Below are 144,179 nucleotides of genomic sequence, written 5' to 3' on the forward strand. Positions count from 1 at the left end.
TTGCCCACTTTTTAATGGGGTTATTTGATTTTTTCTTGCTGATTTTCATGAGTTCTAAGTATATTCTAGTTATCAGTCCCTTATCGGATGCATAGGATGCAAAAATTTTCTCCCATTCTGTAGGTTATCTGTTTACTTTCATGACTATTTCTTTGGCTGTGCAGAAGCTTTGTAGTTTGATCATGTCCCATTTATTTATTTTTGTTGCTGCTGTGATTGCCTTTGGGGACTTCTTCATAAACTCTTTGCCTAGGCCGATGTCTAGGAGAGTGTTTCCAACTTTTCCCTCTACAATTCTAATAGTTTCATACCTTAGATTTAAGTCTGTTATCCAGCGTGAGTTGATTTTTGTGACAGGTGAAAGGTGTGGGTCCTGTTTTAGCCTTCGACAGTTGGCAATCCAGTTTTCCCAGAACCATTTATTCAAAAGGGATTCTTTTCCCCAGCGTATGTTCTTGTCTGCTTTGTAAAAGATTAGATAGCTATATGAAGATGGTTTTATTACAGGATTCTCTGATCTGTTCCACTGGTCAATATTCCTATTTTTTGTGCCAATACCATATTGATTTAATTTACAGGTCTGTAGTATAGTTTGATATCTGGCATATTAATGCCTCCCACTTTGTTTTTCTTGCCTAGAATTGCTTTTGATATTCAGGGTCTTCTTTGGTTCCATATGAAGCATAAAATTATGTTTTCTATGTCTATGAAGAATGCTGATGGGATTTTAATAGGTATTTCATTGAATCTGTAGATCAGTTTGGGTAGTATAGACATTTTAATGATGTTGAGTCTGCCAACCCACGAGCATGGTATGGATTTCCATCTGTTTACATCCTCTGCTATTTCCTTCCTCAGTGTTTCATAGTTCTCCCTGTAGAGGTCTTTTACCTCCTTGGTTAAGTATATTCCTAGGTCCTTTAATTTCTTTGTTGCTATTGTGAAGGGAATTGAGTCTTTGATTTGGTTCTCAATTAGATTGTTGTTGGCATATATGAATGCCTCTGATTTCTGTGTATTGATTTTGTATCCTGAGACTTTACTAAATTCATTGATCAGTTCCAGGAGTTTCTTGGTTGAATCTTGGGGTTTTCTAGATATAATATCATATCATCAGCAAACAGTGAAATTTTGATCTCTTCTGGCCCTATTTGGATACCTTTAATTCCATTTTCCTGTCTGATTGCTGTAGCCAGTACTTCCAGCACTATGTTGAACAGAAGTGGAGATAGTGGGCAGCCTTGTCTGGTTCCATTTCTAAGTGGGAATGCTTTCAATTTTTCCCAATTCAGTATGATGTTGGCTATGGGTCTGTCATATATGGCTTGTATCATATTTAGGTATGTCCCTTCTATGCCTATTTTCTTAAGTGTTCATATCATGAAAGGGTGTTGAATTTTGTCAAAAGCTTTTTCTGCATGTTTTGAAAGAATCATGTGGTCTTTGTTTTTGCTTCTGTTTATGTGGTGAATTGCATTTATAGATTTTCATATGTTGAACCATCCCTGCATCCCTGGGATGAAGCCCACTTGGTCGTGATGGATTATTTTTTTGATAAGCGTCTGGATTCGGTTACCTAGGATTTTGTTGAAAATTTTTGCATCTATATTCATTAGGGATATTGTTCTGTAGTTTTCTTTTTTTGTTGCATCCTTTCCTGGTTTTGGTATCAGAGTAATATTCGCTTCATAAAAGGTGTCGGGGAGGTTTCAATTCTTCTTGATGTTGTGGAATAGTTTCTGCAAGATAGGTACTAGTTCTTCTTTGTAAGTGTGCTAAAATTCAGTTGTGAAACCATCTGGACCGGGACTTTTCTTTTTAGGGAGATTTTTAATTGCTGTTTCTATTTCAGCTGTTGAGATTGGTCTGTTCAGGGAATCTATTTTTTCCTGGTTGAGCCTAGGGAGGCTGTGTGTTTCTAGAAATTTGTCCATTTCCTCCACATTTTCCAGTTTGTGTGCATAAAGATTTTTGTAGTATTCATAAATTATATCCCGTATCTCTTTGGGATCAGTTTTGATATCTCCTTTATTGTTCCTGATGGAGCTTATTAGAGATTTCTCTTTTCTGCTTTTCATTAGCTTAGCCAATGGTGTGTCAATTTTGTTTATTTTTTCAGGGAACCAACTTTTTGTTTTATTAATCTCCTGAATAGCTTCCCTGTTTTCAATTTCATTTAGTTCTGATTTGATCTGGTAGATTTCACCTCTTCTGCTGGGTTTGGGGTTGGTCTGTTCTTCTTTTTCCAGCTCTTTGAGTCATTTCATTAGATTGTCTATTTGTGATCATTTTGTCTTTTGGTTATAGGCATTTATGGAGATAAACTTTCCTCTCAGAACTGTTTTAGCTGTGTCCCAGTCGAGTTGATAACTTGTCTCTCCATTGTCATTTTCTTCATAGAATTTTTTTATTTCTGTCTTGATTTCTTCATTTATGAACTAATCATTTAGTAGGAGGTTGTTTAATTTCCACGTTTTAGTGTAGAAATGTGAGTTTCTGTTAGGGTTGATTTCTACTTTTATTCTACTGTGATCTGAGAAGGTACATGGTATGATTTCTATTTTTTTAAATTTCTTGAGATTTTCTTTGTGTCCTAGGATATGGTCAATCTTAGAGAACGTCCCGTGAGCAGATGAGAAGAACGTATATTGAGTGGATTTTGGGTAGAATGTTCTGTAGATATCTGTCAGACCCAATTGTTCTAGAGTTTTGTTTAAGTCCATTATTTCTTTATTAATTTTCTGTTTGGAAGATCTGTCTCGTGCCGTCAGTGGGGTGTTGAAATCTCCAGCGATTATGGAGTTGCTATTAATCCAATTGCTTAGCTCCAGTAAGGTTTGCTTTATGAATCTGGGTGCACCTAAGTTGGGTGCATATATATTTAAAATTGTTATCTCTTCTTGTTGGACTGTGCCCTTCACCATTATATAATGACCCTCTTTGTCTTTTACTACTTTTGTTGGTTTAAAAACTAAATCGTCTGAAATTAGAACTGCCACACCAGCCTTCTTAAGGCTTCCACTTGCCTAGAATACTGATCTGCACCCTTTTACTTTCAGTCTATATGCATCCTTGTAGGTTAGATGTGTTTTCTGAAGACAGCATATACTTGTACTGTATTTTCTTATCCATTCAGCCAGCTTATGTCTCTTGAGTGGAGAGTTTAAGCCATTCACATTTATTGAGAGAACTGATCGGTAAGGTAGATTATTGTTCATTCTGTTGGGTTGGATGCTGTTGCTCTGATTTCTCTCTCTAGCCATTGTATTATCTGGCCTTTAATCTTTGGGTTTTTGTTGTTTTATATTTGTGAGTTTTTATTATGGTGTTCCGTGCGTAAAACTGTTTTGAGTACTTGTAGGGCCGGTCTGGTCTTGGTGAACTCTCTGAGACTTTGCTTGTCTGAGAATGTCTTTATTTCTCCTTCATATATGAAGCTTAGTTTTGCAGGGAATAAGATTCTGGACTGGGCATTGTTTTGTTTCAGAAGAGTGAGAATGTGGGGCCACAGTCTCTCCTTGCTTGTAAAATCTTATTTGAGAAGCCTGGTGTTATTCGAATTGGCTTTCCCTTGTATGTTACTTGCTTCTTTCATCTTACAGCTCTTAGAAGGGCCTCTTTAGTTGATATTTTGGTCAGTCTGATGACTGCATGATGTGACGTCTTCCTGTTTGCATTGAATCTCCCAGGGGTCCTCTGAGCTTCTTGAACTTGTATATTGATATTTTGAGCAAGGCCTGGGAAATTTTCCTCTATTATATCTTCAAATAGCTTGTCCAACCCTTGAGTGTTGTCTTCGTCTCCTTCTGGTAACCCTATGACCCTCACATTAGGTTTCTTCACATAATCCCACATCTCTTGTAGGCTTTGCTCTTTTCTTTTTTTTCTCTGCTCTATCTCTGTGACGGTTTTATTTAGTTGGAGGGTGTTATCTTCAAGCTCTGAGATTCTTTCTTCTGTTTGATCTACCCTGGTCTTGAGACTTTCCACTGTATTTTTTAGTTCCCGGAATTGATTTTTCATTTCCAGGAGTTCAGTTAAACTTTTCTTCATTGTGTCTATTTCTTTAGTGAACTTTTGTTCTAGGTCCTGTAGGCCTTTTGTGGTTTCTTTGTGTTGGTTATTGAGTTGTTCTTGCAGGTCGGTAAGTTTTCTTATGATCCACATATGAAATTCCTCTTCTGTCATTTTGGTTGCCTGATTTGGGTTGGTGTCCATTTCTAGGGGGCTGGTGCTCCTCCTTGGGGGTGTGTTTTCCGTTTGGTTCTTCATATTTCCTGAGTTCCTTCGCTGATTTCTTCCCATATCGATCAGTTGTTGTTTCTTTCCTTTAGGTTTTTGTTTGGGTATTCACCCGCCTTGTTTAGTTTCTGAGCCGTTAGGTGGTTTCTGTGGGTGAGATTTGACCACTCCCTGTACAATGAGTCAGTAGGTGCTGTGAAAAGGGTGTGCAGGATGCCCTCCCTGTCAGTAGGTGGCGCTTGCTTGGAGGGACATGCTACGCTGTTGTTCTTGTGTCTTATCAGCTCTTGTTCCTGTAGAAAGGCACTCTAGTGGCTCAGGTGGTCGGTGGGGCCCTGGGATTTCCAGGTTTTTCCTTTTCACCCCCTCAGTGAGGGCTGGTCTAGGAGAGAGACTGGGCAGAGCTGTGTTGGGTAAGCCTGCCCTCAGGCACCACCAATGCCGTTAGCAGTGGCCGAAGTTCTGTTCTCTGCTTCCAGGAAAAGCTGTCAGGGCGGGGCTGGAATGGCCCCACTCAGTCAGAGAGTCTGTGTGTGGGGGTGGGGCTGTCTGAGACCCGCAGTCTGGAGTGGGCCTCGCTTCTTTCCACCCTCCCCAACTCCGCAGCTACTCTTGGGCCTCTGCCAGCAGGCCAGACCACACGCCACCAGGCCTCTTCTGGTTGTGATGCCGACGGGGAGGTTCCCTGCACAGGAATGCCACCTGGGCTGGGCATACGGCCTCCTTTTGGGAGGAGGGTTGCCCTCTAGGATGCCGATCCGCCCCCACTGAAAGCACACACACACCTCAGTAGGCTGTTCATGTATATCTCTTCTGTGCCCCAGGTAATGCTAGACCCTGGTGCACGGGATCTCATCTGCAGTTCTGACCTCTGGGCCCCAGAGTTCAAACTGTATCCCCACCAGGGAGAGCAGTGCCAGTCCCAATTCACCCACAGGGAGCCCAAGCTGAGTCTATGTCTCTCAGCCTTATGGTCTGCCCCACTCCTGGAATCACCATGCCAGCACCTGGGAGGGCTGGTGGGGAGGGAGCTCACAGTTTGAGTTCCCCTTAGTCAGCTGTAAGGCCCCCAAAAGGGAAGGTGCCATTCTCTGGAGGTGCCTCCGGCTAATGGCTATATCGTCTCTTTGGGCAGCCTCGGGTAGGGTCGGTGGAGGGGAGAAGGAGGCAATATGGCGCCTGCCGCGCGGCTCGGGTCTGTGCACACGGAGGTGCCCGGAGGGAGTGGGAGCCTGGTGCCGGGTTCGCTATAGACTCACCGCTAGCTGGTGGCGGCCATCTCTGGGCTGGTGTCTGCAGGTCTCTCCACCTGCTGGGGAGCCCACCAGATGCAGGGGAGGGGAAAGAGCATATCCACCTACCCTTCCCGCTGGTCTCCATGCCGTTCCAGCGGTCTCAGCTTCCAGTTCTCCTCCACAACCTGCTCCCGTGGAGTCTCCCGGGGTCTCAGGTACCCCTCCTTCCGGCCCTTGTCTGCTGTATGCTCGTCTTCTTGCTTCTTTTTCCTAATTTCTGCTAGAATCTGTCTTTTTGCATAGACACTTTGTCTGGTGGTGTTTCTTGTCCGCCATCTTGATCCTCCCCCTCTGTTTCCTACTGTTACGATAATTGACACAGTAATCTTCTGATATATAATTTTCTCTCAACATTGTAGGTCTTATGTACATATGTATGGTTTCTTCTTTTTCCTGGATTATAATATTCCACTGGTTGACTTTATTATATGCCCTCTGGTAAACAGTTATTTGGTCATTTCTAATTTTTTTATTCTTATAACCAATTCTACTATGGGTTTTCTTTTTGATATATTCTGTTATACATAAGTAAGAGTTTCTCTTGGATATGAAATTTACAGTGAAATATATTCAGAGTATGAAAGTTTAAATTATTGTGACCCATTTTTGGATGGAGAGGTTCTTTAATAGCAACAAGCAATTAGAATCTGGAATTATATTTTTTTAACTTCTAAAATGATCATAATTACACATTATTTAGTTGAAGAAATCTTCAATATTTAAAATATTTTATGGTTTAATAAGTAATGGAGCATAATTCCACTAACTTCACATATGTATTAAGCAACTACCATGCAGCAGGTATTCAACAACATGATGCAAAAATTGGTATATGTTAAAATTTATAATGAATATTACATGTCAGGAAAAATAGCTACAAAAATAATCTTTAACTCATATGTGTTAAGAATCCCATGCCTCAAGGCTCAGTTCTTGATTCCTTTTCTGATATTGTGCATATAAATCTGTCTCTGGGTTGCAAATTTTCATAATTTTAATGGTTATTTTCTAGATTTTGCCTCTAACTCTTCTATATTTTGCTTCAAATTATTAGAAAAAAACCCTCAAAAGATATTAACACTTGGAAGTATTACAATCCATTTCTAGGAACATTGGACAGGAGAAAATAAAGTATAACATAATATTATCGGAGGCTTACTTTTATCGATGAAAAAATAAGCTTTGGAGTGTGAGAAAACCTGAATTTCAGTCCAATTCAGAATTGTTCAAATATTGGAAAGTCTGCTTGTTTCACATCTCTAAAAAAATCTGAAGATGGTATTGAGAGGGAACCGGTAGGCCCTGCTCAATAAGACACAAAACAAGGTCTCCAATAAAGTGAGATGTGGTGGAAAAACCGGATAGAACCAAGATGTGGATAAAATTGACCTCAGGTTATCTGTGCTACTACTCATTGTACGCTAATTATAATGCATTTACCTGTGAAAGGAAACTCCCACCAGTGCCCTGACAGTTTACGAATGCCATGGCAACTTCCAGAAGTCGCCCTTTATGCTTCAGAAAGGGGAGGGACCCTCAGTTCTGGGAACTCCCCTCCATTCCCAGAATACTTATAAATAATCCTCCCTCTGTTTAACTTTAACATTAAATTAAACAGAAAGTATAAAACAAGACCCTGGAAGCTCACAAAGGGATGCTGTGTTGCTCTGAGAGAGCCCACTGCTCTGCCTGCGGAGCCCATCTCTTCTGCTTCTTCCTTACTTTAATAAAGCTGTTTAGCTTCGCTCTGCTTGTTCCCTCTTGAATTTTTCCTCTTCCACTTGGCCTTCAGGCCTGACCCCAGTTTTGGGGTCTGCTTTCCTTGTAATACTGAGCATATTGTAAATGCTGAATTAAGAAGAAAATCCATACTTACTCTCGGAAATCAACAGAAAACCTTCCCCCCTCAATTCTGTGAACTCTAACATCAACTATAAGGCACTCAATATAGAATGTCTCCTTTTTGCTGAGCAGACCAAGACTGGTATATTATCTAGGAATGAAAATATTTCTAGGAAAGTGCTGCCTGAAAGACATGAATTTGGGATAGTTTATCTTATCTCACTCAATGTGAAGACAGTAATTAAATTGTCAGCAATGAAAAATGGGATTCTCAAAAAACATAGCATGCAGTAACAAATAGTGTAGACACATACACACATACACACAAATATCTTTTTAAAATAAATTTCTACCTAAAGGTGAATGAAATAAAGCTGCTATTGAAAGCCATGTAGTGAGAGACAAGTGAATGGTGCAATAAAATGTTATGCATAAATAATGACTGAAATAATTTGTTTTGAGTTAGCCCCTTTTGAATGCATTGGAAAGATTACAGAAAAGAATTGTCAACAAAAAAAAAATCCAAACTCTGCAAAATAATTTTAAACAGATTTATTCTGAGCCAAATTTGAGGACCATGACCCAGAGCCACTGCCTAGAGGCCTTGGGCAAGTGGACTCATTGTGGCTGGGTTACAGTTTGGTTTTTATACATTTTAGAGACAAAGGTTATGGGTAAATCCATCAATCAATACGTGGGAGGCATACATTGGTGTGGCCCAAAAAGGAGGGCCATCTCAAAGCAGGGGGGGGTGGTTACAGGCTATAGGTGGGTTTAAAGATTCTTCAGATTGTAATTGGCTAAAGACATGAAGCTTTGTCTAAAGACTTGGAATGTTTTGACATAAACTGTTTACCAGAGATAAGCCACCATTTGTTGCATAAATTGAGGACCTGCAGGTTTGTCTTGCATACCCTTAGGCCTGTTAATGGGTTACAAAGGAAGTCTCCAAGAAGGGAGGGGGCATGATAAGGCCTGTCTGACCTCCCTCCTCCTGGCAGGCAACTTTGCCCTAGAATATTCTTTTGGCCAGAGGGGGTCCATTCAGTCAGCCGGTGGGGTGTGTGTGTGTGTGAGAATTTTAGTTCACAAAATGATCCTGTGAATTTAAATTCACATTGCAAGTCATGATCAGAGAATAAGAGAGTTTCCATGACTTCCCTGAAAAGCCGCTTAGCTCTTTTTAGACAGAATACAAATATTTCAGAAAATTAAACAAAATGTATGAGTTTACAAATTGCTGAATTACAATTCAGCGCTTTCCCAGTCCTATAATTATAATTAACATGTTAGAGTTAATTATAAAAGTAGGGCCACATGGGAGATTCTGATGAATTTATGTACCTTGAATTGTTGTTTTCTCAGAATCTTCTTACCTGGGGAAGCAATCCCCCCCCCCTTTCCTTTCTCATGTTAACTCCCCCTGTATGAATCTCTGCAAAGATCTCACTTGGGCAGTTGTCTTGTAAATACATTTCCTCAAAACTTATCTCTATCATCTGTCATTGCTACGACCTCATAATTAGATTTAAATCCAAGTGTATCTAACTGGGAGTGGGGAGGAGTTACAAGGGTGAAGTCTTTATTAAAGCATAGCATACATACCAAAATCTGTCTGATTTTACAAAGTTCTGTTGTCAAAATCATGGCAATATATGCAAGAATATATTATAAGGATGTTAGATGAGGAAACAGGAAGTGTGAAATCGAATTAGGCTGAATTAGCCCAAATGAGTTTACTTCCAGATTCTGGACTCTGGATTCACTCTGTTAGCTTGGTAGCTGGAAGTAATTTTTAACAATTAGTTTGGTTTGTTAACTAAAGAATAGATTCAAAGATGGCCTTTATTAAATGATTTGAAATGGCACGATTCCATGCAATATACGGGCACAGGACGGCACCATAAAGCTTGTGTGAATAGCGCTGTTGATGTGCCTGCAGACTGCTTAACATCTCAACAAGCATTTCACTTGGGTTACCTAGAAACGCTCTCTTCAAAAGGCATTGAGAAATGCACTGAGCATAGGATGAGCGGTGGAAATGGTATCTTTGAGAGTTTTGCAGTGTCGCTCCCCTTCTAGCAGGGAAAGATTGTGAGAGATGCCATCATTACAGTGGGTGCCCCGATGCCAATGAGATAAGGAGTTCCTGAAGTGACAGGAGGCAAGCTACTGATTTTTGGCACTGGAGACAAGGTAGAAATGCATACCTTAATGGAAAACAGGGCTGGTTTAGTAAGCAGAGCCTATTTACCTGCAAACGTTTTTGTCAATGGATCATTGATCATGGTATTCTGAAGACTGAAACAGAGGAAGTACCTAAAAATCTCCTACTGGGAAATTACAGGTAAAATCCCAAGGACTGATGATTAGTGACTGACTTGAATAATTTCAGTGAAGGATGATTTCCTGACTTGAACCAGTCACAGACAAGTTGAATAAACAGGAAACCATGTATCATTGAGAAAGGACTCTGTAAACCACAACAGCAATATATTTCCTCCTTGTCATCTCAAAAGAGATCAGAGGATCAGAGGTTACTTAAGAGAAATGAAATATTGAGACTTAGGTTAATTGGGTCCCAGTTGAAATATGTATATGTACAATGTATATATGCATATACTAGGGTATGTACTTATATAGTGTCTATATGTTTATCTAAGTCTGTATATGTATATGTTAACATCTCCTTAGGGACTAAAACTCCACTGTGCTACATGACCAGAGAGAGGTACTAATTAAGAGTAATTAATAATTCAGAACAATTATACATGTGGTTCTGGCATAGATTTATTTAATAAATGGCATTGGTATTTTCAGGATTCCACTATGAATGGATTTCTCCAGATCTTGAATGTACAGTGGAAATCAACACAAAAGACAATTGGCTGAATCTTCATATTCGTTCCCGGACAAAGGAAAATTATATTTGAAATTTCCCCAAGATTGTACTCTCATGATGTATAGTTGTAGGAAATTTGTACATGTTCTATTTCCCTTTGGTATAATATTAACTCTTAATATATTCTGAGTAATGTGTGCTGGACAATAATGAAAGGACAAACAGTTGAAAGGACATACACTTGAGGGATATAAGTTATCTCAAACATTATTTGATTTTTTAAATTTATCCATACAGTCTAAAACTTCTCCAGAAAATTTCAATTCTTTAATATGCTTTATATTCTTTAATATAGTTGCAGTCACATTTGTATGCCGTTTCTCTTTCAGTTACAATATGATTATAAATTAATTTTATATCTCCATTTATAGGAATCATAGCTACAATTCACCAAACAATATTTTTCAAAAATATCATGATCTAGTTTTAGTGAAGAGCAATTTTAAGACAACATGCATCATGGCTGATGCCGAATGAAATATATGTGCATAAGAAAGTATAGATTTACTTAAAAATAACAATAGGCCAGATTCCTTCCAAGTTCCAAGTATATGCAGTATTATAAATAAGTATTTTGAGCTGAATTATTTAAGAAAAAAGATTTAAGAAAATTTCTGTTTACTTATTCTGCTATATTTATTTCAAAGTTATCACTATTTGCATAAATATAAAACTTCATTACTTAGAAATAGACATTTTGGGAATCAGTACAATTCAAAGTGTCTGCTTTATTTTGACACAACATACAATGTAGTTCCATTCTTTAAAAATATATAATAAAAAAGAAGTCATTGCAGCAATTAGTGAGTTTACTTACCTATTCCATAAAGTTCAAAATTTTAAGCATGAATCCTTTTATTCCTTTTTCAACAATCACATTGTCAATGGCAATAGGAAATTAATTGTATTAGTAATAAATACAATTTATAAATAAATACAATACAAATCCTTTGTAATAGTCAGACAATATTTGTTTTACATATATTATTGACAGTTATAACCATAGAGTGAGATATATTTTCAGAAAAAGATTAAAATTTCAGTGGATTTATGACAAAATACCAAATGTTGATATTTGTAAAGTGGAAGATAATCTTAGTTCTGATTTCTAGTCACACAGCAGGTAACAGCTTCCACAGCATAGTAAAAACAATTACATATGAACATTCAGAAAGGTAGTGCCTTTTCAAGACAAGATTTAGAAAGTAATCCCTAAACCCTAATTCCTATACATATATTCTAAAATAGCTGGTAACTTCCTAACTACACATAGATTAGACTTTCAATTATTCAAGCATCTAAAATTACACCAAACATTAAAATAGTAATGAAAAATAAATAAGATACTTTATTGAAGAAAATTGCTAAGCCATTGTAACCCAACCAATATGTGAAATGACCTACACCAATTTTTCTTTCTTTTAATTTCCTACAGATTTTTTTGACAAATGATGTCTCAAAGTAGACCAGCTGATGATTTTATAGAATAAAGCAATTGAAATCAAATTTATTTTAGTATATTACATTTATATCTATATTTTATAAATTTACAATTGATCAGAGAGATAGCCTCTCCTAGAAAACAGCTCCAATTAAACTGATAAGAACAGACACACTTGATCTTAGCCAAAAGGCTGAGTAGCAATCATAATTCCAATTAAATGTGATGAGCTCTTTAGAACACAGACATTTACCACAGTGTCAAAGGGGTGTTGACATGTAGAGAGTCTGTGCATTGTTGATGGGAATATAAAATGGTGCCACTGTCATAGATAACAGAGCAGAAGGATCCCTAGAAATTAAAGTCATAGAACACTATATCATCCAGCAATTTTCCTTCTGGCTACTATTCCAAAATAATAGGAATCAGAACCTCAAATGTCTGTGCTCCCATGTTCATTACAACACTGCTCACCATAGCCAAGATGTGGAAACAACTTGTCCACTTACAAATGAGTGAATAAAGAAAACATGCTAAACACATGCAATGAAATAGTATTCAGCCTTTAAAAAGAGGGAAATTCTGCAATATTCAACTACAATGATGAAACTTGATGACATTATGAAAAATGAAATAAGCCAGTCACAGGACAAATACTGCATTATTTCACTTATATGGCACATCTAAAATAGTCAAACTCATAGAGGAATAGTATAGAATGGTGGTTGCCAGCCACTTGGGAGACAGGGAAATAGGAAATTGTTAGTCATCAAGTATAAAGTTGCAGTCATGCAAGAAGAATAAATTCTAAAGATCTGCTGTACAACTTTGTGCTTATAGCTAACAACACTGTATTGTTTAAAATTTGTTGAGAGTGGAGATGTCATGTTAAGTGTCCTTACCATAATTTAAAAAAAAGAAAAAGAAAAATGTTCTCCCGTCATCTCTGTCTTCTGACCATTTCACCTAGTGTCAGACTGAGAAGTAATAAAAGTTATGTATTTTTAAAACATGAATAGTAATACTGAGAGGTAGATAGCGATTTCTTCTGAAGGAAATGAACAGGCAAGAATTTCTTATTGATGATTAATAATGCTGATCTTGTAATGGGAAAAGTGTGAAATTGATTTAGAAAATTGAAAATGTTCATTGGAATAGTTATACCTTATTTTTATTATTGAAAAGAAATGTGATTATATAATTTATTTTCTACCCAAGTTACAAGTTTCAAAAATCTTACTTATTATCCTACCTTAAAATTATTTTATCAAACATTTAAAATCCAGATACATGTCTCATATTTATTAATTGGACACTGCTTAGGTGAACTTCTACTAGGGTATAATATTCCTTCTTGAAAAACTAAAAGACATTAACCTTAAGATGAATGTAAATTAATTTTTATATTATATATTAATCTATGGAACAGTCATTTAGATTAAAATATAGACTATTACAATATACAAAAGATGCCCCTTTCTGCCCATTTCCAGTAAAAATTAATAACCCATGTATAATTCCTTTTGACTATAAACAGGAATGAATTGTGTATGTTTCTAAATTAACAAATGAGTAAAATTGTATAGCATGTATCATTTTATGCCTGACTTACATCAATATCTCTGCCTGTGATGTGTATTTATGTTGTTACATGCAACAGGATCTTTTTAAAAAATAATTGTATAGCCATGTATTACTTTGCTTTATGAAAACACAGCAATTTAGTTCTCCATTTTTTACCATTGGCAATTTATAGAATTGTTTCTAATTATTGACTTTATGCCATAAACATTTTAGTACAGCGTTTGGCACGTATCTGCACTCAATTGTTTCTGAGTATATGTCTAGATGTTAATTTGCCATGGCATAGGGTAGGAATATGTTTTGCTTTAGTGCATAACATTGAACATTTTTCAAAGTGGTTATGCCAATTTATAATTTCTCAAAAAACTTATGAAATCTCAGTTGCCCTATATCCTGATTAGCAATTGTATTTATGTTTTATTAACTTTAGCCATTTCAGTGCATTTGCAGTGTTTTACCATAGTTTTAATTCTAATTTTTCTACGAATAGTATTGAATACTTTTTCTGCTTTTTCATCATTTTAACATTCTAGAAGTGACTGCTCTATACATTTGCCCACTTACACAGGGTCCTCTATATTTTTCTTACTGATTTGTGAAGTTTATGTGTATTCGCAGTGCAAGTTACATTGGAAATGTACTCATCCAATGTGTGACTTATATATTCCCTTCTAATTTCTAATTTTTGATGAGTACACTATTATTTTTGAAGGAGTAAAATAAATTTGTAGTTGGTATTTTGTGTGATACTTAAGATCATGAAATATTCCATGTTCACTTTTTCGACAGTTATATCCCAGTGTTCAGTATCATTTAACATAAAAACCATGCTTTTATTTATTTATTTGAGACAGAGTCTCACTCTGTTGTGGGGGCTAGAGTGCTGTGGTGTCAGCCTAGCTCACAGCAACCTCAAACTCCTGGGCTCTAGCGATCCTCCTGCCTCAGCCTCCAGAGTAGCTGGGACTACAGGTGCTTGCCACCAGGCCCGGCTAATTTTTGTTTCTATTTTTAGTTGATTGGCTAATTTTTTTATTTTCTATTTTTTGTAGAGACAGGGTCTTGCTCTTGCTCAGGCTGGTCTCGAAATCCTGAACTCAAACAATCCACTCGCCTCAGCCTTACAAAGTGCCAGGATTACAGGCATGTGCCACCATGCCAGGCCAAAATGTTTGTATATCTTTTAAATGTAATTTTTATATAACATATAATTGTTCTTAGAATTTATTTAAACAAATTTCTCAACTATAATATTTTTAGATTGTATCATGTTGTAAAAACCTTTTTTCCATAAACATAAATAAAATTATTTATATTCATAGAAATTTATTAAATTATTTTTGTCTGTAAAATATTTCTTTTTATTCAAGAATATATTCCCATGTGAAAATACTGATTAATTAAGAAATAATATGACTACAGATAATCTGTATTAAAGCATTGACATGCACTCAATTTTAAATAAATCGACACAAAAAATAAACTGTAAAAGTGTTATTGTTTGAATGCATATTTCATTATTCACAATGTGATTTGCTATGCATTATTTCTGAATACTAAGAGATAATCTGAGGAAGAGTTATACTGTAATTACAAAATTTTAAATGATTAAAATGGAGTGACATCATGCTAGATGCAGTTATGCAACATTAGAATATGATATTACCAAATATTAATGATATTCCTAACAATGTTGGGAATAATAAACATTCCCTCATTCTTCGCAATTTATTTGAGATTTGAATATTTGAAGTAATTCATATTTAAGATTTGAAACAATTAACTGAGTAGAATCATAGTAAGTTCCTTTCTGGTGTTAAAAATGGCATTTTTAACATTACACCTACTTATTTGAATAATTACTCCTTTTTAAATATGTATTATATAAAAATTAGAAGTGAAAATTAGAAATTAAAGGATACTTTTTTTCCCTAAAATGCTTTATTTACTACTATAGTTTATTATACTAAACTATAACCATTAAAAGTACCATAATTGTTTTTGTTTCTTAGTATGTATGTGTATATATAAAGTATGTTATGTTAGAAATCAATTATAACATGCATAGATTTGTAACTTAAGTTCTGCTGTTAACATTGAAATGCAAATTTATCTCACTATGTTAATGTTGGTCTTTACAGAATAAAATTATTTGAAATGACTAACAACAAAGTTATATAATTATAAAAAATATCTCCTCAGGTTGATAAATAAAGTTTTCCCTCGAATCACAAACTACATATTTATCTCTAAAACACAAAATCTAAGGTTGTTCTTAGACCAATAAAACTATCTGGGAATAAAGGGACAGAAAGAATTTTATATGTTCTTTTTAAAAATAGATGAAAATTTTAATAGTGTGTTATATTAATCATAGAAGAATTATATTAGAATGATGTGATAATATTAGCAAATTGACAGGGATTAGTCTTTAAAATTTGTATCTATAGGCTTAATTACAAAATTTAAAATGCTCTGTCATTTTTAATATGATGTATCACTTAAATATATTTACAAATCATGAATGATTAAATACCTCATGCCTTATAATTTTAAATGAAGTACAAATATATGACTGTGTTCTTAATCACAGTTCCTTGACACTTAAATTTTCATCCAATTTCAACATTAATCTTCATTTCTTATGAATTACTATAACCTGCTTAGATTGTATCCTTAATCAGAAATCTACCACCTAAATAAGAGTATAATTTCAGTGTGCCAAGCAACTGTATCTTTAACATATTGTACTATTATCTAGAGTATAGTATTATGGATTCTGCAGTTCTTACAGTCCCATTCCTAACACACATGCACACAATGAAGGGCAAGCAGAGGGAGGTCTAAAACTATGTCTATTGCAGGGGGACAAGGAAGAGGCAGCAATGCCTGAGGCCCTACTGACACCATTCCATAATAACTGAGGTTTTCTGAAGACAACTGCCACGAATCCCTTTAAACTGTTAAGCTAAATTAACATATGCCAAAAATTAACTGTAATTATAAGTCAAATTGAGAATATTTTCTATTGAAAATACTGCAGTGAGTTTTTCTATTTTATACTCCTTGATGGTCCAAAATATTAATGATAACTTTTAGCAAACACAAGCTCATAAATTACAAGTTCACACACATACAAACAAGATACACACACTGCAGTGAATAATAAAGCCAGTTACTTTAAATTATTACCATATAAAAATTACACTTTTCACTAAGGATATGAACATTATTTGATAAGAAAATCTCATACCTCTTCATTTTATTTCCCCGCCTTCTGTGAGTAGCGAAGTGTTATCTTGCTTTCAGACAGGGCCTACAGCGCAATTGTTTCCTGCTGTATGTCTCTGGAAATACAGCTCTCCAAGAAGCAAGCTCTTTCAAAGCTATCAAGGAATTTCAGCCTTTTAAGCTTTATTTTCCTCAGGGTTTTAGTCACTGATGACAATCTACAGAGAACATGATGTTTTAAAAGAAAACTTTAGTTTTAAATGGAAGATAAGGAAAATCAAAGGATACAAGAATCTGGGTGACCTTATATGACCCCATGCCTTTCTGTCTCATGATCTGATTTATATGGAAATTGAGACCCAAGATTCCAAATATGTTACCTAACATAAAACACATAGCCATTGGCAAGGTCAGGCAATGTCACCAGGACTCTGAATTCTGCCCTCTGCAGTCCTCTGAAATATTTCTTCAACATATCTTCAGTTTTGAGAAAGGATATCATATACATATATATTTAATATATATGTATATATGTTAAGTGTATATATATTTTTTGGCCTTATTAAGGATTTTCTTCACTTTCTGCTTCTACTATGACTCATGCAGATGATAAAAGACATGTTTAATTTCTGTAATGATATAGAACATCAACCTTTGTGAATTCTCCAAAAATGTTTAGAATCTAAATTACTCCTTGCTTCATTAAACTGCACTAATCACATAGAAAGAAACCAGTATTTCATGCTTCTCTCTTCTAAATGTCAATTTCCCTACTTGTCCTCTGACAGAAATACCGAGGAGAATACCCCACTTTCCCTTAAGGGACGTTCTGGGGCTCCCTTACAAGACTTCTCTTTATCTCAAAGATTTCATAACTTAGGTCCAGTTCTGCTTAAGTCACATACTCTTAATTTTGACTGACCAGTCTTATAATTTCCTCATTCTGAAATTAGAAATGGAATAAGTTATTTTCCATACATCTAATAATATATACTTTTTTCTAATGTATTCAATCCTGTATTTGGAACCTGCCTACTAATATTGAATGGACATTCCCACAAATGTTTCCCTCATGTAGATCAAAGGCAAAGAAAAATAAATAGCTGTCATTTCTGTTGTGTTTTAAGTGAATAACAAGCGATCAAATATTCAATTTCAAAACTATATCTTTGTTGTGGGTGTGTTGTGTGTCACCATGTGTGTGCATTAGATAAGTCCAATTTCTAGGACTGTCTATCAGCATTCTAAGCAGGAGCTTGTACTTCAGATGTGGCTACGTCATGAGCTTTAGTCATGTTTTTATTAAATTGATATTAGAGGCTTTGCTAACTAACATAATTAATGAATTATCCATTTATGAAATTAGTAGCTTGCTAAATAACAATGAGCTATAACAATGAGATCTCTTTGTTGAGATTAGTACTACAGGTGAATTGGTTGAAATATTTAGAAACCCTTTTGACCTCTGAATGAGCAGACCTTGACCATTTTATAAACCCTGTAACATATAACATATATTTTAAGGGTGAAACCTGGTTACATAGTTCTGTGTCCACCATTGTATCTACGTATTCTTGTGGACTGATATTGATCCTAAGGATAAGAGGATTCTGCCTCTAATATACTTTTCCTCTTCTTAGAATGGATCATTTAAGTAAATTTTGATCAGAATATGTAAAATAAAACAGTGTAGATTTGCAGTGGCGGGAGATTTGTTATACGTTGCTGTTTTTTTAATTTTTAAATCAAGCCTCCAAAATAGAATTTATACCAACATATAAATATATGTCGTATTTATACCAACTTGTTAAAAAATAAATGGGTTCAATAGCAGAGTGGGGAAAAATTTTCGTTTTCAACCTCTAGTATCTAGAAGAGATTATGGAGAATTAAAACTCTAAACACAGGCTACTGCTATTATCTGCTAATAGTGTGTGAAAAAATTGACTCAGGTGAGTTCACAACAGAGTAACTTTGAAATCATATGAAGAAAGTTTGCTTTTCCCAAGCTTCTTGACATATGCCTAGAATAATATATTTTAGGAACATGTGGAAAAAGAAGATGCTGTGGATTATTTTCGTTTGACCCTGATTCGATTATGGCCTTAAGATATCTGCTTCCTTTGTTTAACAGGAATAACTAAGCTAACACAATTTTCTAAGGATGATCCAATTGTATAAAGGGAATAGTTTAAAAACTAGAGTTATCAAGGAGCCAAAAATCATATGTGATGATTAACTTGGACCCTCTTTCTAAATTGGAATCCTGTCACCAGGATGACCCTGGTGAAGCAGATGGAAAAACTTTAACAGTTTTTCTTTCCTTCTCTTTTTTTTCTTTTAACGATTTTTCTTTGGTCTTGTTAACTAGAAGGCCACCTGCTCAAGAGCACCAGAGAGCCTGAATGCTACAAATGCCACAAACTCCCCACCAAATGCCAAAGGCTCAGAACTGCACAAGCCAGTGGAGACTAGAGCAGGCCACCTCCTGTCACCTTTACCTCATTAACATACCATTATAATGTTAAAAATAACTCCTCCAAGTGGGAATCACCACCATTTTCTGTACATGCAATGCATGATGAAATGTACAGGAACTGCATCTGCATGTCTGAATCTCCAACCTCCATTTCCAAGAAAACATGGAAGAATAGACCATCTATGGGTACTCTGACTTAAACATTGTTAAGTAGAGTAATGAAAAAAAAAGGTGTGATAGTTCATGACACAGAACTCATTCACCTTTTCCAAAAGCAGCTGCTCTGATAGAATGATGCAACAACCTGCTGAAGACTCAGAAAAGTCATCAGCTTTGGAATGTCACTATACAGGGTTGGGGTGCTGCTGTCTAGAATGCAGCATACACATTGATCTACTGACAACCAATATATGGTGCTATGTGTTCAAAGGTATCCAGGATAGAATATTAAAGAAGAGGCCCTTGTTATCCATAGACTCACTTTGCAGTTAGCGTTCGTATCCCCCCAACTTTAGGTTATGCTGAATCAAGAATCTTTTTTTCTAATTTTGTTCTTCTGCTTGTGGAAATCCAGTTTTTTTTCAGCACCATTCATTGAAGAGACTTTCCATTCCCCATTTCAATTGATCATAAATGTGTGGGTTTATTTCTGGACTTTCTAACCTGTTTCATTAGTCAACATGTCTGTTTTCATGCCAATACAATGCTGTTTTGATTACTGTAGTTATAGAATAAATTTTGAAGTCAGATAGTGTGAAGCTTTCAGGTTTGTTCTTTTTGCTCAAGATTGCTTTAGCTACTCCAGGTCTTTTGTGGTTCCATACAAATTTTAGCTTATATCTATTACTATGAAGAATGTTACTGGAAATTTGATAGGAATTGCACTGAATCTATGGATTCCTTAAGGTAATGTGGACATTTTAACAACATTTATTTTTGTATAATCCATAAAAACAAAATATCTTTCCATTTATTTTTTTCTTCTAGAATTTCTTTCATAAATACTTACAGTTTTCAGTATACAAACTTTTGTTAAGTTTTATTTTTGATAATATGGTGAATGGGACTTATTTCTTAATTTCTTTTTAAGATGGTTTGCAGTTAGTGTAAAAAACATGTTACTGGTTTTTGCGTGTTAATTTTTTACCTGGCAACTTTCCTGAATTTGTTAAAAAATCAATCCAAAATGGATTAAAGATTTAAACTTAAGACCTAAAACTGTATAAATACAATATGCTACACAATATTTTTCTGGGCAAATATATCTTTAATATGACCCCCAAAATACAGGCAGTAAAGGCAAAAGTAAACAAATGAGATTTCATCAAACTAAACAGCTTTTCCTTTGCATAGCAAAGGAAAGAGTTGATAGAGAAAGTGATGACACACAAATTGGGAACAAGTATTTACAAACCACTCATCTGATAATATGTTTGAATACATACAAATGAACAACAAGTAAATGAAAAAATGCTCAGTATCATTAATCTTCAGAGAAAGAAAAATTAAAACTACAATGAGATACAATCTCACATCTATTAGAATGCCTATTATCAAAAAGCCAAAATATAAGCATTGGACAACAGTGGTGAAAAGGGTAATGTTGGTGGGAATGTAAGTTAATGCAGCTATTATGAAAAACAGTATGGAGTTTCTTTAGACAATTCAAAATAGAACTACTATATAGTTCAGCAATCCCACTTCTGGATATGTATCCAAAGGCATTGAAATCAGTATGCCAAAGAGATACCTGTACTCCTGTGTTCATTGCATCATTTTTCACAACAGTCAAGATATGAAGCAACCTGGGTGCACATGAGTAGATAATTGAATTACAAAAACCACAGTGTGTATATAAGGCTGAATACTATCCAGCCTTAAAACGGGGGCATCATGTCATTTGTTACGACATAGATGATCCTGGAGGACATTATGCTAAGTGCCTCCAGGAACAAAAAGACAAATACTGCATGATCTCACTTACATGTGGAATCTAAAAACGTTTAGCTTGTAGAGGTAGAGAGCAGAATGATGGTTACCAGAAACTGTGGGAAGAGGGCAGCTAAGGAAAGGGGAGATATTGATAACACTGTACAAAGTTTCAGCTAAACAAGAGGAATACGCTTTACTGATCTAATGCATAGAATAGTGACTATAATGAATACTGCACTGTATATTTCAAAACTGACATGAGTAGATTTTAAATGTTTTGACCTCAAAAATGATAACTATGCAAGGTGATGGTTTTGTTAATTTGCCCAAATTAATAATTTCACATTGTAAAAATATATCAAAATATCAATTTATCCCATAAATATATGTAATTATTATATCAATAAAAAATTAAATAAAAATGAATCCTGTTACCTAGAAGTTAACATCTCTGACAAGTAATACAGTACAGTCAGAGGATGTTGCCTGGAATTTGCAGCTACTACTTGACCACTTCAGGTTCCAATTATCAATAAACAGGAAGATCCATTTTCTCTATTAACTGAAAGGACTTATGTATTGTCTTGCGTATTCATCCTGGATTGCCATATGGATTTAGGGTTTTAAATATAAAATGTGGCAAAGGTAATGATGTCTGGAGCCCAGGGGCTTCTCTGGTGCTGTCACTTAGCACGTCACGCCCAGTAAAACTGTCAAAGGGCAATTGCAGCGGCCACACTCCAATAAAGGCCAGACCACACAGGGTTGAAGTCTGGCTCAACACATCATCAAGCAACTCATACCAAAGACAATGAAATATTAGAATACATGGCAGAGAAAGGAGATGATGACTATCAACTTCAGTTTCAGCACCAGCTTGTCTCAACAATTAACAGCTCAAAAACCCATCGCTTCGTACTGGCTTCCCTGTTGTCTTTGGCTTCACTTCCTTTTTCTCCTACTCTTATCCTGGGATTATCTCTTACAATAAATAAAGCATCAACACTGTTTTGCCTTAATTTCTATATTCTAAAGAACCCAGGCAAAGACATTCCTTAAGAACAAAGCAGGATTATTAGAGTATGGGTATTTTCATGATTGACTACAAAAATTAAAACCCATCTAGTTTAAATCCAATAGATGGCAGCCTGAGAAACAAAGGCTTACATTTAACTATACTAATCAGATACTTGATGAAAATTAAGATAGCTATAATATGTATTCATTAACATTCTTTACACAATTTCTTTATGAAACTGTTATTTCAATTATAATATATTTGAAGCTCAGATTAAAAAATGTTCAATTTCAAGCATAGAAATAGCATATCTTTTATGCAGCAAGCAAATCAAAGGATAATTAAAATAGAACAGACATTGGAATCCTCTTTATAAAAGAAGCCACTTGGAATCATAAGTGCCCTTTTAACTATTGTTCATTTTATAATAGACTTCATTACACAACCTCCAAAGATTTTTGTTAAGGTCAAGAGAACTGACTGGGTATGTGCATATTTGTGCATGCTTTTTTCCCTCAGCTTTTAAAAAGCTATTTAAACTCTTTACCGCATGATCTCTAGAGATTACATATCCTGATTTAAAAGCTTACAAGAAATTTCAAGTCAAATCACCTGTTGTATCACTCTGCAAGCATCCATTTGTGCACATGAAATGTACAAGATTTTAGACAATTCTTAAATATTTAGTGTTAGTATTTTCTCATGAATTGGAAAGAGGAGGCAGGAAAGAAGTAAAAATAAAAACAGTTCATTAATTTTATGGATAAAATAAAAAAGAATTTAAAATAAAGTATAAAGTCCTATGTGGATAAATCTGACTACTCTCTGTACCTCCTACTACCTACTATGTTTCATTAATTTAACAATATTTCCTGTAACCCCACATGCATCATTTTTATTTTATTTCTATCATGGTGTAAATATTACTGTGTTGTTATTTCACTTCCAAATCATCCTTTCAGTGAGTGTATGTCACTTTAAAGCCTAGTGTGATACACTTCCTACCGAGTGTTGGATTTCACTGTTCTTGCTTCAAGTAATTCACAACTTGGTAAGAAAATAAGTATTATTCATCTTCTTCCCTTAAAAAAAATCCAACATATTAGTTTAAGAATTACAATTGATGGGGTATTAAATTTTAATAAAACTTGACATTTTTGCCACAGAAAAAATGAAATACCTTCACAAAGGAAATACAGGTTAAGCTGAGAACTGAGAGTGAGTTGTATTTGTTAACATAAATTTAATACTTAACTATGAAAATAAAAAAACTATGATCACATGAGATGATTACCACACTAGGATATAAATAACTTTAATATCTGTAAATTTTATTATAACTTGAAATTCATTCTTATATTTTGATAAAATTATCAGTGAGATCCCATTAATTATATATGCTAGAAAACAAAGTACATTTATTTGTGTGTGTGCATAGTGCAACATCATTCCCCAAAGAGATCAAGTATATTTTTCAAAGCCTGAGAATAACTTTCATTTTTGTCATGGGCATCTTTCTTAACAAGCTGCTCCTGAACAATGTAACACATTTTATGCTTCTTATAACTAAGTCATAATGTCTCCTATTAACCTTTACTTACATAATTAGGGATTGTTTTGGGTTCCACACTTTTTATTCTCTCTCCATATTGGTACAATACATTTTGGGATTTTATCTAGACTGGATAGTTTAGGTTCCTTGTTTTCCGAAGCCATCTAACTACTTCTGTTTTACTTAAACATCACTAAAGTAAAAAAAAAATGTAATAAATTATATATAAAGTTTATTCTAGTTCTAAAATTCAATGATTCACTTCAATTTAACTTTTAGATCATTCTAGGTCTTCTATATTCAGGTTTCATTTTAACAATGAAAGGTTTCAACAAGGTTTCATTTTAATAATTCATATCCTAAAAACACATAATTAAGTTACCATCTGTAAGAGCATACTGGAATAGCATTATTTAAAGAAATGATTTATTAACCTTTTGAAATCAGGATAAGAGAACACGGAATATTATACATGTTTCACTAGATAATTTTAAGTAGTAACAAATTGCTGGATATTTATAAATGCCTAAATATTAATTTAAAAATGTATATAATTTTCAAGAGTCGCAAAAGAAAAAATTCTCAAAAGCAGTTTAACTAATAAAAGTAGTACTAATAAATTATTTAAATTGTAAAATGTGTCTTAGTATAAAAATAAACAAATATTTTATTGGCTTTATATTTTGGCAATTTATATACTTACAGACAAATTATTGTGCTTAATATTTTTCTATCATTTTTTCAGAGAAATTGAAACTATACATATTTATTCCTCTGTATTTTTTGGATGCTTCAAACAATACTATTAGGTTATTAATTATGGAATGTCTGGCTGTCAAGTACTAAGTTTGACAGTTGATACCTCTGACATTTCACTTTGAAGCTTACTATTTTTTTTTTCTTTTTATTGTGAAGGTACATCCTTGTTCTTTCAAAAGCACATTTTGGTCTGTGATTATCTTTCAAAAATTTTTAGAGAAATTTCTGTGAAACCATGGATAAGTAAAAAATGTTTGTTATTTTTGAATATGAGTTCCGTCCTGGAATCAGTACAGCACGGACAACTCAAAACATCAACCAAGTTTTGGGAAGAATGTGGCTAATGAGTGCACGGTACGCCAATGGTTTGAGAAGTTCCATTCCAGTGATTTTAATCTTGAAAATGAGCCACCTGGGCGACCTGAAACCAAGGAGGATAACGATGAGCTGAAAGCTGTAGTGGAAGCAAATCCATCTCAACCTACGCATGAATCAGCAGCAAGGTCTGACATTGCTATTTCAACAATATGGGTCATTTGACACAAATGGGCAAGGTAAAGAAGCTGGTTCCGCATGAATAAAATGAGTTTCAAAAGAGAAATCAAATGGCATCGAACACTGATACCAACAGGTAAGACAATGCTAGTGGAATACGTTAAACAAAAAACCACACAGAAAATCAGGCATTTCTAAACAATCATATGAGCTATCTATTCTCAACAAAATTTTAGTGTGCAATACAAATATTGCTAATTGTAGGCACCATATTGTACAGCAGATTTTTAGAATTCATTCAAAGTATATAACTGAAATTTTATACTTGTTGAATAACAACTCCCATTTCCTCCTACACTCAGTCCCTAGTAATTATTCTAATTTCTGCTTAGTGTTCTTTTTCACTTTTTCGTTCCTTTTTTTCCTTTTCTATTCTTTTTGAAAAATTCTTTTTTTCCCCACAGGATCTTGCTCTGTCTCCAAGACTAGAGTGCAGTGGTGTGATCATAGCTCCCTGCAGTCTTGACCTCTCGGGTTCAAACGATTCTCCTGCCTCAGCCTTCCTAGTAGCTGGGACTACAGGTGCATGCCACCATGCCCAGCTATTTTTTTTTTTTTTTTTTTTTTTACTTTTTGTAGCGTTGGTTGCCCAGACTGGTTTTGACCTCCTGTTCTCAAGTGATCCTCCTGCCTCAGCCTCCAAATGTGCTGGGTATTACAGATATGAGACACCCCACAGGCCGCTGCTCAGGGTTCTTACTACAAAAAGAGGTAAAGAAAGAAACCTTCGGAGGTAATGAATATGTTTATTTTCTTTATTGTAGTGATGATTTCATGGGTGTATTCATATGGTCAAACCTATCAAATTAGGCCGGGCGTGATGGCTCACGCCTGTAATCCTAGCACTCTGGGAAGTCAAGGGGGGCAGATTGCTCAAGGTCAAGAGTTCAAAACTAGCCTGAGCAAGAGCGAGAGACCTCATCTTTCCTAAAAATAAAAAGAAATTAATTGGCCAACTAAAAATTAGCCGGGCATGGTGGCACATGCCTGTAGTCCCAGCTACTTGGGAGGCTGAGGCAGGAGGATTGCCTGAGCCCAGGAGTTTGAGGTTGCTGTGAGCTAGGCTGACGCCACAGCACTCTAGTCTGGGCAACACAGTGAGACTCTGTCTCAAAAAAAAAAAAAAAAAAAAAAAAAACTATCAAATTGTTTATATTACATATGTGCAGTTTTTTACATATCAGTTAACCTCAATAAAGCTGTTAAAAAATTTGTGTGAGAGAAGAGAGAGAAAAATGTGTGTAAAATACACATTTATAAATCCCCAAACAGTGAAAGAAAGACACTACTTTCTTACATAGACTCTTTTGTAAAATTTATTCTGTATTAGGCCTAAAAGAAATTTTCCATAATATTGAAAAATTACTACTCAGCTACATCTTAATTAACTTTCAACTCTCCATCTAATCCAGTTAGATTAGATGACTTTTCCCTTGGGTATGGTCAAGTGACCATTGAGTTTTGATCATGTAAGCTTTATATGCCTTTTGCCTTTTCTGTTTTTATGTCATTTGATTCTCTGTGTCAGCTGCACATAGAGGTATATAATGGTTCTTTGTGAAGTACACAACTTATATTCATAAAAGGTCCAGTTTGTAGACCAATTAAACAGGGTGTTCAACAGATGAATGGATAAATATGGTATATATATATATATATATATATATACACAAAATGTAATAATATGCAACCATAAGAGAATGAAATCTTGTCATTTTGAGCAACATGGATGAAGGATGTTATGTTTACTGAAATAAGCCAGCACATAAACAATAAATGCTGCATGTTTGCAGTCATATGTGGAAGCTAAAAAACTTGATATCATGGAAGTAGGGATTAGAATAGTGGTTACTACAGGCTGGTGAAGGCAGGGGTGGGGTAGGTAGGAAGAGATTGTTAATAGGTGCAAACTTATGGCTTGATAAGAGGAGTAGGACTGTGTTTTATAGGACTGCAGGGTGACTATAGTTAACAACAATTTATTGTGTATTTTCAAATAGCTAGAAAAGAGGATTTTGAATGTTCCCAACACAAAGAAATGATCAATGTTTGAGGTGATGAATATGTTTGTCATGGCCTGATTGCAGGATGGGGGATGAACACAGAAAGACACAGACAAAAAAAGCACACAGACACAAAAGACGGTACAAGACTGCAGCGCTGAAAGCACCAGTCATTTTATTTTTATACTGTTCAATTTGGCAAGCGTCCTGCAGCTATTTTCTCACACCAGCTACTTTCCCAGATACTTTTTAGTACATGACTTCCCACGGGTCAGCAGCACCTGTTCCTCCAGACATAGCACCAGAGATGCCCTTCAATGGCTGATACTGTTTGCGGATAACAAGACGCCTGGCTCGCTTGCATAGCACAAGAGAGGAAGATGTTTGCATCCTGTCCTTCAATGTCTGGCACCGTGTGCAGATAACAGACAACCTTGGCTGGCGTGCGAAACCACAGGTCCTTGGCCATTTGCCCGGAGGAACAGTTCTCTTTGCTGGTCAGCAAGTCACGTGCTGCTAATTGTGGGAACAAGCAATGTGCTCTCGTTCTGCTGACCTTGGGTCTCGGCCATTCTGATCCAGGGACAGCTCCTTCATATGTTACGTACCTTGATTTGATCGTTACACATTGTATACATGTCTTGAAATAGCACACTTTATCCCATAAATTTGTATACTTATTGCATGTCAATTAATAATAATTAAAATTTTAAAGATATTCTTGGACTTTTTAAAAAATACCAAAATTCAGTGATTTATGTGTTAAAAATATAAGCTGAAGAAATAAACGAGAAAATTTTCTAAAAGTACAGAGAAAAATAGATAATAAAATGGTATTCAGAAGATCAATATAGAGAGTCTAATAACCATCTTTAAAGGAGAGTGGAGAAAACAGGGAATTAGTGAAATTGTGAAAAGCAGAAGAAAATTTCACAAATCTGAGTCTTTAGTTTGAAAAATTCTGCTGAGAGCCCAACACAAGTAATTAAAAGCAATAGCACAACCACCTAAACATATTATTACGAAAATTCACTACACTAAAGATAAGCATTACACAGTGCAAATATACATGTATACACACTCACATATTTCAAAATGGCCATTGCAAAAGAATAATAATTATATTGCAATATGGCCTTTCATGAAAACATAGGATGCTAGCAAATAATGTAATATTGCCTGCAATGTAATGAGAGAAAATTATCTTTCAACTAAGAATTATATTCCATGCCAAAATATTAGAAAATATATGAAAACTGAATAGGGATTTTCAGGCATTGAAAGACTCATAAAGTTATTTGTCATATACAATTTCTTAAAGTTTACTTGAAAGTGTAGTCTAGTAATAGCTGAAGATATAACAACAGAGAGAATAAAATTGTGTTCAATATACTACATGAAGCACAGAAGAAAGGTAAATGGAAGAAACCAAAAAATATCTCCATGGGCAGCCTGGTGATCAGTGAACCTGGATTTGACCAGCGGAGTGGGAAGCTACGGAGGTGAGTGGAGGGGGGTGATTTGTAGACTAGCAACTGTGCTGATAAATAGATCAGAAAATATACACCCATCCCCTCCTCCCCCCTCCACCCACCCAATAACCGATAAATGTTTTGGGTTCTTTTGACATTTTGGTTACATTTTATATATTTGCCGTTCCCTAGGAAGGGTTAGAGGTATGCCCTTCCCCTCTACAATGCTCACCACATCCCTCAGATGTGGGTCTAACCCCCATCCTGCCCCACGAATCCCTGGTGAGGACCACCACCATTTGAGCACCATAGTTTTAATCAGTCAATACCAATTTGATGGCAAGTACATGTGGAGCCCATTTTCCTGATTTTGTGTTGCCTCACTTTGGATAATGGGCTTAGGCTTAATCCAGGATAGTATAAACGGTGCTAGCTCTCTGTCATTTCTTAGAATTGAGTAATATTCCGTTGTGAACATATACCAAATTTTAATTATCCACTCATGAATTGACAGGCACTTGGGTTGTTTCCATGTCCTTGCAATAGTGAATTGTGCTGCCATAAACATTCGGGGGCAGATGTCTTTATAATAGAATGTCTTATGCTCTTTTGGCTAGATACCTAATAATGCTATTGCTAGATTGAATGGTATTTCTATTTTTAGCTGTTGGAGGTATCTCCAAATTCTTTCCCACAGAAGTTGCACTAATTTGCAGTCCCGCCAGGAGTGTAAGAGTGTTCCTGTCTCTCCACATCCTCACCAGCATTTGTTGTTTTAGGATTTCTTGATACAGGCCATCCTCACTGGGGTTAGGTGGTGTCTCATTGTGGTTTTGATTTGCATTTCTCTAATGCTTAGAGATGTTGAGCATTTTTTTATATGTTTGCTGGCCATTATTCTGTCTTCTTTGGAGAAGTTTCTGTTCATTTCCATTGCCCATTTCTTGATGGAGTTGTTTGATTTTTTCTTGTTTATTCTTTTAAGTTCTAGATAGATTCTTGTTATACCTTTATCTGAAGTGTAGAGAGTGAATATTTTCTGCCACTCTGTGGGTTGTCTATTTGCTCTAATGATAGTTTCCTTGGCAGTGCAGAAACATTTTAATTTGATCAGATCCCATTTGTTTATTTTTGATGTGGCAGTGATTGCCTTGGGGGTCTTCCTCATGAATTCTTTGCCTAGACCAATATCTGATAGGGTTTTCCCAACATCTTCTTCTAGGATTCTTAAAGTTTCATGCCTTAGGTTTAGATCTGTTATCGATCTTGAGTGAATTTTTGTGAGGGGTGAGAGGTTGGGGTCTTCTGCATGTTGCTAATCAGTTTTCCCAGCACCATTTATTGAAGAGAGACTCTTTTCCCCATAGTATATTTTTGCCTGCTTTATCAAAGATTAGGTTACCGTATACAGATGGTTTGATCTCAGGAATCTCAGATCTATTCCAGATATCAATGTTTCTGTTCTTGTGCCAGTACCAGGCAGATTTTACTATTATTGCCTCATAGTACAGCTTGAAGTCAGGAAGACTGATCCTACCCAGTTTGTTCTTTTTACTTAAGATTGCTTTGGCTATACATGGTTTTCTCTGGTTCCATACAAAGTGAAGAATTATTTTTTTCTAGATCTGTAAAGAATGCTGGTGGTATTTTGATGATGATTGCATTGATTCTGTAGATCACCTTAGGTAATATTGACATTTTAACAATATTGATTCTACCAAGCCATGAGCATGGTAGATTTTTCCATCTGTTTAAATCATCTGCAATTTCTTTTTTTAGTGTTTCATAGCTCTCCTTATATAAATCTTTCATATCTCTCATTAGATATACTTCTAGGTATTTAGTTTTCTTTGGAGCTATAGTAAAGGGTATTGTGTTTTTGATTTGAGTTTCTGCCTGATGGTTTTTGGCATATATGAATGCTTCTGATTTGTGTATATTGATTTTATACCTTGAAACTTTACTGAATTCATTTATCAGATCTAGGAGTCCCTTGGGGTTTTCTAGATATAATATAATATCATTGGCGAGGAGTAAGAGTTTGATTTCATCTGACCTGACTTAGATATCATTAATGCCCCTCTCATGCCTGATTGCTATAGCTAAGACTTTAAGCACTATGTTGAATAGGAGGGTAGAAAGTGGGCATCCTCGTCTAGTTCTGGTTTGAAGGGGGAATGATTTCAATTTCAAATTTTCCCCATTTAGAATGATGTTAGCCATTGGTTTTTCCTAAATGGATTTTATAAATTTAAGGTATGGGCAGTCTATGCCTATTTTGTTAAGGGTTTTTATCATAAAGGTATGTTGGACTTTATCAAATGCTTTTTCTGCATCAATTGACAGAATCATATGGTCTTTGTTTTTAACTTTATAAAGTAGATTGCATTTATAGACGTGCATATGTTCAACCAGCCTTGCATGCCAGGAATAAACCCCACTTGGTCATGGCGAATTATTTTTTTGATGTGCTGCTAATTCTATTTGCTAACATTTTGTTTAGGATTTTTGCATCTATGTTCATGAGGGATATTGGTCTGTAATTTTCTTTTTTTGTTGCATCCTTTCCTGGCTTTGGTATCAAGGTGATATTGGCTTCGTAGAATGAGTTAGGAAGAATACCATCCTTCTCAATGGTGTGGAATAGTTTCTGTAGTATAGGTATGAGTTCATCTCTGAATGTTTGGTAGAACTCTGGGGTGTAGCCATCTGGCCTGGGACTTTTCCGTTTGGGGTGGTTTTTAATTACTGCTTTAATTTCTGAGCTTGTGATTGGTCTGTTCAAGAACTCATTTTCCTCCTGGGTGAACTTAGGGAGGTTGTGTGATTCCAGGAATCTGTCCATTCCATCTTCATTCTGTAGTTTCTGGGAATATAGATTTCTATATTAGTCAAACATAATGTTTTGTATTTCTGTGGAGTCTGTTGTGATCTCTCCTTTTTCATTTCTTATTGAGGTTATTAGAGTCCTTTCCATTTGAGTTCTTGTCAGCCTAGCCAGAGGGCTGTCAATTTTGTTGATCTTTTCAAAAAACCAGCTTCTGGTTTTGTTGATCTTCCATATAATTCTCTTATTCTGCATTTCATTTAGTTGAGCTTTGATCTTAGATATTTCTTTTCTTCTGCTAGGATCAGAATTGGTTTGCTCTTCTTTTTCCAGTTCCTTGAGTCTATTCATTAGGTTGTTGGTATCTAATCTTTCTGTTTTTTGGATGTGAGCACTTATTGCTATTAGTTTTCCTCTCAGATATGCTTTTGCTGTATCCCAAAGGTTTTGGTAAGATGTGGCTCTGTTGTTGTTTTGTTTGAAGAAATGCTTGATTTCCTTCTGAATTTCTTCCTTGACCCAATAGTTATTCAACAGTAGGTTGTTTAGTTTCCATGACTTAGTGATGTGGTATGTATTTCTGTTAGAGTTGAACTCTAATTTTATACGATTATGTTCAAGAAGACACAAGGTATTATTTTTATTTTCTTGAATTTTTTGAGATCTGCTTTGTGGCCTAGTATGTGATCAATTTTTGAGAAGGATCCATGGGCTGCTGAGAAGAATGTAAATTCAACTTTGTTTGGGTGAAATGTTCTGTATAGATCTATCAGACCTTTTTGGTCAATAGCTTTGTTTAGGTCTCTTATTTCTTTACTTAATTTCTGTTTGGAGGTTCTATCCCGTTCATTTAGTGGTGTATTGAAGTCCCCTGCTACTATGGCAGTATTGTTTAAAGTGAAATTTAGCTCAGACAAGGTTTGCTTTATGTAATTGGGTGCTCCTGCATCAGGAGCATAAATATTAAGAATTGTTAAATCTTCTTATTGGATCTTCCCTTTCACCATTATGAAGTGGCCTTCTTTATCCTTTATTACTTTTGTTAATTTAAATCTAATGTTGTCTGTGAATTATATAGCAACCCCTGCTTTCTTTTGACTTCCATTTGCCTGGATGATAGTTTTCCATCCCTTGATCTTCAGCCAGGAGGCATCTTTATGGTTTACCTGTGTTTCCTGTAGATAGCAAATACTAGGCTTATGGAATTTTATCCACTCTGCCAGCCTATGTCTTTTCAGAGGACAGTTTAAACCATTTACATTTATTGAGAGGATTTAAATTGGAGGAAGATTTCCATTCATATTGATGGGTGAAGTCCTGTTGCTTTGACTTAGAGCTTGAGTCATCATGAAGTTCAAGATCTAGACTTTAATTCGTTGAGGATTTCATTTTGAGGAGTGTCTATTGCCCTGTTCACTGTGGAAGGCAGGTCTGAGAATTTCCTGTAGTGCTGGTCTGGTCTTTGCATATTCCTTCAGCGATTGTTTGTCTGAGAAGGATTTTATTTCACCCTCATAAATGAAACTTAATTTTGCCAGATAAAGAATTCTAGGTTGGGCTTTGTTCTGTTTTAGAAGATTAAGGATAGGCACCCACTTTCTCCTGGCTTATAAGGTTTCAGAAGAGAAGTCTGCAGTTAGTCTGATAGGCTTTTCTTTATAGGTCATTTGTTATTTATGCCTTGGTGTACAGAGGATTGCTTCTTTCGCATTTATTTTGGTCAGCTTAATAAACACATGATGAGGCGATTGCCTATTCGCATGGTGTCTCCCAGGAGTTCTGTGTACTGCTTGAATTTGGATATCCAGATTTCTAGCTAGGTCCAGCGTATTTTCCTCCAATATGCCCTAGAATAAGTTTTCCAACCCTTGTGAATATTCTTCTTCCCCTTCTGGAATGGCAACCATTCTGAGATTCGACTTTTTAACATAATCCCATACTTCCTATAAGCTTTGATCTTGTCTCTTGTTTCTGTGCATCCTTTCTTCCTCTGACTTGTTTAGCATGTAGGTATAATCTTCAAGCTCTGAGATTCTTTCTTCAGCATGATCTATCCTGTTTTTGAGGCTTTCCGCTGTTTTATGGAGTTCCTTGAATGTTTTCTTCATTGCTGAAATTTCTGCTTGGTTTCTCTGAATTACTTCTATATCTTTGGATAATTTTTCATTCATTTCCTGGATTGTTCTTGTGGTTTCTCTATGTTGGGAATCTGTTTTCTCTTCGATTCCATTGAGCTTTCTAACAATCCACATTTGGAATTCTTCCTTTGTTAGTTTAATCATATCATTTAAGTTGGTGTCAGTTGGTGGAGAATGAGTATTTTCTTTTCGAGGTGACTTTTCTCTCTGATCTTTCATGGTTCATGATGTTTTTCACTGATTCTTCCTCATCTGGATACTTTGTTGAGGACCAGAGGTGCTGCAAGTCGATTATAAGCTGTGTTCTTGGGTTCCAAAGGAATGATCCTTGGAAGAGCTGGGGAGGATTTGTTCTGGTCCTGTATCGTCTCTCCCAAGGGTTCCTGGAGTCCTCAGGAACAGCAGCCTCCTTCCCTTCTCTGCCTTGCTAAGACAGGCTCTACTTTCTGAGCACAGAATGCCGACTGCTGAGTGCAGCGAGATACCACTCAGGTTCAAACTTGTGAGATAGCTGCCGAACAAAGCACCACTCTCAACTTTCCACCCTTATAAATTCAGCTTCCAAGGCCACCTGCCCAGTTAGGGCAGATGGGGAGACTGAGTTTACTACCAGCGAAGCCCTCCCCAGCGTTTTCACGCTAAGGAGCGGCTTGGTGGAGCTGAGAAGCAGCTGGTGGGTTTGGACCCTCTCCCACTTGCTACTGCTTCAGCGGAGCGCTGGGAGCTCAACAAGTTGCCTTCTCCAGAGCCCTGAACAGATCATCCACTTTAGGGTAGAAGAGGTGCCAGAGAAATGCTTCCAGTGCAGTCCCCCGTAGCGTCTCCAAGCTTCGGGCAGTGTGGTGGTGCTAGGAAGTGATGCAGGGTTTGAACCCTTTCCCCTCCCGCTACTGGTTCAGTGGAGATCTGGCAGTTTAGAAAGGTGCCTTCTCCATCAGCTTGAAGAGTTTGTCTGGTTTAGGGTAGTAGTGATGCCTGTCAAACTCCTCCAGTGTGGCCCTCCGAAGTTTCTCCAAACGGCGGGGGCAGTGCTGTGGGGCTGGGGAGCGGGCACAGAGCTCGGCCTTTCTCCCTACCCACTACCGCTTCAGCGGCGCTGTGAGCTTGATAAGCTGCCCTCTTCAGAATCAGGAACAGTTCAGCTGGTTTTGTGCAGTGGGGAAGCCCGGAGAACGCCTCCCGCGCGGTTCTGCACAGGGTCTCCAAGCCGCAGGGCAGATCGGCCAGGCTGAGTGCGGGTGCTGGGTTCAGACCCTTCCTGCACTCCTCACTGCTTCATCGGGGCGCTGTGTAGAATTCAAAATGCTGCATGCTCCAGGCTCCCCTCCAAACTGCTCGTCTGCCCATGTTGCCACCTCCCACTAACTTCAGGAAATTCCCTGCCTATGTGGGTGTTGGGATTGGTGGGGAAGGGATCGTCTCCCCGTGTGGGGAGAAGGATGCCTCCTCTGGCCAGTACGTGGGGCGGCAGACGCGCGGGTGTGCTCCCTCCCCACTGTACTTCCGACTCCCTGGATTTTGTGGAAGAATTTCGGTTCACCTTTGATTTTTGTCCATGATTTCCGTATCCCGGTGTCTCTCTGCAGTCCTGCGAAGCTGCTCCAAGTAGGTGCAGATGGCTCCGTGTGGTCGTCTGTCCTCTTCACCTCTCACCCCGAGAGCCGAGAGCCGAGAGCCAAGAGGTCAGCCCTATTCTGCCATTTTTTCTCACTTTCATAGTCTGATGCAAATATTTAATGTATGTTTGAAAAGTATGTATTTTATATTCTCTATGTATATATTTTGTGGTTGTAGGGAGCAATTATCTCTCTTAGGTCAATTTTGTTAATTGCTTTCAACTATTTTATCTTTTTATTGAATTTCATATTTTTGATCTATCAATTTTTAAGAGTGATGTGTTCAATTTTTTTACAATACAAAAGAAATAAAAGTTTATGATCATTGTTGTCATTTGCAAAGATGATTCTTGAGGATTTATAATATTACAAAATTATTGAAGAATGGGCTTGGGAATCCTCTCTCATATCCAGAAAACCCAAAGCATTGCCTAATATTTTCAAGTGAATAAAAAAGGATACTATTTAGATATAGAATAATTCATCAGGAGAACACCAGAAAAACACATTAATAGTAAAACTTAAATGGGTCTATCAGATACATTCATCTTTAGCACCGCATTCCTTAAAAAGAAAAAGATAGATTAAAATATATGTGTATATATGTGTTCTGGCATGTGAGCATATGATGTGGGCATGGGAGACACCGGTCTATTACTTCTAATTATAAGTCCTTTGTATCACCTGATTTTTGGATCTTGTGCATGCATTATTTTGATGCAAATTTTAAAAAAAGAAACTAAAGAATATATTAAGTCAAGCTCTTTTAAAGTTTTAAACTTCTAGTTGTGCTGGAAATATGTTCTTGCTGAATTCTGTCCACTGAACCTGAATAATGTCATTAATTAACTAATATGTGGTAAAAATAAATTAACTCCACATAGAACTTAAATGGGTCTATCAGATGCATTCATCCTCAGCAACATGTTGTTTAACTAAAATGAAAAAAATATCATTCAAAATATATATGTATGTATATATTCATCATCTAAATATATACACACACTGTAACAGAATACAGATAATCTTTTTCAAGTTTATTGTAAAAATAAACAGCATATATAGATTTATCATCTCCTTTGCTTTTTCCTTCAGAGAGCTCCAGAGGTCAAATGTGCATTTTAATATCACTTATTCCAAATCTAGAAGTTAAGCTAAAGATTTAGAACTGAGATCTTGTTCTCTGAAATACAGGCCAATGTATAATAGCATTAATTACATGCTTTTTTGTTGTTGCTTATTACTAATACCGTCCATAACAAATTTCATTAGAAATTATTTATTTTTCTTCATTATTATTAACAATGAGATGGTACTAAGAATACCATATTTCATTTATTTAATAATATGACATTTAAATTTTATTTATTTAGCTATAATAATCTAATGAGAAACTGACTCTGTTTTCTTGATGATATATTATTAATAGTTATTATTATATTCTTCTTATTATAAAAGGCATAGCTATATACCATTTATAATTCATCACACACTAAATTATTCAAATTAGTAAAATGGTTTTTTAAGCATTTTCCCCTGGCACAATGTGTGCAAAGAAAGATGTAAATTTCATGGTTAGTTTTTGTTAATTCATTTCAATAAAGTGAGCTGCTTGTTTTTCTCTTATATAATGAACATTTTAAGTACATGTTGTTCAATTGTGATATTTTAAATAAATAGCCAATATAATTTTTATAATTTCTATACCTCCTTATAGCTATAAAATGTAAAGTGTGTTATTTGGAATGAGGACAAAATTTAAGCCAACTTTAAAAAAATATAACATATGTCACTGATTAAATGTAAAATGAATGAGGCATAAAAATAACCAACATTTAAGAATTCCATATGTTAAAATACATTTTACATTTAATTGGTGATATTTCTTGTGTACATTTTCTAATATATTTGTGTTTTACTATTTTTTAAAATGTGTCTTTCCCATTATGATGACATAAAATAATAAGATGATGACAAAAGCAAAACAGGGAGACTGTCAGCAAAGACCAACCAAATGAAGGTCACCTCACAAAGTACTGTACTTGACTCTAGCAGGAGTAGAATGTCTTACTTCATTTTTTAAAATAAATACTACTTCAAATATTATTTTGTTTTAATATACTTTTTTTTTTCTTTTGAGACAGAGTCTCTCTCTTTGCCCCGGCTAGAGTGCTGTGGTGTCAGCCTAGCTCACAGCAACCTCAAACTCCTGGGCTCAAGCGATCCTCCTGCCTCAGCCTCCCAAGTAGCTGGGACTACAGTGAACCACTATGCCTGGCTAATTTTTTGTTTCTTATTTTAGTTGATTGGCTATTTTTTTTTTCTATTTTTAGTAGAGATGGGGTCTTGCTCTTGCTTAGGCTGGTCTTGAACTCCTGAGCTCAAACGATCCTCCCACCTTAGCCTCCTAGAACTTCTGGACTACTTTATAGCAATGGCTGTAACTACATAAAAGTGATAGTGAAGGTCCATCTCTAAGGTCATTCCAGACTGGGTGAGACTCAGAGACATCAGCGACTGTTACATATTTGCTTGCCTTTGATTAGTTTCATATAGATAAGACATTCATTTTGAGGATAAATCATCTATAGAAGAGACCAAAGGGTTAGAAAGTCATTAGTTTGTAAATGATCATACACACTGTGTATAGGAGATTGGATTAAGGAAATAAGAATTTCATGAAGAAATATGACAAGAGTTATTGAGAACTTTTCAGTTTTATAAAGAACACTTGAGCAACAGCATGACAAACAGACCTTGATGCTCAGACATTGATAGGAATAAATTATTTCCTGAAAAGAAGCAAAGGGAGTATTTTGTAGGATACCAAAGGGATTTTTAAAACAGTAAAGCAAGAGAATGGAAAAAAGTCTTGGATTCATTTGAATATTAAATACAAAGGAGATAAGAAGCCAAAGAGAAACTCATGGTCGCGGTTTGCCTGACAGAGAAAGTAAAACTGGAGAATATTTAGTCAGTAAAGAAGACAAGTAATTCACTTTTGACTATTTTGAACTGTTAATACCTAGATGTGTCAGAGAGGAAGCAGTTTTCACATGTTGAGAACTCAAGAAAGAATTCTGGACTAGAGAAAGAGAATGTAAAATAGTCAGCATTTGGGTGATACTTAGAGATGGGCATGTGGCAGCAAAGGTTGCTGACAGGAAATTCTGGAGGATACAGCACTCAAGAGCAAATTAAGGAAAAGAAGTTTACAGAGGAGCTGGAGAAGCAACAACAAAGAAATTAGTCGTTAAAATAGTGTCACAAAAGTGAAGGCAGCAATTTTTTAAAAAGATGGGAATAGTCGATGGTGCCAAAGTTAAGAAAGATCATGTTATATTATGTGTAGGGATTGTTCACAGGGTTTGGCCGCCAGGAGATTACTGATTACCCCAGATTATTATGTAACAAATTAATGGTTATAAATGACTAGTTATGGTAGGTTGAGCATTGAATGGAAAGTAGATAAGTTCAGCTTAGAAGGGAAGTTGAGAGGTGAAGTACCAAGGCAGTGTTTCCCAACTTTTCCACATTGTACAGACCACAAAAGTGATGGTATTTGTATGACACACTGGAGAAAACTCTGCAGGGTTTAGGGACATACATATGGAGATTGTCAGACAAATATCAATCATATTTTATTTTTGTTGTAAAAGTGTATTTAAAAAATAAGATATAGCTTATTAGGAAAAGCATTACAATTATATTTGTGTCAAACATACCCACAGAATCCTTTCAAATATTTAATTCCAGGAAGAGACAAACATGAGATTGTTTCTAAACCACATTGGATTTTGTTTTTAAATGAGTATATTCAATTCTTAATCAAGAAACTTTAATCATGAACATGAAATTACTCATCCTGCCCTCCCACTTAGGGTTGCTGTTTATGGACCACAGAGCATTCTTCTTGGCACCTGGGACACACATTTCTCTAGCAGCTCCATGGGCCAGCCTCTTGTCTATTACCAATAAAACTGCTCTGTGCAGCTGGCTGCTAAAGTAAGTTTCCAACTTTTATAGTCTTTCTGTGATCACTTTGATGTTCTGGATGTCATCATGCCTATTATAAGGCATGTTTATAAAACGTGATGAATTTCATAAAACTCAAATAAACTATAAGTTGTTAGCAGCAGCTAGCCCAGAAGATCTAAACTACTCTAAATCCCACTGGGCTGCTCCCGTAGACTGCTGGGTCACTGTTCACAGTTGTGTGCATATTTATTTGCAGCAAACCAATCAGGATGTCCTTACTAAAGAGCGAAATGAGGCCGGTGATTTTTGTTTTATGTTAAAGAAATTTAAGAATCTATGCAAAGAGACATGTAACTTAGAGAAGAGATGAGGTTATTAACCAATAATGAAATGGGGGAAGATGGCAAGGATCAGAGAGGATAGAAATGTGCTTGTTTGGTAAAAGAAAATAACTCAAATGAAGCTCCAATTATTCGACTTGGTAATTGTTTGATAATTGGTTTTTTTTTTTTGTTTTTTTTTTTCTGATGAAGTGGTGAAGTGTTTGAGAATGATAAAGTTGATGGTAGGACAGAGGAATTGAGGAGAGGGTGTTGAATTCCTGGAATGGCTCTTTTAGCATGTGGGATATATAACTAACTGGCGCCACGTGTAAGAGTGCTATGTGACACCACGGTTTTATGTAAGACTAGAGAAAATGAATTACATGTTTCACAACATTGGAGTGTGTGGTTGTGGGGAGGGTGGATGGGTGTGAGCCTGGGTAGGCATAGGTAGGGGTATGTGAGTCTGTTTATGTATTTCTTCATAAGGATTTAACATGGAAGTAAAATAATGGAATGTCCTGTGGCAGATGTTTTTCTAGGCTTGGACTTTGTTTGGAAAAATACGTATACTGAATAGACAATAAGAGAGCTAAGGGTGATAGAGAAATTGGAAAGTGCGATTTAGGTTACTTTGGGAAAGAAAAAAAGATTAAGGAGAGACTAATTCGGAAAGTAAGGAGTTGATAGAAGTTAGAGATATCAATGATGTTATATATGTTATTCTTATACTGAAAAAAACTTAGGAAATCTGAAGGATAAGTCATTGTATTCAGAAATTGGAATATTTTAAATTTTTGGAAGAAACATGATAAAAATTAGAGTCTTTAAAGGAGTAGAACAAAAAACAATTGAAGTTTAAAAACAAGATAGCAGGACAAAGGTTTTTGATATATCATTAATATAGATATTGAAGTTCTCGGGATGATGTGAGGATTTAGAAAGGACAAAATTATTTTATAATTCCAGGCTCTCATTTGTAATAACATTCTGTCTTAACACTGATGGCTACATCAGAAACGGCGCTAAGAAAAAAAAAAGGCAGCTTTTAGATTGACGTGGAAGATGCTCTGCCTGAGGTTCACAGTGTTTTATTTTTGTTTTCCTTCTATACCTGTAGAGCCACTGTGGTTTGGGCACATTCAATGAGTAGCAGGCTGGATCACACCTGTGTGATGCCTGGGTGCACAAGTAACTAAACAGAACTGGGACTAGATTGATATTTGGATGCCCAGAAGACAAGAGCTCATTCATAGGGATCATGCTATGGATTGGATATTTGACTCCTCCAAACCTCATGTTGAAACTTGATCCCCAATGTTGGAGGTGGAGCCTAATAGGAGGTGTTTGGATCGTGGTGGTGGATCCCTTGTGAATAAATTAATCCCCTCCTGTTGTGGGGTGGAGTGAATGAGTTCACGTTTTATTAGTTCCTATGAGAGCTTGTTGTTAAAAATACTGATATCTCTGTCTCCCCCATTGGTTGTTCTTTCACCATGTGACCTCCACACACACTGGCCCCCTTTACCTTCCACCACTAGTGGAAGCAGTACGAGGCCCTCACCAGAAGCAGGTGCTGATGACTTGCTTCCTATACAGTCTGCACAACTGGGAGCAATACAACCCTCTTTTCTTTATAAATTACTCAGCCACAGGTATTCCTTTATAGCAACACAACCCAAGATGGTAAAGCTGTGTGTGTGTGAAGCACAGATTTCTAATTTCAACTTTTTGTGACTTAGATCATTTCTACCAAAGAATACTGACAGAGACAAATTAGAGCCAAGAGATAGAGGGAGAGACATAACCTTAATAATTTATTTTGTTTTCTTTAATTCAGTGTTTCCCCAGCTTGTGATGTCACTGGGCATTGCAGGTATCAGTTGCAGGGTACACTCTTTATGGACTGAAGTTGGGGTTCAGTTTTCCACTTTCAACTGAAAATACCTTGTATAATATGGAAATATTTAGGTACATGGGTACAGAATGTGGCAAGTGACAGACACGTTACTGGCTTGATTTGGGATATAGGGTTGACTGAAAATTGAAGGTTAGTACACTGTGAAAAAATTTGTGAAAAGGTTGTAGCTTGTTGAATACTTATAGCCAAATGTTGCAATGTAAGATGGTCTTTATAAAAGCAAATGAGAAATGGCCTTTTTTATGGCCAGTAATCTGGGATGGACACAGGCCAAATAATTATGTGACTTGTAGAATTGCAGAAAGACTGATCTTTCTGCTCCAAAATAATGTTAAGATCCAAATTGAGCGGGAATCTTGAATAAGAGCAGGGGATAAAAAGAAGACCCAGAGAAATGGGGGAAAATTAATTTCTCTGCACTGTTTAGTATCATGCTGATGTGGCTATTGAGTGCATGAAGTGTTCTTTAAGTGTACAAAACAGAGTATAAGTCAAAAACTTTGTGCAAATAAGCAGTTAAACTCTGTGTTGGTTATGCATTAAAATGATAAAATTTGGGTTATATTGGGTTAAATAAAAGATATCACTAAAAATAATTTCATGATTAATTTTTGCTTTTTTTAATGTGACTACTAGAATACATGAAATTAGATATATGGCTCATATTTGTGACTTACAGTGTCTTTCTCTTTTACATTAGTACCTTAGATATTTCTAATATTAAGAACATTGTAAAATTGCCTATCTTCTGCTGCAAATCTAACATAGTTAAAATTTTCACCACTTTAAATTACTATCAGTAGGGTTATGTAGGTACCCTATTGATAGTATGAACCTACATATGTATGTACCTACATAACCCTACAATAGGGTTATGTAGGTACATGGTCATTAGAGACATAGAATGCATGCAAACTTGGTTTAGTCCTGGACCCAAATATAAGCCAATAAACCAAGGACTAAATAGCCAGAAAGAGCTACGAAGTCTGATAATTAGAGATAAAAACCCACAAAGTCCAAGATAAAAATCCACAAACTCCAACACCCAGATATCGGGTGATGCTTACTAGAAAACAGTTCCCTGAACTTGAAAGAAATTCAGCTTACCAGGGCTCCAGAGGAGGTGCATTGCTAGAAAAATCCCAAACCTCTCAAGTATCTGACCCTAATTTCTAACTCCCATGAAAAGTAAATAGCAAATAAATATAATTGCCAAATTCACTGACCCAAGCACTTGCTCTTCCATTGGGCAGGAGGTTGTTTTGTTTTGTTGTTTTCCCCATATATTTTGATAAAGAAAATGCTATAAACTGGTGTATTTTTTCCACTTTGCTCTTTTACCAAGGAGATTTGTTGGAGACTAAGACCCTCCACATTCCAACTACTTGTCCTGACTTGTCCTACAGGTCTCACCCGGAAAATAGCCTAAGACGAAAATAGCACCCAGCCCCCCAGCTATAGTTCCAAGAAGAATGCATTCCATGCCCTGCTTGCTCCAGGGCATGCTATCTGCAATTGTTCCCAACCCCCTGCCAGGTTGGGATTGAGTGATCCATCACAAAGAGCTTCCGGTGCCATTGAGATGCTGATTGGGGCTGATTAGCCCACACCCAAGCCTCATCATCCCCCCACTCTATTTTTCTGTTTCTGCTTCCTTGTTTTCTGTGTATAAAACCTACTAAAAATCCAAGTAAAGTAGACCTTGACAACCATTCGCTTGGTCTCGTTTCTTTCTCTCGCCCATCTCTTTCAGGCACGGTCCCCCTCGCCCCCGCGAGTAACAGAAGGTCCCGCGGGCCGGGACAGAGATTTGCTGTTGCAGATATTTTATTTTCACTCTGACCTTATGCTTGAGTGCATTGGGTAGAATGAATACATCGTTTGGTCTCAGAATGACAGGCTAGCAAAAGTCATGCATTGCATCAAAACAGAATGACTGTTAAAATACTTATAAAAAGAATAAATGCCATTCTTTGGGAAAGGATAAGCATAATTTTCCTTATTAGTAGAAATGGTGTATTGTATTATGAGTAAATATTATTGAGATTAAATATAACTTTTATATGAAATGGAATTAATACATATTGGGTACTATGAAGGTAAAAATAATCAATACATAGTTTTAGTTGTTCAAGCAAACATTTGATTTTGTCTATTGTAGTAAAATATATCTTCCATTTTTGGGGGCAATTTTTATCATAATTTAAGTGGTTATGGGAATCTACAAATTATGGTACTTTCTCTTTTTTTCCCACAGACATGGCTACACCCAACTTTATTTTCTTCTTATATTCATCACTTTGTATAACATAGAGATTTTTTTAATAGCATATGTTTATACAAATACATTTAGTGCAGTATTTGTCCTTTGCTTTGCCTTATCATAAATTCTATATATTCTTGTGTTAAAAAGGTAGGGAAAATAAGGAAAAGAAAAGAAGCATAAGAAAAAGACACTGAGTGAAGATAGCTCTATGAAAGAAAATTTCTGAATTAGTTTTTGTGGTTGCATAAATAATCCTCCCATTATATACAATCTAACCAATTCACAAATAAAACAATGCTGATGACAGTGCTCCAAGAGATCTATCATTTAGCACTTTACTGAAGAAAAGGCGAATCCCTCCTAATTTTTCCATTTCATTACTAGGTTTATTTACCTATTAATATATAGCTTTAAGATTTTGTATATAAAATTCTGATAATATTTTTAAAAACTATACTATAACTAATTTAAAGTCTGTTATGATATATTCCTTAGGCATATCAAGACTTACTTTCTAACAAATATTTCATTTTACTTTTGTTTAGTACAGTCATCATATTGTTCTCCCATTATTTGGAATGAATACCTTTATTTATAATGATGACTATCTAATGTATATAAATTATCTCACTAAGTATCTGCTCATCCTAGTCATAAATCTAAACTGTTTTGGTGATTGAAATTTGTGAACTTAATTTTCCAATTCAAATGACAGCTGTGTTTCAAAATACTAACATATTCCTTTGATACAGAGTAATGACAGTTATTTTCAAGTGCATTGTACAACCATATTGGCTGTGAAATTTGATTGTCGATAAGTTGATTTATTTCTCTTGCACTGCTGGATGGAAATTAGAATGTCTAGCAAACTCATATACACCAAAATTGAAGTGACTGAGAAATATATGAGAAAGAATCCTAATACGGTTGTTTTAAATACATGGAAAAATATGAAAAATTAAGCTATCTGGAGATACAATACAATTGTTGACTTTATAATAAAGAAAATTTCTTTCCAGTTCTCATTTTCTTCACAAGTATATTTTTATGTCATGTGAAATAAATAAAAATATACATAATTATTTAAATAAATATAAATTTTATAATGGATACTCAATCAGATATAAATTATTATAGTTACCATAATTATAAAATAGTTATCAAAATATATGTATACTTTATAATTGGTAAATGATTTTTAATAAAAAGTTAGAATATAAGACAGGTAGTTCAACTAAATATATTTGCAAGCTTGTTAATCATTGTTTTTAGTACATTTCTGAAAATTTAACATTCTGGCAAATATAAGTGCATGTATGTGTGTGTATTACAGCAAGGCAAGTGAAATCAAAGTGGTGTTTGGTGATATTAAAGAACATTTAGGTGATATTAAAGAACATTAGCTGCCCATTTATTCATTTTTTTAAGGTCTCTTGTAATCAAAGTTGCTATGGCACTTTTGGTGACTGCCCTTGCATATGGAATACAAATGCAAGAATCTGCCGTCCTCTTTTGATACGCCAGGCCTTTAGATGGTTTCACTTGTCAATGGAAAAAAGCCAATCTCTGCAAAATAATTTTAAAGAGATTTATTCTGAGCCAAATTTGAGGACCATGACCCAGAGCCACTGCCAAGAGGCCTTGGGCAAGTGGACCCGATGTGACTGGGTTACAGTTTGGTTTTATACATTTCAGGGAGAAAGGGGTTACAGGTAAAGTCATTAATCAATAAGTGGGAGGCACTCATTGGTTTGGCCCCAAAAGGTGGGGCATCTCTAGGAGGGGGGGCCTACAGGTTATAGGTGGGTTTAAAGATTCTTTGGCTTGTAATTAGGTAAAGACATGAAGCTTTGTCTAAAGGCTTGGAATACTTTGACATAAGGAGCTGTTCTCAGAGATAAGCCACCTGACATCGATTTGTTGTGTAAAGTGAGGCCCTGCAGGTTTGTTTTGCACACCCTTAGGCCTGTTGACAGGTTACAAAGGAAGTCCCCAAGAAGGGAAGGGGTATGATGAGGCCTGTCTGACTTCCCTCTTCCTGGCAGGCAATTTGCTTTTAGGATATTCCTTTGGCCACCAGGGGGTCCATTCAGTCAGCCGGTGGGGGGAGGGGTGAGCCTTAAAATTTTATTTTACTTCGCACACTGAAAAACATTTTTGCATTATTTTTATACCTCAAAATAATTTTATATTTCAGTAATTCTTAAAAATTAAATGAATTTCAGGTAAAATGTAACAATATCTAGTACACAGTTATTACAGACAGTATCTTAATTATTAGTAATCATAAAACTCACCTGCTTTGTTTAAAGCTTAAATCTCGATCCAAAAATTTTACATCAGTGATTAATTATTAAGGTTTTTTGAAAGGAAATATGTTAAATTACATTCAGTCCTATCTGGAGCAGCCTCAGCTTCCAGGTAAGCTGAGAATTTATCTGCTTGCTGGTAAGACAAAGAAGATCAATCGAAGCCTAAGCATGGCCAAGACAAGGCTGACACAAAGGCTGTTTGGCAGCGTGCCAAATCACAGTGTGGAAGAAAAGACAAAAACAAATTTAAAAAAGAATATGAGCTCGGGCAGAAGGAGCTTTCCAAGGAAGGAACTGAACTGGTGGATGATGCATTAGTTAACATAACACTAGCTGCTGTAACAGATTCAATCTTGAAATCTCAGCAGTGTAAACTTACAGGAGTCTAAATATTTCTCACTTAAAGCCTGATCAGGTGCAGATCACCAGGTATGCTGTCATTTAGCTGGTAGATGTGAAGGAGAGGTGAATGCTGCAGAGGATTTTTTTCTGTACCTGGCCTGGACAGAATGTACATCATGTATGCGTAAGTCCATTGACTACAGCTGTATTACCTGACAAATCTACCTATGAAGGAGGATGGGCGATATCAACTAGCTATGGGTTCATAAGGAAAGGGAAATAAACTTTTGCCTGGTATAGAGCTTGCTAATCTTGACAGAAGAAATTCAGGAAGTACTTATATTCATACTTAATCTAGATGCATTATCACCAGAGTTTGGGCACATTTAGAAAGCAAAATGCAGAATGTGCAGACTGTAGATGGAATAATTATGACCAAACAAAAGGTGATTTAGTACTGATCCCTTCACTAAAGTATGTTGCCTTAAGAAAAATTCAAAATCATCAAGTAAGAAAAGCAGAAATATTCTGCTGTGGACTAGGAAAATAATGCAGAAGTATGTAGAACAATTTGGCTTAGTGGCAAGAGGTTTTCAGTGCTTGTCGCAAATGTATCAGATATTGGGCTTCAACCGTTAATCACGATTTCACAGCTAACGAGTGGGTGCTCTGATGAGGACAGAATCAGAGACTGAGCAGGACGCCTCTGAGTGTGCAAGTGTCTCGTCGCCTATGTCCGAGCAGGGTCGGACATTATTCCACAACAAAACAGTCACCAACATGCTGCTGACTTAAAATGCATTAGCTCAAGTTAGGACAGTGCACCAAGAATGCTGCCCACTTTTATTTGTTAGTACTTCAATAATTAAATTAAGATTGTATTTTTTTCTAAATGTAGTACTTGTCTATGAGGACAGATTACATTTTAATTTTTACTTTAATATGTAGCATCTTAGTATATTTTTAAAAATCATATTGTAAATTCATAAAACATATTTCACTTAAAAACTTTATTAGAGAATTAAGTGATACTTTTTAAGCTCTGTCATTTTCACATGTAAATGAGAAAAATGAAAATCATACATTTGTTCTGGATTTGCTATGTAATGAATTAAAAATAACAACTTAAAGTTTAAGGAATTAATAATGCTATAAGAATGTAGAAGATTATTCTTTCTATAAGAAAATAGATCATTTAAATGATTCTATAGATTAGCACTAAATTAATTTGTACTACCTACATTTAAAAACATATTTTTAGGTATATCCATGTAAAGGTGATCTAATCAAATAGAAAAAAAAATATTTGGTCAATGTGCCTTATAGAAGCTTGCCAATATGGCCGTTCCATGTTGTGAGGTCAGACAAGCTGTCTCAGAGACACACGTGTCACCACGACATCATAGGTGAATAAAAGAACACCAGATTTTGCTGTCACATAAAATTAGATGCATATGTTGCGTAGAATGTATTTCAACAATATTTCAGTTTCTTAAAATGAGTATTTACATAACGGGCATTAAAAAGTACAGAGGCAGAGGAAGTATAATTTAGCAAATCAGTAGAGATATATTAATATAATCTTGATTATAGAATTACTTTTTTAAAAATCCCTTTAGTACCCAGTATGTTCAGGTTAACCTAAGTACAGAAAGATCAATGTGAAGTTTTCTACTTTAAATAATTTACTTTAAGCAAGAAATTTACATTAAATAATAAATAGTTGAAGTGGGTGGGAGAAATGGTTTTCCTCATGAAAAGAAAATAATTGGAAAATTATTACAAGCAAGAGGATATACTTGGCTTCATACAGGATACTAAATCAGACCACCATTCACTACAACCCTAATTTAAGGGGAAAAGAAAATTCAAGTAGTATAGGTATACATTAGACTAGACACACACACACACACACACACACACACACACACACACACACACAAAGAAAAACAAGAGAAAATAGCAAGAAAACAAGCAAAAACACAATTAGATACCACTGCAAGATATGCACCATTCAACAATATTTTATTGTAACAGGTGGTGGAGATACAAAAGTAAATAAGACAAGTACATTCTGGCCCAGTATGTTATTCACCATCTGGAAGAAAAAATATCTTAAGCATGACTAACATAATAAAAAGTGCAGAGAACTGGGGAGCAAGTAAATGAAAGAATGAGCCCAGTATAGAGTAGCAGCATTTCACATGAGCCAGAAAAGACAAATAAGAATTAGTTAGTGTAGTATAATGGAGGAAAATGGAAAGAGAGCAAAAGTAGCATTGTAAAGGTACTAAAGCCAGATGGAATATGATCTTTAAAAAACAAATGTAGTTTCATATTCCTAGAGTTAAAATTGCTTAAGAAATAGTGGCTACAGTTGAGACTCAATATAAACAAATGGGCAAAATTATTCAGGGCTTTATGGATCATAGTAAAGATTCTGTATTTCTCTATCCTAATGGAAATACAAAGCAAAACAAATTTGGGTGAGTTCAGAGATACATTAATTTTAAGATGATATCCTTCTAGTTTCAGTTATACAATTGTTAGATTGGTTAATAACTGCATTGAGAGACCAGGCAAACTTATTTAAGTAATCCAGACCAAGGTAGGGGAGAAAGGGATGATCCTGATGTGGACTGCAGTATGAGAGAAACAAAAAACATACATGTGGTATAGAATTAATATATTTGAAGTGTACTTGATCAGATTTACAGATTAATTGACTACTTATGTTTATAAAGGGATTAGATTTTGAAAAACATGGCTGCCATTTTTTTTTCATTTTAGCAGAAGTGTGGTTAAATGCACTGTTCACTGAGATAAGATAAAATTTGGGAAATACATATTATTATTGTATTTATTGAATATGAGATACCTAACAACCATCTAAATTGAGATGTCTCATGGCAAATCAGATATGTAAGTCTAAGGGTGAGAAGAATGATCAAGCCCACAGGTAACCAGAGCCATAGGGGTCAATATGGTCACCTAAAGATGATATGCAAATTGAGAAAACAGCATGGGAGATTGTTGGAGAACCCCAACAGATAATAGGCAGGTAGAGAGGGAAAGCCAGCAGAAGTGTTAAAGGTCATCAGCCAAAGATTAATAAGATGATTTTATAGTAATCTTACTAATAGCATTCACTTAAGAAATAATTAAAAAATCAACACTCTTATCTGTAGCTTGTTTACTTTGTGGTAAAAGGTGAAAAATGTTCTGTTCCAGTGTTCCAATGTTCTGTTCCACCTGACTTTCTAGGTGAAGAGAGCATCCGTTGAGATTAGAGAGAGAGTAAGAAGGTCAGATGCTTCATAAGAGTAAAAAAGTTAATAGAGGAAACCAGGCATATTGTATATTGATCTGGGGTTGGGGTTTTGCCTTGTAGGGATATTAAAAGTATAAAGTATAAAGGGCTAAGGAACTGGATCAGTGTGATGCCTTCACACTGACCCTAGATGCTAAGCTGAATAAGATCAGAGGAGTCGAAGGGTCAAGGAAAATGAACATTTGGCCAAGGGGAGTTATCGTACCAGCAGTTAAACATGGAACCAGGATGAATAGAAGGTTATCCTCAGACAATGAGACATCTAACTTAGAGGTTTCAGAGCTTGAACAGTGTGAATCAATGATAAATTCTTGGGTGTGACCATAGAAATGATAGTTGATAAACAGTCATGAAGAGGAACATTGAATCACGGATTCTTTGATTAGAATCTATTAATGAAGGACACATTTTTATATGGTTGGTGAGTGTGGAAGTTGACCTCACCCAGGATGAAGGCAAAAATTGCATCAAAGAGAGAGAGGATCAAGACCCAGATGTCAATGAGTGAGAAGTTGTGCTTGGTAAACTTACATTAATAGAATATAGCAACGGTGAGTGGTAGAGAGTGCAGTAGGTAGATGGGGAGGGGGCAGGTATATTCATACATAATGAGTGAGATGTGCACCATCTGGAGGATGGTCATGCTGGAGACTCAGACTTGTGGGGGGACGGGGGGAAAGGGCATTTATTGAAACCTTAAAATCTGTACCCCCATAATAAGCCAAAATAAAAATAAATTAAAAATTAATTAATTAATTAGTGAGATAATTATTGGCTGTGGTTAAAATGGTGAGTAAAAAATACCAATCTTCTTTTCAAATAGAGGGTCAGTAAGAATAAGCATTCCATGCCTAAGAGAAGTACAGTGGATGCTGTCAGCTCGTAAGTGGGCTAAGTATTTATAAAAGCACGAATATGTAAGGGAAGTTCAGAGAATTGGTTCAGCTGTAGGACACTTTTTGTTCGTGAAGTGGGATATCTGAAGCCCACTGTAACGCAAGGAATAAAGAGTGATACCAGAATTTGGAGGTTGGTACAAGAGAAATAAAGGGAAGTATCTCCTGAAGAGGTTTCCTATGTTGGATGTGCATTCACAAAAAGCCAAGATTTAATTCTGGCATTTTTTTGGTGGTAGGTAGGCACATAGCTACTCTTGAAAGAATGAACATGACATATTTTATGCACAAAAATACACACATTTTTTTAAAAATGTTTAAAATGTTTCCAATTTTTATTCAATATACTGTCCCAACTAAAATCCCAGACATCCTTATACAGGAGGCAAATACAAAGTATTACATAAATAAAGTCATAAGATGAAAGGACAATAGAAGTAAAAAATATTTATTCTACAGAAAGACTTAAATTTATGAAGCTCATCATTTATTTGTATTTGATGAAAAGATTCTATTTTCATTTTTTTCAAATCTCAAATTATAAAAACATTATTTTCTTTATTTTATAGATATAGAATGCATGTGAGGTATAGCACCATATTCTTAATTACTCATTATGTAATTTATAGGATTTCATTTGATTTTGTTAAATTAATAATTATTGTTTATAACCACTCTCACAATTTTCATATTAAATTATATTGTTATTTTAGTAAGTTACTCTTTTTTTTTATTTCAGCATATTATGGAGGTACAAATCTTTAGGTTACATATGTTGCACTTGCCCCCCACCCACGAGTCAGAGCTTCAAATGTATCCATCCCCCAGGTATTGCACATTGCACTCATTATGTGTGTATATACCCATCCCCTCCTCCCTCTTCCATCTGCCTGATGCCTGATGAATATTATTCCTATATGTCCACTTAGATGTTGATCAGTGAAACCAATTTGCTGGTGAATACATGTGGTGCCTATTTTTCCATTCTTGGGATACTTCACTTAGTAGAATGGGTTCCAGCTCTATCCAGGAAAATATAGGAGGTGCTATATCACCGTTGTTTCTTATAGCTGAATAGTACTCCATGGTATACATATACCACATTTTATTAATCCACTCATGTATTGATAGGCACTTGGGTTTTATAAGTGTCCTATCTCTCCACATCCAAGCCAACATTTATTGTTTTGGGACTTTTTGATAAAGGTCATTCTCACTAGAGATAAGTGATATCTCATTGTGGTTTTGATTTACATTTCCCTGATGATTAGAGATGTTGAGCATTTTTTCATATGTTTGTTGCCATTATTCTGCCTTCTTTTAAAAAGTTTCTGTTTAAGTCCTATTTATGTTCACGCTGGGTAACAGACTTAAACCTAAGGTGTGAAACTATTAGAATTCTAGAGGAAAACATTGGAAATATTCTTCTAGACATTGGCCTAGACAGAGAATTCATGAAGAAGACCCCAAAAGCAATCACACCAACAATAAAGGTAAATAAATGGGACCTGATCAAATTAAAAAGCTTCTGCACAGCCAAAAAAAACTGTCAGGAGAGCAAACAGACAACCTACAGAATGGGAGAAAATGTTCCCATGCTACACATCCAATAAAGGGCTGATAACTGGAATCTATTTAGAACTCAGGAAAATCAGCAAGAAAAAATTAAACAACCCTATCAAAAAGTAGGCAAAGGACATGAACAGAAACTTTTCAAAAGAAGTAAGTAAATCTTTTATGTACTTCAGATTAGACTTAATAATATATTTTGCCTGTTATAGCAATGAATATTTTGTTAAAAAAAGGTTGCTCTTTAAAAACACCATATTCCTCCTATTTTCTGATAAAATGATACTCAAATTTATACATTATATACTCATCTGTAATAAATAATGGCTCAAACCAAATGGATACTTTCCCTTCAGCATTCAAATTTTTCAAAATTTATGCTTCTGAAGCATAAATATAAGATATATAATTTATTTTGGAATAAAATATAAAGCACAGAGACAGAAAAGGAACTTAAAAAAGGGAACAATAAAATATCAGCCAAAAAGGCCAAAGGAGAAAAAGACAGTGTGGTGTTATGTGAATGTTGTATTTAATAACATCATTTGTCACCAACAGGTCAAAGAACTAAAATATTTATGGAATTTAGCAAGAAAGAAATACTGGCAATGTTGGCACCAGCAGTTTACAAATGTTGGAAGGGACTGAATTTGAACTTCAGCTATAGTTAAGGAGTGAATAAAAGAAAAGGAAATAGAGGAAACAAATAGAAAGTAGAAATATGTCTAAAGAGGTTTTAGCTCCTGCATTAATTTTTAGCCAGTCACACATGTAACATATTTTTGAAAGTGTGTTGTATACACATTCTCATATGGAATGAAATGCAATATTTTTTTAAGATAGTTAGAGAAAAGACTATTTTTATAGTTAATTTGTTCAACTGATGCATATCAAATGCTTGTTTATTACAGGCAGTGTTCAAAAGTTCTAGAAACCCACAAGAGATAAACAAAATCCATGTGAACAAACATCTCATCCTAATAGAGCTTAGATTCTGGTGTTTGAGAGACAAACTATATATGTGTGGCATAAATATGTGTACATATATATGTATATAAGTGATTATATGTACTATAAAAAACTAACAAATTAATATAAGGAAGCAGAAAGGGAGGAGTGTTGTTACTTTACCTGGAGTCTTACGAAAAAAATGATCTGGAAAGCTCATGTTGGAACAGGACCTGAAAAGAGTTAGACCGTGAGTTATGAAGATTTTTAGACAAAGAGAATTCTAGGAATAGCGAAGAATGAGTTCTAAGGTCCTCAGATCAAAGTATATTTGCTATCAGAAGAAAGGAGGATTCCCTGGAATTAGCAGGAAGCCAGGTTTTTAAGGCATTTTAGGAAATCACAAAAAGTTGTGGTTTACTTTTAGTGAAATGCAAATCCATTCTAGTGACTCAAACTACTGTACTATATTGAGCAAGAGTGACATTCGTGTGTACTTGAGAATGGGACACATTCTCACTTCTCTATTAAAGAGAAAGTGGTGGAGCAAAGATGGAAGCAGAGAGACCTGACATGAAACTCTTGCAGTAACTATTCCAGGGTAGACATTGCAAAGTGTAAATCAGTCAGATGAGATATTTTGAAGGATATGTGGATTGAAATACATTAGCGATCACTGGGATATTATATGTGAGACAGGAAACAAGAACAAGTCTAAGGAATGTTGTTGCAGTGGTGGTATTTGTTTGCTTTGTTTTGTGTAAGCAAAAGATATAGATTGCTGTTTACTGAGATTACTATGATTATGAAATAAACCTGTTTGAGGTGGAAAATTAAAAATGTGACTCAGCTTACATATGTGTATATTTAAGAAAATATTAGGCTTAGTTATTCATGCATTAGTGTCCTTTGAATGGAATTCTGAGTGCTGAACCTACAAAATATATAAGTGTATCCAAGAAATCTGAATTTCAAAAGGAAAAATCTTCCTAGAAATACATTTTAATAAAGGCAATAGCTCTAAACTCTCTTTTTAAGGGATAGAAGGATTTCACTCATCAATTACAAAAGCATTGAGGCAGGAATTGATTTCAAAGCTTCTGTTGGTGAGGAGTGAGTTAAGGAATAGTATTTGTTATGTTTTATTAAAACTAGCATATATCTCTCAGGATGAACATATTGAGTAAATGTGTATTATCCTGGATGTTTAATATCTTTTTTAAAATTTCAGAATAATACTGGGGTACAAATGCTTTGGTTACATGAATTGCTTTGGTACAGTTTGAGTCAAAGTTGTGTCATCACCCAGATAGTGTGCATTTTACCCATTAGGTGTGAATTTACCCAATCCCTCCTGCCTCCTCCCACCTGCTTGATTTCAGTTGAGTTTTACTTCCATATGTGCACATAAGTATAGATGGATTAGTTCTAATTTAATATTGAGTACATATGGTGTTCGTTTTTCCATTCTTATAATACTTCACTTAGAAGAATGGTCACCAATTCTATCCAGGTCATTACAAAAGGTATTAGTTAACATTTTTTTTTTGGCTGAATAGTACTCTATGGTATACATATACTACATTTTAGTAATCCACTCCTGTATTGGGAACTTGATTTGATTCCACATCTTGGTGGAATCTTTGCGATTCTGAATTGTGCTGCAATAAACATTCGAGTACAAGTGTCTTTTTGATAAAATGACTTTTTTCCTTTGGGTAAATAACCAATAGTGAGATTGTTGGATCAAATGATAAGTCTACTTTAGTTCTTTGAGGAATTTACATACTACTTTCTATAGAGGTTGTACCCGTTTGCAGCCCCACCACCAATGTATACGTGTTCCTTTCTGTGGGGCGCGGTGTCAACGCCATTACAAGTTGGCGCCTGTTTCCGGCTTTGCCTAGAGCAGCTAACAAGTTCAGCGCACGCATAATTGTCGGTTGCCCTGTGGCGCGAGAATGCAAACAAAGGGTCCTGATATGGGCTAATGCTTTGGTGGCTCGACAGTTGAGCGGCCTATCGCAGCTTAGGGGTTGTACTTCTGGGGTATATAGCGGCCTGCACGCTGCCGGGCTGGGTCTTCCGCATCATGTAAGTTTAAAGGGAACCCCATTAAAGCACTGTCAGAAGAACTCCTGTTGTCGCGTCTTCCTTGCTGGCGAGGCGGGCGCGACACCTTTCGCTGCACGTCCACATCAGCCTCTGTTGTTTTAGGACTTTTTGGTAAAAGCCATTCTCAGTGGAGGTAGGTGATACTTTATTGTGGTTTTGATTTGCATTTCCGTGATGGTTGGAGATTTTCAGCATTTTTCATATGTTTGTTGGTTGTTAGTCTATATTCTTTTGAAAAGTTTCTATTCATGTCTTTTGACCATTTTCCAATGGGGCAGTTTGGTTTTTTCTTTGAGTTCTTTGTAGATTCTGGTTATCAGCCCTTTATCTAATGTATAGCATGTATGTGTTTTCTTCCATTCTGTAGTTTGTCAATTTGCTCTATTGATTGTGTCTTTGGCTGTACAGAAGCTTTTAATTTTATCAGGTCTCATTTATTTATTTTTGGCATTGCTGTGATTGCTTTTGGGGTTCTCTTCATAAGTTCTTTGAGTATGCCAATATCTGCAAGAGCTTTTCCAACATCTCCTTCTAGAATTCTTATAGTTTTATGCCTTAAGTTTAAGTTTGTTATTCATTTTGAATTAATTTTTGTGAGTAGTGAGAGGTGTAGATCCTGTTTCAGTCTTCTACATGTGGCTATCCAATTTTCCCAGCACCATATTGTGAATAAGGATTAATTTCCCCAGTATATGTTTTAGTCTGCTTTGTCAAAGATCAGATGGTGGTATGAGGATGGTTTTATATCTGGGTTCTCTGTTCTGGTGCTCTATGTTTCTGTTATTGTTTCAGTACCATTCTCTTTTGTCAATATAGGCTTAAAGTCTGATAAATTGATGCTTCTTAATTTGTTCTTTTTTCTTAAGGTTACTTTGGCTATATGGGACTTTTCTAGTTCCATGTGAAGGGTGGAATTATTTTTTCTAGATCTATGAAAAATGGTGTTGGTATTTTAATGAGAATTGCATTGAATCTGTAAATCACTTTGAGCAGTGTAGACACTTTAACAATGTTAATTCTACCAATCCATAAGCATGATATGTTTCCCATTTGTTTATATCCTCTGTGATTTCCTTCCTCAGTGTTTTATATTTCTGCTTGGAGAGCTCTTTCACCTCATTGGTTAAATATATTCCTAGGTGTTTTATTTCCTTTATTGCTATATTGGAAGGTATTGAGTCTTTGTTTTGATTCTTAGCTTGACTATTGTTGGCAGATAGAAATACTACTGATTTGTGTACATTGATTTTTTAACCTGAGACTTTGCTGAATTCATTTATCAATTCCAGGAGTCTCTTGGTAGAATCTTTGGAGTCTTATAGATATAAGATCATATTGTCAGCAAAAAGTGATAGCCTGACATCTTCTTTACTCATTTGCATATCCTTGATTTCCTTCTCTTGCCTGATTACTCTGGCTAGGACTTCCAACACTATGTTGAATACAAATGATAATAATCATTATCACCTTGATGTCAGAGCCAGGAAAGGACACAACAAAAAAGAAAACTACAGATCAATATTCCTTATGAATATAGTTGCAAAAATTCTCAATAAAATCCTACAAACCCAATTCAGCTGTAAATCAAAAAAATAATCCATCACAACAAGGTAGGCTTATCCCAGAGATTCAAGGATGGTTCAATATAAGCAAACCTATAAAGGTGATTCACCACATAAATAGAAGCAAAAGCAAAAACCATATGATCCTCTCAATAGACACAGAAAAAGCATTTGACAAAATTGAGCACCTTTTAATGATAACAACTCTTAAAATAGGTATAGATGGAACATGCCTCAAACTTATAAAAGCCATATATGAAAGACCCACAGCCAACATCATAATGAATGGGAAAATTTGAGATCATTCCCACTTAGAACTGGAACCAAAGAAGGTTGCCCACTAATATCTTAATTATTAACTTGGTGCATCTGGAATGTAACACATAGGAATTAGGAGGACAATGTAAGCATTTGATTTAACACATTGATTGCCACACTAGAAAAATAATATTTTCCTTGGGGCCATACTGTTTATTATTTAAAAAAGAAGAAAACAATCCTTTATAATTTAATGAAACATTAATGAAAAACAAAATTTATTGGCTTCTATTAATTTACTGCATATTTTTAGAATTAATTTGCCAATATAAATTGAACAATAAGAACATCAACATGTAAGATTTTCGAGAATAAACTGTAGGATTTTTTTTTTTTTTGATATTGGTACACCAATGTTTATAGCAGTATTATTTGCAATATCAAAAAGGTGGAAACAACCCATATCTCCATCAACAGCTGAACAGGTAATCAGAATGTGAGACAATTGGTTCTTATTATTCATGGTACTTATGGTCTATAAGGTTGCCAAGAACATCAAAGTAGCAAACACTGAACCACTGCTCCTAGGACAAACTCAGGTTAGGTATCTGTAAGCATCTGGTCACAAAAATTCTATCATCCAGTAAGTATATATCCTTGTTTCACATGTTTCTTTCTTTTTTTTTTTTGGCTCTTTTTTTTTTATTTTGGCATATTATGGGGGTACAGATTTTAAGGTTTCAATAAATGCCCATTCCCCCCCTCCCCCCAAAAGTCTGAGTCTCCAGCATGACCATCCCCCAGATGGTGCACATCTCACTCATTATATAGGTATATACCCACCCCCTCCCCCCTCCCACCTGCCCAATACCCTAATACTATAGTACCTATGTGTCCACTGAGGTGCTGCTAGGTTAATACCAATTTGCTGGTGAATATATGTGGTGCTTGTTTTTCCATTCTTGGGATACTTCACTTAATAGTATGGGTTCCAGCTCTAATCAGGAAAATATAAGATGTGCTATATCACCGTTGTTTCTTAGAGCTGATTAGTACTCCATGGTATACATATACCACATTTTATTAATCCATTCTTGGATTGATGGGCACTTGGGATGTTTCCACAGCCTTGCAATTATGAATTGTGCTGCTATAAACATTCGAGTGCAGGTATCTTTTTTGTAGAGTGTCATTGGATCATTTGGGTAGATGCCCAGCAATGGGATTGCTGGATCAAATGGTAGATCAACTTGTATCGCTTTAAGATATCTCCATATTGCTTTCCACAGAGGTTGAACTAGTTTGCAGTCCCACCAGCAGTGTAGGAGTGTTCCTCTCTCTCCGCATCCACGCCAGCATTTATTGTTTGGAGACTTTTTGATAAAGGCCATTCTCACTGGAGTTCAGTGATATCTCATTATGGTTTTTATTTGCATTTCCCTGATAATTAGAGATGTTGAGCATTTTTTCATATGTTTGTTGGCCTTTCTTGTGTTATTTAGAAAAGTTTCTGTTCAAGTCCTTTGCCCACATTTTAATAGGGTTATTTGATTTTTTCTTGCTGATTTTCGTGAGTTCTAAGTAGATTCTAGTTGTAAGTCCATGATCGGATGCGTAGGATGCAAAAACTTTCTCCCATTCTGTAGGTCGTCTGTTTACTTTCATGACTATTTCTTTGGCTGTGCAGAAGCTTTGTAGTTTGATCATGTCCCATTTATTTATTTTTGTTGCTGCTGTGATTGCCTTTGGGGACTTCTTCATAAACTCTTTGGTAGGCCGATGTCTAGGAGAGTGTTTCCAACTTTTCCCTCTACAATTCTAATAGTTTCATACCTTAGATTTAAGTCTGTTATCCAGCGTGAGTTGATTTTTGTGAGAGGTGAAAGGTGTGGGTCCTGTTTTCGCCTTCTAAAGGTGGCTATCCAGTTTTCCCAACACCATTTATTGAAAAGGGATTCTTTTCCTCAGTGTATGTTCTTGTCTGCTTTGTCAAAGATTAGATGGCTATATGAGGATGGTTTTTTATCAGGATTCTCAGATCTGTTCCACTGGTCAATATTCCTATTTTTGTGCCAATATCATATTGATTTAATTTACAGGTCTGTAGTATAGTTCGATATCTGGCATATTAATGCCTCCCATTTTGTTTTTCTTGCCTAGAATTGCTTTTGATATTCGGGGTCTTGTTTGGTTCAATACGAAGCATAAAATTATGTTTTTTATGTCTATGAAGAATGCTGATGGGATTTTAATAGGTATTGCATTGAATCTGTAGATCAGTTTGGGTAGTATAGACATTTTAATGATGTTGAGTCTGCCGACACATGAGCATGGTATGGATTTCCATCTGTTTACATCCTCTGCTATTTCCTTCCTCAGTGTTTCATAGTTCTCCCTGTAGAGGTCTTTTACCTCCTTGGTTAAGTATATTCCTAGGTCCTTTAATTTCTTTGTTGCTATTGTGAAGGGAATTGAGTCTTTGATTTGGTTCTCAATTAGATTGTTGTTGGCATATATGAATGCCTCTGATTTCTGTGTATTGATTTTGTATCCTGAGACTTTACTAAATTCATTGATCAGTTCCAGGAGTTTCTTGGTTGAATCTTTGGTGTTTTCTAGATATAATATCATATCATCAGCAAACAGTGAAAGTTTGGTCTCTTCTGCCCCTATTTGGATAACTTTAATTCCATTTTCCTGTCTGATTGCTGTAGCCAGTACTTCCAGCACTATGTTGAACAGAAGTGGAGATAGTGGGCAGGCTTGTCTGGTTCCATTTCTAAGTGGGAATGTTTTCAATTTTTCCCCATTCAGTATGATGTTGGCTATGGGTCTGTCATATATGGCTTGTATCATTTTTAGGTATGTCCCTTCTATGCCTATTTTGTTAAGTGTTTGTATCATGAAAGGCTGTTGAATTTTGTCAAAAGCTTTTTCTGCATCTATTTAAAGAATCATGTGGTCTTTGTTTTTGCTTCTGTTTATGTGGTGAATTGCATTTTTTGATTTACATATGTTGAACCATCCCTGCATCCCTGGGATGAAGCCCACTTGGTCGTGATGGATTTTTTTTTTTGGTAAGCGTCTGGATTCGGTTAGTTAGGATTTTGTTGAAAATTTTTGCATCTATATTCATTAGGGATATTGGTCTGTAGTTTTCTTTTTTTGTTGCATGCTTTCCTGGTTTTGGTATCAGAGTAATATTCGCTTCATAAAAGGTGTCGGGGAGGTTTCAATTCTTCTCGATGCTGTGGAATAGTTTCTGCAAGATAGGTACTAGTTCTTCTTTGTAAGTGTGCTAAAATTCGGTTGTGAAAACATCTGGACTGCGACTTTTCTTTTTAGGGAGATTTTTAATTGCTGTTTCTATTTCAGCGGTTGAGATTGGTCTGTTCAGGGAATCTATTTCTTCCTGGTTGAGCCTAGGGAGGCTGTGTGTTTCTAGAAATTTGTCCATTTCCTCCACATTTTCCAGTTTGTGTGCATAAAGATTTTTGTAGTATTCATAAATTATATCCTGTATCTCTTTGGGATCAGTTTTGATATCTCCTTTTTTGTTCCTGATGGAGCTTATTAGAGATTTCTCTTTTCTGCTTTTCATTAGCTTAGCCAATGGCGTGTCAATTTTGTTTATTTTTTCAAAGAACCAACTTTTTGTTTTATTAATCTCCTGAATAGCTTCCCTGTTTTCAATTTCATTTAGTTCTGATTTGATCTGGTAGATTTCACCTCTTCTGCAGGGTTTGTGGTTGGTCTGTTCTTTTTCCAGCTCTTTGAGTCATTTCATTAGATTGTCTATTTGTGATCATTTTGTCTTTTGGTTATTGGCATTTATGGAGATAAACTTTCCTCTCAGAACTGTTTTAGCTGTGTCCCAGTGGAGTTGATAACTTGTCTCTCCATTGTCATTTTCTTCATAGAATTTTTTAATTTCCATCTTGATTTCTTCATTTATGAAGTAATCATTTAGTAGAAGGTTGTTTAATTTCCACCTTTTTGTGTAGAAATGTGAGTTTCTGTTAGGTTGATTTCTACTTTTATTCCACTGTGATCTGAGAAGGTACATGGTATGATTTCTATTTTTTTTAATTTCTTGAGATTTACTTTCTGTCCTAGGATATGGTCAATCTTAGAGAATGTCCCGTGAGCTGATGAGAAGAACATATATTCAGTGGATTTGGGGTAGAATGTCCTGTAAATTTCATTCATACCCATTGTTCCCTAGTTTTGTTTAAGTCCATTATTTCTTTATTAATTTTCTGTTTGGAGGATCTGTCTTGTGCCGTCAGTGGGGTGTTGAAATCTCCAGTGATTATGGAGTTGCTATTAATCCATTTGCTTAGATCCAGTAAGGTTGCTTTATGAAACTGGGTCACCTAAGTTGGGTGCATATATATTTAAAATTGTTATCTCTTCTTGTTGGACTGTGCCCTTCACCATTATATAATGACCCTCTTTGTCTTTTACTACTTTTGTTGGTTTAAAAACTAAATCGTCTGAAATTAGAACTGCCACACCAGCCTTCTTTAGGCTCCACTTGCCTAGAATACTGATCTCCACCCTTTTACTTTTAGTTTATATGCATCCTTGCAGGTTAGATGTGTTTCCTGAAGACAGCATATACTTGGCCTGTATTTTCTTATCCATTCAGCCAGCCTATGTCTCTTGAGTGGAGAGTTTAAGCCATTCACATTTATTGAGAGAACTGATAGGTAAGGTAGATTACTGATCATTCTGTTGGGTTGGATGTTGTTGCTATGATTTCTGTCTTGAGCCATTGTAATATCTGGCCTTTAATATATTTGGGTTTTGGTTGTTTTTATATTCGTGGGTTATTATTATGATGTTCCGTGCATAACGCTGTTTTAAGTACTTCTTGTAGGGCTGGTCTTGTCTTGGTGAATTCTCTGAGTCTTTGCTTGTCTGAGAATGTTTTTATTTCTCCTTCATATACAAAGCTTAGTTTTGCAGGGAATAATATTCTAGGCTGGGCATTGTTTTGTTTCAGAAGAGTGAGAATGTGGCCCCAGTCTCTCCTTGCTTGTAAAGTCTCATTAGAGAAGTCTGATGTTATTCGAATTGGCTTTCCCTTGTATGTTACTTGCTTCTTTTGTCTTACAGCTCTTAGAAGGGCCTCTTTAGTTGATACTTTGGTCAGTCTGATGACTGCATGTCATGACATCTTCCTGTTTGCATTGAATCTCCCAGGGGTCCTCTGAACTTCTTGAACTTGTATATCGAGATTTTGAGCAAGGCCTGGGGAATTTTCCTCTATTATATCTTCAAATAGATATAAATATCGATTATATATGGGTATCAGAAAACAATTTTTATATACCCACTCTTAAGAGTACATCAAAAGTATTGCAACTTCCATACTTTATATGCTTTAGTGTTCTATTGACGATATCTATAGATAATATTTGTAACTGAATAAATCTGAAATGAAAAATGACTAGATCCTTTCTACTTACTTACTTAAACCAATCCAAACATACTCTTGGCATTTATACTTATTCTCTTATTATAAGCTGGTTTCCACATTGATTGTTACGTATGTGTTTGTGTGCTTTTATCCTCCATTAAGTATAAATCATTATAAGAAATCCAGACTTTATTAACCTCTAAAGAACAAGTAGTCTTTTATTATTCAAAAAGAGAAAATACAATAGGTGTGGGTTGATCAAACCAACATTAAATTAGTTGATCATCCTCTAGTGGGTATAGCTATTTTCAGAGTGCCTGCTATATGATCATGGGAAAAAAGGAAAAATTAAAAATAAGGGGATAATAAAATAATGCATTTATATTACATTTGAATATATGTCATATTACCATCTTATAATAAATAATTTTTCTAACTCACTAAATAATAGGAACAATATAATGGGACTACTAATAAATCTCAGCATCTTTCAGTTATATTAATATGACATATTATTATTATATAAGCAATATGTTTAAATTCAAAATATATTTCCTTTTGAACTTTAAGTTTTAAAAAAAACCTTCACATTGATAAATATATATAAGAAACAATGTATATGAATTTATATACCTATAATTTTATTTCTTGATAAAACAAGATATAAATCTATATTTATAATAAAATGTTTTATAAAAATTTTTAAATCATACAGGTCATAATTCTTAAAGTGTGGATTAAATTATAAATTTTATGATTACAAATGAAATAAATTCTTACACTTTGACTTATATAAAATAGCTCTCTAGGCAAACAAATTTAATTCATAATTCATTCCTACTTTGATTTATAATGTGGTCAGAAGTATAAAAACAACAAAAACAGAACAAACTACACCTGCTTCTTACTAAGAAAAAATATCTCAGAAGAGCAAGAGACATTTTTTTAGGGCATGAAGGCATTTAGGGGGTGATAAAATGTTTTATATCTAAATTTTAGTGTTGGTTATACCCATGTATACTTTTGCTAAAATGTGTTAAACTGTACTATTAAATATTATAATTTAAGGATTTGATGGTTATGCAAATTGTATTTACCATGTTTCCCCCAAAATAAGACAGGGTCTTATATTTATTTTTTCTGAAGAAGACACCCTAGGGCTTATTTTCAGGGGATGTGTTATTTTTTTTAAGTATGGTACAACGATCTACATTTATTCAAATATAGTTAAGTCATCTTCTTCTGGAACATCATCATCACTCTCCAAACCCCGAATTCCATCCTGAATTTCTTGCGACTCTATTTCCTTTAGAACCATTGGCCCCAATCTCTCATGTCGAGCAATAGCGCTCTCATGGGGCAGGTGAGAAGGGCTGCTGGTCTTCTTTACCACTCCTCGACGAAATGCATGGGTTGTGCAGATACACTCCTTGACTTTCGAAATGCATGGGTTGTGCAGATACACTGTATAGCCACGCCCGTCACTAGGTCTTATTTTCAGGGTAGGGCTTATATTGCGCAAATGCTTAGAAATCCTACTAGGGCTTATTTTATGGGTAGGTCTTATTTTCGGGGAAACATGGTATATTAAGTGGAAGAAGAAGAGAAGGAGGAGGAGGAGGAGGAGAAGAAGGGAGAGAAGGTAAAGGGAGAAGGGAGGAGGGGGGAGGAGGAGGAGAAGGAAAAGGAAGAAGAAGAAAGGGAAGAGGAAGTATAGAAGGAGGAGTATGTGGGTCAGTATAAAAGTGCCTGTAAGTAAGTTAAATGCTAAATATATTGATTTTCTATACTCCTGATACTAATTGCACAAGGCAGTCCATACTTGAATGACAAACAATTATTGCATTAATATTCCCCCCTCTCAGAAGAAAGGCTTTTATTGTAGTGAACAATGGAATGTGCCCAACACCCTAAATATAGAAAATCATTACATGCTTTATGCATTTTGTTATATATTTTTGTGTCTATACGCATCGAAATACAAAAGAAGGTTCCAATTGTATAAGAATTGGGCATACATAATCAATGTATAAAAATAATACTTTAAGATACTATGCATATTTTATAAAGGCCTAGAATAGAGAAAAACAATAGTTTAAATTGTAAGTTTAAAAGAAAATTATTCATTTCCTTCTACCTAAAATGTAATGCTATTAAATCTCTTTGGAGCATTTTTCATCCTTCCAGCATTACAATCCTTCAATTTTGTCATAGACAAGATTACATACATTTTCTCAAAAAATCATGACCATTTCCACCTGAAATTTTATTAGAAATATCATGGTTTGTGGAGTTCTTTATTACTAGAACATTTCTTAAAGGCATTTTCAATAGAAATTTCCCATTTTATTTTTGATATTTTGATTTTTTTCCTTTCACCGAATAGATATCTTCATTCAATAACATATTCATAAAAGATATTTGTTTATATATTAACTTCTCAGAATTCTATCTGTAAACATTGCACCAAATATAGATAAAATTAGTTCTAAGCAAGTAAACAATAAAGGTCTAAAAAAGAGTACAGGCTTTTCTTTAAAAGTGTTAAATTTATACAATTTTTACAGAGATGGATGATACTCAAACTAAGTTCTGAGATCATGCCCTAAGTTAGATATATTAAAATATGATTTTTTCTAAATATTCTTATAATATTAACAATGGCATTCTATTTAATATGTTATTTGAATAAATGAAAATATTCTAATTTATCAAACTTTATCTCTGGGCTAATTTTCTAATTTTCTTGTTATTAACAGATAAAACCTATATAATAGCTCAAAATGTACAGTACTTATCCCCAAAAAGTTGACCAATAACACCACAACTGTATGAAGTATGCCATATCATAATTTAACCAAAAAGAAGCATTTTGGTTCTTTGCATTTTGAAGTGCATTCCCATGGTTAGGTGAAACATTCAAAAATAAAAGATTTAAAGCAATATTTTAACGGTAAACCAACTACTCTTGCTATAGGAACTTGCATTATCTTTATACTCATTAATCTCTTTCAACTTTTCAGTTATTGGTTATACTCATTTGAAATAAATTAAATAGCAAACTACTTTTTTTGATTTAAGATAGAGACCATAAACTTGTGTTACAAAGACCTAGCTGTTTCAAGACGAAGTATTATTAGAAAACAAGAGAATAAATCTGTACCTCTATATATCCATCTATTAACCATTTATTTGCTTACCTAGATCCATGCCACTTTAAAACAAATGGAATGCTTTCCATTAAAAACCTGCTATTATTATATTATCAGAAATCATTACCCTAATGTTCTAAACATTGTTGTCTAAATTAAGATTTATTGAACTGTATATTTTTGTGAATAAAAATAAATTTTATTAAATTAGCCTTAATTCATAATATAATTTTAAAAGGATTTCATTACATAATATATGTCTATTCTACTTAAGTAACGCCTATTATAAACCAGTATATGTACACCTAAATTAGAATGCATTTTCTCTTTGCAGCAGATGAATGTTAATTTCTTGTTAAATGCCCCACTATATCAATGATCAATTTTATTTGTCACTTTAGCAGAGATATATGGTTCTCCATGTCTACATTGTCTCATCTATAAGATGTTTCTTAATATATATCAGTAATGACTTTTGTGCTAACTGAATATCTGCAATGACTCACAAAGTTAACAAGCAAATATTAGGATACGTTAGTGGATAAGCCAAACTCTTAAAAACAATTACTGACTGTACTGTAAATATTTTTAAATTTTCTCCGTATTATGATGTTTTGACATCTTAAATGTTTCTGTCTGGGGAGAAACTGCCCCATCCAGAGCTAGTCAATTCTTAAAAAATAAAAGAGGGCTCAGCCTGAAGCTTGCTTTTGATAGCATCCCAACTGCTCCAGAGTCTAACCCGGTGCGTGTGGCCCCTACATCCCTGGAGACAATACTTCTTGGCCTTAGTTATCTCAGGGTCAGGTGCCAGGAGCCCTAGGACCATCTCTATAGACCACAGCCCAGCAAAATCATTCAAATCAGCCCATCCTAGATCGTTTGGCCTGCCTTGCCTTTCCCTTGGAAACTCCAATAAGGCAGTGGCTTGAACCTCCCCCCTCCTGCCTCGTGGCCCCTGCGGCGTCTTTCCGGAGCGGCCCTGCAGGGCACGCCACGCTGCCTCTGGGGCCCGCGACCAGACTGTGCCTTCTCCGAGAGCCTGTCCTGTGTCGCTCGTTACGAGAGCGGCCGGCTGACTGTCTGGTGGAGGAATACAGAGCAGCGACCGTCCATCCCAACGCTCAGAATTGCTCAGTGCATCGTGTCGTCTTAACTCTATTTTGGGGGAACTTTCACACCAGTGTTGTAAGCCTAAATTTGGTGATTGATACAGAGCTGGCTTTGAATGTAGCTATTTATAAAAGAAAGCAATAAAATACAAAAAATTAAAACTATCTTTTTTATTAATTTATTTTTGAAATCTTTTTCAGCAAGCACTTTGGCTATTTACTCATGTCAGCTTTGCTGCCGCATCGTTGGAGTTGTCAGCAAAGTGCTGTTCAACTCTTTCCTCAAGAAGCCCTCAGTTTCCAAAAGATGTGAAGATAAGCAATTAGAAGTCAACACTTGCTAAGAAGGAAGCTTATGAAATTTGTAATCAAAATGAATATTTAGTTTAGAAATATCAACCATAGATAATAAATGAGAAAAATGATGAATAAGAAAGACATAAGGAAGAACTGAATATACATGTTAACTTTAACCAGAAAACTAATGTTTTACATTCTTTTATATGAAATTCTGGAATCAAATATATTAACTTATGTTTCGTAAATGTTCTTTGTATAAAAAATCTTAATTAAAAAAATAATTAAGTCATCACTTCAGAAAAAATTAGCAATTATTGAGATAGTTTTATACAATAAGTATAGAAATTGAGTCTGTTTTGTGTGATAAGTATAATGCTGAACTATTTGCTTCATATCATTAATCATTAAAAATATCTATGAAATAGATAATATTATTTCCATTTCAAAAATAGAAAATTTATTTATTGAGCATAACAAATGGGCTCGTACTTACCTTGTGATACGTTGACCTTAGCTGGCCCATGGTGACATAGCCAGGGCATTGAAACTCAAGTTCATGTAATTCTAGATTTTAACCTTAAATATTAAATGAAACATATGTTGTATCTCTCATTGCTTTGATCTCCTGAAATATAAAAATAGAAATAATTGAAAACGCGGCTTCAAAACAAACTAGGATTGTTCTGATTGTCTCCTTTGACCTTGATTTTCACTGTATCCTTTTAAAGTCCACAATGGGTGCGTTGTCATAGTGAAGTGGAGAATACAGGATAGAAGAATCATTGCTTAAGACAGAGTTTGATATCATCTTAGCACTGTTAGATTATCTTTCAAGAATGCTATATTGCTAGCTTATATTCCGGTGGCTTATCTGTTCTTAACATATTTATTGAGTACTTAGTATATGCCAGGCACTGTGCTAAATACAAAAATAAATAAGGCAATTTTAGTTCTTCTTCTCATGGAGTTAGGCCCTTGCCAGAACAAGCTTGCCCATCTTATCTATGAATTGTAGACATTGAGTCTTTGAATGGGTTTAGGTTCATTTGTTTGCTGTAGATGTATTATCTACAACTTTCAAATTCAATCCTAATTTATTACAGATTCATGAAACTAAGGCCATTTGACTCACAGATCAATTTCCTTTCCTCTCTGATGTCGTACCTTGCTTCTTATCTGGAAAGGGGTTGGTGACTTGTATCTCTCCCTAAGACTATATCCCCTTACACTTGAACATGGAAAATCTTAACCTTTACCTTTTATTATTTAGTTTTTTTTTAAATTTGTCAGAATATTATTGAAATCAGAGATTGCAATGAAAACCTGATGTGTAATTTTTAAATTAGTAAAGATTTATAAAAGACTATAAAGGAACAGCAGAGGCACTGAACTATTTCTTTAGTTGACTTGCATGTGGGGGTAGAAAATGAGCACAACATAGTTACCCTTTGGAAATGTTAGTGTGAATATGTTTCCTTCAGCTGTAATCTTCATAGTGCACATTCTCTAATTTGGTAGTGTAAGGTTATGGTGCAGATAAAATTTATTAGGTTTAAATATGTTTACTGAGCTTTTACCATATTTAGGGTATTGACTTCTATGCTGTGAGTAAAGATGAGCTGCCTTGTGTTTGGCCTCCTATCTTGTAGCAGAATCCATCCGTACGTATATCCAACGTCCACCCTACAAAGCAGTGATTTCTGATGACCTTATCAGTTATACAAATCAAATATTTTTTTTTTTTTTTTTGAGACAGAGTCTCGATTTGTTGCTCAGGCTAGAGTGAGTGCCGTGGCGTCAGCCTAGCTCACAGCAACCTCAAACTCCTGGGCTCGAGCGATCCTTCTGTCTCAGCCTCCCGAGTAGCTGGGACTACAGGCATGCGCCACCATGCCCGGCTAATTTTTTTTATATATATATCAGTTGGCCAATTAGTTTCTTTCTATTTATAGTAGAGACGGGGTCTCACTCTTGCTCAGGCTGGTTTTGAACTCCTGACCTTGAGCAATCCGCCCGCCTCGGCCTCCCAGAGAGCTAGGATTACAGGCGTGAGCCACCGCGCCCGGCCACAAATCAAATATTTTAAGACAGGAAAGGTTGAATGATCATCTACATGCTAAGGGCAGGTAAAAGATCCTGGTGAATGCTTCACCTGAGCTAGATTTTAAAGGATGATACTGATAGTGTCTTATAATATGTTGATTTAAAAAATAAATCTTGGCCGGGCGCTGTGGCTCACGCCTGTAATCCTAGCTCTTGGGAGGCCGAGGCGGGCGGATTGCTCGAGGTCAGGAGTTCAAAACCAGCCTGAGCAAGAGCGAGACCCCGTCTCTACTATAAATAGAAAGAAATTAATTGGCCAACTGATATATATATAAAAAAAAAAATTAGCCGGGCATGGTGGCACATGCCTGTAGTCCCAGCTACTCGGGAGGCTGAGGCAGAAGGATCACTCAAGCCCAGGAGATTGAGGTTGCTGTGAGCTAGGCTGACGCCACGGCACTCACTCTAGCCTGGACAACAAAGTGAGACTCTGTCTCAAAAAAAAAAAAAAAAAAAAAAAAAAAAAAAAATAAAAAATAAATCTTAAATTTTAATTTATAAATTAGTCATTAGCAAATATATTTGGCAAATATAGTCCAGCTTATAGAAGCAGGAAACTGATGATGTTGTCTCCTACAACTGAAACTTCTAAATTCATTTTAAAATCTCGTTTAGTAAATGATAAAAATATGTTTGGAAATTCATGATTGTGCCATGTTGCCATGGGAACACTCTGCCTATTTCACTAAATTCTGATCTTGAATTTGACAAACATACTTGGCAATCATAAGCTTGCTTCATATTAAGGTCTCCCTCTTCGCCCTGGATTCTCTTCTCCATACTTAGCCCATCAGAGTTCACATAAACTTATTGGTTATAGCATAGTGATTATGTTGGATATTTTCTGCTGATTTCTCTGAAATCTCAATTTAGTTAATGTTTTTAACTTTATTAATAAAAATAACACAGGTACCTTTTAGTCATTTTCAATAATATAAAACTCTTGAAAATTAAAAATAATTGTCTTGATTTATTTTCATGCAATAAATTAATTTTGTTTTGATTTTAAGAGAAGACATGATATTTTATTTTTTTCTCACTGGTATTCAGGAGCTTATAAAGGTTAAGAAATAATGGTGTATACATTAAAAATAAAGGGTGTAGTGTTTACAGACAAGCTCCAAAACCTTTTGGGATATTAGAAATGAGGTCCTGTTGATAAAGGAAGAAAAATTAAAACATTCCTTATTAAGTGGGTTTCTTCCTATATTTTCTTCCTTTTGAAATACAAATAGAAACTCATTTATCCAGTATTTCTGCTAGAAAACAAGTGCTATGCCCTTTAAAATGTAACACCAGAGGTAATACAGTAAACTAAGATGTAAGCAAAAATAGAAAATAGATGGGAGAAGAAAACAAGTTACAAACAGAAATAAATGAACCAGTAACAGAGTCTGCTGAATATATACTATACCTAGCAAAGGGTGCTCCACATCAATTGCTAATAATAATAATATCATCATATTTGGTGGAGTAATGAAAGCAAGTATTGATTAGACAAGCCTTGGACACTGATTGCAGCTATAATGCTGACCATAATAATAAATCTGAAACTGCATTTTTTGTCATGCAAAGAAAAGAAAATTTGAAGCAGCTGAAAACCTTTTCTTCATAAGCATGTGATTGGGTCATGTAAAACCAAAATAAGGGACTAAATTTTGAAACTAGAATTGTGGTTATGTAAACAGAAATGAGATTATCTAAAAATGTATTATAATAAGATATGGACTTGAAGTTTTCAGTGTAATACAGAAGCATATATATATATATATATATGAATTTACTACCTGCTCAGCAAATACTAAATAACTGATTTATATTCATGAATCTATTGAATTGTTCAGCAGAGCCCAAATAAATGCTATTATATTTATAGCAGTGTGGTGGTCAAAGTGATCATATAAAGATCTAAGAGGAAATTCTTATTCATTTTTACTTCAAAATAGTTTTAGGATGAGTGTCATGAAAACCATAAAAACAGAGAAAATAAGTGCAACAATAACTGTTTCGGTCACAGGAAGAAAGCTGACAAGATGATGGTTGATGTTTCAAATTTTGAAAGTAAATAAAAGAAGCAAAAAAATTTTGTCCAACTATTTGCAATCTTTATCAAATACACATTAATAAAAATACTGTATTATGAATTATATAAAATTTATTAAAATCTTATATTTAAATTTTCCTGCTTGTTTATTATTCGTTAAAAATAAATATACATTTTCAAATATAAAAATAATTTTGGAGCATATAATACTCCATATATTTAATTTATTAATTTGACATAAAATATGATGTAGAATACCATATTATATGGAAATATAAGAGTCCCTTCCCACCAAAATATGAAATCTCTAAATGAAAAAATTCTAAGGATAAAACTCCATCATGGTTGATAGAAGTCTATGTTTCTTTGGTTTGTTTTTCTATTTCATTTGTTCTAATTTCAAACCTTCTAGCTAATTGGAATTGTAGGCTCTCAGAAAACCTGATTGATTTATTTATTTTGAATGACTAACTTATCCTACAGCATCCAAATATGATAATAATAGCTAATACTTACTGAATATATGTATATTATAGAAAAGCTCTTAAATATTATAAAATTCCATTTTGTTAGATACGAGTGATGCTCCTATTTTATAATGGGGCAACTGAGGCTCAAGATATCAAGCAATTTAGCCATGATAAGTCAGTGAGTAAGAAGTGGAACTGGAACTTGCAGCTCAACTTTATAGCTTATAAGTTTATCTATTATGCTATAGTGAATGCTTTAATTTTCCTACAACCTCATCAGCCCACTTCTCCATTTACAGATATGTTGATTACATTACTTGGATAAAATTTCTTCTTATTAAGAGTCAATAGCATAAGGACTCAAACTTGAATGTCAAAAAATTGCCAAATTTTTCATATTTTCCTTTTTTTCTTTCTATAACCTATGAGATTTTCATTGAAGAAGTAAAGGATGATAGTCATTGAAAACAGACTTTTTTTTTTTTTACAAAATTAGACCTATGCTTACTATATCATTCACATTTTTTTTACAGTTGGAGTTGGTCAGAAAAATTTTATTTAAATATGTATGAAAATACACCTAGGAAGATATGCATGTAAATGCTAAACTATCATTATAAGAGATATTTTTAAAATTATTTCAAGCATATATACATTTTCTAAATTTTGAAACAGACACTTGTGTTACTTTCAAAATCAGGAAAATTTTAGTAGCTTTTTTTTAAGTCCAACTATTTCAATAATAGTAAATTTGAATAAAAAAGTATATGCTAGATAGTTGAAATAAGATAAACTATGTGTCTCGATTGGGGATGTTATAATTGTTGGTGGCTGACTGAGTGATTTGATGGAAAATAGGAGATATTTCCAGAGAACATGATAATAATTATTCATCAAGTCTCCAATTTGATTTGTGGTCAATAGATGAATTTTATGCTATAGATTTATAAAATGGAAGTTAAGGACAAGAACTTAAGAATGAATTATCTTGATCTTGAAAACATGGCTACTTGTTGAAAAGCTTACTGATGCTGCTATTGGTTTTTGGGAAGGAAGGAAGGAAGGAAGGAAGGAAGGAAGGAAGGAAGGAAGGAAGGAAGGAAGGAAGGAAGGAAGGAAGGAAGGAAGGAAGGAAGGAAGGAAGGAAGGAAGGAAGGAAGGAAGGAAGGAAGGAAGGAAGGAAGGAAGGAAGGAAGGAAGGAAGGAAGGAAGGAAGGAAGGAAGGAAGGAAGGAAGGAAGGAAGGAAGGAAGGAAGGAAGGAAGGAAGGAAGGAAGGAAGGAAGGAAGGAAGGAAGGAAGGAAGGAAGGAAGGAAGGAATTAAAAGGCCGAGGAGTTCTTGAGGGGGTATCATTTTCTTCACAATGGCTGTTGATTCTTATCTAAAGACTGCAAATATGTGTTTGGTAGTCTCCACATTATAGACATCATTATTGACATAATAATGGATATAGCATATATTTTGATGCCTTATTTCAGATATTGAGATTTTTAAAACTTGTGTCATTTATACTCCAGACTAACCCTGTGAGATAAATACTATGCTTATCTGTGTGTGTATGTGTGTGTGTGTGTGTGTGTGTGTGGAGAGAGAGAGAGAGAGAGAGAGAGAGAGAGAGAGAGAGAGAGAGAGAAATATTTTATTGTTAAACTTTGTATTATACTGAATATTTTTCTATAAGCTTTGAACATTCAAGTACTTATATTCCCAACTGGCTGCTTTCCTTTTCCCATGTCTGTCTTTTATGTAAAACAACCACATTATATTTGCTTCATGCATGGCATAATGCCCCACAGAGTGAGAAAGAATTAATTTGTGCGTCAGTGGGGATGACTTGACTCAGCTTACACAGGGCGACTTGGAAACGGAGGTGCGGGGATCTCTGTGTCCTACATGCAGAAAGCAGAACGTCATTCCCTTTGGGTGAGCTGTGGAAAGCCCAAGAGGAAGAGAACACTGGAACAATGTGCCTGGTCATAGAAATGTCTATAAAAAGGACTGCAGAGAATAACAGCAGTAGCAAATAGTGGCTAGTAGCCCATGACATTTAGTAACAGTGAAGTTAATCAGCCATAGTGTTATCTGGTCCAGCACAAACAGGCCAGCCTAAGTTGAGGTCTTTCCATCCTTAAGGAGGTTTTCTGTTTGTTTTTCATTCAGCTTGCCACTGGTGCTTTGTCAGGAGTTGGATTAGTTTTATGTCTATAGATTGAGGATTGCATCTGGCTAGTGGCCAATAGCCAAGAGCCACAGGACTACCATTGATTATGTCATGTCTTTTTGGCTGCACTGAAGAACTTTATTGTTCCCCAAGACAAATGTTTTAGTCTTTCTGTTATTCAGAAAAGACACATACTTTTGTTCATCCAAAAGAATGATCCTTCTAGTCACCCTGCAAAGTTTGCTATTGGCCTGATTTTATGCTTTTGAACAAGAAATGGAGGTGAAAACATGGATAAATAAAGTTTATTTTCATATTTATTCATTGTCACAAAGACCATGGATTATAATCAAATGATCATAGACTTTACAGGCAGAGAAATATAATATTTTATATTTAGTCTGTCATTAGTAACATTATGGCTTTTTGAAAATTATTTTTTCAGCTTCAATTTCTTTATCTAAAAAATGAGGAAAATATTATGAAGCAGCTAAGAACATGCCACCCCAAAATTGTAAAACAGCAGGTGCAAGTAAGTTACTCTGAACTTCCTTGTGTTTTTTAAAAGCAGGAGATGAAAATTCCCATGTGAAAATTGTCCTCCCTGTATCCTAAGAAGAGTCCTATTCTTGTCAGCAGGGACGAGAAGCTGGGACCAAGAGAAATCTATGCCAACAAGCCTCGTCAAACCCCCATCTTCCTCGCTCCTTCTTCCCCTCGCTACTTAGCCCAAGCCTCTTTACCTCGTCACATTTTCACAGTTTACTATTCGATTTAATTCAGCGTATGTTCACCTCTAACTGCACCTTTGCATCTTTATTTCCTTGTAAAGGTTCATGTGCCCTGTAAAACTTGCATTAGGTAAATTTCTATGTTTTTCTCCTATTGATCTGTCTTTTGTCAATTCTCAGAACTCACCACCCAAACAATGTTGTGAGGAGGGCAGAGGTAAAATCTCGCCCACTCATCAACTTTTCTTATAGTTGTGAAAATCAAACATCTAGTATAGGCCCTAATGCCTAGCAAGTGCTAAACAAATTATAACTCTTAGTATTATTAGATACTAAAAATAATAAATAACTAGACACAAGTAAAAACTAAAATAAATATGTGTGTGTTAGAAAATGACAGTTTCATATTATGCTCCCCAAATTATTTTATCATGAAAATGTTGTCCCTCCTCTATAAGAAAAATAGAGTATATCAGGAAATTGTTTCTGAAATAAGATTTGCCAGGAAAAAAATTTAAAAGATCAGTTAATGGTTTGCAGTTTATCTCAAAAGAATTTGACATGTTGTTGAGCCGAAAAGCAGTGATATATGACAATGTTGCTTCATTTCACCCAGCATCAAACAGGGCAGCGGAACATTTTTTTTTCTGAATCATTAACCAGGCAGTCTTGCAAATGCAGAGTTACAAGAAAAGTAGAAGTTGACACATTGTTTGGTAGCTTAACTTCTTTTCATTGCAAAGGATTCTGTTTGTCATTTTATAAAGCACATGTACATTAATAGATTTTAAATAGAGAGGAAGGAATATTTTTCATTATAAAAAGACAAACAAAGGCTGTGAATAAATTTTTAGGAAAGTGAAGACTTTAGGAAATATTTACCTTTCTTGAAAGAAAAAATTATTGATGACATTTGTTAAAGATAGTACAACGGACTTTATTCAAGGAGGACTATGGTGTAGGTACAGACCACTGCAATAAGGTCTGGTGCAATGGGGATGAAGAGAGATTGGACTCAACTATAACTCTAACTAGGGAAGAGGGAGATTGATAGCCCAGGATCAGGGTGGGAGCAGTTGATGGAAAATTCCTACGAAGAAATATCAGGGTAAGGGGGATTTTTGCTAGATCAACTTAACAAAATCCTTGCTAAAGACAGGTAAGGAGGATGAGGTATCTTGGATGATCACATAGAAAGGGATGGAGATTTTTTACTAAACTCATGCAAGAGGATCCTTGCTCAAACTAGGCTTTACAAGGACAGGGAGGGAAGACAAAGACTGGGTCTAGTCAGAGGATTCAAAGGAATCTGAATAAAGTTTTGGTCAAAGGTGTCTTTGTGGCCACGCGTGGTGGCTCACGCCTGTGAGCCACTGGGAGGCCGAGGCAGGAGGATTGCTCGAGGTCAGGAGTTCTCAAAACCAGCCTGAGCGAGACCCCGTCTCTACTATAAATAGAAAAAAATTAATTGACCAACTAAAAATATATATAGAAAAAATTAGCCGGGCATGGTGGTGCATGCCTGTAGTCCCAGCTACTCAGGAGGCTGAGACAGTAGTATCGCTTGAGCCCAGGAGATTGAGGTTGCTGTGAGCGAGGCTGATGCCATGGTGTCTTTGTCATATTTTATAGTAAACCTGATTTTTCTTTCTTTTTTTGAGGAAAGGGTCATGTATAAGAATTTTAGCCTGAAAAAGTAGCATAGAAAATCAAATTATTTACTACAGTTTTATCTATAACTATAAATATATATATGCACACATATTCTTATTATATATATACATGTAAAACAAATTGGAAAGTATACATATACATACATATGTTCATATATATATGTTCAGTGTGATAGCTCTGCTGTTGTAAAATTCCCCAAGGAATCAAATCTCTTTTTAGTAAATTTTGTTTTGATGCATAATACAAGTAGGTAGGAATCTAGGCTGACATGAGAGAGGAAAAGCTATGAACTATGTTGGAAAAAAATTTGTTAGTAGAAAAGAGAAAGCAATTTCTGGAAAGAAAACATAGAAGCAAAAAGATCCTTTTAATATTTTTGCCCTAGTCCATATTTTAGGTATAAGTATACTTTCATATCTATAGTTCTTATAAAAATCCTGTAGTTTATTTTTAAATTAATTTTTCTTGATTTCCATTATTGACTCTTCAGGTGTGATAATCATAATGCATTTTTAGTCTTAATTAAAAATATAACAACCTATATCATTTTACAATATAACTTTATAAGATTGTAGAATCTAAAATACAAAACATTAATGTTCACATTGTGAACTAATTTTAAGGGCTAAAATATCTGTAGTATTATATATAAGAAAAATAGGCCAGGCACTGTGGCTCACGCCTGTAATCCTAGCACTCTGGGAGGCCGAGGTGGCCAGATTGCTCGAGGTCAGGAGTTCTAAACCAGCCTGAGCAAGATCAAGACCCCATCTTTACTATAAATAGAAAGAAATTAATTGGCCAACTAATATATATAGAAAAAATTAGCCGGGTATGGTGGCGCATGCCTGTAGTCCCAGCTACTCGGGAGGCTGAGGCAGGAGGATGGCTTGAACCCAGGAGTTTGAGGTTGCTGTGAGCTAGCCTGATGCCACGGCACTCACTCTAGCCTGGGCAACAAAGCAAGACTCTGTCTCAAAAAAAAAAAAAAAAAAGAAAAGAAAAATATTCTTTTTCAGTCATATAGTGACACAAAATTGTATGGGAATTTTTATAAAATCACTCACATTCCTGAGAAATGTAAACAGTGTGATAAAAAAGACATGTTTGACTTAAATAGGCATAGAAAAGTCACTAAAAATACATCTAACTGACAATGTCATGCTCTTGCCAACTGATTTTGACTATCTATATTGAAGTGCTGGCCAACTACTCTATCAATGATGGACAGGAGCAATGCTAAACAGTCCTAACATGAGTTGAATGCAGTTGGTGCTGAATATTTATCCTGACTTTAAAGTCTACTGCATAATAATATTTAGTGTGTTTCCAAAGACCAAAAAGATAGGTTATTTCTACAATATGTATCTCTTTTTGCTTTTAGGCAATATTTCTTTAAGCAACTAAAAGTAAGATATAGATAATTTCATTGTTTACTACAGTATAAAGATCTAGAAATGTTCACATTATTTAATCAAAATATATTGTTTTGTTTGAAATACAAAGTTCAACGGTTACTTCATATCTCATAGCAAGAAAAATTAGTTAATGATTTTATGACATTTTAAGAACCATAGATTAATATAGTATAGCCTTAAAAGTGTTGCTTCACAAGAAAAACATTAAAACAAACAGAAAATATAAAAACATATACATGAAGAAAGTTAATTAAGATTTTCTCTCCAAAACAATAATAGAGTCCATGAAATCTGTAAAAGACTATAACTTAATCATCCATACACCTGAATCAAGTGTTCCCAATTCATTTTTTAAATTTATCTTTATTTATCTTATTAATTTAATTAATAAGTAAAAATTTATATATATTTATGGTGTACAACATGATGTTTTCCATCAGTCTATGTCTCTATTTTGGTGCCAATACCATGCTATTTTGGCTACTACACCATTATGGTATAGTTTGAAGTCTGGTAATGTGGCTCTGATTTGTTCCCTTTGCTTGAGGTTGCTTTGGCTATTCGGGCTTTTTTCTGGTTCCACAGGAAGTTTAGAATTATTTTTTCTAGATCTGTGAAACATAGGTGTTTTGATGGGGGTTGCATTGAATCTGTAGATCATTCTGGGTAGTATGGACATTTTAACTATATTGATTTTGCCAATCCATTATCATGTGTTTTTACACTTGTTTATATCATCTGTGGTTTCTTTCCTCAGTGATTTGTAGTTCTCTTTGTAGAGATCTTTCATTTCCTTGGAATTAAGGGTATTCCCAGGAAGTTTATTTTCCTTGTAGAAATTGTGAATGGTACTGAGTCTTTGATTTGACTCTCAGCTTGACTGTTATTGGTGTACAAGAATGCTACTGATTTGTGTACATTGATTTTGTAAACTGAGACTTTGTTGATGGAACAGAACAGAATATCCAGATATAAAACCAGCCACATACATCCAACTGATCTTTGAAAAGGTAGACAAAAATATATGCTGAAGAACAGAAGCCCCATTCAATAAACGGTGCTGAGAAAACCAGATACCAACATGCGGAAAAATAAAACAGGATCCATATCTCTCGCTACTCACTAAAATTAATTCAAGATGGATAAAGTACTTAAATGTAAGGAATGAAACCATACGAATTCTAGATGAAAATGTTGAACAAAACTCTTCTAGCTATCAACCTAGGCAAATAATTTATGAAGAAGATCTCAATGGGAATCACAGCAATGACAAAAATTGATAAATGGCAGCTGATTAAATTTTTAAAAAGCTATTGAACAGATAAGGAAATAATTAACATAGCAAATAGACAACCTACAGAAAGGAAGAAAATATTTGCAACCTATCTATCTAATAAAGGGTTAATAACAAGAATCTACAAAGAACTCAAGCAAATCAGCAAGAAAACATCAAACAATCCCATTAAAAAGTGTGTAAAAGTTATAAACATAGGATTCTCAAAAGAGGACAGACAAATGTCCAATAAACATATGAAAAATGCTCAATGTCACTATTCATCATGGAAATGAAAATCAAAACCAAAATGAGATATCACTTTACCACAGTCAGAATGACCTTTATTAAAAAGTCCAAAAACAAGAGATGCTGGCATGGATGCAAAGAGAAAGGAATGCTTATGCACTGTTGGTGGGACTGCAAATTAGTACAACCTCAATGGAAAAGAGTATAGAGATTCCTCAAAGAACTAGATCTATCATCTGATCCAGAAATCCCACTACTATATATTTTCCCAAGGGAAAATAAGTCATTTTATCCAAAAGACACTTGCACTTGAATGTTTACTGCGGCACAATTCACAACTGCAAAAATGTGGAATCAACTAAATGCCCATCAATTCATGAGTGGATTAACAAAATGTGGTATAATATATATACCATGGCCTACTATTCAGCCATTAAGAAGGATGACTTAATGCCTTTTGCAACAATTTAGATGGAACTGGAGACCATTATCCTAAGTGAATTATCTAAAGAATGGAAAAACAAATACTGCATGTACTCACTATTAAGTTGGAACTAACTGATGAGCACACATGTGCATAGAGGGAAGTACATCTCAAAGGAAAACAATCAGGGATAAGGGGGACAGGGGGGATAGGCAAAAACCTACCTGACAGGTATAATGAATACTATCTGGTTGACGGGCACACTTTTGACCTTGACTCAAGCATTACAAAAGTAATCCATGTAACCAAAAACATGTGTACCCCCATATTACTTTGAAATTAAAAAAAATAAAAATAATGATGTTTTATGTGTATAGATTGTAAAATGGCTAAATTATGATATTTAACATATTTATTACTTCACATACAGATAATGTGAAAAATAAGCAAAAATGAAAAATATTTCTTGGAAATTATGAACATAGTGCAACACACACAAAAACATTTTTCACTAGAATAGAATAAAATAGAAAAGAAGAAATTTTAGAGATAGCTCCAGAAATTACAACATAGAGAACTGGCGAGCATGCATGAAAAAAATCATAATGGAAAATTGTTTGAAATTGAGCACTTTAAAAACTGAAAGGAAAGGCAAGAAAGAAGAAGAGAAGGAGGAAGGAATGGAGACTGAAAGTGAGAATGGGGTTGAGAAAATATTTTAGGAAATAAAGCAAGAATATTTTTTATAACAGTAGAGCAAGCATTGCCATATTTAAGGTATACCATGTCTCAAATAATAGCACGCACATCCCTCTTCACACAATCTCATAAGCAAGGCATAGTTAAAATATCTTAAAAAACAAGATATATAACATATAGGGGCTTTACAAGACAGTCTCTAAATAATTTTTCTCTGTCTTATCTTTGGAAGTATATATTATAATACATTTTATATATTACGGTACCAACTTTATGACTTCTCATTTCTTAATATACATCAGTCAGTATATTAAAATATTTCCAAATTATTTGATATTCTCAATATTTACACATTTCAGACAGTCTTTTTTCCTCCTCATGCTATGATAAAAGAGAATCTTCTATTTCTGGCATATTTAAACATTTTTAATATATTTTACTTTGCATATTTGTAGAAAATTTTAAAACCACATATTGCAGTAAACTGAAGAAAGTATACAAAGTTGAAAAGGCAAAAAGACTTATGTTGAAATTCGAACTTGGCTTCTAAATAAATACATGAACTTCAGACAATATGCTTGATTTCTTTGATTTATTTTTTGAAATCTAAAGTAAAGATTATACCTACCTTATAGGTTGTGAGAAGTTTTTGAAGGACTTTATTTAGAGCACGTGGCCTAATAGATGTAACAGAATAAGCAATAATTATAATAAATCCATTTTAATGATTATGGTTGGTAATTGTTTTTGGCTCTGTACCAAAATATACATGAATCTAAATATTTGATATGCCCAAATTTCTTTTACTGTAGTACAAAGGACACATGGCTGTACTTTGTACTATGACATTTTTGAATCTTTTTAACACTGATCACAGCTGATTATCTCTGGTTTAGGGATCCTCCCCAGACATGAGATAGGACATTGGCTACTTAGCGTGGGAACTTGGAACGGATTGTACTGAATTTCACACGAGGATTAAGGAAACATCTCTCTGTGTAGAAAAGTTTCAAACAGGAAAAAAATCAGCATAAAGAATTAATTTTTTTTTTTTTTAAAGAGTGAAACAGAGTAAGAGAAACTAAGACACTTGATTAGGAACCACTGAGGGGCCAAGAGACAGCTGGGCTAGGAGGAATACTTTTTTCCTCCCCTCTGGGCCACCTCTCCGTGCGAGCTGCACGCGTCACTGCGCCAGCCCCGCGCTCCTGCACGCTGCGTGTGCGTCCTGAGAGGGCGGCCGCGTGCCCCACCGCCCTAGGTACTTGCGGATGTTTCAGTCCTTTTTATGCTTAACCTACCACTTTAGACAATAATCTAAAAGATAACTGATTGTTAATAAATAAACGCAAATTTATCTCCACATTATATGCAAATAACTAGATTCATTTAAAACTATTTTGAAGGTTAAGTATAAGAAGATTTTGCTTAAAATATCAAGCATGCCATAGTTGCAAAATTCAGTGTGTGCCTCCTGGAGAACAAGTGTTAGAAATGGGCAATTGTTCTCCAGGGTAGAGGAAACTTAGGATAGGATTTACAAGATAAAAAAATATGTTTGGGTTGGTATGACATTCGATATGGTATATCATATTAGTGATATATATCTATGTATATATATTAATTGTATATTTTGAGGGAACATCACAAAAATACAGATTTCTTTATAGAAACTTTGAGAATACAGAAAGATTTTAGCTAAATAATTTATAAATATTTCTGTTAATATTATTCTCACTTAAATAGATTAGGATAGATTGGTTGACTTCCCCACATTCCTTTTGGGGACCCTGGGGGTACTGAAAGATAGAAAATTAGCTTTTTAATAGCTTAAATAGCAGCATTACAGATGTTTGAGGTTTGTTTGAATTCAAAATGAGAAAGCCATCTCCTAATCTAAGGAGGAAAAGAAAATAGTGATTTTAAATGTGTCAGATTGAATGTAGTCTATATATATTTTTGAACTGTTGGTTTTGATCTGCAATTGAGACATGACCAACTCATTATAACCAGCTCCAGAATGAAGTTAACATGTCAAAATAATATTGAGCACTATGAATACAGCTCATTATAATGATAGTAATGTTTTGAATGTTTAAGAGCACATTGTATCTGTATGTGTTAGGAGTTGACCTTTACATTATGGGTCAAAAGTAAGAATTAATTAGGTATTTTGTTATATACATTTGGATAATATGTCTATGACCATCTATGTTTTTAATTCTGAAAACTTAGTAGTAGAGTAGTAGGGACATACACATGTGCTTATGCCGACCTATTTATTTAGTAGAGATGATACAAGATAAATGATATAACCCATCATAAGAATAGAAAGTGAAATACTATAAGGGGGAACACAAACAAAGACTACAGTAGAGAAAATGAACAGAGAGGTGGCTAAACTATCAGAGTTCTTGTCAAGGCTTTTGTTAGTTTACAGTCAAAAGTTCACTCACCCAAAACATGCTGTTATTTTATTCACTCACAAATTGTTGATCTAAACAACTAAATTCCTCACAAGCTTTAGCTGAATAGATAGGGTTAAGGACATAAATAAAACAGTTCTAGTATTTATTCAAAATATCTAGACTACAGCTCTTTCTTTAAACAAATTGAGTTGAGATTTTTCATCAATTTATAATTGGACTATGAAGCACTAATAATTGTAAAATAAATAGTTTTGTAAATGGCTTTTACTGTCTATTTATGTCATTTTGAAATAAATATGATTAGGGTTTTCATAAATGTTTTAATTCTGCAAAGCTATAAATGATAAAGAGAAAATTCAATATTTACAGCAGTGAAAAAATTCATTTTATAGATTTAAAGATTCAAAAAATAGATTACTTATGCAAAAATCTAGTTAGATAGATAGAATGAACAATATTTGATAGCACAGGAAAGTGGCTGCAATCAACAATAAGTTAGGGTATACTTTAAAATAACTAGCACAAGGAAATGATTAGTGCCTGAGGCGGTGGATACCTCGGTTACCCTGATTTGATGAATTCACATTATATGTCTACAGGAAAGCATTGTGTATACCCTATAAAGATATACAATTATTATGTACCCATAATAATTAAAAATAAAAAATGAAAGAATAAAAATTGATATTTAATGTATAAGTTTTAGTTTCCAGGAGGGAAATTTTTACTGTCAATTCAAAACCTATTTTTAAAATACCTGAATTGTTTCCAAACTACATTAAACCACAAAGTTAAACATGTACATTTTCCCTTAAAGAAGTACACGCTGTTACAAGAGAAAAAAGTTATATAAATTAAATGCATATGTAACACATATAATTCCATTTGTTTAAAATAAAACATAGGTAGTATGTAATCATTTTTGGTTATAGCATCCATAGCATAATAATGACCCATCACACTCAATTGACAATATGAGAGGCACTGCCCTAGGCCTAAGGCCAATGAGATAAAGCATCAGTGCTCTTGTCATAAATAGTTCGTAATCTGGATTTGGGCTTTTGACAGTGCAGAGAAATGTTAAAATAAAAAAATAACTAATATACATGGTGTTTTGTATATAAATATCTGCAAAAATGAACTTAATCATCTTTACTAGAGACATCATTGGAACTTTAGAGATTATTTGGAGAAAATGACTTGATCTTTAAATAATTAATGCAAAAGAGTTAGTCATTTCGAAAAAAAGATAGGTATGAGTTCGGTGTTAATGGCAGAATAAGCCCTACATGAAAATGCAAATTCTCTGTGACACACAGAGCACACACCGCGACGCACAGGGCTGCAGGGGTGTGCACGGCTGAGCACGGGCCTGAAGACAAAAGGTCTTGTATACCATGCTGTCTAGAGCCTTCTGTGGTAGGTAGTGGGGGTCACTGAGCATTTTTCAACCAGGAAGTTGTCTAGACTGCAATAATCCTCATAGATTCTTCCTCTTCCATCAAGACTCAATATCTATTCTGTGCCCTTTATATCTGGGTTGGCCATCTGACTTATTTTGGCCAAAACAATGTTAGCAAAACTGACACAAGCAGAAACTTGAACACTGTTTGCACAGTAAGAATGGCTTTCTTAGTTGCTTTTGAATCCTATGACTAACACCATGAGATGAGGCCCAGGATGGCCTGCCCAGTGCTAGACATATGAGTGAGGCCATCCTAATCTTAGAGCTACAAGCTGACCTACGACCTTTCAAAAGATGAAAGATAAACTCCAAAATGCTCAGCTGAGTATATCCAGACCAGAAAAACTCTTCAACCAGTCCACAGAATGGTAACTAAGTAAATGCTTGTTTTAAGGCACTAGGTTTTAAGGGTGGTTTGATACACAGCTCATGCTAACTGATGCACAGTATATTTTTAAAATGTATAAAATATATACCAAAGGAGTGAAAATAGAAATTATATAGCAGGTTGAAAGTTGTTAAAATTGCCTTGTGAAGAGACTATACAAAATCTAAATTTAACTACATTAATGACGATATGTTGGTGGAGAAGGACTACAAGTATGGTTCAGAGCTTCACTCATCAGGCTCAATTAGCTTTCAAGAAAGCGAAGGGTGACTTTAACATTTAAATATAGGATAATCTACCTTATTTTGAAAATTGGCACAGGTATGTGGTCCAAGCAGGTGAAAGCAAACAAAAAGTATAATTTTGATTGAGTTTTTAATTTTCAAGATGCTTTTCAATTCAGAAGACCATCCTAACATAAAACTAAGTTGTCTCATGAAAATATGAATATCACTTACTGGGATAAAATTAAAATTTGAGAATTAACAAGAAAAAATCAATCAACCCCATCAAGAAATGGGCAACAGAAATGAACAGAAACTTCTCCAAAGAAGACAGAATAATGGCCAGCAAACATATAAAAAAATGCTCAACATCTCTAATCATTAGAGAAATTCAAATGAAAACCACAAAGAGAAACCACATAACCCCAGGGAGAATGGCCTCTCTCAAGAAATCCCAAAACAACAAATGCTGGCGAGGATGTGGAGAGACAGGAACACTCTTACACTGCTGGTGGGACTGCAAATTAGTGCAACCTCTGTGGGAAAGAATTTGGAGATACCTCAAACAGCTAGAAATAGGAATACCATTCCATCCACCAATAGCATTATTAGGTATCTAGCCAAAAGAGCATAAGACATTCTATTATAAAGACATCTGCACCCGAATGTTTATGGCAGCACAATTCACTATTGCAAGGACTTGGGAACAACCCAAGTGCCTGTCAATTCATGAGTGGATAATTAAAATTTGGTATATGTTCACAACGGAATATTACTCAATTCTAAGGAATGACAGAGAGCTTGGCACCGTTTATACTATCCTGGATTAAGCTTAAGCCCATTATCCAAAGTGAGGCGACACAAAATCAGGAAAATGGGCTCCACATGTTCTCGCCATCAAATTGGTACTGACTGATTAACACTATGGTGCTCAAAAGGTGGTGGTGCTCACCAGGGATTGGAGGGGGTGTAGACCCACATCTGAGGGATGTGGTGAGCATTGTGGGGGGAAGGGCATACCTCTGACTCTTCCTAGGGAGAGGCAAAGATATGAAATGTAAACAAAATGTCAAAAAAAATTTATCGGGTGTCGGGCGGGTGGGGGGGAGGGGATGAGCGCATACTTACCTAATGAGTGCCATGCGCACCACCTGGGGGATGCACACGCGAGAAGCTCTGACTCGGGGGTGGGGGCTGGGGCAGTGGCAAGGGCAATATATGTAACCTTAACAATGTTTGTACCCCCATAATATGATAAAATAAAAAAAATAAAAATAGAAATAGAAAATTAAAAAGAATTAAAATTTGATGATAATTTATTAAGGATTGCCATGCCTATACATATGAGCATTGAATTAATGTATTTGACATTTTATTTGTTCTAGGTTAAAATTTCAATGAAATGGGCTCTCATTTTAGGCCTAAGTTGATATTAAAAATAAATAGAACAAAACACTGTCTTTTGTGTGTGTATATATATGTATACACAGATTTTAATATATATGTTATTTAATATATATGTTATTATTTTAATATATATGTTATTTTAATGTTAATATACATGTTATTTATAAAATATATTTAATTATCACACTTCACCTCACTTTCATTTCATTGTAGGAGTCAGGCAGAATATGTCTATACCTATTTGTGACAAAATTAGGGATCATTAAAATGACTATCAAAGATCTCTTTCAGAGCAGAGTAATTCACCACATGATTAAAATCTGCCATAAGTTCACTAAAACAATTTAACAGTTGCATACATTCTCAAATTTGCTGTTCAAACTGGTTGGTGAGAATGAAAACTAAGCTCATCTGGGGAGAATAACTAATGGCAAATCAGTGTCAGGAGTTTGGTAGCATTTATGTTTCTTAACACCAGAAGAGACTGCTGATATATTACCCACCTATGGCCATATCTAAAACTGAAGTGACTAATATCACCAATTAGAACTATTATAACACTAAATAGGCCAATAGCAAAACAAAACATGAAAGTCAGGTGAAATATTCCATTGGCGATCACCTGAAACATGAATCAATGAAACTTAGGAATCTTAATATGTGTCTTTGAAATCAAAATATATATGAAAAATATTCCACTTTTCTAGTTAATCATGGTTTTCATAAGGTCTGTATCAAGGACTCCTGAAAACCAGCTGTACAATGCAAATGCTTGAAAGAATAGAAACGCAGGAGCTGAAACGGGTTCATACCTTGGCCTCCGTAACATTTATTTTGCTCGTGTATTGTATGAAATTTAAACATAGAACCTGCATTGGAATATCTCACACTCAAATTAGGGACAATGTCCTATTCTATTGAGAACATGTGTTATGGAATTAAAGAGCCATTTAAATGCATGACTAGAAGACCATGTCATGGAACACTTCCTCAAGAAGATTTTGTATGAGCAGGTCATATGCCGGTAGCCTGCTAGGCAAATGTTACAAATTATTTTCTATACATTTCTCAGCCAATACAGCAGCAGTCAAATAAATATCATGATGAATTTTCATTTCATTTTCTCACAGATATGACAATGTTACATTATTCTATTTATATTATTATATAAAGAGTATTTCATACAGATTGAGATCTATCATTGAGATGAATTTGAAGAGTGTATATTGAAATATCACAAGACAGGAAGGTTAGAATAATGCATTAAAATTATGTTTAGTTCATTAAATATTAAATGTCCGATTTCAAATCAAAAGTGTAGTTTATCTCAAACAAGATGCAGTAAAATTAATCAAAGTATGTGTCTAAATTATTGACACAGTTTTGTCATCTAAACAGTAGGTTGTTTATGTCAGCAACAAAGAAGCCTGGAGAGCTAGTAGTAATGATATTTACACATGGTCTTTTACACAATGGTCTTTACACAATGATCTTTTACATGGCTTGTAGAGAATTGAATATTTTTTCTTGTAAGAAGTGGTCCAATGTCTGGAAGAAACGGTAGTCAGTTGGTGTAAGGTCTGACGAATACAGTGGATGACAGAGAGTTTCTAAGTCCAGTCTCTGTAGTTTGAGCAGTATTGTTTGTGCAACAAGTGGTCAAGCATCATCTTGTTAAGAGGATTGGCTTGTCTGTATTGACCAATCTCGGGTGCTTAATCACAAGCATCCTCATCATTTCATCCAATTGTTTGCAGTAGACATCCACTGCAATCGATAGAAGCTATAGTGAATAATACCAGTGCTGGACCACCAAACAGACACCATTAAATGTTTTTGACGAAAATTTGATTTGGGACTATGTTTCAGCACTTTATCTTTATCTAGTCATTGTGCCGAATGCTTGTAATTGTCAAAAAGAATGCATTTTTCATCACATGTAACAACACAGTGTAGAAATAGTTCACTTTTATGTTGTGACAGCAAAGAAAGGCAAGATTTGAGATGGTTTTTCTTTGGGTGCTTTTTTAATTTATGTAGTACCCATCTATCCAGCTTCTGCACCTTGTCTATTTGTTTTAAATGATCTAATATTGTTGGAATAGTAACCTCAAACATTGTTGTTAATTTATGCATAGGTTGAGATAAATTCACTTCCACTACAATTTTTAGTTTATCATCATCCACCTTGGTCTCAGGTCATCCACATGGCTCATTCTTAAGATTAAAATTACCAGAATAAAACTTTTTAAACCATCGACATACTGTGTGTTCATTAGCCACATCCTTGCCAAACACTTTGTTGATATTTTGAGCTGTGTTGTATTGATTTTACTATGGAGCTCATATTTGAAAATAATATGAATTTTTTTTATTTATCTAGGGTGGTACAAATATTGTTTTAAAAATTTTTTGAAAGATAATCCTAAGTCAAAATGTACATTTGACAGAATGAGGATGTACCTTACAATAAACATAAAATAAGTGTCAAAGTGAAATGTCACAGATATTAACTGTCAAAATTAGTACTTAAGGAAATATGACATTTCATACATAATAACCTAAATAGACTTCATTATACTTTAATAGTTTTATACAGTACTTAAATATACTTCAGAGCTTATAAAAACTTAATGATTTGACATTACTTGAAAGCCATGTTTTCCTCTTCTACATTTCAAACATCCAGAAAAATGATACTTAGTGGGAAAGGAAGTGATATTTGTAAAAATAAAACCCCATCATTTTTCGTGGCAAATGAGAATGTCTGAACATCCCTCTTTTTAACATATATGATTTTCTCTACATTGTGTGGACATTCTGTTTAAATTTTTATGCTTCGTTCTGCTTTCATTATTAAAACCATTGAAGATCTCTTCTCATTTCCGAAATGAAAACACATTTTTCAGAAACCAATGCCTTTGTTTCAAAGATTCATTGTTACTAATTTAGCAGATTATCTAGGCACTCAATTTTCTGCTTTGAAAATGTGTGGTGATCATTTAAAATAGTAACAATTATATATTTTTTAATTGACATAAATGCCTTGCAATATGATATTCATTTAAAAACAAAATATTTTGGCAAATTTTTCCTATTTCATTGTAAAAATAAAGCAGGATATTTCTGATTAATATGTTTGGGAGCTGTGATCACACTCTTTAAGTCCTTTCTAAATGATAGCTGGTTAATAGCTTCGTCTATGTTCAAAGTTCTAAATTTATCCCCAGGTAGCTCATGTAGTTGGAAAATATTTTCTGCAAAAAAAGTAAGAAAATAAATTCATCATTTTGAATTTGATGTATAATATACTTCAATAAGACTCTATTCTATTTTCAGAACAGTTAAAATGCAAGTGATTAAACAGCAACATACTCCATAATGGAAACTTCCCATTTGAAAAGGAAGATTAATACTGAGCTTCGATATAAAAAGAAAGCCTTATAATTATGTTTTAATCTACTTGTACTGATATCTATCCTTTCCATCTACTCCTTACTTATATTGCTACTCTACAAATTTTCAAAGAGCATTAAACAGGGTCAATTAAAGGAAGTGCCCTTTATCAGTTCATTTATGTTTCATTCTTTACAATGCAAATTAAAATCAGGCGTTTTGGGTAGTGAGTTTCATTTTCATTACTCAAATAACATTGTCACAGATATACATGAGTAAAAGATTCAGTAAAAGGAAACATCAGTGAGCTATGTATACTTTTGAATATTTATTAAAACAATGATACATTAGAAAAAAATCACAATTCTATCAAAATGTATCAGATATTGAGAATATACTATGAGACTCTGATATATTATTATTATTATTTAAATAATGGAGTCTTGAGCACTTCTGTTTTAGGGTACATTAGTGAATAATCCCAATAGAAATAGAAAAGTATCTATATAATAAATTGATCAAATATATGCCACAAATAAATGTATGTTACTCTATGAATTAATATTGTAAGTTAAATATATTATAAATATTTCTCTTTTCTTCCTAAGTATCCATTTCAATAGATATTGTGTGAAAGTCAGAGCTAAATTTTAGAGTTCTTAGCATATGATGGTGGCCTAACAATATGGTACCACTTGTGACACCTTGTTTACAGCTTTGGTTTTATATTTTGAATTGAAATATATATATTTATGAAATATTCAATTATTATTTTGTAGAAATGTTTCCATAATAACCTAAATTATCCTGCAACATGTCACCTAATATTTTTATTATCACTTTTGAAAACTCATTATTCAATAATCCATAAGCAGAATGATTATTACATCTAATTATTTGGAAAATTAGGACTTTTGGGTTTTTTTATTTGTTTCACTGATTGGTTTACAAATGTTTACTAGCATAAGAAATATAGCACAATTATTCTTTGCTCTATTTGCTAGCATCTTCTCTATAAAGACTCTGATTATGAGTGTTCCATACATTTTAAGATATTATTTAGTACAACTCCTTCTATTTAAAGATGATGAAACTGATGTCTAGAAAATTTAAGTTGCTATCAGTATAGATCTCAGAGCCAGTTAGTGATAGAGCTGGGAATATTTCCAAAGTCTAATACTGAGGACACACTTTTCAACTTTATGTAGAAGACTTTAGGAAGGGAGGAATCAAAATGTTAATAAAAATGAAAAAGATAAATATAATTTATAAAGAATGAAAGATGATGGATAATAATTAAAACTGAAGTATTTATGAATACATCATTTCATATTTCTTTTTTACATTATAAACGTATTCTAGGCTAGCCTCATAAACAAATGAGGTGGTAAACTATAAAATCTGACTTAATAAAGAGATCTATTTAAATATCCTAGTACCCCCACCTGCCACTGACCCATCAGCCTGAAACCCTTTGAAGATATGAAAACGACTGAGGTCATGACCTCTCCTGTATGCTTCAATTTTCCCATTGAATTCTAAGTTTTTCAATATTTAGTGTATGTTTATTTTAATGCTAAGTAATTCTAGGATTCTCAGGTAATTCTATACAAGTGTAAAGAACCCAATAAGAAGTGAGAAGGAAAGGACAGTTACCTTGAGAACCAAGTCTACCTAAACACATTTGGATCAAATTGGGGTTGTCAACTTGACAGGAAAGCAGCCATTCTTGCTCTTCTTCGCCCACAGAAGATATGATCCTCTCCGCCCACCCCGACTCCCACCCTGGACAGGCTCATGGACTGACCCCCTGCCCTGGGCTGAGGCCCCCATTTGCCTCGATCATGTCCTCTTACTATTCTTATATGGTCACTAAGATTCCAAAACTTTAAAGCAGGCTGTGTATGTGTGTGTGGGTGTGTGTGTGGGGGGATGTTCTTATGAAACAATGACAAACTGTCTTTGTGTCACATGTTTGTGATAAGAGGGGTTCTCAAGACACTGGAGCCTGTCCTCGTTTTTGTCGTTCAAACGTGAGGCATATATGAGACGGGCTTGCAACTGTTCTCCATTCTGGAAATTGCAGTTCTATCAAAAAGATTCCAAAAGATGTTACTGGCTTTTGCTACCTTTACATCAGGCTACTTTCATGGCCTAATGACTCAAACAAGAGCTCTTATTGAGCCATAGCTTACTTCTGTCTTACTTTTTGGAGGGGGAATCTCTATGCAAATTTCTATGTCTTAGAAATAAATCTCAGTGCTCTGTCCCCTCCTGGAATTTCAGCACAATGTCCTCCAATTGGTTCTCTCCTTTAAGGCAATTTCAAGCACTGACCTAGGACTGGCAGGTGTCTGTAATCTGCTTGTAGTGTCAGCCGCAGCCCAGCAGCAGCTGTGCCCTAAAGATTTTGTTACATTTGCCATCCCGCAAGTCTATAGCAGTAAGCAGGTAGGGCAAGCCTGGGAGAGCAGGGTTTTATCAGGTCCCAAACTTAATTTTGTGCTTTCCATGCTTGCCTTAATTCACAACATTTTTAGTTCGAAATAATTTTTTAAAATGTCAGTTTTCTTTAAATCCCAAAATGCTCCATTTTATGGATTAAAATAAAAGACAGGAAACTTTGAATCTGTCAACTTTTGTCTATTCTCTGCTTCCATGGAAAGAGTTTCAAACTCAGCTTGTGTCTTAATTTTGTGACAGCTTTGAAAGTTAACAAAAAAAGGTTTTTTGTTTTGTTTTGTTTTGTTTTCCTGCCGTGATTTCCACTCATGTAAACTAAGTGGAATATTGCCTGAGTCACAAAATAAAAGAGGTTTGGGTCCAGACTTTGTATGTCTGTACCTTGTCATCAACTTATCACCCCAATACCGAGGGTGTATATTCTCTCAATTCATCTTTTCCACATTTTAGTCTTTAACTATTTCACCTTAATTTCAAGTAGTAATTACTAAATATTTTATGACTTAGAAATAAATTCCAAATAATCCAACACTTTTATTTAAAGCAATGAAGCTGATTTAAGCAACATTTACTCATAAAAGTAAGGCACCAAAGGTTAAGGAGAATTTCCAGAAGCAGCTTATCTAGAAATTCAAATGATGGCATACACTATGGTATTTCTCACTCATGCTCTGAACTCCAGTTCTCTGATCTTCCTTGGATTTGCAAACAGATTATGAGGGTGCAATTACATGAAACAGCATGATGCAACACAAAGAAGGAGAAATGGATCTGGGCAAGCAAAAACAACAGTTGTCACTACAGATGCCCAAACCCCCTTACATCTCCTTGGCCCTCTCACACTTCTGTCTATCCCCCAAACTCACTAAAACTAGGTGTTATTCATTTTAGGGGAAAAATAACATTTCTCTTGAAAATTGCTTATTTTTCTGATCAATAGATAAATTGAAACTTTTGGTTGTTTCTCTTCATTATTATTCTTTTTTTAGAATTGCCAATTCATGTCTTGTGCTCATTTTCTTTTAAAATTAAAAATTTAATAGCTGTCATTTACTGAATGCTTATTATGTGCTAATCACTGTAATTGCCATCTTTAAATGCTTTTAATGTTCAAAAAGTCCTATAACATAGCTATTATATTCTCTAATGTTTAGGTGAGAAAAATGAAGCACAAAGTAATTAAGTTACACAGTCAAAACTGTGTTGCTAGAATTTGACCAGCACTTTCTGACAGCAAAATGTGCCTCTTTATCATTACTGACTTGCCCCATATGTAACAATTTTATTCTTGATTTACCTGCAATGTATGCCATAGTTATTCTTCCTGGGTTTTTGTCTGCTGTTCATTTATTTATGTTGAAAAATCTTTGTTTATCAATCATGTTAATTTGTCTCAATATTGTTTCATTCTGTTTTCTTTTTTTATAAAGCCCTGAGCATTAAAAAGAATGAAGTATATTGAGGTGAACACAAGAGTATTCACTTTGATATACTTCTAATATTATTATAATTTCTTTTTTACCTATTTAATGTACTGAAATTTATTTTGGTTTATAAAAAGATATATGAATATATTTCCCCAAAGCTTATTTTAGGTATCAATACCAGATACAGAACATTCTACATATTTCTGCTGATTTACATGCTACTTTAATAAATTATTACATGGACATTGCTTCAGTACTGAAACTTGTGTTGTGTTACCAATATCACATGGTTTTAATTATGTCAACTTTAAATTGCCTTAAGATTAAAATGTTCCCTTGAATTATTATGCTTTTAAGAAAAGTTTCTGTTTGGCATTCTTACTGGAATTTCATTAAATTTATATCTTAACTAAGGGTAAATGACATATTTAGAATAGTGCATTTTTAAATCCAAAAATTTGATTATTCAAATCAAGACTCTCTGCAAATGTCTCTGTCTCTAGTTTCTTTTTATAGATGGTACACATGTCTTAAAAATCAGTCCCAGTCTTTTGATGAATTATTTTTACCTGTAAATTGTTTATCCTTTTAGTACATGTCTTTCCAGTCACAAAGATCTTTATTGTACTAACTTTTTTAAAATTTAGAAATGACATTTAACTATAGTTTAAAAAAGATTCCTTGACAAAATACAAATTATTTTAACAAGCACATTTATACTTCCCTTTAAGAAAATTCACAGAAAATGGTCTTTCTAAAATGAAGGTTTGCAATATACAAATACTTCTTTTAGTCATTCATTTTCTCCCTTAAGTCATGTGTTAAATCTATAATGGGCACTATATAAACAATATAATATTCCACTATTAAATTTCTTGAGCTGAAGTATAAAAAGCAAATTTAAGCCATGATTTTTACTGACAATATAATCAATAAACCAACAAAAATCTATGTCATAAAAGAACAAAAGTAAATGGAGATTTTAAACTAAATGGTCTATTATAATAGCTTCCTGCCTACATGGCTGTCAGTATTCTCACCATCCAGCCATTCTTCTGATTCATCCCTTCAAGATCAGTCATTCCAAAGCATACCTTTGATTATGCCATCCTTCTGTGGAGAAAGTTCAGTGGCTTCACACTAGTTGCCAAATGAGAACAAGTCCCTTACTATGATATTTAAGTCTGTCTACATTATAATTGCAGTGTACTTCAGGTTTGTTTCTCACTAATAATCATCATTAGCATTTCACAAAATGTCACCAAGATGCCATTGGTATTGTCACTGGTAGTATGTACAATAATTTTGGATGATGTTCAGCTAAACATTTTCATACCCACACATGTAAACATATATACAAAGATATGCATATATTAAAGAAATTTAATATATATAAAATATATGTAATTAGAAATTAGTTGATTAAAGAAAGCTATTAATTAAATTTCGATACAGATGTTATAAAAATACCCTCACTTATTTACCATGGTACTTAGATATCTGTATATAGGAAACACTGCCTTTGAAGAACTTATACTTCTAGAAACTGGTTTATTAATACCTTCTGTCTTCTATATATTCTCCATGCTTTCTCACTTCTAAAACTGGTTATTCCTCTATCTGTAGACATAGCCCTCTATTACCACTATTTGGCTAAATGTCACCTTCCTAATGCCTGCAACAAACAACTAAGCTCCCTAAAGAATAAGGATTTCCTCCTTTATTTGCTTGGCATTCTACCAAGCGCTTGAATATATTAGAATACTTAATACGTGATTATTTACTTGCATCAAATATTGCCAATATCCACAGCAAAATGGAATCAAAGCTTTCTTCAATTTCCAAGTTTGGTGTCACCAAGCCAAGATGGCTTCACTGGTAAATTTTACTAAAGATTAAAAGAAGAAATAATACAAATTCAATATTAACTCTTTCAGAAAATAGAGGAGGAATGAATACTTTCAAGTCCTTTGTTGAGGTCAGTATTACATGGCCAAACAAGAAATTATAAAATACTATAGTCAAATATTTCTCCCAAACATAAATTCAATAATGCAATAAATCCCACTAAATGTAGCAAGTAAAATTCATAATATATTAATATAAAAGGTAATGCAACATGATGAAATGGATTTTATAATAGGACTACTGAGATGTTTATGTTCAAAAACAAAGCAGTATAATTTATAATACATGCAGAAGAAAGGAGATGTAGATTGCACACATGGCTGAATTCAAGATATTTATGTTAAAAGCTCTCAACAAGCTAGAAGTAGAAAGGACATTCCTTAATCTGATAAAGAGAATCTATTTTAAAAAAAACATATACATACATGGAAAATACTGATTATTTTTTCTCTAAGATTTTGAAAATGGCTAATATCTATCATCTATTTGGCTTTGGAAAACCTAAACAATACACTAGGTGGGAAAATGAATAAAAAGTATACATACTGGAAAGGAAAAATAAAAGCTGTCTTTATTCCAAGACAATTTAATTGTGTGCATAGAAAATCCTCATAGTCTCACTATGAAGATGACAGAAATAATAAATTTAATAAGGTCAGAGAGTAAAAGGCATCTATTAAAAATAATCAATTGCATCTGAGATGTATGTTAAATGTAAAGAACTTAGACTGCTCAAAAAATTGGAAAAAGAACACATTTGAAGATTTTAGACTACCTGGTTTCAAAATTTACTTTAAGGCTATAATCTTTATTCTTGAGAAATAAATATAAAGATAAATATAATTTAAAATGGAACAAATCAAGAGTTGAAAGGATGATATTATCTTGGTGAGGAATAATGTAATAACAGAATTCTCAGTTGGCCCCCAAGACTCTTGGCCCCTTGTGTATGTACCCTCTATAATTCCCTGTCCTTGCCATGGATGGAATTTTGAAGATAAGAAAAAATTTACTTCTGTGATTAATTTATTTATATGACAAAGAAGAAGGACTTTTACAGACATAAAGTAATTCAGGTTCCAAATCATTTCACTTTGAAGTTAAAAAGAAAAAAAGGTTATCCTGAGGAACCTAAGCTTTTCAGATGAGCCTTTTAAGGAGATAGGACCTTCCCGTAGACAGAGGTACCAGTCCAGAGACGCTGGCAATGTGGCAAGAACATGAGGGCCAGCCAGGACCAGTGCCCAGCTGACAACCATTAAGAAAACCGGGACTTCAGTTTCACAACTGCAAGGATTTGAATTTTGCCAACAACCTTAATGAGAATGGAGAATCTTCCTCCAATTGAGTGAGGATGTGGCCAGCTCGTATCTTCATCTTACTCTCGTGAGATGTTGAGCAGAGGACGAGGCTAACACATGCAAGACTTCTGGCCCACAGAAACTGTGAGATAGTAAATATGTGTTGTTTTAAGGCAATAAGTTTGTGGTAAATTGTATACAACAATTGAAAATGAATGTAAATATGGACACAATAAATATACAAGCCTACAGCAGACAATATTCAAAATAGAGAAACATAAAAAAGTCAGGAACAAAGAAAGAATTGTTTTCCCAACACTTTGCTAAAAGTCCTACACAGTAGAGTGGGTCAAGAAAAATCAATAGAGTTAATTAGGACTTAAAAAGAAACATTTTTGTCATTTGCAATATGATTATATACCTGGAAATTCAAGAAATTATATAAATGTAAAATTCTACTACTAAGTTCAGCAGGGTTGTTTGCTTGATGCAAGCAGGAGACAGTTATAAACATGGAATGTTGAGCATTTTTTCATATGTTCGTTAGCCATTATTCTGTCTTCTTTTACATCTGTAATCATCAGGGAAATGCAAAGCAAAACCACAATGACATATCACTTATCTCCAGTGAGAATGGCCTTTATTAACAAGTCCCCAAAACAGTAAATGTTGGCGTGGATGTGGAAAGAGAGGAACACTCCTACATTGCTGGTGGGACTGCTAACTAGTTCAATCTCTGTGGAAAGCAATATGGAGATACAGTAAAGTGATACAAGTGGATCTTCCATTTGATCCAGCAATTCCATTACTGGGCATCTACCCAAAAGAACAAAAGTCACTCTAGGAAAAAGACACCTGCACTGGAATGTTTATAGCAGCACAATTCACAATTGCAAAGTGGTGGAAACAACCGAAGTGACCATCAATCCATGAGTGGATTAATAAAATGTGGTATATTTATACCATGGAGTACTATTCAGCTATAAGAAACAATGGTAATACAGCACCTTTTGTATTTTCCTGGGTATACCTGGAACCCATTCTACTAAGTGAAGTATCCCAAGAATGGAAAAACAAGCACCACATGTACTCACCAGCAAATTGGTATTAACTGATCAACACCTAAGTGGACATATAGGAATAACATTTATTGGGTGTCAGGCAGATGGCGGGGAGGAGATGGGTATATACATACATAGTGAGTGCGATGCTCACCAACCAGGGGATGAACACACTTGAAGCTCTGATTTGAGGGGGGGGGCAAGGGCAATATACGTAAGCTTAAAATTTGTACTCCCATAACATGCTAAAAAATGAAAATTAAAAAAAGCATGGAATGTGTTAAAACATAATGTTTAAAACAGCAGTAAGCCTATCATTTGCTGAGGACTGTATCTGCATTACTGTTACAGAGAAAAAGAAACAATAGTTTATTAGATGTTAAAGAAACCTCCTTTAAATGAAAATATGCATAATGTCTGTGGGTAAAATGAGACAATACTACAAAAATGTACAACAAAATGTAGTACAAAAATGTACTACAAAAATGTACTACTACTACAAAAATGTCTTTTATTTTAAAATCAGTCTAAATTTTCATATTAATTCTGGATAAATTCCTAACAGAATTTTTTGAGGGAAATTTGACAAAATGAGTCTGTGTGAAAAAGTATAAGGGCAAATAAATCCAAGAAAAATGTGAAGAATAAAAAGTGAGCAGACTGCCTTATCAGACTTCAAAACTTATTATAAACACTGAAAAATAAGGCAATCTAGTATTGAAACAGATACAACAAATGAACTAACAAAATAAAATAGGGAACTCAGAAAATAACACGTGCTTTTATGAAAGCTTGATCTGTCACAGACATGTCATTGCCGATAAGTGGGCATGAATAGACAAATCAATAAACAAGAGGGGTGATTATCCACATACACAATAAAGCACATTTCTTTATCCACCACATACAGAATTAATTCTATTTATATTAAAGATCTAAATGCAAAAATAAGAGTTCTTTAAATATTTAGAATATATAGACAAATATTTTTATGACTTTTAGAAAGGGAAGGACTCTTTTAAACGTGGCATAAAACACATATCATTAAGAAAAACAAGAATTAATAACAAGCACAACTTCTGTGAGTTAAAAGGCACCAAACAGTCACTAATTGGAAAATTAAACTTAAATACATGAAATTTGCAAGTGATTAACAAACAGAACAAAGCAATAACAATAAGACAAGTGTACTCCTCTCTACCCCCTAACAAAATGAAATTATTAAAAGATACAAGCAAGAATTAATAGGAAAGGACACCTAAATCCTACTCATGTGTGCGTGTGTGTGTTGGAGACAGCTTAGTTTCAAGAGGTGGATGCTACTATTTGCCAATTCCATGTTCAAGGACATCACGATGACAGCTTAAAATTGGCCATGGTGGGGAAATATAAATTGTCAAGTGCTTCCTCAGTATGTTAGAGTTGCCTCATATTCTACAGAAATGGTATAATCTGAAAATTTATGCCACCATTATAAAGAACTACAAAGCAAAGTTGGCACAGTTGAATTTGATATACACGTCATCTTTACTACATCAAAGCTTGTGCAAGGAATTTTACCTTGTAGCCACAGCTGGTGCTGGTAATGCCAGAGGAAAAGGGAACTTCCTATACTTTTCTTCTTGAGGCACTTGCTCTAGAATAAGTCTTTGTATTCTATAGCCAAAGCACAGCTGACCAAAAGAAGTGTAGAATGTGTGTAAATGCCTTGGCATCTCAGGAGCTCAAAATGGCGTTTTACCTAAAGTGTAGCTAAACTTGGTCCCAACAACAATTAACAAGTAAGGAATTCCATATAGAAAAAGTATTAGATGCCATGAATCCCAAACCTATAGCAAATGCTTATCATACAGGGAAATGGACATTAAGACCATCATGTGTTAGAATTTCACACCCACTAGTTCAGCAAACATTAAAAGTTTTCATATATCAAACATAGCCATTGATGCCAAATTTTGGGAAATCTCATATGTTATTGATGGGCAATATCTAATAATATTAAAGGTGTCCAAAATGTATACCACATATACATAGAGATGTGTATAATAGTAACAGTAACATCCTATGTAAAAGCAAATAATTGGAAAAACTTAGCAGTCTATCAATATGAGAATGGATATAGTTATGCAATGAAATGATATACAACAATGAAAATGAATTAAGTTGTGATATATGTATGTAACTCATATATAACAAAAGTCTATATAACAATCAAAATGAATTATTATATATAATGACTGCACAAGGGAGTGTGTTCTCCTATACTCCACATTGTTCAAGGGTCAGCTGTATACAGTTTTATAATGTTTTCATAAACTTATAAAAAGTGAAGCAATATTATATAACATTTATATATACATATATTTGGCACAAAGTGTATTTAAAAATGTATGGTAATGATAAAAATCAACAACTAAGTGTTTCTTGCTTTGAGAAAGAGATATTAAGTGATACTTAAGGAATTTTTTTTTTTTTTTGTAAAATGATGAAATACGTGAATGGTTTAGTGTAAACATTCAAGTTTATTAAGCCAAGTGGTGGGTAACTGGAGGCTTGGTATTTACCCTTTGCTAATTTTTGCATGTCAAAATATTTTACAGTATTTTTTAAATTAAAATATTTAAAAATAAATGAACATGACTCCCCATGAAACCTAACATTACAAAATCTCCAAGTACTAACTAAAGATTTACTATTATCAAGCTCCATGAAACTGGATCCTAACAAAAAGTTTTTAGACACATTCTGTGTGTTAAAAACCTACTTTAATAAAAATCGGTGGGTGGGCTCTGACACAGGGAACAGTGGTGGCAGGTCTGCTGCACCCAGCACTTATGGAAGCTGCCGGGGAAGACGGTTCCTCCATGCTCACGTTCCCAGCCAGGGCTGTAGGGTTGCTCCCAGGGACTCCCGGGTGCCCTGGGCTGTTGGCTGATGGATTGTTCCCATGTGATTTTCCAGATAAGAGTTCCTCAAGTGGAAAGTTTCTTCCTTTGGGTCCCTTAAGCTTTGCTTCATGAGCTTCTGTAATTTGCTTCATGCTTCCTACCACTCTTAAGAATCCTTGTTTCTCTGAAATTTCTCTGCAATTCAGTTTGCCACTTAGTCAAACCATGCTTTGGAGGATAAAACAGCCCAGCAAGCACATCTCCAAAACCTTCATCTGGCTGTTAGATATGATGTAGTTTTGAAACCACACTTCAATAATGGGGTGCAAAGTGAGAACTGTGGTAAGGGCCTAGCTAAAAGAAAGGCACAGGTCTAAGCAAAAATAATGATAATAATTAGGCCCTGTCCCTCTGTTTGCTTCCCTATAATTGCCACTCTGGAGGCACGCAGCAGGTGGTCCTCATAGCTCATGTCCATAAAGATTCTTAACTTTCTCTGTAGATAGCATCACATTTTCGGAACCTAAAAGTGGTTTTTAATCTGTCTTCCAGGCCCCGCATTCCACAGATGGGTTGGCCCCTCCAGACCAGCGGCCCAGACCAAGAAACTGACTCAACTGCAATTGTGAGCCCAGGGATTGGAGCAACACAGGAAGATGATTCCTGCACCTCTGTATCTATAATTCTGCACCAATGAATGAACCTAATTACCTGATTACCCCTGCCTGCTAAACTGTCCTTAATAACCCTGTCTCTCGGGGAGGCGGATTTGAGAAATTTCTCCCATCTCCCCACTTAGTGCTACGCGAAATGAAGACTCTTTTTCTCTGTCATAAAACCTGTTGACTCAGCACACTGGCTTCCTCTTGGGCAGTGGGCTGAACCTGGTTGGTGGGCAACAGTTTGAATATGTTTTGAATATATTCTGTTTGTTTGTTTCAATCTCTGTTGGATGAGGAAAAAATAGAAGCCACTAATTTGACTTGAAGCTAAGAAACACTTTACTTGAAGTCAGCATAGAAAATATGTGATAAGTGGCAGTGGTGCAATTTCAGTGAGATCGCGACGGATGCCGGCTGCAGGCTGGCATGATATTTACATTACCTTAGACTAAAAGATCACCATGTCTAACATTTAGCACACAGATAATTCACGTGAATATAGAAAAAATATCAGACCGTATATACAGACTGCCAACAACTCCCCAGAAAAACAATACAAAACTAAAAATGAACCCACTGGTAGAATCAGTACAAAACTAATATTGCTTTCCTGAGTGATATCTTGAGATGATGTAAAAACCAGCATAAATCAACACAATCAAAATGTTATTTTTTAATTGTGGTAAGAACACAACTTGAGGTAATGTTGATTAGTGACATTGAACATTTTTATATACCTGGAGGCCACTTGTTTGTCTTCCTTGGAAAAATGTCTTTTCAAGTCCTTTGACCATTTTTCAATTGGGCTATTTGTGTGTGTGTGTGTGTGTGTTTGTGTGTGTGTGTGTGTGTTTTACTACTGTGTGCATGAGTTGCTTATATATTTTAGAGATTATTTCCTAATCATATATATGGCTTACAAATATTTTCTCCCCTTCCATTGATTTCATTTTCACTCTTGATTGTTTCCTTTGCTCTGTAGAAGTTTTTAGTCTGATACAGTCCCATTTGTTTATTTTTTATTATGTTGACTATGCGATTTGGTTCATATCCAAGAACCATTGGCAAGATCAGAATCATGGAGCTTTCTCTGCTACTTTGTATCCATTGATATCTCCCCATATCTTCCTCTCCCTTCTACCCTACATATGGTAACCACTGTTTTATTCTCTTTGTATACGTGGCTTTTTTATTTTTGAGATTTCACACATAATTGAGATCATGCAATATTTTTCTTTCTGTGTCTGGCTTATTTCACTTACACAATATTCTACAACTGTGTTGATCCATGTTGTGGAAAATGTCGGGATCTCTGTATGTATGTATACACACATGCACGTGCACACACACACATACACACAGTGTCTTAATCCAATTATCTGTCAATGGACACTTAGGTTATTTACATATCTTGGCTATTGTGAATAATGCTGAAGTAAACGTGGGAGTGCAGATATCTTCACGAGGTGGCGATTTTATTTCATTTGGGTGTATATCTAAAAAAAGAATTTCTGGGTTGTATGGTAGTTTTATTATTTTGTTTCTTTAGGAACCTCCATACTGTTTTCCATAATATTGCACCAATCTGCATTCACACCAGCAGTGTACCGAGTGTTCCCTTTTCTCCACAACTTTGCTAACACTTGTTATCTCGACATTTTTATAAAGAATGTGAGGTGATATTTCATAATGGTTTCAACATGCAGTTTCCTAATAAATGTTATATTGAACCTTTCATATACATTTTGGCTATTTTTTTGTCTTCTTTGGAGAAATGTTTGTTAGGTTCTTTGTCCATCTTTTAATTGGGTTATATGATTTCTTGCCATTGAGTTGTATGAGTTCTTTATAAATTTGGGATATTAATCTTTTATCAAATGTATGATCTTCAGATATTTTATCTAATCTCAACACTGGACTTGGCAATGATTTTTGGATATCACACAAAGGCTCAAGCTACAAAAGCAAAACATAAATGAGACTATAAAAATCTACAAAGTTTCTGTTCATTAATTCCAACAGTTTTTAAATAAAGTCTTTAATAATCAATGTGTTATTGTTACTGCTCTGAATCTCTGTTATAGATCAAATAATCTCCATTGAAATCAGGGTCAAAACATTTAAAAACAAACTGCCCAATTAGATTAATCATTATTTATGTCCTAATAAAAGTCATTATTTTATTTTTCACATTTGCCTCTCTCAACTTTTAAAATTACTGAATAACATGATTGGAATTAATCTTAAGAATCATCTGGTTCTACCCTCTCAAGGTATGTATTTCTTTGAAATATACCTAAAAATCATCCAAACTTCTCACGTGTGTGTGTGTGTTGTGTGTGTGTGTTGTGAATGTGTGTTGTGTGTGTGTGAGTGTAAGAGCTCACAATTCTGCAAGCCATCCATTCTGTGTTTCAAATTCTATGCTGAAACCAAATTTCCCTCATTTTGACAACCACCTACAGATCTTAGACTTTCTTTTTTCTATTTATTGCAAGCAGCTATAAAAACCAACTACTATTCCTATATTCTATTGCATTACTTATATATTTTTCATTCTCTTGGGGAAAAGAAGCATATGGAATGGTGATAAGCTAGGATTTATAATCAAGAAAATCTTAAAGGTCACCACATAATCACACCAAGTGAAAAATAACATGAAAGTCCAAATGATAAATAAAAACTTTCATTAAAAAAGAAAAATCAAGGCTCTTTGAAAGTAAGCTCCAATAAGTTATTTTTATTTTCTCTCCATATGAATAAGGTTTATGACAATAGGGGACGTTTAATAAAGACTATTTTAATGAGGCTAATTGAAATGTTAAATAATCTCATAATAAAAATAAACATAGTCTTTCAGAAAGCATTAACATGTTCATATGATATCAGAAGGCTAATATTTAGCAGATTCTTTATCTAGTGTGTATCTAAATATAATAATCTTTAAAATTGGATAATATTTTCCATGCTCATTATTTTGGCTTATTAAAAAAGCTAAACATTTGCATTGAAGAAAACTTCATAAAATAACTATGTATTAAAATAAAATAAAAACCATACAAGATAGCCGATGGTAGCAGTAAAGAGGCATTGGAATAAACCATTCCCAGGACTTTGCCTGTTTCTTCTCAATAGCTTCTTCAAAAAACAATTTGCTTTCTTTTGATAATTGCCTCTACAGCTGTTAGAGACTGAAGAAATATACATCTGCAAATACATCACACATGTACATTCCTTTGCAGATACACCTTACTGGCAATAAAATAGTTCAAATATGGGAATCAAAGATATATTTGATATGTTATCTTCTGCTTTTAAAAATCATTTTAGGCTGTGGAGACTGTAATATCATATTTCATAGGTTCTGTTGGGACCCAGTTTTGAGATCATGGCTAAAAACTCTCAATTCTACTTTACAAGCAATTGTTAAGCACACACCCCACCTCCTCCCTTACCAGGACCCAACACTCCTGGGTTATAACATATACACCCAGGAGCCAGATACCAAACATCTAGAGACAGGCACTTCTTCCTTAGGCCAGTGGAATTACTCAAAATAATCAACAGGATGACAGGTCGCGGTGCATAAGCCATCACCTACGGATATAGCTTTCCTTTACCCTTTCCTGGAGCAGCCCCGGCGTGGCGCTGTGTGCAGCCTTCTCTCCTCCAGAGTTACAAGAAAGCAGGTTGCCTTTCATCTATCCCGGGGACACCAGTGTGTCCAGCCATCATCAGGACCCAGCAGATGTTGAAACAGAGATGTCGCCCCTCTCTTTTGAGCATTTTATGTCCATGTAGCCTAACCCTTAAAAATGGTCATCCTCTATAAGATTAATGTGTCCACACCCTAAATGCAAAAATGTCTTGATATTGTGGAAAGGGTCAGAGCACACCCAGCTGGTCCATTCAGTTCATTTTTGTGTGCCAAAGAGTGAAAATGGAATGAGGACACAATACCTTTTCCTTTTAATTTGGGGCAGGCTTTGCTGCTAGTTCTGTTAATGTCCTAATGGGAGTGCCTGTCCTTTATTTAACCAGAGAAATATGTTATTATTCTAAAGATGCCCATGTTACTTAAATAACGCCAATGCCCAATCCACCCTTCTCAGCAATAGGTGCCCACCGGAATCTGCGCAGTACGGAGATGATTAGTGACCCGAATGTCCTCTTTAGCAGACGGCCTACCCCAGGTCCTCCCCACTTCGTCTCAGGACACTTAGGGCAACACTAACGATCACTTCTGTTTTTCTCAAACTATCGTCAGTGCTGTGTTTAAATGTTAATTAGGAAACAAATAATACTTAACAAAAAGCACTCACTATTTTAGGCTCTTCTTTTGATAAAATTTCATCTTTAACCAGACGTATATTGCTTATTTATTCCATTCCTTTTATTTTAATATAGAGTTCCATGTGTAGCAATAAATTGGGATCGTGTCCTATGTTTAAATTTGAATTCCCATTTAATCAAATATCACAGTAACTTTTCTCATGTCAATAAGTTCTTCTAAAATACAATTTCCATGACTGCACAGCATTCCATCATTTGCTTAATAAATCCTCACTGACAGGCAGATTATGCTTGTTCTCGTGTATTCCCCGTCAGAGCCACGCGCAGGCGCTCCGGCGACACCGCGGGCAGGCCCGGCCGCGCTGCTTGACCGCCGCCCGCCCGTCCGCCCGCCAGCCCGTCCGCCCGGTCCGCCCGCCCGCCCGCCCGCCCGGTCCGCCCGGTCCGCCCGCCCGTCCGCCCGGTCCGCCCGCCCGCCCGGTCCGCCCGCCCGCCCGGTCCGCCCGCCCGCCCGTCCGCCCGGTCCGCCCGCCCGCCCGGTCCGCCCGCCCGCCCGTCCGCCCGCCCGGTCCGCCCGTCCGCCCGCCCGCCCGTCCGCCCGGTCCGCCCGCCCGTCCGCCCGCCCAGGCGGCGAGGAGGCCGGAGCCCGACAGCTCTGCCGCCAGGCAGCTCACTCGCCACGGAGGTCGGAACGGGCAACACATACACATGTGTTTTCATTACGTTATTTCTAAATGTTCACAATTGTATTTGGATAAATGAAAAATTAGAAAAGTCAATTCAGAATTACAGACTAGAGCGGAGGCAGGGCGGCGCGCCTCCACCTGTGGCTGTGGCCGGCGTTCGGCGCCGCGGAGGTGGCCACTGGTGACACGCAGGATCGTGGTCTTTACATTCCTACAGGATTTTTTATTAAGATTATATTTCAGGAAGGAGCAGTAAATATATGTAAATATATGTATATGTATATAAATATATACAACAGTAAATATAGTATTTTAAAGTTTGTAAAACATTGTTTTCCAAATGACCATAAAAGTACATACCGGCAGTGACACCACAGTCCCCAGCGCTGGGGGCTCACGCATGAAAGTGTCCGCAGGGGGCGCTAGAGAGAGGGGGCGTGTCCGCAGGGGGCGGGGGAGAGCGGGGCCGTGTCCGCAAGGGGCGGGAGAGCGGGGCGTCCGCAGGGGGCGCCAGAGAGCAGGTGCGGCGCTGCCGTGGGCGTGGCCTCCCTGAGTGACGGGCGCAGCGCCGCAGCCCGGTGGGGACCGGCCGCGCTGCATTTTCAGCGCTGATATTCCTTTATTCTAAACCACGTCTTTGTAAGCTTGACAGTAATAATCCTTTAGCCACTTCTGGCCGAGCGCCCACTGTAGTCGACAGCCACAGATGGACAGCACAGTCAAGCCTCAACTTTATAATTTTGAATTGACTTTTCTAATTTTTCATTTATCAGAATAAAACTGCGAACATTTAAGAATAACGTAATGAAAACATGTGTGTGTATGTTGCCTGCTCTGACTGACACGACCGGCAGGCTGCCTGTGCAGCAGAGCACTGTCAGCCGCAAGCTCTCACCGCACCCAGGCAGGGGCGCGTCCGTGCGTGCGGACCGGGCCGGCCTGCGGCCAGGTGTGGCGGGAGCGCAGTGCAGAAGTGTTAAAAACAACAGGATAACTGGAGCTGCTTAATATTAACAAAAGAGAAGAGTTTGATAAATAATTACTAAAGGCCATGCCATTGTGTATCTGTAGGTGAGACAATATGAAGCAATTATTTATGAATGAGACACAGCATATATAGTCAGACAAACCTTAGAGCTAATTCCATCACTATTGGCCAGCACTGTGTAACTTTAAATGCATTGTCTAAGTTTCTAAACCTCAAGCTCTCATTTATAAAACTGATACTCCAATCAATGCTATTAAATAATTATCAGGATTAAATGAGAAAAGTTAGGGGCCATGGTAAGTCCCAGCTAGGGGTGCTCCACCGCATGCTGGCGCTGGGATTACTCAAAAGCAGCGCAAGAGCAATCGATAACATTTATCAACTTCTCTTGTGCTGAAAACAATCACCATAAGTGATTTTAAATGTTTCCCTTGGTTGTTATAGAATGACTAAAATGCATATTTCTAGCCTGATGAATCCTTTTCCTTTTCCTTTTAAAATATCTCAGAGGAGAAAGGGGGTAAAGCAACAAGTGCCTTGAACATTTTGACAGAAACCTTTCTCTCTTTTTTCTCAGTAACTATGTTCAAAATCTTTTCTACAGTCAATGCATTTGGAACAGATGAATAGACTTTGATTCAATGAATAATCACTTGTTCTGAATAATTATCCTGTGAAAGAGAATTATCCTGCGTGTAGTTTAGGCACCATTTAAAAATCAATGTTGTGTATAGATTTCAGATGTCCTAATTTTTATCTCACTTGTCCCTGCTAATATCTACTCAATCGTTTCTCACAAGTGTAACTTTATTACACTAGAAATTTGCTAGAATTTCTCTAGGAAGTGGAAATAATGGGGATAATAATCTTTACTATCTGCAAAACATAAGCTATAATTTATTTGGGATGTTGTGACAAGTTTTATTTTCCATTCTATCAACAGCAAGGAACATTCTTTTATTAGAAAAGAATTTATTGGGGTTCTACTGTGCAAATGTACTTGCAGTAGAGCTGTGAAGAATAATGCAAGTTCTTTCACTTAACCACTTCGGTAGGCGCTCACGGCCGGACACCTCGCCCACACCCGGCACCCACAGTCCCCACGGGGTCTGCGCTGCGCATTGACGGCGAGTCCGTTTTGCTCTTGTGTGATGAGGAAAGCTTGAAAGCACTGAAAGAAAGCCTGTTCTACTTCACAGGCAGCTTTACTTGTCATGTATATCAGAATACATCAGGTAACATATACATATATTTTTTATTACGTTATTTTTAAATGTTCACTATTTTATTTTGATAAATGAAAAATTAGAAAATTCAATTCAAAATTATAGACTAAAGTTGACTCTGGGCTGTACGCATTGATCTGTGGCTATCGACTATAGTCGATGCTCATACCAAAGTGGTTTTAAATTCACCTACCTTATTCTTATCTTAAGAAACACAGACAATAAAAATACAAAATAAAATGAGCATTTCAAATTTTGATGAATGCTGTGAAGGAAATAAACAGTTTAATATGATTGAAAATAACTCATGGGTTGATCAAAAGTGTGTTCTCTAGGTCAGTGACATTTGGGGTAAGACTTGAAGGTAGAAAAACAGCAGTTCACTGAAGGGCAGGGAGAAGTACAAAATATGAAGCAGAAATACATTAAGTTTGATCTAGCAAGAGAAATAAGATTAGTGTGCTTGAATTATAGTAAACATGGGAGCAATGGTAGAATGAAATCATGAAGGAATTTATTGGCAATGGTGAAATTTGCATTTTATTCTGATTCCCAAGGAAAGTCACAGGAAGTTTTCAGTGAAGAGACTGACATGATTTACATCTTTATTAAACTACTCTTGCTACTCTTTAGTAGACGTCCATGAGATCAGCAGAAGTTGAAGCAGTGAGAAGGAATGATGGGGTGTGTCCCCTAGGGCAGTGTCCATAGCGATCACGGGAGGTGGAGATGCAAGATGTCGTGTACAGTTAAGACCAAAAGGACTTCTAGTCAATTGAACTCAATAATAATATTCACCGAGTACTTATCACCAGAGCCATAGTTTTTAATAGCAGGACTCACCGCACCAGTTGGTAAACGGCCACCCTCGTCAGCTTCCCCAGGGCCTGCCTTCCTCACCCGGAGCTCTCTCCAGGACACTCCAGGTGTCTGGCTCTACCAATTCAATGTTAATGTTTTGGTCACCAAACAGGACAGCGTCTTTTCCATTATTGGCTGTCCCTGCTATTCTTGCCAAATATTTCTGGATATAGATGAAAAACAAAAAGGAGAATTCAAGTATCATTCTTAAATTTAAGCTTGAGTACTGGGGGACTGAAGGCACTATGTAGTGGAAAGGGAAAGGTTGGCATAAATATTCCTTTAGAAAATTCAACTTTGGACATGTGGATTTTATGTCCAAACAAGATAAAGACGTCTGATAGAGAGGTATGCATGGGCACTGAAGTGGTTATGGCTGCACATACAAGACACAGACAGGAGAACTTTTCACTCTCCTATTCCTCTCAGCTTCTCTTTTATTTATTTTGAACCCCAAAGAAAATGTACAAATTGGTGATTATAGTGCATTTGAGTATAGCTAAAAAGGTAAGACTCATCAATATTTCAGAGGATACCTACTATCAATAAACTCTTTGTGAACACCTACATAGTAACAAATTGAAGATGACTTCCCGCACTGAGAAAGCTGTGCAAGCTCCCAGACAGTGCTGGGTACGGGGTAGGGCTGATCATTGGAAGGACGAATATTAATCTCTCTTCTTTCCTTTTCCTCCTTGCTATTTTCAGTGTTGTTACATATTATACCGACAAGTCAGCTTGATTAAGCATAAAAAGTGTGGTCAGAATTATGTAGCTTTTATTCCTGTGTTTCCTTGATAGAAGAAATTCACTAATATAAACGTATCCAGAAGACATCACCAAGAAATTTCCTAGTACCCTATCTTTATAAATCAAAACCTGGAGTCCAGTCCAAGAAGAGACAGAATTGTGTGCTTTAACATTATAGTTAATAATATATTTTTTTTTAAATTTGAGGGAGAGGGTTCATGGTAGTTTTAATAGATATGTAAAACTTTTCATGATGCTTCAACAGAAAACATGTTGATTCTGGAGTTCTAAGTTAAACTAATAATTGTCAAAATGCATAGTTCAACTAAAATATTTAAAATTATGCTGATTTCATAGTGTAATGATGACAAGATTAAGGAGAAAGTGAAAGTTTCATGGAAGTATTGATTAAATATAAAGCTATCATAGAAACTTCTCTTTGCCATATATAAAAACATATTAAAGGTTGCAAAATATATTGAGTGAACTTCAGGAATCATTATTGTACATACTTTAAGTCAATTGCCAATCTTTCATTTCCATATATATGTGTATATAGCAAACACACATCCTTACGCTTAAAAATTGATTCCTGAAAACTCCCATAGAGTACATAATATCTAAGTAAAATAAATATCATCTTATTAGAGTTCTGGTATAAAATAACTCTATAATTTCATAGGCATTTTGAACAATTTATTGCCATTGACAATATTACATAAATGCAAATAACCATTAGTCACTCAAATAAAATAGTCAATTAAAGGACAATAAGAAAAACAAAGTCACACATATGTTAAAAGCTAGGATCAGCTTAAAAATCAAAATATTAAATTCTTACTAAACTAATAAGGATGCTTCCTGCCCTTTTCTCATTTCTCATTTTAGGGAGACTAGTATAAAAAGGAAAAAAGCAGCTTCAGCTTTTGCTTCAGTCACACCTAAAGGTTTACCATAAGAATGATAGGCTGATTTCTGTTTGTTGTGTGCCTTAGCAAAACAGGTTGACTATATTCAACCTGAACAGGTAAGTGTCACAGAAGCACCCTTAGATATACCTTTTAAATGCTGTAACAGGAAAATGAAACAAAAATGCCATCATGCTTTTCAATCAAATCAACCATCATTTAACAACGCATGTTAAATATCTCTAATTACTTACTAAAAATGATGCTCTCATTCAATATAAAGTCTATTAACTTTAGTAATTTATGCTTAGTAAAGTTTTAAGTTTTGGTCTGAGGTGTGTGTTGCACACACACATACACTCACTCTGAAGACTGAATATACAAACAAAAGAGAGGTAGATGATATATGAAAATTGAATTCTGACCTACTACCTCTATAGCTATTGGCCCCGAATGGTGAAGATCTGATCAATGACTGTCAGCTTCCTTAATGTTTCCCTGGCTTTTAGCTCAGGACAGGACAGGGAAAGCCAAACAGATTCATCAAACTAATCATATCAGATGCCCTGGTGCTGGGCAGCCTACCTTTGTCTTGTGTTTTCCAATAACAATCAGAAGACACCTGAAACGCTCCATTTTTCACAGTAAAACTTTCCCACTCACCTGCCTGCCTTTGAGTCTCCACCAAAGGCACGAGAAGGCGGCTGTGGCTGACTCCTTTGTTGGCGAACTCTGAATAAGTAGCCTCTGTCCGTTCCCTCTGGTTTGCTCCCGTTGCCCATCAGAGCAGACCTAAGTAGCCTTTAACCAGGCACAGCACTCACGAAGGCCCTCGGACCTTGCTGTTCCCAGTTTGTCCGGCCTTTGTTGGCATGGCAAACCAGCACTGGATCTTAACTCTGCTCCCTCTGCAGTGTGCGAGTGGGTTATTTAGATTATTTATTCTCAGTTTTGTACTCAGGTTTTGGTATCGATTTCCATTTGTTTGTCATTCTTGGTGAAATCAGGCCATTTCTGTTTATGCCTTTCTATAATACTTGCTTTTGTGATTCCATGTTTTGTTGTATAGGTTAAAAGTGTTCTTTTCAATAAAGAGAAACACAGGTATAAGCTCTATAAGCCTGTTTTTGAACCGAGCCAGCCTCACACACTACTGGGTTTGCAGCTCTCACCAGACCAATACTCATTTGGATACATTTTGCTGTGGGTCACTACTACAATTGAGCAAAGTTCTTCTGTCTTGAACCTTTGTGCTGTGAGCCTGCTCTGATCCAGAGAGGGCATTATCTTTGTCTCCTGCCAGCCATGGCCCAGTGTGGGCTCTGTGTTCAGAGATCAGCAATCAGGTTGAAGGCCCCAGACATGCAGTGCACAAACATCACATTTTAAGGGATTACTGCCAGCTCACAAGGCATCATCTAAATCTACACCATCTCCTTTCCTAGGAAAAACTCCAGCTTCTTATATGCACTCTTCTAAGTACTCATATTATAATCTAATTCTTGTGCCTCTCTGTAAATGGCATAACTTCACTAAGGATGATATTGATCTTAATGGCCACTCAAGAGAACATCTGACATTAACAAAATTCATTTGATAGGTACCTTTAAAGAAACATAGGAATAAGTTTTCTCAGGCCCAATGGACAGTGCTTTTTATGCAGAGACCTCCAGATGAAATTCTGAATGAAAAGTTGTTTCACTAAAATATTCCTTGACCAAAGCTAATTGTCTAATGGGCAATTTGACAAACTTAAGGATAACAACCTAGATTCCTTTCTCTTATAAATCCTCCACCTTCTTATCCTGCAGGTGCCTCATGTCTCAGTCCATTTGGGCTGATATACAATAACAAAATAACAATATCATAGGTTGGGTGGTTTACAAATAACAAAAATTTGTTTCTCATGGTTCTGGAGGCTAGAAGCCCAAGATCAGAATGTCAACATGGTAGAGTTCTTGGGAGGGCCCTCTTCTGGATTCTGACTGACAACTTTATTATTAAGAATTGATTATTTATTATTAAAAATTTATCAGCAATATCATATACCCTAGATGGAATACAAATCAGTCTTAATTTATTGTCTTGAATAGTAAAGGGCTGTTACATTGTTCTAGATTTCTTATTGGCTATTTATGATGGCATCTGCACCATTGTCAATACTTCTTTCTCTACTTGATCAATCAAATGGGCAAGGGGGAACAGGCTACACATCACCTGAAGGAAAAAGACAGGTAAAACTCCAAAGTTGATCTTCATGGCCTATAGGATTTGTTTTCCAAGCCTGGGTCTGGCAAATGGGGTTCCTGGTTCTGAAGTAGACTATTACTTGTTCTTGTTTTTGTCATAGTGATTATGATGTTGTCTGTTCCATTCAATCCATTGTAAATGCTTCTGTGCATCCTATCTTTTAGTAGATAATTGTCCTTGTGACATAATAGCAAAATATGGCAAGAAGATCTGTAATACAGTTGATGACGGTGACAAATGAATAATCCCCAAGTAGTAAGGATATGGATCTCTAGCCCCCTTAGAATTAATAAACATCTCATAAGATAGAGAATGACAAAAAGAAGGGACTGAGGGACTGTATACACAAACAATGGCAGATGACATATGACATCAGATCTCTGACCCACTACCTCTGTAGCAACTGACTGAAACAATAAGGAACTGGATTAATGACTGCCAGCTTCCCTGCTTTTTGCTTCTGCTTCCAGCTCAGTACAAACCAGAGAAGGTCAAATAGGCTCACCAAGCTAACCATCTAGTTAGCCGCGCTCTGGCTGCTCCACGCCAGCAACCTCCAATCAGAATATACTTAAAGCCGTCCTTTTTTTGGTTTGTTTTTCACTATAAAATTTTCTGACTTCCCCACATGGCTTTGAGTCTCCTTCCTACTATTAGCGATGGCGGTTGTGACTAACTCCCTTGCTGAGCCTCGCTGATCTGAGATACAATAAATAGCTTCTGTTTGTCCCCATTTGGCTCTTCTTTGTTTGTTTCCATAACACGTGCACACACAACTATTTTTGACATGGCCCTATTATATCCAATGTCATGTGTGGGTTTTAACACCTCTAGTGCCAAAGTATACATTCAGTGTGAATACAAGAAAATCTGTTACTTAATATTTGTCTTCTCATTGTCACTATAATTATTATTTGATTTGCTTTGGTTTTTTGTTGGTTGTTTTGTTTTCATTATAATAGCAATTGTTATTGCCTGAAAAGAAAAAGTTTCTGGCTATAAACGACATGATCATTGTAAAAAATTTGAAAGTACATTTAAGAGAAAGAGTAAAATAAACATTACTCAAAATTTAAGTAAACTACAGGTAACTACTATTTATTTTCATGTATTTTTAGACATTTATTATAAGGCAAAGTGAGATCATATATGTGCAGTATGTTATCTTGTTCTTTTTTAGTTACTTAAATTGTATTAGTAACATATTTCCTTTTAGTATAATAAATATTCTGTTAAATGTGGATTTTAAAGTATTTCATATCATTCTATTATCTTGATGCATAACAACAGTTGTTTTTTTTGTTTTGTTTTGTTTTGTTTTTTTGTTTTGTGAGAAGCAGAAATCATGGTATCTGAATTATGCTATGTTATCATCACTGACAGTAATGTAGAAGATGCCATACAATAAGGAGAGACTTGTAGGAGTGAGATAATTAGAAACTTGAGTAACAGTTATGATAAATGAGTATATCGTTAAGGCCTACAGCACCTAATCTTATCCGTACAAACTCTGGAAGTATGAAAAATCAAAGGGAAAGCACACCCCCAAAGGGGAACTCCAGGTCTCTACAATGCGTATTCTCTCATAGTTTTATAATTACCACTTTTTCCTTATTGTCAGAATTTCTTCATAATTTTGGTATTTCCTTATTTTCTATATAGTATCAAAGGAAAAGATGGTGAGATTGTAAACCGTAAATTAACTTTAGTATCACAGATGAGAATACTTTATTTATAAGAAAGTATTCAGTGGATATTCAATAAGAAGAAATTATTCATTTGATAAGGTAAAAAATATTAAGAATAATTATTCACAGTGTTGTAAGTCCAAAATAGTTCTTACATGTAAGCTGTGTATGTCTCACTCTTGCACCATTGTTGGTCTGATCAGTAAAATAAAGGAAAGGTAAAGTGGCTAACTCTTAAATTTAAATAGAAAAGAACTAGAGCTCCATAAATAATTCTTAAAATGCTGAGGTGATGAGTATGGGAGTCAGAAATAAAGCCAAGAAAGAGCGAATTGAGAGAGTGACCTAGAAGACAGTCTGAGAAAAATATGGAACTTCCAGAGAAAATTTGGAAAGAGGGGAATATATTTATGGTGGAATTTTGCAAAATGTTATACCATCCAATTCTTTCATCTACTGTCTTTTAGCCTATCTATCGGCTTATATCTATCCTACCTATTGGAACTATTGATTAATGAGTAAAGTTTTAAAAATTTAATTTTTTAATTGACAAATAATTGTATATATTCATGGAGTACATAGTGATATTTCAATACATTTAATGTATAATGATCATATCATGGTAATTAGCATATCAATCATCTGAAACCTTTATCATTATTTGTGTTGAGAATATTCAATACAGAGTTCAGATTGAGTTTCCTTTGAATGTTTTATCATACCTAAAAGAGCCTTGAGTTTCTAGTGTTTTACTTATTTTAGAAAATTTCCTCTTGTAGAATTTTATTAACTCAACAAGATAAAACACTCTGTTGCTGTTAACTTTGCCATTATTCCTGTGTTTGCAAGTATTTTTCTCTGTGAGTAGACCATCAGTATTTGCTAATTGTTGCTTATAGAAGTTAGGCTCCTGCTCTCCCAAAGAAAGGAGGAGATAGTCTACCTTCCTTGTTGATCCATTTCAAAGAAAGGATTTGAAAGGATTGAAAGTTTAGGTTCAGTGGACAAAGTGCTGTGAAGAGCTTAAAGTAACTCTTGACAAGTAGACTGTTTTTGATCAGGAAATGGTTTGCTCAGTTAAATGATATGTTGTTCTGAGAGGTACACTGTTTGTCCACACTATCAATCTGTTGTCATGAGAATGTAGCTATTTGAACAGTCAGCTGAATTGATTTTTTTAGAGCAATGAGGTTATTTTCTGGTTTACATTCTAATCCTCCCAGGCAAGACTTTCCAGAAAAAATACTATAATCAGGATCATATAGACACTCTAAATTCACAGCATAATCAAAATTAAGGGCATGTTGCTTGAAGAATTCATATCATTAGAGATATCTACACATGAGGTTTTAGATACATAATTTATAGCAACTAGCTGATTATACAAATCAAAGTACTCTTTTTATGTCTCAGTACTTCTCAGTTATCATACTTTATTAATAACAAACCAGAATCTGCAAACAAATATAGTGGTTTTCCTTGTTTTAAAGAGATTCTGTCTCTGTCTCTGTCTCTCTTTTGACGTTAAGATTATATACAAAATATCCCACTTATGCACACATATATTTTAACTGTTGACTCTGCAAAGATCACAAAATGATACAATCTTAAATATCTTGAAGGATTTACAGAGCTTTTCTTTTAAAACAGATGTTAATTTTCCCTGAATACACACTTCAGATGTTCATGAGATACCTCAGTTCACATTTGCAAGTAAATGGTGGACATGCATATAAATGAAATGAATTCACTAAGATTGTTCAATGTCATAAGCAAATGCAAAGTGTGTGCACATAATACAAATAGATATTACTGAAACTTAATAAAGTTGATTTTGAAATAGTGTCTTTAATTTTAAGAATATTGAAAATGTGTTTATGTTATTGTCATAATATTTTTTAAATGACCTAAATTTCTTAAATTTTTATTTTTTATAGTTGCTTTATTATTCTCAATGTGTGCATATGGAAAGAAAATTTGTTTTGCAAACAGCTATTTCCCTTCTTCGTGTATTTATAGCACAATCAGTATTTCCAAATAGACTAAAAACAGAAGCCACAACTGCTCTATTTACATGTCTTTCATACCATGTTTCTCTATGGTTTTAAACTCTTGGAAAAGTGAAATATAAAAAAAAAAGTGAATGTATTATTTTTTAATCTAGCCTAAAGATATGTTTTTCTTTGGGCTGATTTTATTTTGTAGGAATGAGGAAGTGAGATTTGAATATCCCAAAGAGAATGTTTGCTGCCCATTGAAAACAAATTGATTATTATTATTTTTTTATTTCATCATATTATGGGGGTACAAATATTGTTACCCCCCAATCCCTGGTGAACACCACCACCATTTGAGCACCATAGTTTCAATCAGTCAGTACCAATTTGATGGTAAGTACATGTGGAGCCCATTTTCCTGGTCTTGCGTCACCTCAGTTTGGATAATGGGCTTAAGCTTAATCCGGGATAGTATACATGGTGCTAGCTTGCTGTCATTTCTTAGAATTGAGTAATATTCCATTGTGAACATATATCAAATTTTAATTATCCACTCATGAATTGACGGGCACTTGGGTTGTTTCCATGTCCTTGTAATAGTGAATTGTGCTGCCAGAAATATTCGGGTGCAGATGTCTTTATAATACAATGTTTTATGCTCTTTTGGGTAGATGCGTAACAATACTATTGCTGGGTCGAATGGTATTTCTATTTTTAGCTGTTTGAGGTATCTCCAAATTCTTTTTCACAAAGGTTGTACTAATTTGCATTCCCACCAAAAAAAAAGATCATAAAAAAGTAATAATAGAAATAACAATTAATAAGGAAGTCATGTCAAAAGCTGTTTTAATTTCCAAATGCAATTGGGGGGTGTGCCTGTCTTTTGGTTATTGATTCCTAGTTTTCTTTCATTTATTTCAAATAATATGTTTTATAAATTTATTTAGGGGAAGATCTTGGGAAACACTGACTGTATTTGAACATATTTTAAATTTATCATTCAGAAAGCAATGACCCTGAATTTTTTTATCCCTCACCTTCCATCCCTATTTCAAGACTGAATATGTCTTCTGCTAGGACACAGTATTAAGCAAGTCAGTTCATTACCAATCATCTGTTTGAATGAAAACTTTTCTGAAACTGTAAAGCAAAATAAATTCACAAAAGAAATTTTATGTTGAGGCTTAGATCATTCTGTGACAGTCATTTGTAACCCCTTACTTCAAATTCTCATTAAAACCTACCTAGCATTTTTCTCATTATTATAATATTCAAAGGTTATAAATATGAATTTATAAAACATATTTTGATTAATAAAATACAATTTTATCTAAAAAAAAAAGAAAACAAATTGAAAGCTACTGATTTGTAGGAAACCAAATGTCTGAACAAAGCAAAATGTCTTATGGTTGTGGGTGGTATATAGACACAGCCAAGTTTAAGAAAATAAAAAAAGTATGTAATATAACGGCCCCCATTTGTTCTACCCAGCCATATTTGTGATTTCAATATTAGAGAAAATATTTTAGGTTTCCTCTTATCTCTTTATCATTTGATATTTCATAAAATTATTTTACTCTCCACATTGCTTATATGTTATTCCTCAAAATCCTATCATAGAATCATTTTTTCCTATTCACACTCTTTTTAGATAGGCATGTGCACTCTGAAGTCACATTCACGAAGTAGATCTCTTCCATTTACTATGTGAGGTTCACTCTCCAGCTGACTTCACTCTTCTCTGCAGCCGGGAGGCTGAGCTCTGTGGACAGGCCCAGCACAGCCCCTTGTAATCATGTCTGGAGTTCCTTTCTCCCAGTGGGAGGCACAGCTAGGAGTTAGAAAAGCAGGAAAAAGAAGCTATATCGGGATTTTATTCCCTTGTTCTCCCAGTTAATTTTGGAATAATTGTTTTCAAACATTCCTTAAAAGAAATACCCTTTATAACCTCCTTAAATTAGGCTTCTTGATTTTTTATCTCCTCAGGCGGAGGTATATCAAACTTGACATTATTGACTTTTTAGAACAGGCAATCCCTTTCTCTGGGAGAGGCTGTGCCCTGCGTTGTGAGATGATTGGCAGCAGCTTGTCCTCTGCATGTTACATGCCAACGGTAACCCCACCCCCAGCTGCACAATGAAAGTGTCTCCAGATACCACATGTCCCATGGTGACAGAGTCTTCCTCTTTGGAGAAATACTGTTTTAGGTCTAGGATTGGTAATACTTCCTCTCTGATATTAGCACTGGTTTTCTAAACTTTTTTCTTTGCATGTGTGTGTCCTTATACATCCCATAGCTATATAAATTGTCTCTTTCTTAAAGTGTTCAAACTATTAATTTGAGTGTGAGCTCTTTTCTGAAGGTGCCCTTGTAACACAAGGATGGACACCAGGATTGACCTTAAGGAGTGTATCTTCAGAATTAAATTCACAAATGTATGATCTGCATAGAAAACCTGCTCGTTGGCCACAGATAATGTATCAATAATCTGTGTCATTTAGTAGTATCAAGATTCCTGAAACTTGTCTGTGGTGTTATGTGATAAAATGCAGATGGAAGGCAGGACCCTGATAGACAAAATGCTAATAATATTTAGAAACTACATAATTAAAACAGGGTTGTAAAGACTTTGATGTCTGTTTTGCCTCCTCTAATGGCCTTAGAGAAAAAAGGAAATGTTGAAGTCTGAAATGACAAATCAGAGCCTGAAAGAAAAAGCAGAAAGCCTCCATTGCATTTACAAAGACTACATCTATTCCTTTAACTTAACAACAAAAAAAGTAACTGATGACAAAGCCTAAAAGCTAACCTTGAGAATTATAGAATTGCATCTCAACTTTTCCAACAAACATGCAGACAGTGGTGAGAAGGAATAGAATCTTCAAATGAGAGCAATATAATTGGAAAGTTTCAATCAACAAATTTCACTGAAGCCCCTAGTTGGAAAAGGAAGACCTTTTCTGCACCTTATTTCAATTTAAGATTTGTTTGTCATTAATTACAAACAAGCAAATTAAATAAATAAATAGAAAACATCTCAGTGGTTAAATCTGAGACAGATACTCAGATACTTTCACAAACTGATGCTAAATTTCTTTGAAATCCAACTTCACTCTTTTCCATTGTCTTTAGTCCTATCATAAGAGTCAGATATCAGCATAGCTCAGTCTGGGAAGTCCATATCTATACATCAAAGAGCCTCACGTGTTTATGAGTGGCCTTACATGTTTGTATGTATGCAGACAATATATAAAAGACTTTCCCCAACAGTCATGGGGAAAATCTTGGGTACCTATATATGAAAGCAGAGTCTAAGGGTACAAAATCACAACAGATAAAATGCAAGGCCTTATTGGGTTAAATTTACTGATACAGAAGCACTTCTCCAGGATTAGGGATTTAATATTTTGATTTGAGCACCTAAGAATGTTATTAGCAGTCTTTGAAGTTGGCTAAGAAAGGTCTGAACTTAACAGTGGCCTACAGTCCTTGGAGAACAAGGGTGGAACCGCCTCAACGTGGCAGGCGGGCTCTCAAGGAGTGATCTCTAACTGCTGGTGTTCACACCCTTCTGTGATCCCTACTTCTCACAACAGAATATGACAAAGGTGGCAGGACATACATATTTACATGTATGTGGCTTGAGCATGTTGCCTGAGAACGTAATGCCTGTCTTGCTGCAGAGTCTCTCTGTCCCTCTGGCTGTGACTCAGCAGGTGTCTGTGTTTGGGAATGCTGTGCAGCAAGCAAACAGGAGCAGCCTCTCTGGGCTGAGGGTAGCTCCTGGCTAACAGCAAGTCAGAAGCTGAAGCGTTCCGTTCTACAGCTGCAAGAGACTGAACTCTGCCCATAACTTCAGTGATTTTGGAAGTGGATCCTTACCCATCTGAACCTCAGCCTAGAGTACGGGCCTAGCAGATACCTTGCTTTCAAGCTTGCGAAGACCTAAACAGAGGGATCAGCTAACCAATGCCAGGATCTGAGACCCACAGAAACTGTGAAATAATAAATGTATGAGTTGTTTTAAGCAACTAAGTTTGTGGCAATATTGTTACACAGCAATGGAAAACTAATGTCCTTGACATGCTATAGAGGAAGGTGTCTGAATGCTTAGAGGAATAAAAATGCTGGAATAAATCTGTTACAAGCAAACCGTTCAGCCACAGTCTTCCACAAGGCGAAGACCTAGAGAACAGTCCGTTGACCAGATACGGATAGGTCATTGCTCAGCGAAGCACTGTTACCCTCACAAAGCTCTGCGAGAGACGGCCTTTGGCAACAGAGAAGACGGCGGGGACGCTGCAGTGGAATTATTCCTTCATCTCAATGGGAGGAACTGGAATTTTGAATTCCAATGGCAACTTTATTGTCAGAGATAAAGAAGGTATCTTTAGCTTCTTTATTATCTCTCTCTCAGATACCAACATTTACCCAGTCACATGAACAAAAATCCTCTGGATTACATTGATGGCTATTTTCCTTACCACTCCTCTATTTTCACATTTTTCAAATGTGTTCCATCTCTCCGTCCATAATATCATTGCCTTATGTGGTGGCTCTCTGCTTGTCAAGTAGCTAAGCTGAGCCTTGTTTCCCAGAATTCTAGCCACTGAATCTTTCCAAGCCAAGTCTGACCATGAGAAAAATTTCTAGATTGGAAGGTAGAAAAGCAACCATGTCATGCTCTGAAGGTTCAGAATTATGCTACGTGCTTTTGACGCACACGTCGTCACTGGTCTGCTAGCTCTCCTTGTTGGGCAGCAGCCGGTCAGCCAATTCCCCAGAAATGCCAGATCTTTTCATCAGCACGTCTGGATCCTGGGCCAGGCGTGTGTGCCGCTCCATAATGATGGGCACCAGCTCTCACTCTTGAAGAACAGAAGTCTCAGCAGTATGTCTGTTTGCCTGGAAGGAAAGATGGCCAGAGCTATGGATCTAATGGCTTGGCAGGGACTTAGAGCATTTGATAACAGGAGGTTTGGCAAAAAGCTATGGCGTAGACCATTCAAAATAGTCACAGGATATCAAGGTATTTGCATTCTGTGTAAATGCTCCAGAAAGAATAACTTCAGCGGAGAAAGATTAACAAATTAAACAGGATTAATCATCCTGTGTGTGATGGGCTTTCTCTAGCTATCTCTCTTATTGCCTAATGGGCTCAGGTACATGGCTTTAGTGGCAGGGGTGGATTTTATATATGGACTAAGCAAACTGACTTCTGATCCCCAAGGCCTCCCTAATCACAACTGCCGATCTGCTCTTGATCTGCCAATAGCAGAAAACAGCCCTGAGTCTCACGTCGCGCTGTTCCCGGGTGAGGTCAGCCAGCCCTCGCGGCCGGCTGCTGCTGGCGGACCAGTCCTGCCACAGAAGGGACAGTGCATTGCTCTCCCTGGGACAGGCAATCACTCTGGTATGTTTTTGCCTTTTCTGACCCAATATTTCTGTTAAAACTAAAATTCTTGGGCTTATATTAAAACACCTGATTCATTGTCTTAGTATTACTCATAGTACAACTCCTGATCAAATAACTAATATCCCAGTGAGTTCATGAAGTGTGACAATGGGGTTGATAATCCTATGTGCACTGGTCTTATAATATTCCCATCACAATAAAATATCTCTCCCAATAAAATGATGGAATGCCATTTTTCATATTAGTTATACACCAGCTGGGTGGCTAAAACTGGCTGACATTAGGCAATGTTCTCCAGGATGTTGTTCAAAATTAGTGTCATTAATATCAGCTATGATAATGTAACCAGTCACAGGCTATAATTATCATGAGTACTTCTTCATTTTGATCAGAATGTATTTGTATATACACAAACATATTTCTCCCTTTTTCATTTCTACCACTTAATGTATTAATGTAAATTTTGGGCAATTTTATATCTAGTTTTAAGATATAGACTATTAAAGGGGAGAGTACATTCCAGCTAGCAGAGGAAGGAACATTTGCTCATCAACTAAAAAAACAAAACAGGAGTTTGTATTATTCTGGAGGAGAAGGTAATATGTGGGTAAGTAGCATAATGTTAGGCATAAATATGATTTTCATTCCTCTCATGGCCCCATATTAGAATTGACCAAAAAGAAGTTTGCATGAGATTTGGAAGGGTGAAGTGAGTAGCAGCATTTTTATGTTCTGAAGGTTATGAAATGCGGTTATTGGTGCAGTTCCTACGCATTGTTGCTCGTCTGCTAAATGGCTTGTTGGTAGGGCCAGTGGCCACTTTGACAGCGTCTTAGTTCCACCAGATGTCCTTGTTTAGCTTCTCCCAAATCATGGGCCAAACATATGCACCACTCTTTGGTAAAAAGTGGGGTTTAATTTATGGGTCAGCTATAACACTGTCCAGTCTTTTTGTTTTGTTTTGTTTTGTTTTTTATTGGTTTCAGGTAGTCATTGTGAGTGCCACTGTGTCTTTACCCTTGCACATTTTATGTCCAACTTCTCAATTACCGTTCTTGCTTCATTCAGGCCAGACACAAAAGCAGCATCCGTATATATAGACTACCTAACCAGACCCTACAATTATATAAGGTATAATACCACTAATGGATTCCTCGTTTCCTGTTACTGAAACTGATTTTGATTCTCTGATCACATATTATCTAACACTCCAGATTTCAAGCTCTCTCACCATTTTTTATTTATTTTTTTTGAGACAGAGACTCACTTTGTTGCCCACTAGAGTGCCGTGGCGTCAGCCTAGCTCACAGCAACTTCAAACTCCTGGGCTCAAGCGATCCTTCTGCCTCAGCCTCCCGAGTAGCCGGGACTACAGGCATGCGCCACCATGCCCAGCTAATTTTTTTTTTTTACATATATTTTTAACTGTCCAATTAACTTCTATTTTTGGTAGAGATGGCGTCTTGCTCTTGCTCAGTCTGGTTTCAAACTCCTGATCTTGAGTGATCTGCCCACCTTGGCCTCCCAGAGTGCTAGGATGACAGGTGTGAGCCACCACGCCCGGCCTAACACTAGTTTTTGACAGCATCTCAGCTCTGAATTCTCTGGTCATGTGTCTCTGCAGGTGTTGGAGAACTATTGGAAATGCACCAATTGATTCTGCTCTAGCCTTTATGGGAAAGAATATTTTTCAGGATGAATCTGCATCATTCTATTTTCATAGATATTGGATACAAGTATTAAAATGATATTTCACGTCTCTGTGGCTGTAGCATTCCATGGTTTTAGTATGCAATGATTTTATAGCCCCAGTATTTAGGCAGTAGTTAAAAGATGGCCCTCAGATATGATTTGGTCCACCAGCTACTATGTTTTACACAAGAAATAATCATAATAAAAATTGAAAAATTGTTATAACTCCTTTAGTTGGTTTAATTTCCATGAGAATACTTTAAATTCTTTAATCTTGAAATCACAAAACTTACCTCCATATATTTTTTCATTGAAAATATGCTTGATTGGAATATAGATATAGTTTATATAGAATTTGGGCTTGTACCAAGTACTCACTATTCTCATACTATCCTATACTAACTTCCTTTAGAACAAGAGTTATCAAACTTAGTGTAAATAAAACCACATAGGGACCTAAAGAAATATACATTATTTGGTTTCATCTCCTAAAAATTTGATTTAGTAGACCCAGGAGGGACATCAGGAATCTGTATTAAGCAAACACTCAGGTGATAACTAACACAAGCATTCTGCTGAGACTGCTCAGCCAAATTAATCATTAAATCGAATTAAGGAAAGTGTATTAAATTTCTATTCAATTTTATCTACTGAAATATGCAAAACTTTTTAAAATTCTGTATCTGAAATTTAAAGGAGCCCATTGATTGCAGTTCATTCTGTGAAACTTGCTCTGAATCTAATGAACTTTTTCAGTGATGAATAGAAATCAGAGGTAGTAAGAATACAATTTAAAGTAACAACTTCTCAGGATGAAGGGAAACATAACAAAGATTGAAAAATGTCCTTCTCCTAAAACCAATAACATTGTCTTATTTTAATATTTTCACAGTGTTTTATAGTTTTCGAAGCACTTTCAAATATTATTTCATTTTATTTGCATAACTGAATAAGGTTGGGAATTGGATTTATATTCTTCTTTTCATGCCCCATGCATTAAAAAGTGAAGTAACAACACAAATGTATTTCATGTCACCTTTTGGTTAGGGCCTGAGCTGATCAAATGCTACAGGGAACCTCTAGAAACATATGGACCCAAACAGAGAGATGTAAACATTTTTGGTAGCTAGAAATTTTGAAAGTCAAAGGGAGTCAGAGTTTACCTCTTTTACAGAACAGTACTAAAAGCAGTAAAATAATCCACAATTTATGAATATCTAAGTGGAAAGATTTATGTTTCATCAGTAAAGTAAGAAGATAACTGGAAAAGAAATTCATTTTGATATGTTTCTATAATTCATCTTTATATTATTAAAAACAATTAAAGATTGGCAATAAATACTTTATATTTTGAATAAATTGATGACATATAATCCTAATTATAATGTTTTTGTGTATCTACATATTTTGAGGCTATATTGATGATTTCCTACCTCTACCTATTTATTTTATAGTCGGTATTAATGACTTGGAAAGTTTAGTTGGAACAAACTTGCACAAATTTGAATGATTAGGATTAAATTATGTATAATAGAAGTGATGACTTGGAGACAAAAACATTTATATTCTACAGGTTTCAAACACATAAGACATTTTTAAATATAAATATTTGTTCTTAAATAAATATAGATTTTGTAGGCTCATGATAGATCTAAATGTAGAAAGGTTTTCAATACAAAGTGACTCCCTACAATGATATTTCTAAGATATAAATTTGAAAAACAAATTAATAGAAGTATATTAGACTCCAATAATTTTATATACTCTTATCAACTATAATTTTAAATGAAATGTATGTGAATTAACAGTTCAGTTCTTAAAAAACAAATGCAAGTTCTGGTGCAGTATTATGGCATTGGACACAAAAACAAATGTGCTTTTTAAATATTAATTAATATAAAAATAATTCCTAAAACAGTGCTAAAATTCAGTGTCTAGAGTTACACAATTTGACCTGTTGTGAAGCTAGTTCTACTGATTTTCTCATGTAATTTAAGACTATAGAGATTAGAAATAAGGCTTCTGTAAAAACCTCATGAAACCATAAATGTCACGTGTGATGCAATTACAGACAGTGGGCGTTTCTGATTTATGATGTCCTCAGAGATTCTGTGAACAGGTAAACATACCTAGTTTGTGTAAAATATGGCTCTGTTAACCATATCATGCTAAGATTCCAATTCCTGATTTAATAAAATAGAAACTCCTGGACCTCCTTACCTGTCAGTCAGTCAGCTGGCTGAGTTCATTTAAGTGATAAAGAAACAACCCAGGATTTCAATTGTGGGTTTGTGAATCCAGTTCAGCATGCTTTCCAGCACGCTGCTGTAGTTCACAGAGAGCTGTTCATTCTGTATGTAAGGCACTACTTAAATTTTAGAACCAAACTCAGGATGAGTTTTCCAACTCCACCTTCCTCATTCCTCCAATTATGCTGCTATTTTAACTGACAATACTCTTATTGTATGCTCATTTTCACACAATACTGCCGTTGTTTATGAGTGTTTTTTCCTATAAAATATGTTTCTTTGCAGTAATTTATGTAGAATTCTTTACCTTTGTACACTTAGATTTTCCTTCCTTTTCTGGAATGTAGTAAAAAAAGTCAATAAATGCTTGCAGAATTAATGAGGAAGTAGAAGTATAGAAATGATACAGTATATTTGGCAGAGCGGTTACACATTTGATAATCCACATGATTTGATTACTATAAAATTGGACTCTGCTTACAGAAGAGGCCTACCCCCACCTCTGTGACTGTAATCACACAAATCCCAACAACCGAATGCCCTTTCTTCTACCCCTGCCACCCCGGTTGTTGCTTCTGAAAACCAAATCTGTAAGATCAATCTCATATTATCTTTCCTTTGTGAAGCCTCTTCTGGATTTCCCTACAACCTGCTGTAATCTTTTGTTCAATAAACACCCAAAGTACTGTGGTTATCGTTAGAAAAACTTATTCGTAGCCTTGCCTAGAAAGAAGAATTAATGAACATAATATATACTTGTCAGTTCTCCCATCTGTGTGCTGACACACAAACGCACTCACATACACACCTTGTTTTTTAAAAACCCTTAATAGCAGTTGTCTCTTATTCATTTACATATTTTTTGCACATATAGCACATTGCCTGACCTGCATTACAGGGTATTCAAACCTTAATTATGACAAATAAATTGTAATGGAAATTTTACATAAGACTAAAAATTAAAAAATGGTTTCTCTTATTTAACAAGGTAAATATAAAACCTTTTTATTTAAAAATAACTTTTAGAAAATTCTGGGTAAAATTGTATGGATTTTTTTCAAGAAAAAATAACTATAAAAATATAATTATGTTGCTAACATGATGCTTCAATATACATCAACAATAGCTACATAAACAGCTCTGATCACTGTTTTAAATTACTGGTGCTACCTGACGGGTGTGGTGTGCAGCGTCTGGGGGGTGGGCGCGCTTGAAGCTCTGACTCAGGCGGCACAAAGGCAAAATACGTAACCTAAACATTTGTACCCCCATATTATGCTGAAATAAAAAAAATAAAAAAATTACTGGGGCTATATTTTTAAATATTTGGATTTTTTTGTATCTATATGTGCTTGGCAAACAACACTGTTCTATTCCCATGTAGTGCCTGTATTCCCTTAGGAGTTATTAGATTCCCTAATTTTTACCTTGCAATCTCTAGACACTTTCTAATAATAAAACTGAAGTAATATACATTTAGGATGTCACAGAATCAGTTTTGGTTCTTTTATGTCTCTACTTATGAGTGATTTGGTTAAAATGACTAACTATAAAATGCTTGTTTTGAAGGAAGATAAAGGCATTCCCCTTGCAACTAGCACTTATCTTGCCTTATTTAACTTCTCATACTTTCAGTCTTCAAAACTTAGAATCGTAATCGCTTTTGTGGAAACTCTCCCTTATCTAATCAGTGTAGTATATATGAATTTGCCCTGTGACTCTGAAAACCATTGAATTGTACACTTTAATCGGGCAAATTGTGTGCTATGTGAATTAAATCTTATGCTGTTTGAAAAGTAACACATTAAAAATAATTTCTATTTCCTGGTGATGTTAATGTGGATGTATTAAATTTCCTTACACCTCAATTGGCTATTGCCCAATATTTCATAACAAAACCAAAACAAAACTCTATAACCTATAAAAATCCACAATCATTTATCTTGCTCACACATCTCTTGTTTGGCTTGTGCTTTGGTGATACAAATTATTCTCGGCGTTGACTCACGTCTACTCCTTATGGCTTTCATTCTTCTTGAAGAAGCGGTCTACCCAGCTTTTTCATCCTCATAGCAAGAGCAGAAACACAAAAAGGAAAGCTCGCCTGGCAAACGCCTGCGCTGCCCGCTAATAGCCCAGTGGGGGCGCGAGGCAGGAGCAGGGCCAGTGGAGGGCGGAAGTCAGTCCAGTCTCTGCTGGAGGGCACTCCGAGGGCACGCGGCCGGCCGGGACCGGGCATGCAAAGATCTGAAGAATTAGGGCAGTAATATGACCAAGATTACTGAACAACTCACTGCCATTAATCAATTAATCTCTCTCTCTTTCTCTCTCTCTCACTCTCCCTCTCTCTCTCCCTCTCTTCCTCTCTCTGCCTTACACACATGTTATGTAAATAGTAAGCTTTAAAGATTTTAAAATATTTAAATGATTGAAAGAGAGACTGGGCCTCTCATGTGGTCCCATATGTTCTTCAGTATCTGTAATAAACACTGCAGTTTGCACAGCTGTCAGCAGACAGGAGTCAAAAGACTCAGTTGCCACAGACCTCTGGATTGTTTTCATTTTTTGTGCCAATCAGTTACTTATTTATTATCAAAAGGACAAATTATCTCTCTCCCTTTTTATGTAAAGTTTGTGAGGGCTGTGAATCTCAGCTGTGTTTTCTTTTCTTTCTCCCAATTAACAAAATATATTTCCTTTATGACTGTACAGGAGATTTTTATATCGATAAATAATATTTATCAAAAAGTATATTCTGTAAAAATCTATTAATAAATTAAATCCTTAGGCTTTTATAAATGCTAATTCAATATTTTATATATAAACATACTGCCTTGCAAAACTTTAAGATAATTCCAACATTAAAATATGAATTTAACTACTTTTAACTACCTAGTATTTAAATAAAAATTTTACATATTATATTTATGTTATATTTAAAATTTATTAAGTATTATATTAGTTTCTACTTAAACCCATTGAATCTAGTAATTTATTAAAATTGCTGTATAAAAAAGAAGATTGTTATCTGCTAGATATAAATTTATGAACTGCATTCTTAATACCTTATCAAGTATTGCTGGGTAGCTTAATTTTATTACTACAAATAAATAATATTTTATTATAAGCTTAAGATTGAAAAAAGTATGATTTCACATTGTAGCCAAAGTCACTGTTCACAGGAATAGCTTACTGTTATGCCATTTCCATCCCTTGTCAAAAGAGGTTCTTGTCATTGCAATGTGATATTTTAAATGCCACTGCTAGAGGAAAATCATATTTAAACCACACTGACCTCTTAGGTGTTATGTTCTTTGGTCCCCTGATCATTTTGCTGTTTCTTGGTTTGCAAAAACTCTTTTTATTATGAGAAGTAAAAAAAAAAATCCCCCAATCAAAACGTCCTTATATGTGACATGAATTAGAAAAAGTATGTTCATGTTTTTAGGTGATACATAGCACCTAATGCTGGCACATAAATACAGAAACACACACACAATAGTTATATGCACTATATCAATGTTTCTGTTTTTATGTTTAATATATATATCATAATTAATATGATACAGAATTTTACCCAAATGGATAAACAAAAACTATGTACCATGGGCAAATTGTAATGCAGATACAAATATTTTGAAGAGTCTTTTATATGCTTTATATGCATTTGTAATACAAGTCATATGTAATGTATCTAAATTATAAAATGTGGAAATTCTATTATAAATGCACAAGTCGCATTTTAAATACATCTAGAACTGTTATTTTGGGCCTGGACATTTTAAAATGTCTAGTTGTTTCCATTGTAAACCAAATATGATTTTTCTTATCTTTAAATATCTAGCTTTATGTTCATCTTCTAGATCCAAATTCACATAATCTAGATGAATTTCTTCTCCTTGTTCTCTCTGTGATTTGTTCGTTTATACTTTTGAATATTTCAAATTATATTATTTTGCCTTTTAGAACATGATTGTCAGTTTACATGTTCATATTCTTTCAATACATAATACAGTGCCTTATAGAAAATACTGGTAGATAGTGTGTTGATTTTTCTGTGCATTTCTAAAACAAGGATAATTAGAATATTAACTTAATAAGGACATATTTTACATAGGAGGGAAAATAAACAGAAATATGTCATTGAATATCATCAACTACATTTTACTTTAAATAATTACTGTCTTTCATATGACATTGAAGTAATTTTTAGTAACATTAATTTCTATCATGAATTGAGCATCTACAGTGTATTATCTATATTATATTAATTTTATAGCATGCTAATACTCTGTCCAGGAGGCATCAATATCTCCATTTTACTAATAAATAGAAGTTGTCTCACAAATTTATGGCAATTGACTAAAAGCACAAACTACCAGTGACAGAGCTGAGGTTTGCTAGCATGGCTGTCAGAAGCTAAGGTCAGGTACTTTCATGGAATAAGCTATGGTGCTCTTTAGAATGGTATGTTCAGGAAAAGATCATGTCTTCATACACACACACACACACACACACACACACACACATATATATATATATATATATATATATATATATATATATATATATATATATATTTAGAACAATAGGAACTTTCTATTGCAAATACAAAATCCTTTTTTATTTGTCCAAAACAGATATTCTCTGTTTCAGTACCAGTCTTTACCACTGCTTATGCAATTTATAACAGAACGGATTAAGACAGGTAAGCCATAGAAATCAGGGATATATTCTTCTCTGACACTTGTAAACGGGTAGAAGCTACACAAACTCACTCATCATAAAGTTGGAATGAAAAGAATGCTGTTTCTAACTTATTTCACTGGGACATTTAAGAATTTTAAAAGTATCTCTTAAGTATGTTTATGAAAATAGATGAAATGTGTTATTAAATGTAAAGTGTTCTGGAAAATGAGTTTGTATGATCCTCAAACTCCATCAGCTAAAATAGTTCTCTTCATTGTCGCATGGAAGGAGAAGGCTTACAATTGAGAGACACAGGTTTGAACTAACATGATTTGAAGTTTATAGTCATCACATTTTAGAAGACACTTTAGCTAATGATAAATTTCCATTAAAGATATTTACTGTTTATGAGCTCCACCATAATGTTATTTATTTTAAGATGAGCACCTTTGTTCTTCAATCTTCATTAACTGACTACTAAGGCTTGCTCTTTTTAAAGAAGTTCTTGGCTAAAATATGTCCTCATTTGTACTTTCTTCTGATTTATCACTTATAGCTACCATTCATTCTAATCCTAATTTCAGCTGGCAGTTGATCTCATAGTGTTGACTTGTAGTCAAGTGCCAATAAACAAAAAAATTAACCCATATGTAAAAAGTTAATATTTTTTCCTTTTTTTATGGAAAATAATTTTTTTTGTAAGAAAGTATTAAGAAGAAAATTTTAGATTATAACCTTCCGAGTGATTTCTTCATAAATCTTCCTACTCACATACTCAAGCAAGATAAAGAAAATTCTGGGGAGAAGTTAATAATAATCTACTTACTATTTAGATTACCTTATACAGTACTGGCGAGAAGCCAAAGGTTATGTATGATAGTTGCTAAGGATAAATTGATGAAGATATGGATAATACAAAGAAGTTTGCTTAGATGTAGGTTAATAACAGGACACTTGAATTTTGCTCTTCTCTGAGAAAAGCGCTGAACAATCAAGAAATTTTTAACATTCCCAAGATAACTCACCTTATATTGTGATTATAAAATAAAATGGGCATTACAAAGTCTTTAGAAATAATTTTCATCCTGGGACTGTCTATAAATCCCTTTAAATGTGAGTGACAGTTTATCATCAATATATTTAGGAATTCATTTGATCATAAGGTATTAATCATAAAGATGTAATTAGATTGAGTTGAGTGTGCTTTGTGCTCCTGCTTTTTTATATACAGATATTATAATAATGCATTAATAATAGATTATAAAATCCAATATTTTTAGAAAAATCAATCAACTAAGTTATTGAATTAAAATGCTCAAGGCAATATATTAAATCTGGATGGATACCTGCATGAATTGCATATTGAAAAGCTATCATTTCAGTTAGAAAACACGTTTAAAAATATGACTTCAAAGGAAATTAATGACTACATTGAGGCATAAGGTAAATCTAGGAGAGAGAATGAAATCAAGAAGCCTTATCTGAAAGAATTTGGTGACTTGATATGGGATGAGAAAGTTGATGGGGGACAAACTACTAAAGACTACTCAAAATTGCAGAATCCTCAATCAACTAATCTTAGTGATTTATTATGTTTTGAGGCCATTTTCTAGTCATTACAGCACCGTATTTTAGTGATATTTGTGACAAAGTTCAGAGTCAGGAATGAAATTAGATTTCTCAGCTCAAAAATTCAATTTGCACCACTTTTTAAAGGCTAGAGAGGTAAGCTCAGGTCTACAAATGCAACTGAATTTGACATATTTTGCAAATAGAAGTCATTAAAAATTTTAAATATATGTATATTTTTACCATAGTTCAAAAATCCTTGTTTTTGAAGTGAATTTATTTAGATGCATTTAAAATAATTGAAATGTGTTTTTAAAATTGTTTTCATGTTTGACTAGAATTGTATTGGAAATAGGTTTATGCACATTTCCTAGATTCACCTATTGAATCTGATCATAGGAATGAGGTATAACACATTTTAGAAAATAATTGATTAGCATTCAGTTATTACTAATCCCAGCAATATGCTAAAAGCATCAAAAGCATTATAGCAAAAGCTTACACATAGGGATCTATTATATGTGTTCTATTTTTTTCAATGCCTTCATAACTTATTGATTTTGAAATGTGGCATCATTCTACTGTACTGAGAGGCAGTATAACACAGCAAATGGCACTATAAAACATTGATCATAAAGATGCACTCCGAAGTCTAATTGGCCTTCAGCAAGTTGCTTAACTCTTTTATGCCTTAAGGGAAAAAAGACTACTACCTTCATAAAGTTGGGATTGTAGTAGATTATCAACAAATGTTCGCTACTTTTACTTCTAAAGAAAAATATTTGCTCCATGTATGTTTGCACGTGCATGTTATAGATTTAAACAAATATATTCAATGTATGCACTTTTCAGTTATTGATCATCAATTAAAAATGCACTATTCATATGTTTTTTCTTTGCCCAAAACAGCTATACTTGCTTCTGGTTTGTTTAATTATTTTAACCTTTGGTCAGTTTGGCAAGCCTCCTTTCAGATCTTTTTAAAAGGACCCAAGAGTTTGTTATTTCACATAAGGAAGTTTATTTATTCAGTACTCTGTGTGGGAAGGAAGAGCAGAGTGCAAGTTAAGTTTAAGTTGAAAAGCATACATATAAATATATTTCAGTCACCTGCCTACTAGCATGCTGAATCAGAAAAATTTTCATGGAAATATTGAATATTTAATACAAAGTAGGTTGCATATTAGTTATTTCCAAAAGAACAAGGAAAGGTCAGACAGATCAGCCTAGCCCACCTTTGTACTGTTGACTTGAAAGAAAAATGTTACATGGGCAAGGACTCTATGTTTTATTCTAATTTGTCCCTCAACCAAAGTGCAAAATACATTGGGGTTACTGTTATACTCTAGACGAATTTATGTGTTTTCAGGAAAGCCTTTTGCCTACCTAGCTAATGTCTATGTGTCCTTCAACTCAGCTCAAGCGTCAACATCCCTTGGCAACCCTTAATCATCTGTGACTCTCCTAACTGCTCTGATGTGACTCTCCTAACTGCTCTGATGTGACTCTCCTAACTGCTCTGATGTGACTCTCCTAACTGCTCTGACCCCCTCTGGGGTCCCACAACACTCTAGGCATGCTCAGAAAAAGCATTTGTCATATGAAAAATGATCACTGAGAATTCTTTTTTTTTCCTCCCATTTTTCACATAATACAAAAATTATTTAAAAGTTCTAATACAGTTTTTTAAATTTCAGAATATTATGGGGAACAAATGCTTTGGTTACATACATTGCCTTTGCACAGCCTGGGTCAGAGCCAGAAGCCTGCCCAACCCCCAACAGCACATGGCATCCCTTAGGCGAATGTGCCCATCCCCTCCCCCCTGCCCCCCACCCCCGTTCACGTCACTTCCGTATGTGCACATAAGTGTTGATCAATTCGTAGCAATTTAATGATGAGTACATATGGTACTTGTTTTTCCTTTCTTGTAATAGTTTGCTTAGAAGAATGGGCTTTAGCTCCATCTAGCATAATACAAGAGGTAGATTTTAAAAGTACAAAAGAACATATAGTCAGAAGCCCTTCTTATCTTTGACCTGCAGCCCTGAGTTGCCTTTCTCAGATGTAGACACTGTTCCCAATTTTGAGTATCTATTTATAGATGTTTTATAAGAATGTACATTCATAGATGTAAGAAAATATATACATAGAATACATCTACATATTATAAATTATATGTACATATATAAGAATACATAAACTTGTTTTATGCAAATTATATATTTTTCTATACACCTTTTAGATCAGTACTTTACTTTTTTTTTAACCTAATGATATATTTTGGTAATCATTCCAACTCAAAACATAAAGAGTTTCCTTATTGTTTTTAACAGCTGCACGTGTTTCATTGTGAATTTTGGATAATCATAATGTATTGAACCAGTCCCCTATTGCTAGATAAGTAAGTTGTTTTCAATCTGTTTTTACTATGAATAATATTGCCATGAAAATATTATAGTAATATCACTTCAAATATGTTTAAATACATCTTTAAGATTAAATTCCTAGAAGTAGAATTGCAGTTAACAGTATTCATTTTAAATTTTTGTAAATATTGCTAAGTTCTACCAATTTATATTCTTACCTATATAAGAAGACTACTTGTTTCTTTATATCTCTCTCAATATAGCAAGTTAAATGCTTTTCATATTTCCAATATTTTGTAGAAAGGTCACATCTCTTTAAAGGTTTAATTTACATTTCTTTTATTATCAGTAAGCTTAGCATTTTCCATGAGTTTGGATCGCTAATATTTCCTTATTGATAAATTGTCTATTCATATCCTTTGCCCACTTATCTAGGGCATTCTTGGATTTTTTATCTTGCTCATTTGTAGGAGCTTTGCTTACTTTATTATTGCAGCTAGGCCTTTGCCTTTTGAGCTGCGAACATTTTTGTCTTTCTAGTTTATCATGTCTATTAATATTATTTTTACTTCTTTCCTTGTAGAATCCTTTTACTGTAATCAAATCCATCGTATCTCTTTTAATGGATTTTAGGTTTTATAACGAACTTTAAAAGTCCCTTTTCCCTACAAGATTGTTAAATAAATTTCTCCCACGTACTGAAGACCTGGCAGTGCACGCGTGGGAACCGTGCGGAGCAGCAGGTGCCGGCGCGGGAGCGGAGAGCGCGGGAACGGGAAGGGTGCGGAGCAGCAGGTGCGGGCGCGGGAGCAGAGAGCGGGGGAACGGGAAGGGTGCAGAGCAGCAGGTGCGGGCGCGGGAGCAGAGAGCGGGGGAACGGGAAGGGTGCAGAGCAGCAGGTGCCGGCGCGGGAGCAGAGAGCGCGGGAACGGGAAGGGTGCAGAGCAGCAGGTGCTGGCGCGGGAGCAGAGAGCGCGGGAACGGGAAGGGTGCAGAGCAGCAGGTGCTGGCGCGGGAGCAGAGAGCGCGGGAACGGGAAGGGTGCAGAGCAGCAGGTGCCGGCGCGGGCGCGGAGAGCGCGGGAACGGGAACGGTGCGGAGCAGCAGGTGCCGGCGCGGGAGCGGAGAGCGCGGGAACGGGAACCATGCAGAGCAGCAGGTGCCGGCGCGGGAGCGGAGAGCGCGGGAACGGGAACGGTGCAGAGCAGCAGGTGCCGGCGCGGGAGCGGAGAGCGCGGGAACGGGAACGGTGCGGAGCAGCAGGTGCCGGCGCGGGAGCGGAGAGCGCGGGAACGGGAACGGTGCGGAGCAGCAGGTGCCGGCGCGGGAGCGGAGAGCGCGGGAACGGGAACGGTGCGGAGCAGCAGGTGCCGGCGCGGGCGCGGAGAGCGCGGGAACGGGAACGGTGCGGAGCAGCAGGTGCCGGCGCGGGAGCGGAGAGCGCGGGAACGGGAACGGTGCGGAGCAGCAGGTGCGGGCGCGGGAGCAGAGAGCTCGGGAACGGGAACGGTGCGGAGCAGCAGGTGCCGGCGCGGGAGCAGAGAGCGCGGGAACGGGAAGGGTGCGGAGCAGCAGGTGCCGGCGCGGGAGCGGAGAGCGCGGGAACGGGAAGGGTGCGGAGCAGCAGGTGCCGGCGCGGGAGCAGAGAGCGCGGGAACGGGAAGGGTGCGGAGCAGCAGGTGCCGGCGCGGGCGCGGAGAGCGCGGGAACGGGAACGGTGCAGAGCAGCAGGTGCCGGCGCGGGAGCAGAGAGCGGGGGAACGGGAAGGGTGCAGAGCAGCAGGTGCCGGCGCGGGAGCAGAGAGCGGGGGAACGGGAAGGGTGCGGAGCAGCAGGTGCCGGCGCGGGAGCGGAGAGCGCGGGAACGGGAAGGGTGCAGAGCAGCAGGTGCCGGCGCGGGAGCAGAGAGCGCGGGAACGGGAACGGTGCGGAGCAGCAGGTGCCGGCGCGGGCGCTGCGGGCTCAGCGGACGGGCGGCATGGGGCCGCGCCCCCTCTCCCGGGCAGTTCTAACCGGCCACACACATTCCCAGTACTTCGGTCATTCCTGCCTTAAAATGGTTGGCTGCATTCCACATGGCAAATGCATACACCTTCTCTGAGGACAGGACTGTTAAGAACATTCTCTTATCAGCCCAAACTCTGACCCAAACTGCCCATCTGAGAGGTGACATCTGCGAGCGAAAGCGCTGCCCGGCCCGCGGCACGCCTCGGGAAGCGCCGCTGCCCGGCCCGCGTGGAGGAAGGGCCCTCCGCTCTCCCGTATGAGCGGCTCTTTGCAAAGTCCAAAGTATGGCCTTAATTTCTCTGAAAAGTTCCCACTCTGGCAGCCACCTAGTAGGAGGTCACTAAAGTAACCTCTAGTAATAGTCACAATATAAGTGATGAGATTACTGCATTTGTTCTTCTCAAGTTAAAATGTTTATTAGAACTTAATGTTAAGAAAGAAAAATAAACCAAAGTAAATAAATCCTGTAATTTAAATTGAATGTTTTAACCTTTTCCTTTTTTTCATTATATCTCTTTTACTTGTTTTTTCTGCTACACCCACTCGCAGATTCATTAACAACTGTTCTGGTTAAAACTGCATTGATTAAAAATGTTTTAGCAAAAGCTTCAATGCATCATGTACAAACTATTCATATTAAATGTTAACCTTTAAAAATATGACTTTTCAATGCACAATTTTTTCATTGTTCTATTCCTCAAATCTTATATTTTATATGGTCTGTAATCAGAAAATAGTCTAATTCTGATTATATAATCAAAGATCAAATTGTGAGAAGAAAACTAAAGAATACTCAAAATACAAAATGTATTTTGTGTGAAGCATATTCAGTCAACTAGCATTGAGTTTCCACCAAATATGTATTTCTTACCATTTCCCTATTTTTTCACTGAGATATATATGTACATGAATTGTTGAGATTTCAAGTGTGTCATTCTATGAGTTTGACAAATGTATGTGCTCTGCACACACTCAGGAAACAAAGACCCCCATCCATCAGGATGTAGAACGGCTCCATCTCCCCGGAATGTTTTCTCTTGCCCCTTTCGAGTTGCTCCTCACTCCTCATAAGCAAATATCCCTTTCTTGTCATGATTCTTTTTTTTTTTCTTGTTTCTTTTAAGATTACATATATCTTTGTCTCTTAAGAGTTTCGCATAAAAGGCGTAGGCATAGACGTCTTTGTAATTTATCCTACTTGGAGTGTGCTGATTTACTTGAACGTAAAGATCAATACTTCCATCTAATCTGGAAAGTTTTTGACCATTGTATCTTCAAATATTTTTCCTTCCTCTTTCCCTCTCCCTTTTCCTTCTTATATTGCAACTATGCATAAGTAGGTGTTCTCAGTGGTGTCCTATAGGTCTTCTATAGAGACTTTATTCTTTTCTTTTTTTATTTCCTTCAGATTGGAAAATATTTATTCATGTCTCTTCATATTTGCTGATTCTTTCTTCTCCCAGCTAAAATCTGCAGCTGAGCCACTCTAGTGAATTTTTAAAAATATTTTAGTTATATTTTATACTCCAGAATTTTCATTTTTTAAAGAGTATAATTTCTATTACTTTACAGATATCCTCTATTTGGTGAGCTATTATTGTCATATTTTTCTTTAATTCTGTAAACATGGCTTCATATAGTTTTTTTTAATTGATATTTGCTGTAAAATTTGTGTGGGTCCTTTTATGTAGAAATGGTATCTGTTGGATTTTTCTTTTCTTTCTATATAGTTCAAACTTTTTTTGTATCTCAGCATATCTCATAATTTTTTTCATAAAATGACATTTTTGAAATACTTGATATTGGCTCTGGATACTACCTTTTTTCAAGAGCTATTGTTGCTGCTTTTTGTTTATGTATTTCTTTGTTCAATTATCTGAATGGGGAAATTCTATACGATTTGTCTCTCTGGTGACCTCATATACTGGCAGTGTGTGGCCTGTGATAGAAATGCATGTTTTGTGTTGCTGTGGTTTTGTGTGTTGTTTTAAGCTTCAGTCTCCAGGGCCAGCATAGCGTAGTGGTCTGCCAGGAATCAGTCAGAGGCTGCACGTACACATCTTGACCCCGTAAGGCTCTGCTTTTGCTATTCGATCTTTATGTACACTGAACAAATTCAAATTTCAGACATTTTTCTAGTCAGCCCCAATTTTTACTTTCTTAATTTTCAAGGCCTTATCACCTCATGCAAGGGTGAGTTGATAGCACAGGTCCTGCCAAGTCTTTCTTGGGTGTACTTCTCGCCTTGGCCATGAGTGCAGCCTTCCAGATTACTGGAGATGCACACTGCAGCCCGCGGGGACTGTCTTGTTCTCAAGTTCTCTTTAATTTCTGGTCTATTGCTTGTCTCAAGTCCCAACCACTACCATGATGTAGACTCATTGTGGTGCTAGCCTTCCTTAAATGTTTGTAACGAGACATATATTGTTTTAGACAAAATATCTGGCTTTTTTATTTTCATTGTTGGTTGGTTGGTTCTCAATCACATCCACATCAGGCTGGCCGATCTGGCCATGAATTTGTGTATTTCTGGCCCTGAACAACTTCATATATGGAGTTGTTCAGGGTGGGGGTCATTTCAACCCCAGCCCAAAGACTACCACTATTCTTACTAATACTATGGTCTAGCAGATTTTTCTTGAATAACAATCTCAATTTCTTGTGTACTTTTGGTCAATTTCCAGACTTTTTATTGTTTTCGGTAATGTTGATCTTTTTATCACTGCATAGGGGAAAGGTTTTGGTCCTTGGTAACTGTGTCCTTGGTAAATTCTGCTTCTGCAAAGATTTCCCTCCCAAGGCCTCCTCATTGTGTCACGTGTATCTTGTAGGGGCATAAACTGTAAGTGCTGAAAATATACGACTATTCTACCACTGACAAACAGCTTACACTTAAGCAGTTGTATCCTACTTTATTTGAAAATGGAGAACTGAAATCGATTGTGTGGCAGAGGCTGTGCATGTGCACGATACATACATTGTGTTAACCAAAGAGCAGTGGCTTTGAGACAGCTGCAAATCTGGAAACTGATACTAGGAATTTCCCATTGTGACTCTATGAATACATGGAGACATTTTCTAGCCCTTTTGACAGATATATCACTGTATGTAAGAATGTATCCAACATGAATACACTGTTGACTGTGATTCAAATTTGAGTCAATATTCTAATAACCTTCTGATAATGATCAGATATTCAGGCAAACTTGCCTACAAATTTTGAATATGTTGATCATAAATATTTCTGTTTCCTTTGTAGTTATCTGTATTTATTGTTGATTAATAAATTGGTTTCTGGGTTATCAGTAAATATTTTTTTTTACTTGTTTAATATGACTTTGACTCATTTAAGATTTAGTAACAACTGCTAAAAAAAATACCTAAATAGTCTACAATATATAGTTTTTGGTAAACACCCGCTTCATGGACCCATCCACCCAAGTGTGGTCTATGATTGAAAGATTCTAACAAGGAAATGCATGCATTTATAATGCATATAATCCTGAATGGAAAATGACCGTTTTCTGTCTAGGAAGCTGTATTACTTTCTTAGGGCTGCCTTAACAAATTACCACAAACTTGTGGCTCAAAACAACAAAAATTCTCTCACAGTTCTTGAGGCTATATGATGTCTGAAATCAAAGTATTAATATTAATATTGTTATACTTTTCCAGAACAAGCTAGGAAACAACCATTCCCGTGCCAATCTCTTAGCTTTCGGTGTGAGCAGTCATCCCTGATGGTCCTTGACTTGTAGCTGCGTCACTCGGGTCTGGGACAGCCGGCCCACTGTGTGTCCCCTGTCTCTGCCTTCTCCTCTTCTGGTAAAGAAACCTGTTCTATTAGATCAAGGGTCCACCCTATACTAGTGTAAACCCATCTGAATTCCATCTGCAAAGACTACTTCCACGTAAGGTCACATCCATAGTGTCAGAGGTTAAGATCTCCACGTATCATTTTAGAGAACATAATTCAACCCTTAACAGAAGCCATTTTCTACCGTTAAGCACTTAGGGCACTAACAATAGTGGAGAGAAGATGAGCAATCTTTGAACAATTTTGGTAATCAATGAAATGACAAAAGACTCTGTATACCCTTTATCCATCCTTATACCCACTTATTATCCCCCTTAAAATAGTCACGATTTATCATCCCTTGGGCTTCATGTTTTACAAAGCTGGTACAAAACTCCAAAGAAAATTTTATATTATGTTGGAAAATGCTATATTTTCCATTCTTTGTTATGCCAAGTAGATATTTATGTACATTATTTAAATAAACAAAATTTAACCTTTAACATGAAAATAAGTGTTTCTGTTTAGAAATGTTTAAGTTCTTCACAAATTAGAGTACAAATTTTAAATTGATTTTTAAAAGACAGCTACATAGTAATATTTACTATTTTATTTTTTAACAAAAGTAGGTCAATATCATTGATAGTAAAATCTGTGAGTGTGTGTGTGTGAGAGAGAGAAAGTTAGTTATAATCCTCATTTCTCCCATTCATTTCTTAGTGGAAAACAGCACCTTTGTTTGAAAACATTGGGAGTCTTATACAATAAAGAATAATTTGTGACTAAATAGAACAAAGATGATTTCTAAATAGCTGACTATCCAATTATTTATTCTACCAGGTAACTTTATCTTGGAACATTTCAAAGAAAAAGAAAGTTAGTTTTGCTCTTGAATTGATAGGCTTTATTTTTTCTTATTCTTTATTATTATGTTAAATCTCAGTCTTACCATGTTTTTTGCGGTAAACAAAAGGTGTCAGTGTTTCCTAAATCATATTAATATCTTGGTAATACCTGTGCATAACTGGACAATTGCAAGCATCTTTCAAATACTCAGTTAAAGTCACTACAGTTAATATGATAAATAAAACCTAATGGCCTATTAGGCTTCTTCCTTATATATCCAGCACAGACTTTTAAAATTAATATGTTCTTTTTGCTACCTTATATTTTTTTTGCTACCTTATATTTTTTTCCTTTTTTTATTGTCCAATCTAGATATAGTTTGTAATTATCCTTATAATTTAGTTATTTAATTATTTTCCAAGTTGAAAATAAGTTGTCTTTTAATTCCAGTTGATGATTAGATAGCTACACACTTATGTACACATTGATTGAATTGCTTTCTTGGGTGCCATCCCAAACGACAACATTTCTCTGACGTGGCTTACTGGAAGTCAGGAAGATATTATTCTCATCGTCTACTCGTGAGCAAAGTCTGCATGCAGAACTGAATGTGTAAGCGAGTGAACCATCCAGGATGCCAGAAAGTGATGGCTCTATGGGAGAAAAGGTGGCAACGGGAGTGCAGTGAAGATGATAAAGAGAACTTTGCCAAAGTATTTTGGAAGGCATTGAATATTTTAAAGTACCACAGTCATTAAGAAGTTAATATTTGAACAGAGACATGAAGGGAGTTTGGGATATAGCCAAGGGATAGAAGGCCCTTATGAGTAGATGAAATAAAGACTGTATGTCGGGATTGGGCCAAGAGCCTGTGTTGATAGTGAGGGTCCCACGGTGAGTGAAGTGGGATAAACCCAGAAACAATCACGTACGAGGAGAAACATTCTGAGAAGGGATGAGAGCCAGCCCATCTGGGGATTTATAGTCATTCTTCAGATCTTTGGCATTTACGCTAAATTATGCAGGATTAGACATACTGGAGTGGTATCATGTTATTTCTATTTTAAGATAATTACTTCATCTTAAGTATTAAGAAAAAGCTTTCTGAGATAAGGAAAGAAACTGCTCATTCCAACAATTCAAGTTAGAGATTATGGGAGGAAATGAAAGGTGATCAGGTTCTGGACATATTATGAAGATAGAGCCAATATTTTTTTTTCCACGGTGTATTAATGAAGAAGAGCCCTGGAGTAATCTAAGATTTTTGGCCTGATGGAGGTGCCATCCCTTAGAGAGGCAAGCATGAGACTAAGAGAACATCACTAATTTCATTTTGAACACATTACATTTGGTATATTGATTATTTACATATATATTATATATAAACTATGAGCTTGGAGTTTAGAAAGAGTAGATTGATACATATACATTTTGGATTTGTTTGTAAGTAGTTATTATTTAAAGCTCTCAAGCAGGAAGAGATCACCAAAAGAGCCAGTGTAGACAAGAAGAGAAAAATAATAAGAACTGAGCTCCGATGCTCTTCAATATTAGCTTTGGTTGTGGAAAGCAGCAAAAGAGCTTCCAGTGAGTGAGAGGGATGAAAGATACAGAAAGCCCCGTGAAGGAAACGTATCAGGAAGCAAGGAGTAATGCACAGCCTGGATTTGGATTACGGTGCTTTCCTGTCATTTGGTAATCTAGCTAGATGAGGTCTGTGTAGGTAAAGATACTCTATTATACCAAGAAGATGTAATGGATGTATCTGAATTCTTAAATCTGACCCTCTTTAGGAAAATTCCTATTTTCTAAAATCTGTATTTTGTTTCTTTTTCACAGTCTCAAAAAGAGAATTTGAATGATTGCTGACCTTTCTCCTGGGATATTTATCAAGCTTAGTTTGAAAGTGTGGATTTAAGAGAAACAAAGAGAGAATTTTTTTTCCTACAGTGAAAATGTTGCCTGAAACCCTCCATGATAGATACATGACTTATTCATAAACTGATTGGAGAGTTCAACAACTGCTCTCGGTGGGACTAGGAAATATCCTAGGTTCTGATTGTAAACGGCTGAGCAAAACTGAAACTCTCTCACATCAGGGAGCATATTAATGGAGAAGGTAGGTATGAAGCAAATAATGATACAAAGATATTCTTAAATATATGATGCTTTATGGATACTTACAAATATTGGCATACAAGACTATAAGGAGATAAAACCTCAGTAACTTTAAAATAATCCACCCTAAAATATTGACAATATAATGGTAAACTTTGAGATCAGAGATAATTAGCCTTGAGATTATGGACAGACTTCAAATGATTTGAGTCAGAGATTGCAGGCAAAATCTTGTGAGTGTGTGAATAAGCAATTTTCCCCAGGTAATTAGGCTGATTGCCACCATCTATTGCCAAACAGTCCTTTGACCCCAAAAGTTTATGAAAAATACTCTAGATGAATGCTAAAATGTTATTTCAAACACCCTGCAGTTTCTAAATAGCCAGATGTTTGGAAGTATGAGAACACATCTATGGATGATTGACTAAATTTTGATTTCATATGCATGTTTTGACAGCAAGTACTTTTTTGTAAGAAATGCAAATTAGCTCATTAGTTTGGAGATAAAGCAATTAATGCTGGAGTGTGACCAGACATTAAGATTCAAAGGATGGAATGAGAAATAAAATCCTCCTTACTTGTAGGTGGATAGATTTTGCTTCAGATTTTGTAAGGAATGTAAACTAAGAGAATAAAAACTTTAGTGGGATTTAATTACATATCCACTTTTTAAAAAATATTAAATTTTTCAAAAAGCACATAAATTTATATTAGTACATTGACCAATATACTTTTAGCTGTGGAAAATTGTGTAATAATTTATAGAATTTTTAAGAGACTAATAAATAAAGCAGAAAACTACTTGAGGCTCCATTTT

General features: G+C 35.4%; 1 pseudogene; it reads right to left on the reverse strand.

Annotated features, from left to right (window-relative positions):
* Positions 1 to 11,791: 11,791 nt before the first annotated feature.
* LOC142864008 (uncharacterized) lies at positions 11,792 to 11,927 on the reverse strand (annotated as a pseudogene).
* Between the last annotated feature and the right edge of the window lie 132,252 nt (positions 11,928 to 144,179).

The sequence above is a fragment of the Microcebus murinus genome, chromosome 23 (genome assembly GCF_040939455.1).
Source record: "Microcebus murinus isolate Inina chromosome 23, M.murinus_Inina_mat1.0, whole genome shotgun sequence".
Lineage (NCBI taxonomy): Eukaryota > Metazoa > Chordata > Mammalia > Primates > Cheirogaleidae > Microcebus > Microcebus murinus.